The following is a 121,066-nucleotide window of genomic DNA, read 5'->3' on the forward strand; positions in this document are numbered from 1 at the left end:
CCATTTTTCGTTAATTAAAGTAATCTTTTACAAAAATCTTCTCCTCTGAAACTACTTGGCCAAATTAATCCAAACTTGGCCACAATCATCTTTGGGGTATCTAGTTTAAAAAATGTGTGGCGTGACCTGGTCAACCAACCAAGATGGCCACCACGGCTAAAAATAGAACAAAGGGGTAAAATGCAGTTTTTGGCTTATAACTCAAAAACCAAAGCATTTTGAGGAAATCTGACATGGGATAAAAATGTTTATCAGGTCAAGATCTATCTGCCCTAAAATTTTCAGATGAATCGGTCAATCGGTTGTTGGGTTGCTGCCCCTGAATTGGTAATTTTGAGGAAATTTTGCTGTTTTTGGTTATTATCTTGAATATTATTATAGATAGAGATAAATTGTAAACAGCAATAATGTTCAGCAAAGTAAGATCTTCAAATAAGTCAACATGACCAAAATGGTCAGTTGACCCGTTTAGGAGTTATTGCCCTTTATAGTCAATTTTTAACCATTTTTCGTTAATTAAAGTCATCTTTTACAAAAATCTTCTCCTCTGAAACTACTTGGCCAAATTAATCCAAACTTGGCCACAATCATCTTTGGGGTATCTAGTTTTAAAAATGTGTGGCGTGACCTGGTCAACCAACCAAGATGGCCGCCACGGCTAAAAATAGAACAAAGGGGTAAAATGCAGTTTTTGGCTTATAACTCAAAAACAAAAGCATTTTGAGGAAATCTGACAGGGATAAAAATGTTTATCAGGTCAAGATCTATCTGCCCTAAAATTTTCAGATGAATCGGTCAATCGGTTGTTGGGTTGCTGCCCCTGAATTGGTAATTTTGAGGAAATTTTGCTGTTTTTGGTTATTATCTTGAATATTATTATAGATAGAGATAAACTGTAAACAGCAATAATGTTCAGCAAAGTAAGATCTACAAATAAGTCAACATGACCAAAATGGTCAGTTGACCCGTTTAGGAGTTATTGCCCTTTATAGTCAATTTTTAACCATTTTTCGTTAATTAAAGTAATCTTTTACAAAAATCTTCTCCTCTGAAACTACTTGGCCAAATTAATCCAAACTTGGCCACAATCATCTTTGGGGTATCTAGTTTAAAAAATGTGTGGCGTGACCTGGTCAACCAACCAAGATGGCCGCCACGGCTAAAAATAGAACAAAGGGGTAAAATGCAGTTTTTGGCTTATAACTCAAAAACCAAAGCATTTTGAGCAAATCTGACATGGGATAAAAATGTTTATCAGGTCAAGATCTATCTGCCCTTAAATTTTCAGATGAATCGGTCAATCGGTTGTTGGGTTGCTGCCCCTGAATTGGTAATTTTGAGGAAATTTTGCTGTTTTTGGTTATTATCTTGAATATTATTATAGATAGAGATAAATTGTAAACAGCAATAATGTTCAGCAAAGTAAGATCTACAAATAAGTTAACATGACCAAAATGGTCAGTTGACCCCTTTAGGAGTTATTGTCCTTTATAGTCAATCTTTAACCATTTTTCATAAATCTAAGTAATCTTTTACAAAATCTCCACTGAAACTACTAGGCCACAATCATCTTTGGGGTATCTAGTTTGAAAAATGTGTCCGATGACCTGGCCTTTCAACCAAGATGGCCGCCACGGCTAAAAATAGAACATAGGGTTAAATGCAGTTTTTTGCTTATAACTATGAAACCAAAGCATCTAGAGCAAATCTGACAAGAAGTTAAATTGTTAATCAAGTCAATATCTATCTGCCCTGAATTTTTCAGATGAATTGGACAACTGGTTGTTGGGTTGCTGCCCTCCAATTGGTAATTTTTAAAGAAATTTTGCCGTTTTTGGTTATCTTGAATACTATTATAGATAGCGATAAACTGTAAACAGCAATAATGTTCAGCAAAGTAAGATCTACAAATAAGTCAACATGACCTAAATGGTCAATTGACCCCTTAAGGAGTTATTGCCCTTTATAGTCAATTTTTAACAATTTTCATTAATTAGGTAAATTTATGTAAATTTTTACCAAATATAGTTCTCTGTTACTAATGGGCAAAGTTCATGATAGATATAATTGTAAGAAGCAAAATCGTTCAGTAAAGTAAGAACTTCAAACACATCACCATCACCAAAATACAATTTTGTCATGAATCCATTTGTGTCCTTTGTTTAATATGCACATAGACCAAGGTGAGCGACACAGGCTCTTTAGAGCCTCTAGTTTTAATGTTCGTTTCATTCCTTATAGATTTAATTTTGATAACCTTTTTAATTATGTGGACTTTTATAGCTGGCTCTAATCATTTTATCATAAAAAAAACTTCCTATCTAAAATATATGTTTAACACGGTGGTATAAAGCTACTTTAAAAAGCGCATTTCACAGTGGCCGTCAACTCTGTGCACGTCGTCTCTGACTTTATCTACTATAATAGTTTACATTAAATAACACAAAATGGTTAAAGCTGATATCAGTATTCAAGATCAATCTACGAAAAGTCTGCCAAATATACAAACATGAATAACAAGAGACTTTAAAGGCAATTACTCCTGTCTCCTATAAGGAGTAAACAGACACGTTTGTCCATGTTGACTGGTTTGTAGGTCTTGTCCCGACAACAATTTCGGTAAAACTACTTTTGTCTTGCGTTCTTGCGATATGAAGTGTCTGAATACTTAGCAACAAACCAAAAACTGGGGGTAATCTAAGGTGCTTGAGTTTAAGCACTATCCTGATTTTAAGTCTAATTTGGTTGGTCACAGTCGGAAAAAAAGATACCGGTAGCAGTTTCGACAATGGGAACATTTACGGAACACAATAACGGTCAACCAATTCCTACTGATGGCGTCTGTAAAATTAACGTAGGGATTATTTCAACATCACCACTTGGTTTAAAAGCTTCCTATGTGAGCAGCAACCCTCTACCAAGGAAATCTTGATAGGAAATACAAGCCCTTGAATATAGTATCAACTGGTATAGATATATACTTCGTAAGCAGGCGCTGCAGGAATATTGCTTCATACAAATTGAAAGTTCACAATTGGGAAATTGAAAGCATCTCTTTTGCCGCTAAGTTCTGTTTTCAATCTACCCTCATTTAATATAAACTTCTTTTCTTTCATCAAAATATGTACCTGTGTGAATTCACTCTTATATGAATAAAGGAACAAGATAATGGGCAAAAAGCAGAAAAAATGGTAAAAATTGACAGTCATTGAAGGACATGTAGTAACTCCAATAAGGAGTTGTCTGACTATTTGAGCCATTTGACTTATTTGATGATCCTGTCTTGCTGATCCTTTTTGTTATTTATAATTTATCTCTATCTCTCATTCTTTTAATCAAGATATTGATAAAAATGTCAAAATAAAATGGTCAATAACTTCTATAAGGAGCCATCTGACACTTTTGTCAATTGATGTAAATGGACAGTGGTAGATCATTGTACTACAGAAGATAACATACCGAACATTTCTACGCTGTCACATTTTCTCTTTTCATAGAGGTTTCCAAGATAGACTGGCAAATCTTGCATTTTATCTACATATTCCAAGTTTAGCTTTGACACTGAGTCATGTTTGTTGACAGACGGGGTTCATCAGACATTTTAACCATGTATAAAACACGACTAATGAGTATAGCCAAGTTTGTAAACTGTAGTTTCTGAGAAGATGTATGCCGGTAAAATGAGCAACATACAACTACGCACACATAGGGATGAAAACAGCTCATTTGGCACTCTGTGAGAGGTAAGCTCAAAGTGTAATAGATGTCTTTCAAGCTAATGGCCCGAGAACAGTTATTTCGGAGTGCATTTCTTTAACTTGGCGGACAAAAAAACGCAAATTAAAAGAATCGCACTTGCACTACCCAAAACAGATTTTTACAGTGTAGTGTAGTGTACTACTTTTGGGGCAAATTATAGAAAAATCGGCTCTAACACAAAACATGGATGATTTCTAAATAATGCGCAAAACTTATAAATAAAGTAATACTTTTGGAAGGTGGATGAAAAAATTGCAGATTATAGAATGTCCACACCAGGGACATTATTTGTCTACATGTCTAGACGGCAACGAAAAACAAAGGACAATAATTAAAAGCAACAGTAGTATACCGCTGTTCAAAACTTGTAAATCTATGGAAAAAAATTGAGGTTACAAACTAAAACTGAGGGAAACGCATTAAAGATAAGAGGAGAACAACGACACAACATTAAAATGTAACACACACAGAAAAGGACTAAGCATTAGACAAAATCCGATGAGAATAACAAATATAACATCAAAATCAAATACATTAATTTGAGCAAGGACTTTTATGGACTCTATATACGTCCCTGATTTGAGATAGAAAAGTACCATGAAAATATACTGACCGACTTTAGAAACGCAACACTAGATTATTTTTGTGTTATTTTTTAATGAATGTGTCACCGTCAAAAGCGATGACTGCCTGTTACAAACGCCAAAATGATTTTCAGAAAGGTAAAAAAAAATCTGTCTAATATGTTTTGGGTTATGTTTAACACCTTCTGATTTTGCATTTATTCAACCCATTAATTGGTTTTGGCAATGAATTATACGGTTGGAACTTGAGGGCTTTAAAGGTTTTCCTACAGTCGATTCTTTGGCAATTTAGTTGATTGAAAATATTTATGGCACGAATCTGTACTCAGTGTACTCAATGGCACTCGACAATTTGATTAGCAGTTGACGTTGCGGCCGTTAACATGTCTGGTAAATGACGTTGTGTAATCAAATTCTTTTGACGTTTCATTGTCACTACACGTTGATCTGTTCATTGATGGCCAGCAACAACATATTGTCTACTTGTATCGTTGTCGGAGGGACAGTAAGACGTGTTTCTGAAGTCATACAGTATGGTTTGCAGCACGTTTATGTTTTCACGTTTACAGTATTCTTCAGGGCTAATTCAGGTTTTTATTTCTCAGTCTTGGCAAAATGGAGATGCATCATTTTAAAACTGATTTAAGTGAGGAAAAGGATCGGAAAAAGTGTTTCACAAAGCAAAAAAAAAATGAAACAATCTGTCATGGGTCCAAGAAATTCGTGCGACTTAAAAAAAATTAGTATGTTCAATAACCACAGGTAAATCAGATTTTGATTTTTTGCAAGAAGAGAGAAGCATGATAAGCATGAAAAGTAGTTGTGAGAGAATCAAACAAGATTTGGTTAAAAAACAATCAACCGGCAAAATGAGTGTTGCGTTTCTAAAGTCGTTCAGTATATATGAATTATAAAGAAAGATATTGATCATAAATGAAGATATGAATCATAAAAGAAGATATGAATTTGCTTTATATTAAAATTCAGAAAGAAACGACACGAACAAGAAGACAAACAGCTCCGTGTTGAAGGCCGTACTTTAACCTATGATGGTTTACTTTTTAAATTGTTATTTGGATGGAGAGTTGTCTCATTGGCACTCACACCACATCTTCCTATATCTATCATTATACTCTGGAACATGTTCAAAGACGACTAACAAGGATCAATCAGCATAGTAAAAAAAAACCTGTGATCAAAATATTTGTATCTAATAAATGTTTCAAAAACTTTACCTGCAGACTGTATGTAATGTTAACTGGAGGAAAAACTAAGTCCATTTATAATTAACATACAGTTACGCAGGTACAAAATTTTAACAAAATTTTCTTCTAGATACTAGCTTTTGATCATAAACCAGTAGTATAAGAAAGTTCATGATTAAAATTTTAAAAACTTTAACCACAGAGTGAATGTGTTGTTTCCTGGCAGAAAACCTTAGTCCCTTAAAAAGAAAAAAAAAGGAAAAAAATGGAATTTTATTTTTACAAAATTAACTTCTGGATACTATCTTATGATCATAAACAAGCTTCTGTCCAAGTTTGGTACACACCCAGTAAAGTTCAAGAAAGTTTTTAAAATTTCATAAACTTTAACCACCGAATGAATGTTCTTATGTTTCCTGGCAGAAAACTTGACTAAGTCCATTTAAAAGTAAAAATAAAATTACGGAAAAATGGAATTTTATTTTTACAAAATTTACTTCTGGATACTGTTATGATCATAAACAAGCTAGCTTCTGTCCAAGTTTAGTAGAAATCTAGTGTAATTTAAGAAAGTTATCAAAATTTAAACAAGAGTGCACACACTGAAATGTCTCGCCTTCTTTACTAATCATTGATATTATGTTGATAGTCCTAATAATAAAGCTTTATTACAACTGTCACATAAACTTAACATAAACCAAGAAAACTAAACATTGACCTTTGAACCATGAAAATGAGGTCAAGGTCAGATGAACCATGCCAGGTAGGCATGTACAGCTAACAATTCTTCCATACAACAAATAAAATTGACTTATTGCTTATAGTTTAAGAAAAACAGACCAAAACACAAAAGCTGAACACTCAGCAATGAACCGTAAAAAATGAGGTCAAGGTCAAATAAAACCTGCGCGACTGACATGTAGATCATGAAATATTTCCATACACCAAATATAGTTGACCTATTGAATATAGTATTAGACAAAAAGGCCAAAACTCAAAAACTTAACTTTGACCACTGAACCATGAAAATGAGGTCAAGGTCATATGACACCTGCCAGGTTGACCTGTACACCTTACAACCATTCCAAACACAAAATATAGAAGTCCTATTGCATACAGAATAAGAAAAACAGACCAAAACACAAAAACTTAACTATAATCACTGAACCATGAAAATGAGGTCAAAGTCAGATGACACCTGCCAGTTGGACATGTACACCTTACAGTGCTTCCATACACCGAATATACTAGACCTGTGGTTAAAAGAATCTCAGATATGGACTTGACCACCAAACCTTAACCTTGTTCACTGATCCATGAAATGAGGTCGAGGTCAAGTGAAAACTATCTGACAAGCAATAGGAACTTGCAATGTACGCACATACCAAATATAGTTATCCTTTTACTTATAATAAGAGAGAATTTAACATTACAAAAAATCTAAACTTTTTTTCAAGTGGTCACTGAACCATGAAAATGAGGTCAAGGACATTGGACATGTGACTGACGGAAACTTTGTAACATGAGGCATCCATATACAAAGGAGCATCTAGGTCTCCCACCTTCTAAAATATAAAGCTTTAAAGAAGTGAGCTAACACCGCCACCACCGGCTCACTATCCCTATGTCGAGCTTTCTGCGACAAAAAGCGCAGGCTCAACAAAAACTTAAACCATATTTGTGGACGCCCCCGACAAACGCCGAATGTAAAACAATTCAAATGAGAAAACTAACGACCTACCGGTAATTAGTGTGGTCTATTTGATCATATCCTTAGACAATGACTGCAATAAACTCAAAGAAAACCAGGACAAACTGGCAAAATGGAACAAACTTTGGAAAATGGAGTACAAAATGCAGTGTCCTCAGTCTCATAAAAGAAAAAAAAATCAAATCAAATGGGACTATAAACTCCACGGCCATACTCTGGAGCATGAAACATGGACTAAATACCTAGACTACACCATTGCAAATGATTTAGATTGAGGAGAACACATAATCACTCCACAGGTAAAGCCAACTGAAGCCTTGGTTTCTTACATTGAAACCTCCACATATAAGTAAGACTGCAAACGGACCATGACCGTAAGGGACACATGCCAGCAAAACCACATAGATTAAATTGAAAAGGAATAAAGACTTTCTGCATGATATATATATATATATATATATATCTTTTGGAAAATGTTGTTTGTGCTGTTTTAGACCCTTCTACAACGAAATTTGTTTTAAATGCACACGTATAAAAATTGCGGTTTTTATCCAACGCAATCATAGGTTTGAACGTAGTTTTCAATTTAGACTCGTATATATATATATATATTAGACTCGTTTATATTTTTTGTTTGGGCATGTATCATGTTTTCCCTCCGGTTTATATGATCCGTTCATCCTATATATTGTCTCTTAAAATTCAAGAGTCAATCTTAAATTGAGAGTAAATTATATAGCCTTCCAAATACCGTTTCGATCCCTAACATCACTGAAGAGACATATATTGTCGAAATCTAGATCTGGTGTACTAAAGAAATATTGACACCGAATGTTTGTGGCAATACATCGTAGCCACAAGTTAACAATTTTTTTTCTTTCTGTGACGTATTAAATTTATATTCAGATCCAGTTTATAACTTCTTGTGATCAATTTTATTTGGCAATCGTCAATGGCAGTCAGCAGGGTTAAAGAACATCAGTTGTTCGACCTGTTAGTCAAATGCGTTTTGTTTAAATATACTTTTTCACTTTTTTGGTCTTTTGGAAAATGTTGTTTGTGCTGTTTCTAGACCCTTCTACAACGAAATTTGTTTGACATGCACACGTATAAAAATTGCGGTTTTTATCCAACGCAATCATAGGTTTGAACGTAGTTTTCAATTTAGACTCGTATATATATATATATATATATATATATGCAACCAGCAGACAAAGGAATAGATCAAGAGTCAGCAACATAACTGAATTAGAATGGAAATATAAAAAATAAGATGTGGTATGATTGCCAATGAGACAACTGTCCACAAGAGACCAAAATGACACAAAAATTAACAACTATAGGTCACTGTACAGTCTTCAACTATTTATAGTGTCTATCTTTCTTTTGTAGTTTTCAAGATACATGTAATAGGCGAAAAAAGGTACATACGGTCATTAAAGAGAGGCACACCGAAAATGAGTTGACTGAAAAATTCAGCCTTGTTGACCATTTTGAAGACCTCTTCTTATTGATATTTAAGGCCATTTAATGTGTTGATCTATATATTATAGTTTTCAAGATATTTTTTTTGTGTACATAAACTAGGCTGTTAGTTTTTCTTGTTTGAATTGTTTTACATTTGTCATATAGAGTCCTTTTATAGCTGACTGCTGTATGGACTCATTGATTAAGGCCAGACCGTGACCCATAGTTGATAATTTCTGTGCCATTTGGTCTTTTGTGGAGAGTTGTCTCATTGACAATCATACCACATCTTTTTTTCTCTTTTTTTTTTTTTATAAAAACACTTAAATGGGGAAAAAACATATTTTAAAGCCAATAACCTCAATAAAGATCAGTTTTGCTTCTTTAAGTTTCTACCTATTTTATAAATCTATGACAATGCCATACATAAAAAAAAATCCCAATAAGGAGTGCGTCATCTGATAATTTTAAGTGTTGAATTAAATGTTGTTCTTGTCATGCTGATTACTTTTGCTCTATTAAGTTTCACTCTATCTATCATTATTTTCAAAGACATTGGACAAAAATGACAAAATTTTGCAATAACTCCTTTATGAAGTCGTTTGACAGCTTTTATGTAAATAATTAATAGCAGTTCTCTGTAACCACCAACCAAGTTGCAGCACGCATAGTCTCAGATTTTCTTGAAACTTGGTCTGTTGGTAGCTATCGATAAACTAACAAGAAAAATGTTGCCATGGTTACTTTTCCCTTGGATTTTGCCCCAAAAATGCAAATTTTGAGGATAAAAAATGACCCATTTTAAGCAGTTATCATGCATACATTTCAAGTTTTTATGAATATTTTAACTATGATTCATTTCACTATAACACTTTATGAGTAAGATAAAAGATAAAATTATTTCTGACAAAAGGGGAAGAAGGGGGCAGCACTGGTTCAAATAGTGGAATTTTCCCTGATTTCAAAAAGGCAAATTATAGGCATTTTGCATGACATAATATTACACTTTTGCATCCACAACCAATTATACTAAAGTGAAAAATGTAAATTATGACTGTTGCCCAGAAATAATTTATCATTAAAGGTTTGGGAAATAGGTTGCCTTTGACTTTAACCTTTGGTCTTTTTTTATTTAATTTTGTTCAAAATTTTATCAAATAAACCCAAAATGTATTTAGAAAAAAAAGTGTTGAGACAAAATTTTGCTGACATTTTGTTTAAAATCAAAATGCCAGAGGTCAAGGTCATGTTAACAGTTCTTAGCAACGACCCTTATTTGATATAAAAGTACCTAGCAACCATGCATAGTTGGGTTTGGATTGATACAAATTACGGTAGATCTCAACATTTTGAACATTCGAAGCAGTCTTTAAAGGTTTTAAGGATAATAATTGATAATTGCATTTTATCACTATGTTTTATTTTTAGACATGACAGCCATGTTGGTTGGCAATTTGGGTTATCAGATTATCAGACACATTTTTCAAACTAGATACCCCAATATGATTATTGTTGCTAAGTTTGGTTTAATTTGGCCAAATAAGGTTCAGAGGAGAAGAATGTTGTAATAGTTAATGAATGCAAAGTTCACTTGGACTTGGGGCCTGGTAAGCCAAAAAAAGGGAGGAATAATGGAACCTCATTATCCTTCATATGTCATCTGCGCTGCATAAAGCCTGTAACACCAGTTTTGTAACATTGACCATTAATGTGAAGACCTCAACTTTTTCATTATAAACACTTTGTTCATTTACTTTCCTGTTACAATACTGATATGTAACAACTCTGCACTATATCTTAATAACAAACACATAGTTTATTTTTATAGTCTAATATATATTTGTTTAGGGGCCAGCTGAAGGACGCTTCCGGGTGTGTGATATGGCTACATTGAAGACCTGTTGGTGACCTTCTGCTGTTGTTTTTTTATTTGGTCGGGTTGCTGTCTCTTTGACACATTCCCCATTTCCATTCTCAATTTTACATAACAGGCTTTTACTTCAACTTGGAATCATTTTTAATTATGGAATTTGCATAGTTTCTTGCGCTGGAATTTTTTTAATAAATTCCATGTGTTTTTTTTTATTATAATGTTTTGAGTGGTGCATAACACTTTCTGTACAATGTATTTTGAAAAGGTAGTGTTGTGCACGGCACTGCCACAGTACATTCTATAAAAAATTTGTAAGGGTTCCGTGGAACCCAGTGTCTCGCCTACTTTAGCTGTAACTCCCAGGCTCAACAAAAATGAGGAATACAATCAATAAAAATATGCCTCTTGATACTATCTTTTGATTGTAAGAAGCTTCTGTCCAAGTTTTGTCAAAATTTCAGGATAGTTTATGAATCGAATAAATGTTTTAAAAACTTTAACTGCAGACTGTATGTAAAGTCAACTGGTAGTTAAAAGTCCATTTAAAAGTAAAATACAGATACGCAGGTACCAAATATTAACAAAATTTCCATTCTAGATACTAGCTTTTGATCATAAACAAGCTTCTGTTCAAGTTTGGTACAAATTTAAAATAGTATAAGAAGTTAATTAATTTTTTTAAAATTTTAACCACAGAGTGAATGTGTTGTTTCTTGGCAGAAAACCTATGTCTATTTAAAAGTATAGTACGGAAAAATGGATTTATTTTTTACAAAATTTACTTCTGGATACTATCTTATCATCATAAGCAAGCTTCTGTCCAAGTTTGGTACAGACCCAGAATAGTTAAAGAAAGTTATTAAAATTTTAAAAACTTTAACCACAGAGTGAATGTTATGTTTCCCCACAGAAAAACTAAGTCCATTTATAAGTAAAAAAAAAGAAAAAATAGAATCTTATTTTTGCAAACTTTACTTCTAGATACTATCTTATGATCATAAACAAGCTTCTGTCCAAGTTTGGTAGAAATCCAGAATAGTTTAAGAAAGATATTCAAATTTTAAAAACTTTTACCACAGAGTGAATGTGATGTTTCCCCGCAGAAAAACTAAGTCCATTTATAAATAAAATACAGAAAAAATAGAATTTTATTTTTGCAAACTTTACTTCTAGATACTATCTTATGATCACAAACAAGCTTCGGTCCAAGTTTGGTAGAAATCAAGTATAGTTTAAGAAAGTTATTAAATTTTCAAAAACTTTAACCACAGAGTGAATATTTGTGGACGCCGCCGCCGACGACAACGACGACGGAATGTAGGATCGCTTAGTCTCGCTTTTTCGACTAAAGTCGAAGGCTCGACAAAAATGTGATACCTTCTTTGTAAAAGGTAGTGCTGTGCGCTGCACAGAACATTAAAATATAGAATAAACATGAATTTTATTGAAATAATAGCCTGTTACATATTTTAGAGTGCAATATCAACTGAAGGATATCCAAATCATATGCAGGAATGTTGCTAAATATAAATGGAATCCTACAGAAATATGCCTATTCTTTTGTTATAATGTTTCATTTTGAAAATTTGTTGTTAATTTGACAATATTTTAAGCCCTTCACATTTTACAACATACTAATAAAGTAGCATAGAACTAACCAATAACTCAATTAGATGGCTGTTGATTTAGTTTTGAGATATTCAAGTGGTCACTCATCAACTAACTATAAGAGGAAGAGACGCTGTCTGTCTGACCTGATGATAATGAAATATAAACACAAGCAGAATCAATTTATTGCAAAAATAAATATAATTCTGAAACAAATCTAATTACTGACAGTTTCGTTTTACAGAATATTTGGTGAAAAATTATTACAAGAAGACATATTTCATTATAACAGATAAGAAATCATTTCAATTTGAAATGCATTGATTTTCTGATTGTCTTTATGTAAAAAAAAAATATAACATTGATGATGGTATTAAGAAAATTAGAGAAAAATGTATGGACAATTTTCTTGAAACCTTTTTTCAAATTGTTTTAATAAACTAATCTTAAACACACAATAAAAACATTACAAAATTAATCTATTGAAAACACCCAAGTCATGTTTTACACTCACCAAATGCAAGAACATATAGACATGAATTTCAAATTGAAATTGAAACAACATTCATCAAAATCTAATGTTACATTAATCTAGAGTAAACAAACATAAAACCTCCAATTTCAAGCAACCCAATGTAACTGAAATTTTGTTTCTTGAATGAGTCAGTTTTTTCTGTGATCTAAAGTACTGTGCATCATTTATGTAACTCTTTTGCATAATATGGATACTCCATTAAACAGGTAAACAGGCAGAAATATTATAAAGCACCAATACTTTCATATATCTGACACATACAATATTGAAAATAAATAAATAAAAAAACAATCATAAAAAAATAAACATTCAACAATACTTGATAATGTTTGGCACAAATCAACCAACAATGTATCACAATACGTATATGAATAAAATTATATTTTTTTTTTTCATTTTTCAAAATTTCAGCACAATCAAATTTACATATAACATGGCTCTCTAAAGTGTAGCATGTCATACTATAAATTAAATATATATGTTGTTAAGGTATCCAAACCAATAGTAAGTGACCACCTTATATCAGAAAATTTTAGAAACATTATTAAAGAAGTAATTTTATTTTTAAGGATATATATAGATTTAATTTAACTTACTCTAAACATTGTATTAGTCAAAGAATACACTTAACAACTGACTTTTTAAAACTATTACTTTTGACTTCTAATTGATTAATATAATAGAAACCAAATTAAAAAAAAAATGTTTCTAAAACCACAAGTCACCATTATGCTTACTCTATAAACTTTATATTTATTATATGTTTAGCTATGCTGGAAAGCATCAAATGGTGACGTTAAATGGTCTAAAATAACAATACATATAAAGCTAAAACAATTTCATAATAATTGACACAAATATAATGAAGTATATCAGTTAGGTATACATCAGTTAAATGGAATGATATGAATATCACGTTATGCCATTTTTTTGTAAAAGCAAATAACAAAATTAATATAATTGGACGGAATAAGTGTAAATATATGACAATGTCTTATTAAACATATAAAACAAAATCTAATTAAAATTTTATCACAGAATTGACATAATTTAATATGCATACCCTTACAAAATCTATCATACCAAAAATACATGTACACTCCTATAGCCTTTGACAGAAGACAGACAGATGTATACACAATATTTTAACCAGATGAAGACAAAATATTCTATTTAGATTAAAGATCTGCACACATGCCATTATTACAAGTGTTGAAACAATGATTGATAATGAAAAGAGACTGACAAGAAATAAGACAATAATTGCAATTACTAGAAACACATTCAAGAACTTTGCTTTGGTATCAATATTTTGTCTATTCTCTTCACAATATCTTGGTAATTACCATTGGAAAAATTCTTCTGGCTAGTAGATTTCAGAGTGCCCTGATTATGGGAATCTTAAAATGCATTCTTACAACTAAATCCTGTTATTTTGCTACAATTCAAAGATCATTATCTTCTGTCTACACCCACACTTTGAATTTGAAGAAAGCTTGCATATCAGGGTCTTCAACAGATTTCCCATTGACCCCAGCATAAACCTCTCTCAATATCTTTGTCTTGAATTTATCTTCTAGAATTTTTACATACTTCTCTAATACACCTGGAATAAATAAATAAAACATATCGATAAGGAGTGTAAATTGATGTCATCTATTTTTATATTTATAGTTTACAGAACACAGACCATCCAAACTCTGGGTCAATCTAGCATAAACTTGACCCTAACCTTGAAGTAATTGCAACAGAAGATTGTTAAGTGTAAATCTTTAAATTAGTATTATACCCCAAATATACACAGAAAAAAGTCTCATAAAATCTAACTTGGAGAAAAAGTAAAATATTATGGTTTTAAAATTCCTATGGAGATTTGCATTGATATGGAAGATAACTCTACAAAAAAGGCAAAAATGTTATAAAATTAAGCTGTTTTTCAAATACTTGTATATGGACCATAATTTGGTATTCGGCCTTTGGTTTCTTTTTGTATCCTTTTTTATAAGTTCTAAAATTTTAACTTTTATTTTGTGGGTTGTGTTGGTGTTAGAATAGTATGAATGGAACAATTGAGTTTTTCGAGAAAAAATTAATACATTTTGATTCACCGTTTACGTGACAGGAAACCAAACAGGAAACCAATCTTTATTTTCTTTATTTTGCACAATATAATTCAAAAGGCATAAATAAGCACCATTACTAGTGTTACTTGCTTCATGTTAATATTTAAAATCTATTTTAAATGTTATATTAAAGTTTTTTTTAAACCTGACAGGAAACCATAAGAAACCGAAATCATTTTTTTAGTTTTATTTTATTGCAAAATCTGCTTAAAATAATCTGAACAGTATACTTTTTCTTAAAATCCATCTTAAATGTAACAGTATTATAAAACTCCTAAATATGTGCTTGTTTTGAAAACAATTAGTACAATTTATTCAGAATTTTCCATATTTTCTTCATTGATACAGGATACCATAATCGTTGTATCTTGATGTTTAAGCCAAAAAAATGTATATATATTTGGTTTTGATATTCCAGTTATATACAATTTATTCCAAATCATTGGCAATGTAACATTCTTTAAATCCAGTAAAGAAAAAAACTTTTAACTTGGAATTAAAATCTTTAAAATAGGCACAATGTGATACTTGTGACCTGTACACTATCTACATGGTTTCCACATTTTAACCTACTTTAGTGGGCTAAAATCAATAAAGTACTTCCTTTCAAGTCATGCATGGTAAAAGTTTACTTCTCCTTTGACAAGTGTATTGCGTTTCTGATAAGTGTTTGCAGAACATGAATAAAAAATATTAATTAAAAACTGTGACAAAGATTCCAACTTTGTACATTCCAAGTGTAACGGTATACTAACATGTTTTTTTTATTAAATTATATTTATTCACCTAAAATATCCAGTAATATTTACTGCTGAAGTTAAATCAATCCAACGAGCATTGGTTCAATGATAAGAGACGTAATTTCGATTGATTTTTCCAAGGACTCTTCACGTCATTATCGGGAAACGAAGTGTGTTCTAACGTCTGTCAAATATGAAATTGATTTTGTCAAGTCATTGGGCATTTATTTTTACACAGGATCGTATGTAACATTATGCACATAGGAAAAATAACAGACCACCGGCGCAATCTCTTTGACAATTGTATTTTCCTCTTTTAAACAAGACGAAACAAGTCTACAGATTATGTTTGCTAACATCCCGTTGGAAAAAAAAAACAATGTTTAGACCTAGTATTTCGTACATCCGGCCGTAATGGCGTTATCACATGTTAGTCACATGTTTCACGTATGACCGGAAATGGTTAGAACTTAAGGACAAAAACAATTTTAATAAATAACTGGACTTCTGTTTTGTGTGAAATGTAACGACAACGTAATTTTCTTACTTAATTATTACGAAGATCAAAACAAGAATGTAAATCATCTCGGATTTACCTGTTTGAACATCTCGCGAGAGTTCATATTTGCATATTGTTTTGAAGAATTCTATTACAACAAAGCAGATTACATCATCTAAAAATTGCGTTATGATATCGGACACAAAAATCACGCCACTGTTCTTACATCTGCTACATAAATACTTATAGTTCTCGGCATTTTCTTCTCACTATTCTTATTGGTCGATGTTCTTTGTTATTTGAAAGCAAAAGTTACGAATTTGCTGGTGACGATTATCTATAAATCAGTTAGCGTTATGCTCTTCAGAAGCAACAAATAACGCGAGAAACGACACAAAAATACGGTTGTAGAATCTTTGAAATTCGTATATTTTAATTTTTTTTCTAGGGAAGAGTAGCATACACTTGTATGTTGATAAAAATAATGGCATCTTTAGATGTAGTTGCAACTTTTCTTACAGTAATTCACATTTTATCACTTTTCTATAGTTATAGGAAACGGAGCCCTATAGCAAATTATGGTCCATATAAACTGTTGACACAGAAATAAACCTTTAATAATAATGATCAAACTTTTCACATCTAACGTCCAACTTCTTGCTTTTTCCAAACAACTCATAAAAGAGAATGGTCAGCATTGTCTTAAAATGGTTAAATATACCATACCCTGCATCGCCTTTAAACAAAACAAAAACTTCTCCAGAAATGTTCTGAATTTGTTTATTAGCTGAAATGAATTCAGACAACCATTTGAATAAGTGTTCTCGCCTATTGGTATTGTAAAATGGAAATGCCTCTTAGATTAGACTTTTATTAATACACCTTACCTAAACCCAGAACTCTTCCATAAGCTATCATATTAGTCTGTAATCTAGGGTCATCATATTTCTCTCCTTTCATCAACAGTCTAACAATATCTCCTATGATATAGGCATCATCAAATGTTGGGGTAGCAGACAATGGAAACTTGCAGTAAACATCAACAGCAGCCTGGGGGTCCTTGACTGTTAACATCTCTGCCAATTCAATGTAGGCATCATGAATCTGAAAAAGTAACAAGATTCATTAAAATAAGAGCATAGGAAATTTTGTATAAATACTTGAATGCCACTTTATAATACAGTATAAATATTAAAAATTTCAAAACTACTTTGGAAAAAACAAAAGAACAATATGAATGCAGTAAGTATGTTTGAACATTGACAGTTTAAAAAAAAATAACATGTAGTTGATGTACAAGAGACATATCTATTGCAATACTAAAAATAACGAAAAAATATTTCTGTAATTTTTTATTGCTGTTCTAGCTTCCATCTTGACAGATGAAAGGTCTTTGACGATGAACCAAAAAGTGAAGTTGAAAAAAGGAACCTTCTACTGATTTATTTACTTAAATTATTCATCACATATAAAAGCTAATATTTCAGTCCATGGTTGCCAAGTATAAAACAACAGGCACTTGTAATCAAAAAGTAAGGAAACTGAAAATTTATGAAAAAAGATTTTTTGTGATACCTCTGGAGCCATAACAATCACTTCATTGTAGTATTTTTGTGATTCCTCTATTTCACCAGCAGATCTGTGAGCTCTTGCCAGACCTAGACGGGGTAGATATGTCTTTCTGTTGATATGAGCTGCCACGGATGGCTTACTATCTGACGTCTGTGTGGCAGCAGGTGGTGTCTGTGGCTCTGGTTTCTTTTCCTCTGTCTTTTCTGGAGATAAAATATGAGAGAATGTAGGGTTATGAATCTGAAAAGTGTAACTATTTATTTGTATTTCATACATATATATATATATATTTAATCTCATAGTTCATATTTATTACCTATAATTAGAAGCTGCTATTTACTAATAAAAATCTCTCTTCTTTTCCCTCCATTTTGAAGTGTATATATATTTTACAACAATAAATAGAAATTTTGATACTTATTTTTTTTAAAATTTATAAAATGGATTGGTCAATACATGAAAATTATGCCACAGCTTATCCCTCATATTCAACTTTTCCCAAAATGAATGCAACAGCAAAATCACCATCTTCTCAGCATAGACAAAATGTTATCTGAACTTTCAGACCTAACTCTAATATAAAAGGAATGTAAATTTACCAGTCAGCAGTCAGATCATATTTTCTAGTTGTCTTTTGAATATAAGGAGTATCAGACTTTGGTAGAATTAAAACTCTTAGAAAACAGAGACTTATAATATTAACATTGTTAAAATATAACAGGACTTCAAGCTACAAAACATTTCAAAACTTACCTCTAACTCAAATAAACATTTTTAATAAGTGTTCATTTTTTTTACCCAAGATTTTTGAAAAGTGTCATGAACAAACTTAAAATCTGACAGTAATAAAACAATAAACAGCTGCCCCATGAGCGCATGATACGCCCGACATTTTATGTGGAAGTTTTATGCAATAATCATAAATAGTTTCTGAGAAAGTTTTAAGCAATAACCATATATTGTTTTTGAGACACAGCAGTACATGTGAAACCCCCAACCCTGTTTTTTTTTTTACAAAAAACTAAATATCACAAATTTTTTTTTTAAATCAAAACCAAAAAGTATACAGATCTTTAGATTAATATAACAAAGAAGTGTGTAAAGTTTTAAGCAATAATCATAAATTTTTTTTGAGATACGGCGCGACATGTAAAAAAAAACTCCCCTGTTTAACAAAATACTCAATAACTCCAAAATAAAGTTTTAAATCATCACCAAAAAGTCTACAGATCTTGAGATTAATATAACAAAGAAGTGTGTAAAGTTTTAAGCAATAATCATAAATTGTTTTTGAGATACGGCACAACATGTAAAAAAAACAACTCCCCCTTTTTTACAAAATACTCAATAACTCAAAAATGAAATTTTGAATCATCACCAAAAAGTATACAGATATTAAGATTAATATAAATAAGAAGTGTTTAAAGTTTTAAGCCATAATCAAGAATCGTTTTTGAGATACGGTGCGACATGTGAAAAAAAACCACACCCCTGTTTTAGTTACAAAGTGCCGTAACTCAAAAAGTTTTGATCTTATTTTCACCAAAAAAAATACAGATCATTTGACCATCATAAGAAACCACTATGTTAAGTTTCATGAAATTTGGATAAGTCATTCTCAAGTTACGGTGCAACATGTTTATGCCGGAGAGACACCGGACATTTGTATACCATAATACTTCCCGTCAAAATTTTGACGGACGTCTAAAAACCCATCAATAATGTACAGAAAGTTTTATTCATTAATACTCTTAATTTGTATCTTAAGGTCAAGTTAGAGTAAATGGGCATTGACACATATATTTGTAAAGTTTTGCAAAAAAATAATGCATCTATCTCTTCTTTTTTTTCTCTGAAATACAAATGATTATATTAACAACAAAACATGAAATTTTGTAAAAACCTTGTAGACAGTAAAATGTGGATTTTTTATGTTTTTCTTTACAAATATTCATTTTTTTTTTTTTTTTAAAGAATTCACTTATTAATATTTCAGACATTAAAAGAGATAAATGCATTATTTTATCGATTTTTATATATATTTCCACAAGCAGAAGCAGAAGTGGAGTGCAAAATTTTACCAAAATCTGTGACAGCCTATTTTCTGTTCCTGAACCTAAAAAAAATTAAGCTGTGAAATATGGCTGATGACATACAAATAGGCAAAGATAGCAGCTGCAATTTTCTCAATCAAAATGATGCAAATCAAGGTTAAAATGAATCAAACAAAACAAACTTGAAAAACATAAACACACAATCATGTTCATTCTTCAAGGGAGATAACTCAATCTGTAATGTTTGTTTTTATTTTCTTTCTAAGAGCTGATTTTCTGAGTTATCTACCTTGTTTAGCAGGTTGTGTATGACAAGCAGCAGCAGGCTTACCAACAGTTTTACCAGCAGGAGCTTTGGCAGGAGCAGCCTAGGAACAAAAGAAGTTTATCTCAAATATACTAAATGGTAATACTATAGTCTATGTACAAAACTGCTGCAGGTATCAGATATAAAAGAAAACAGAATATTTAACGATAACGGTCACATGTTTTTGGTGGAAGGCTTCAACAGTAACTAACTGTTTTGGAATTAGTCCATTATATGATAATTAATAATAATTAACTTTAAAAAAAAGTCCATTAAATTATTATTAATAATATTTAACTTTAGAAAAAAGTCCATTAAAATAAAATGTATAAGAAATAGAATATTGATTTGATTTTTTTTAATGTTTCTAAAGACAAGGTTGAAGGATTGCTATTCTATCAAATATTATTCAAAGGAATTAGGGTGAAAGAATGAATTTCCCATTCTGGTTTCTAATTACCATTAATCAGTGTGTTTAAAAATAATCACAGCTAATGATTTGTGTTATCAATAATTATTTTTTATAAATTGTCCAAGCTAATTAAATATCTGCTTGTAAACAGTGCTCATTCATTGAGTAATCAATGTATCTTTTTATACTAATTTTATAAACGTTAGTGAACAATGTTTATTTTATTAACCAATCATATTGATTGTTTTTACAACACTGTATGATAAAAACTCCATGTTCCCCTGGCAAAAACATCAATCAGTTTAGATCAGCACTCCTATCAAGATGTCACATTACAAGCTTCTAGCCAGGACTATCTGACCTCACTACCAGAGGGACTACAACACACCTACCATACTAGAACAGCACCTACTGGTCAATGCCTTATCTTACAATTTGTTAATGACCCTACTTTACAAGCCACCAAAGAGGAGCCAATGGACATTACTACAAACATCAAACAGGAACCAGTTAGCAACACTACTACTTCTAACCAAGTAACCATTAAAGAAGAACCCATGGATGTAAAGCCAATACTACAAAACATCAAACAGGAGACAAACATCAAGGAAGAGATTGGAACATCAATCCCTACACCAGCTACCCCTACTGGTGACAGTGTGTTCTCTAGACTGGGTCAAAGACAAGCAGAACAACTACAACAACAAGACAACTACTCATCCAGTATCAGTAGACCATGCAACTCTAATTACAGAAAGCACACCAAGAAGAGATCAAATAGACACAGTTCCAACTCTGTGCAAGATTTGCGTACATTCTTGAACAAAAAGAAACGGACTGGACCAAAAGACCTTCGTACCAAGTTGAATCAGAATGTTCCTAAAGATCTACGACAGCTTATACCAAAGAGACTACCACTTTTTATGGAATCAGATCATGAAGAATTTCTTAGTTTTTGCAACAGATAGACTCTTTATACTACATGTATTTGTAACTTTAGTGCTTGATTTGCATTTTATCATGTTGATTGTTTTAACTGTAGTGCTTGAATTAATGATGTGAATTTTGTAATAATATATATATATATATATGTGACATTTGTATAATTAAAATTATTTAAAAGTATAACTGATTTGTTTTCTAAATGGAAACTATTACACTTTTACTTGTAAACTAAGCAACATTTCAAAGTCATTAAACCATAACTGAGGAGACATGATCAAATTATCTCCATTGTAATGAGATGTGCCAATACCATATATCATTGACCTACCACAAGTGGTACCCCATAAACTGACCTAATCACAAACCAATACATATAAACTAAAATTTCAATAGACCATGACTAAGGGGACAAATCCAATTAATCTGCATGGAAATGAGATGTGCCAATGCTTATACAACTGCATACCAATTATCATTAACTTACTACCAGTTGTTCCCCATAAACTAGCTTAATGACAAACTAATACATGAAAACGAACTTAAAGTTTTAAAAGTCAATAGACCATAACTAAGAGGGCAGGGCCATGTAAATGAGATGTGTCAATACTAATACAACTACATACCAAGTATCTTTGACCTACCACTAGTGGTTCACCATTAACTAGACCCAACCACAAACTAATACATTGTTGAAGCCACTGTCGCTGCTGTCCCCGAAACTGGAAACAACATACCTATATCTTGCGTTATAAAGCTTCACATATTGTAAAGGGACATGTATATTTTTTTCCTAAGAAAAATCTTTATACCCTCATGCCATCTCACTAGACTTTTACCACAATTTTTTCTTTAGTCAAATAAAAACATAGATTACATAATTTTATAATTGAATAGGATAATCTTACTGCTTTTGCTGGAGTTCCCCGGGCTGCACCTCTTCCTGCAGGAGCACCTGGAAAATTCATACATTTAAAAATTAAGAAATTATTTTTCATTTTAAGCACTTAAACAATATTTTAATTCAAATCAACCAACTGTCTGGAGAAAGTATGATATGATGAAGCTGTACACATTATGAGAAATGCTTTGACTTCCACCTAGCAAAACTATGCCCTTATTACTGGAGAGTGTTTCCCTCTGGATTTTAAATAAAAAATTATTACAGTAACAGTTTAAAAAAGCAAAATATAGTTTTACAAATATTTATAAAAAATTTAGACTAAATTCATTAGCTCTAACTAATACAAATTTAATACTCTTTTAACAATTTCCAAGTTTTGAATTTTACGGTATCAAAGCAATTGTGATTTTAGCACATTTTTTTTATCATTTCAAATTAATATTACTTTTGCTATTCTGATACTCATGAACTAGGAAAAAGCAAATTTGTTCACATAATGACTGCTGTCTTTCATTTTCATTATGTTATCATTATCATCTTACAAATTACTTAACCATGATAAGCAAATCATGAAATAAATGTCACACTATTGTTTTAACTTATTTCTAACACTTTCCTATCTTGAAATATAGTTAGGTGATTTGTGGCACCACCCCTGCTTCAAATTACTTCCTGATCCCTCAGAATTTAACACTTTTTTTCTCCAGAGCAGAAAGAAAAACAAATGGTATCAATAAATAAAAGTATTTTTCCAAAAACCCTAAATCACCTCTTGCAGCTGGAGTGGCTGGTCCTTTTCCTCTTGCTGCAGGAGTCCCTCTAGCAGCCGGTGCACCCCTGGCTGGAGCACCTCTCCCAGCTGGTGCTCCTCTAGCTGGAGCTCCTTTGCCTGCAGGGGTTGGTGCTGCTTTAGCTTTAGATGCCTCTACTGCTTTCTTCTTTTCCTCCTCTTGTTTAAGTCTTTCTTGCCACCATGTTTGTCCTAGAGATATATTGAAAATAACTTAGTAGATTTCCCAAAATTAAAATATATGTTTAATGTTATGCTGCAGATACTTCAGAGTGAAACCACGAATTCAAATGTTCAACAAATTACAATTTTTTAATAGGCTTTGTATGCATAATTTAACAAAACCACAAAAATCAAATATCTACGAAAATTCAAATTTTCCAAAATCCACAAAAATTGATTCCCATGAAAAAATACAAATTTACAATATGTATTTTAAATAATTTTTCAGATGATGTAAAAAATCTTTCAAGATATACAGAGGTGAATTTTTTTTTACATGTACATGAATTTAACTGTATTTCAGTTAGAATATATCTGGTCTGTTAGTAAAATTTTCCTCTAGCCTTTCCTTTTAAAAATGATAAATAAATTGTCTGTGGCTTGTAACATGTATGTCTTTTTATAATTCTTTACAAGAAGCTTTGGAAGATAGTATCTATTTTCATACTAAGAGCTAAAATTGTTGCACAATTGAGAAAGACAACTTTACATTAGAAAACATATTTCAATAAATAACAAACAACAAAATGCACTCTTATTCATACAAAAAAACGAAAAAGAAGAAAAAGAGTAAAAAAATAAAGTAATAACAAACCCACTAAGTTTTCAACAGCATTTCCAGATGCAGGTTTGCCTTCCAATTCAATGCTAGATTCATATGAAGATTTACAGTCCTTGAGAATTTCTTGTGATTTATCCCCAGGAGGACAATTCTCATACTGAGCAAATTGTGACAAGCCAAGCAAATAAAGCGAATGTGCATTACATGGCTGTATCTGTACTAACTTCTGACAGGTCTAAAAATATAAAAGTTTACAACATTTAAATAATAAATGGGATAAGTCTGTCATCAACTGCTTACTCATAAAATTGATAATGGAAATGGGGAATGCGTCTAAGAGAAAACAACCTGACTATAGAACAGACAACAGCAAAAGGTCACAAACAGGTCTTCAATGAAGCAAGAAATTTTGGCACCCCCAGGCATCCTTCAGCTGACCCCCACACAGGCCTGGGGTAATGGTAATTTGTAATTGTAATGCATTGTAATATTACTTGTTTTTTATGTAATGCAAAGTAATTTGTAATGCACATTTTCTGCATTACAATTACATGTAATGTAATGATTACTTTAGTTAAAAATTGATGTAATGCCTCCATTACAGTACATTACTTTTTATTACAAATTGGTAAAATGTATAAAATTGAAGAATAAATTGTATAATAAAAATAAAATATTAACAAAAACAAAAGAAAGTAGGGCATACAATTTTTGTCACAGTTAATTACTGTATTAAATAAATTACATCAATCTTTAAAACACACATTAAGGTAAGAAATATAAAATGGTAAAAAATATCAAGTCTTTGATCTTGGTTTCTGATATTTGTTTCATATGATATGGGAATATTTTGGTGTTTGATGGTTTGAGAAAAATCTTATAAAAAAATTATCAAACGAAACTATATAGATCAATGAAAAAATATGAAGATGAAAATTTCATTATTCTATACACACCTTACATGTATTTCAATGTGGTTTGGGTCCTGTCTGTGTTGTTATTTCACCTAATTATTATCACAATGTTTTTATTGCAATCAAATCTTCTCAACTTATATTTGTTCTCACAGAACCCTTAGGCATTTAACAAGATAATCCTTTAATGACACATTTATTATATCCCTTTGAAATCCTTAATGATGTCTTAATTCTTATTTATTTTTTCCACAACCTAAGAAACTTGAAAGTGACATTTTCAGTTTCATGCTCCTACTACTCAATAAAAGGATATAGACACAGGTAAAGTGCAGTACATTATGTTGACATCTACTTGTCTGAGCCATGTGAAGAAATTTCATTCAATGCACTGGAATAATGGAAGTCAAATTCAGTGCGCCTTTCTTCTTTGGCGAATACAGCTATCAAGTATTTAGCCATTTCCCACACATAAGCTCCTGTAGAAAGGCTTTTAAGTATTGCCGGAAAGGTGAAAAAAGAACTGATCGCTGTTCTCTTTTATTTAAAATGGCATCACATTTAAACCACTTATGATGATAAAGTGCAATGGACATATTAATTAACCAGTATTTGAAGTCTATGTACCTAACACTGTATACATATGTACATATACCTCTGTTTTTGAAATGATTTTTGTTTTTATATTGAAAAAGTAATGTGGCGGCCGCACACAAATATATACTATAAATTCAGAAATTATTGCGTGCATTTATTATTGCGATTTTGTCATTTTAGAGTTAAATGCGATTTCAATTTTTCCGATTCTCATCAAAATCCTGTTTAATTCATAGAAAATATTTTAGAATGCAAGTTTCAATTATTGCGTTTACAACTCTGTCACATTTTTCGCAATAATAAAAACATTGCAATAATTTCTGAATTTACATTTTTCTAGTTCAGTGAAAATGAATGCCAGCCTATCAGCAACAAATACTTCCAGATTTACAAATTATACCAAATATCATTTTTCTCTGATTCTGTTTAATTTTCAAAAATGGTAAAGTTTCCTCTTAGAATTATCTTTTCTTTAAAAAAAAATTGGATTTCAGGTGACAGTTATCCAAAAATCATTTCTAACTTTTTAAACATTGCATTTATTCAGGAACTTTCGCTGATGGAGTCACAAGAATATTTTAACATTATATGGTTGTTATTAGAGCTTGGGAATAATTTATGTAATTTGTTTGGGATTTCTTTGATGAAATACATAGCTTTCTAGACTACCAACCTTTTCTTGTAATGTCAATAATTGTTCATTCATTGGTAGTGTAGAGTGGAATATAAGAGAGGACAATCTCTGACATCTCTGAGTGATAAGTTTCTCATTCCCGCCATTCTTCATCAGAATCTCTAACAGTGTGGCATGGGATTCTAGTAATACCCATTCAAACTGTTTATAGGCATCACCTTTGGCAATATTTGGTAAGACTTGAGCTGCCAGTAATGCTGCCCTGCAATCACATACTAGGAAATAATCTTAAATAGGTCTTTTATAAATTAATAATTAAATCAAAATTTAGTTCTTGTGAAAATTGAATATTATACATGGTGAATATACATTTGAATTTATCAACTAGCATTTAAAAATTCAATCTGAATTTTGTTTCTCAGAAAATAATCAGAAAAAAACCTGTTTAGAGTCCTATTAAAAAAATGTATAGACATAGAAATAGAAGAACAAATGTTATAATAAAGTAAAATTTATTTTACAAAATCATTAGCTTTCTGTGTAGTTTATATAATGAATTTAGTAGCTTTCTTCAGGTTCTATGTTTTCTTCCTAAACTTCATGGTATGTCAATTACCCTTCAATAAACAAGTATTTATATGTTAGAATGTAATACATTGTTTTGTACATACGTATGAAGAACATCTTTTCCTGAGATGTGGTCCTTAATGTCTGCATTCTGTGTAAGGAGACGTCCCAGTTGTACAATGCCTCTTAGAAAATGCACATTATTAGATCTGACAAGATTGTCTGAATGCAATTCTGGAGTTATCTCCCTGTAAAATTAATATTTATTTAAATCTGATTCCTCTTGAAGTAAGTCAAGATTTATCTCCCTGTAAACTAATATACAACTAAAAGATCTGCTAAGGTCTTGCCAAATTAAGTAATAAAAAAAACTAAATTCATGGTACTGTGAGGAAAGTTAAAAGTTACCTCTAGGCCCAACATACAACAATGACATAGTCTAGGAATTTTATAAATTTTAAGAAAATGTATAGAAGGAGTTGGAGATATAAAGAAATGTACAATGAGGTTCAATAGTAGATCTTAAGAGAAAGACTGAAAAGAGTACCCCGGTAGTAGTGGATATTGGGGATGTGTGCATACACAACCCTCCTTCAGAAAAGTGATATAATTCTAAGATATGTCAAATATAATTCATTCATGTCATGAATTATATTCCTATAAAACAATGTACATCATTAGATATAATTAAGTTGCTAAATGTAATATGTGACTTAACTCCTAGTAAAACACTATGCATATTGTTAGATCTCCTTATATCTTTTTTCTTTCACCTGCAATAATCTAATATTTTGGCAATTATGTGGTGTGTTCCACTAAAAACATTCTTGTCAAGGGGTTGTTAGTTTTCCTGTCAATTGATTGTTGTTGGTTGCTTAATGTCCAGTGGCAAATATTTCATGCATATTCAGGACGAAGTTTTCCTGTCAAAGAATAGTAGTTCTCCCTGGCTGCTCGAAGTTCCTCCACCGATAAAAAATCAGCGATTGCGACAGAAATACATAAAATGGTAGTCATTTTTTAGTTCTTTATTTTTATGCTCATTTATTCTTTTGTTAGTCTCTAAGTCTTTATTCAATTGGAATTTTGTATGATATGACTTGTTCACCTTTCTATTAATTTGTTTTTTTACCTTGGGTCCCTTTCTGTCATGGCAAATTTAGTATTCTGTGTCAGTAAAGTTTCCATGGCTTCCAACAAATAACTAACAGCTTCTTTAACTCTTGCTTCTGGACCTTCTTTTTGTAATGCTAAAGCTAATCCCAAATAAAATCTGAAAAAGCAATATATTTTCATAATGCAAATTAGAAAACATAATTAAAGAGCTATTAAAGCAGCAATTCATTTTTTAGTTTTTGGGGTAATATATGCACTAAAGTAAACTGAAATTAACAAGTTTTGTCAAATGTTGAAGGCCAACTGGTTTTTGGGGGACAGTTGTCTCATTGAAAATCATAACACATTTCATTATTTTACGCTATATGTTTTAGCTACTTACCAAATATGGAGTTGGGTGGTTTAATAAAATTTTGGAGACAATTTTGAGTTCATACAACACATTGAAATTTAAAAGGAATTAGACACATGTATTTGAAAGACCTGTAAAGTCATCATGATATGTTTTGTTCGTCAATGTCAAGTTGCTGACCAACTATGAAGTCATTCTGTTCAGTAGTTTCTGAGAAAAATGTCAACTTATCTTAAACTTTAAAAAAATATGTAGCTACTGGTAATTTGATCAATTTGCTTTTTGAAGAAATAAGAAATATAATATCAATTCTTAAGACAAAACCTTGAGAGTTAAGACTGACCTAAATGTTGAAAAGATAAAAAATTGTTTGTCCTTTAAAATGTAAACAATCATTTTTGACTTTGGCATTAATAGGTAACATTCCAATGCTAAAAACTACAAAAAAAACCCTATTTTATTTCCTTTAAAGGTTGCCAAGCTTGCAAATGGTATATTTTTCAGTAACAAACCTTCCCATTTGGTAATTAGGATTCCAATTCAATGTCACCTCTAATCTCTTGGCAGCTTCACTAAAATTACCCTGTATCACTAAGAGACGACCAACATGGAAGTTAAACACTGCTTTTGCTTCATCTATTACTAATGCATCCATGTATTTCAGATAAGCTTGCCCAAGGGGATTCTCTTCATCTGTGGCCTTCTGTGCTGCCATCCCTTCCTAAAAGATATGCCATTTAAATTAAAATCACGACCAAAACTTATCACAATACTTTTTTTTTTACATGTTTCCAAAATCAAGGTTGTACCTCCACTCCCTCAAAGTAAATTTTGAACTTGAAACTTAGATGGAATTTTGGCCCAGGCATTTAATTGTCATGAGATGCACTAATACTGAAGCAACTGTCTTCCAAATATTGTTGAAAAACCAAGATATTTTTTTTTCATTTTAGTACAGGAAATTGATCCATTAGTTTGATCAGAACCAGTACACTACTAGAAATGATCAGCATTCAAATCATTCTTTGGTTACCGTTATATAGTTGTATATTGCAGAAATTGCAATATTTAAACTTACATTTTTGTCCATTCCTTGAAAAATTACAATGATTAATGTAAGGAATAATTTCTGAATTCACAGTAATTATAAATATGTCTAATTTGGCATTACATCTACAAACCTGAGATGCTTGCTTAGATTTCCAAGCAAATAAACCCATAACACGATCAGCCTGGACACTCTGACCATTTTCTATCAGATGATGATATTCCTGATCAATGGCTTTTAGTTGTAGAGCAATCGGTGCCGATGAAGCGTCAACACCTCTAAGTTTACAAATAGCTGCACATTCCTCCTCCCTAGAACTCTCCTTGGCGTCAAGGTTAAACGAAGGTAGAGCTTCATGCTCCTGTAATAGAGAATTGATACTGATTAGAAATTAACACCTGTCTCATCCTGATATCAATGTTAAACAATATACATTGTACATAATAGTTTGTGTCAATTAAGTTTCTTATTCAAAGGGCAAACTCATATCTTATAATTTTTTTACACAGGTCAATTGACTTTCTGTTTAAGCACCATCATTTTCATAAACATCATATAAAAACCAATAAAAATATGACTAATGAGCTGCAAGGAAATATTTATAAAAATGGAATATTTTCACTGTAGATTCCAAAACACTAGCAAATCACTAGTTCTTTATAAGTAACAATTAGCCAATCATTTTTGGGAGTTTTTATAACTGTTTCTTTGGCAGATAAGAGCTATATTAATCACACAAATTTTTTTCTTTGGATGAAATCATGTTATAGATTCCCTTTGGTAAATTCATTCATACCTCTTTTTTCTGACCAAATAAATCTTCACAGTAGTATTTTTCTTCTAATATCTTTCCTAACTGTAAATGTAGATTAGGATCTTTAGGTTTTAACTTAATAGCTGATGCAATGCAGTGAGAAGCTCTTTGTAGATAATCTAGTGGAGTACATCCATCTTCATACTGCTTAGACTCACCTAAAATACAAAAAAAAACATTATCAGAACAAAAATGTTAACAACAAATATTTTCTTCAACCATTTATATCATGAAATTTAAAAACATTATCTTGCTAAATTTGTTCTATTCTGAATTCATTATTATTCGTTGGATACCAATTTTCATGGGTACATATGAACCCTTACTTCAAATGTTCAACGAATGACAAATTCTTCATAAGCTTTGTATCAGAGATTGGCAAAACCATAAGATCTGATATCCACACAAATGCAAGTTTTTTATGAATCCATAAAAATTTGATATCCATGTAAAATGAAAGAATCCACAATATTCTACATCACTTCGTCTACTAGTCTTTTAATTTCAATCCTATTAATTTCAATGTCATTATCATTAAAACACAAACTCATGTTCCATTGTAAATTTTAAAATTTTGAATACAAGCATCTGAAATAGAAGCTACCAGTGTGATTGCCTATTCAAGTGTGTAATGCTTAGGTTTAACCTAGCTTATTATAATAGCAGTCTTTTGAGCTGAATGTAAAAATAATCCAGATCTATTTAGAACGTTTTGAACAATGTTTTGCCATTTGTTTAGTCTCATGTAAAAGTATCAATGATTCCTCTATTTAAATTTTACATTATTTAAGATTAGCTGTATTTTCAAGGAAGGTACTTGGAACTTTCAATACATACAAGAAGATAGACTGGTGACAGAAAATGAATGACAGTGCCCATACAGATTACTGATAACATTCTTCAAATAGTAATACTACTGTGGATTCATTTATTTTCATGGGTATCAATTTTCATGGATAGCTTAAAACTTGCATATTCGTTGATATTTCATTTCGTTGTTTTGACAATATTTGTATACAACACCTATTGAAATATGTTTTTAGTTTAACATTTGATTTCGTTGTTTGCCTGTACCCACGAAAACTACGAAAATTGGTATCCAACGAATAATAATGAATCCACATTTAACCAACCTGGTTTAGGTAAACTTTTATAATACTCCTGTATAAACTCTTCACCACCTTTCTTCAGATCTTCAAGGTCATCAAAACATTGCTGCATTTGTTTCTCCCATTTACGAACCTGAATAAAAAAATTATGAAAAATTGTCATCGGTGTTCTGTCTCAACTGTTTGTGAAACACTGCTTTTGTAACTATAAATACTATACTATAGCAAATATATGTTATATATTAAATTTTTAAGTTTCAAAAAAAGAATGACACCATTATCATAGAATCAGTTTTCAAGAGGCAAAATGCCTTTTAGTTATTGTTACTCTCCAAAATGCATTAAAAAACAAGAAAGTGTCCATAGTACACGGATGCCCCACTTGCACTATCATTTTCTATGTTCAGTGGACCGTGAAAATTGGTGTCAAAACTTTAATTTGGAATTAAAATTAGAAAAATGATATCATAGGGAACATGTGTACTAAGTTTCAAGTTGATTGGACTTTAACTTCATCAAAAACTACCTTGACCAAAAACTTTAACCTGAACTTCGCACTATCATTTTCTATGTTCAGTGGACCATAAAATTGAGGTCAAAACTATAATTTGGCATCTAAATTAGAAAGATCATATCATGGGGAACATGTGTACTAAGTTGCAAGTTGATTGGACTTCAACTTCTTCAAAAACTACCTTGACCAAAAACTTTAACCTGAAGCGAACGGACGCAGACGGACGAACGAATGGAGGCACAGACCAGAAAACATAATGCCCCTCTACTATCGTAAGTGGGGCATAAAAATCTGACTTAATTTAACTGTAAGTAGTATTTATATAAATAAATGAAAAGATAACATTGACAGATTTCTTTAATGTGACTAAACATGTTCACCAACACTTTTCCTTATCATCTATCCAAAATTAAAACGTTTTTTGCTTTTTTTCCACAATTGAAAGGTAATTTGTAGAAAATTAATAATTAAGAATGAAATAAGTAAAAATAGGACCAGAAGGATCAAAGGAGTAACAAACACGCACACAAACTAACATACAAATAGACAGATGAACTTACAAACATACAGATGGACCTACCAAACACTAGTTCATGCCTCAGAAAACCGTAGGCATACATAATGAAAAGAAAATGGACAAAATAGTAGACATATGAATAGATAAACCCCACAGAGGATAAGATATATCTACAATATTTTCTTTTTATAATTACCTGAACAGTATGGGTAAGAGGGGCATTCACATCCTTGAATTTGTCTTTTACATCCTAAAAATATGTCATATTGTGATAATTATTCTGTGAATTCAATCATGATTTGACAGATATTATTTTTTGTAATGATGAGAAAGTTGAATTTTAGAAGAAGACATAAATTTCATAAACAAAAAGAACATAAAAACTGCCATCCACAATCTTTAAATATATATTTTTATAGCATACAAAATTTGGGAAAAAAATGAAAGTTATTAAATAATTTGAACTTAATTTTTAAACTGCAAAGAAACATTTCATGTCAATGCTTAGTGAAAATAAACCTTTCTGAAGTTAATTTTTTTAGAAAATATATAAAAAATACACCAAAATGCTGAATCAAATGTCATAACTCAAAAAAGAAATGAACCTTCAGCCAGAATACTTATAAAAAGACAAATAAAAACTTACAAGTGCTTTTGGTGCAACATTAGTTTTATCGATAATACTTCCTAATTCTGAATATTTCTTTGTTTCACTAGTTCCTGAAGAAAAAAGAAAAAAATACAGAAATTTTATTAATATCTTCAATTTCTAATATTTTAATGCAAATGTTAAGAAAAGTAAGCTTATCATGTATTTAAAAATAAAGGACAATCCTGGTTTGGAATTAGATAGTTTTGTTAAAATAAATTTAAAAAACCCATGTTTAATTCAAAAAAAGCATTGCTGTAAAGTGTCAGTTGAAACTATTAACTGTGTAAAGAATGGAATATATAATACACTTGTGGTTAAAACATTTATCTAATATGAATAGTAAATTGTATTGTTTTATTTTTTTTGCAACTTGATGATTTTTTTTTATTTTAAAAAATAAAATTATGCTGAATACCTCCATATGTAAGAGGAATGCAAGACTGGGCATTTGCCATTTTCTTATCCAGATCATAATCCACAATTCTCCATTCTCCAGTCAATGGTATTCCACTAAGAGGGTCAATCTTAGATGTACGAGTAAATGCATCAATATTTGGTGCTGAATATGTATGTTTTTCATCATTTGCTTTGATAGTTATAGGTCTGTATAATGGACTCAGTGAGATTGGACATTCATATTGCTGTGCTAAATTATCATCTGTTATTTTGACATATCTGGGAAGTGGCTTCCTTATAATATCTAAACTGTAAGTCTGTTTGAAATGAAAATATTGGATGAGTTAAAAATATAAACATAGCAAAATTGAATTGAACATGAATTTTTAAATTATGCATGCAAGATGAGTACTTGCTCAAATATGTTATATTACTGTACAGTCAACAGCCACTGACATAAACCATGCATGTATTGCCAGTCCTTCTGAAGATTTGAAATGGTAAAACAAGAACAAAAACATCATGCTAAATATTAATCTTATCAATTTTTGTTTTCTAAAAGTGCCCTATGCACAAAAAAAATCACTGAGCAAATGATCAAATTAACAATAAAAAGTACATGAATTCAAACATAACTAAATGATACATTATTAATCGGAACATTAAATTCAAAGTTTTTTCTTCTTTGTTAAACATATCTTTAGATAGTTTTTACTTGTTATTAATGAAACACTTGTCAATAGTTTCTGATAGAATTTGAATATACCTGTTTGTTAGAGCCATCAGCTGATGTAACTTCTATCTGGAGATTTGTCTCCCCTACATTGAGAGGTGTAGATGTCCCTGGTTTTTCTCCACATACAAGAATTGCATTTTTGGGATCAGGTGCAATTGGTGTTACTGTCACCTTGTCTGAATTGCAGGGTAATAAACCTAAAGTATTCAATAAATAAAAGAAATAACAAATTCATCTTTTTAAATGCAGCTTTTATTTTGACTTCAGTAAGAGTAAAAAAACTTTCAGAAAAATAACAGTTGACTCATATGGTTTATTTCCAGTTTTAAGTGAAGAAACTGAAGCATTAAACTCATATCAAAGATATAAAAGTATATCAAGACTATTTCTTAACTATTTCAATACATACATTAGGTGAAGTTACAATATCAAAGTTTATGGTATACACGTACATGTATGCAAATCAATTTTATATTGACTTGTTTGGTGCCAAATCGGAATCTATCTTCCATTTACTTACATGAAAAGAATACAACTAAGATTCATTCCTTTTTAAATTTTCGTAAATTCCCTTACATACATTGTAGATATAGGAAGAAGTGGTGCGAGTTCCAATGAGACAACTTTCCATCCAAATAGCAGTTTATAAAGGTAAACCTTTATATACAAATGTACTTGTTTGTTTATTTTTTTTATATGGGAAAGTATACGTACTAAAAAAAAACCAATCATGAACATGAGGAAGATCAGTGAGTCAGTACAATCAATACAGTATGTCAAATTGTCAATAGGCCATAAGCACTGTCTGCCAATATATTTAATTTAAAAAAAATTACACTGGATATTATCTTGTCTGGAAAAATTATACTGGATATTATTTTATCTTGAAGAAATAAATTGGATAGTAATCAATTTTTTTTGGTATAATAATTGCATAATTCTCAAATTTTCCTGGAAATGATAAAGGCAGATTTTAATACTTTACTTACAAGAATATTCAAATACATTGTCAGAAAATTCTGGTGATAAGTCTCCATCTGATAACTTTAGATCACTCAAAGTAGCATCTTTTGCAGATAATCTTTTGGCATGTATAAAATAATTCTTTATGGTACAATCTTCAGAAGTGACTTCTATCTTAATATCAGTGATTTGACCTTCTTTAAGAGGAACATCCTTGCCTCCATCACTTCCCTGTCAACAAATCAATAGTAAAAATAACATTTATTAACGCTTTACCATTTAGAATATGTCACAATATTATTTTAATTAGTAGAGAGTAAAAACCTGAATAACAGAATATAAGTAAAAAAACATTATTTTTTTAAACACAGAAACATTTTTGGCTAAATTTTAGTATGAACTAACTAATAACCATTGCCATGCTTGCAATGCTAAGTTAACAATTGCATTTTAATAATTCTGCATTCTAATTCTAACATTTGTAAAAATTAAAATTTTAAAAACATTTGGAAATATAATTAGAATTGATAAGTCTGTTGAAAGAAAAATTACTTTTAGACACAATTAGCTATGAAAGATGAAAAATCTGGAAGTTGGTTTACAAAACTACACAATTTGACTGTAATTTATGGATTCCATCGCCTTATGATATCATAGAGAATCCACCATCAAAAATAAGCTGGTCCAGGAATAGATTTGTGAATAACTGTAATAATTATAATCATTTTATACAAAACTTAAAGAAGGAAGCTAAAGAAAAGTCATCCTTGAAATAAATCAATTTTAATGATTCCAACATAGGAACTGTGCATAATATTTGGAAAAGCAGTGGGACTGACCCGTACTTCGTAAACATGGCCGCTATTAAAGTTAAAATTGCCACCAGAATAATGATTCTTCAGTATCAGAGGTCTAGATTTTCAAAAAACTGTATCTCAGCAAACTGTCCATTATGTAACATTGAACCAGAAGATATAACTCACTTTATAATTAAATGTGAAAAGCTGTCAAGCATGAGAAATCACTTTATCCAAGAGGTGAAATCTTTTTTCATAGATTGAAATAAGCCACCTTTGCTAATACAAGAACTATTTGATGATGAAGAGAATCTTTTACATCTAATTATAGACCAGGTATAGACTGTACATCATACCATTTTCTTACCTATAAGTTACAGGTCCGTATAGAGACATTAACCAGAGGTCTGTGTTACAAACTATATCATAAAAGTTTACTATATATGTCTGACTAAATTTATTCTCAGTATAGGTGGTATAAAGGAAAACCAAAGTATAATACATATGAGATAACATTTCAATATACATACATGACATCACATATATGCATTTGATCCACATTTTCCTGGAGTTTGTGTCAAGATTTATATAGTGATTCTTATTCTGCAATATATTGAGAGGTGGATAGTGTTTGATCTGAAAACTTGTATACAGGCTTGTAAGATATCAAGTGATTTTTAGATTTTAAGCACTTTACTTGCGTGCTATATATATGGATTAATTGCTTACCAAATGAAATGAATAGTGGAGAGTTTTAAGATTTTCAAGATAACAAGGATAGTGTTTGAACAGTAAATGCTTATTCGAGAGCAGGAGTGTTACATTTGTATATATGTAGAATTGTTAAGCCTATATGATATGGAGATATAAATAGTGAACCGGCTATGGACAATTGGACTGTGTAATATATATAGTTAAGTTCGTTTACATGGTGATGGATTAGTCCCCCATGCTGTACATATGTTATAATAACTACGTATACTGATTAATCATTTTATGAGTGCCCCGTGTGTAAGGGCAAATAAGAAGTGAGCTATACAAGCAAAGCTCCTGCTAGAGGAGGAGTAACAGGTAACAGGTAATAAACTTGACAGCAAAAAATTTTAGTGGTATGAATTGACATTGTGCAATGTTACTGAATAATCATAATTCGTCATTTCAGACATCACTGACATGCAGTGGTCATGGTGGTAAATGACCCAGAGTCCAGACTGCCAGAGTGCCAAACACTTTTAATTTCTTACAGAAATGCAATATGATGCACCTGTATCACTGGTGAAAGGGTCGACATGAATTTTCTCCACATTGCTCGCTAAGGTCACATTATATTCTGTTGCGTCTTTATGAAACGCAGGTGACAAATTTCCGGGCTTTATAACTAGTTTATCCAAGTTGCAGTCGTCCATCTTGAAACCTAGGACGCTAATTTAGAGATTAACTTTAGGAACATAATGAATTTTGATATATAAAGCCTAATGAATCTAATAAAATAAGCTAATTTTCAATCTCTTTAGTATAATGTACTTAAGATTTTAATTTTGATTCAAATAACTTTCGTTTGAGGCTAAACTTCTAGTCACAGGAAGTGAAAAAAAATCGCGGGAAAGACAATTTTGTCAACAAAACATTTCGAGACTAAAAAAAAATGCCTTTTATTTCAGAAGAAGAATTAGAAGATGAATTTAGTGTATTCGGTGTAGAATTCGGCAGTCCCCAAATTGTTGAAAAATGTAAATGTTTTAATGATAGAACGTATTGCCAGTTTTAGTCACTTCCACTGGTCTGACATAAATTTAGTCCAAATAATTATGACGTTTGGCAAGGCTATTTTTATTTTTTTTCTGGGGCGTCCCAGAAAAAAAATAAAATAGCCTTGCCAGACGTCATAATTATTTGGATTAGTCTGACATTTGACTTGTGTTTTTGTCTACAAAAAAAAAGTCCAATAATTATGACGTCTGGCAGATGTCAGGTCCGTTCACGACTTATACACTTTCGCACCCTACACGATTGCACCTTGCACATTCGCACCTAAAGCAAGGCTATTTTTATCTTTTTCTTGGGACGGCCATACACCTTATCGCTAATCCCGGCCACTTGAACTTTTGACGTCAACAACAATCACTTTTCCATTGTGGCGTCAGATATTTTGTTTTATGACGTCAACATTTTACGGGAACCTGTGTGATATCCAGCAATGGCCGACAAATAGTGATAAGGTGTATTGCTTTGCCAGACGTCAAACGTTCATAATTATTTAGACTGACATTTGTCTGTGAAAAATTTTAGACACTTTGGTACAATTCTATGACAAATCTCCTCATGCATATCGCCCTACACTAAACCGCCCCTCTTTTTCATCAACTCTCCCCACTTTTGGAAAAATAGCCACAGGCCAACTCCTCCAACTTAATGCAAAAGATGCATTCCCGTTGTATATATATATTTAGTCCCACTCATAAATAAATTCAATACCCTATGAAAACTTAGGTTACATGCTTTTCCTGTTTGAATGGATTTATGCAAGTCATTTCTGGGCCCCTTGATAGCATACTTGGTGTGAGCCAAGGGTCCTTGTTCAGACTACACCAAATATGACCAACAAAATTGGTGAATAATGGGTAAAATTTTGTTGAAGTTATTTTTTTTTCTGACATGGATTTTTCTAATTTTCTATCAAAATTTCAAAAATATCTCAAAATTCATTTTCATCTTTATTATTTATGACAATAATGTTTATTTTGCTCAATTACTAGCTTTATGCCGAAAATCGCCAACAAGTAATGTGTAAATCCAGGTAAAAAATATCTGACTGACAAAAACTGGAGTTTCATTAGACCTTTTCCAACAGTTTTCATGGGGAGGAAAAGGTGCTGACTATGTACCAGGGCAAACTAATAAGCCTGATTACTGTAATCAGTGTAATTCAGAAGTATATCTTTTAAGACAAATACTTTTTTAAGTCCCTTAATTCTGATAATGAATAAATTTCCACATATATCAGAAATGTTGCCAAGTTAAAGTGAGCTTTCAAAAGGTTTATCATAATTAAATTGTATGCATAAACAAGAATGTGTCCTCAGTACACGAATGCCCCACTCGCACTATCATTTTCTATGTTCAATGGACCATGAAATTGGGATAAAATCTCTAATTTGGCATTAGAATAATAGAAAGATCATATAGGGAACATGTGTACCAAGTTTGAAGTTGATTGGAATTCAACTTCATCAAAAACTACCTTGACCAAAAACTTTAACCTGAAGCGGGACAGACGGACGAACGGACGCACAGACCAGAAAACATAATGCCCCTCTACTATCGTAGGTGGGGCATAAAAATACTTGCCATTAGCCATGTTAGCAATAAACAAAATATAAATCCAAATAAATGTAAGTATTTTTAATTTTCCCAGTTTCCCCCCCTGATATCAAATAGGAATGCTTTAAAGTTTATATAAAAAAAATGTTCAACTTTTACATATTCACAACGATTTATATTTGCGATTGTTGATAGGTGAAAATAAATCACTTGTGAAAATTAGTTTACAGTATCTGACAAAAGTATTTTGTTAATTATTTAAGGTAAGGTTTGCATAAAACCTGGATTTTTTTCTTGGTGATATTATAGAAATATGATACATCATTTTGTTCAGGTAGGACGACCCAATCATTTAATGAAAAAAAATCGAACATCGCCCGTTCCGTTTTTTTAGGTGAAAAGCTCAAAATTCCGATTTTTTACAATTTTTAGGGGAAAATGTATTTGAATTCTTTTGAAATAATAATGTATACGAGTAAATATAAAATAATAAAACTGAATGAAACATGTATAAATAATTGTGGTTCATTCATTAATAATAAATTTGAATTAAAAATATCATAAAAAAAATCGTAGGAACAAGATTTTTTAATATTTGGGTGAAAAAAAATCCCGTTGCCATGGCAACAAAAAGTCAAAAATATCCCTTTTCCGGGTCCAACGTTTTTGTAAAAAACTGTGAAATTAAGGAATTAACTATTTGCATTATAATGAGCTAATAAAATTGGTATGTCCCCGAACTCGTTTTTACGGAAATGGCCGTTATATGTGTTTATCTTGCCATTTCTGTTAAACAAAAACATATTTTTTTTGTTGATCTGCAAGGATCTTTTTATAAAAATTCATGTTGTCTTGTAACACTTTGGGATTGACCATAATCAATGATAGAAAACAGCGATTAACTTAAAAGATCAATGTAGGATAAAAAAAAAATTAATTCAAATAGTTTGGGATGGGGATGGGGGGATAAAAGTTGCTGCAAGTTTTGTTAATTTAACATCGATTCTATTATTATCCATAATTATGCTCACAACTATCAGTCGGAAGGGGAGGTGTTTAACTTTGGTCATACTTGTGTAATACATGTACACGACTCTGATTTTGAAGGAAACGCTTACATTCTTTCAGTTCTTCAAACTGTAATATTTTAAATCTTTGAAAAGCATTGCTCCATTGTCCCATGTTTGGTAAATTGTTTGTATGCAGCAATTGGACGAAAAGAAATCAGTGTTGACTATAGTAAAGTCATTTACAGCAGACGTGTTTACTCCATTCATTTAAATCTAGACATCAACAAATGTTATTCAAATATGATCAAATATTTATGACTAAGCAGGGGAAAGCCTTGCAGGAGAAAGATAGATTACTGGTATGATTTGTCTAATTGTTAAACATGATATTCAGATTTGGGGTCTTTGACCAAACAAACAAACTCCATGCTCCTGTGCGTGATGAAAGACGAAACAGACTACATGTATGGCCTTGGAAAACAAATGACCAGCCGTATATGTATTGTTGATATTTAAAATACGAAATGCAGTTATGAAGACCTGTAATATGAAAATCTTCCACATTTTAATCAATTAAAATCAGTTCAATAAAGTTTACAGGAGTAACGGCACTGTCCATCGTCAATTGGCATTTTGATGTTTGCAAATGCACTTTTACTGTCCACGCGTAGGGGAGATAGTAAAACGGAAATTTGCGACCGTCAAATCAAAAATTTATCGTGGCTTCTCTTTAACCATAGTTATGTTATTCCAATTATAATGCATTACACAAAGAAATAATATGTTAAGAGCTTGGAATAAATGGATAATGCGTCCATAGGAAACTGATGATGCCCCCTCTTTCACAAATATGAAACATTATAAAGCATTACGTATAAATTTTATAACATTTGGTACAAGCAAACTAAAGTTAGAGAACAGAAACGAAAAACTCAGAAAACGACCTCATAAAAATACTCCGAGCGTCGTCACTACTTTATTATGATCTCCTATATATACGGAGAAAGACTAAAAACTAGCAATTTCCCGGATTTTATAGTGAGTCCTTGCATGTGTAGAAACACATATAACCATCCTCGATTTTAGAATAATTGATTCAAAGTTGACTGATATGCATAGAAGTTTGTTTGATAAGAGGTTGTAAAATGTCCAGTGGCAAATACTTCAGGCATGTTCAGGACGACACAATAAAATAGTTGTCGTAATGCATCCATAAAAAATTACTATAAGAACACTCTGTCAGTTGTAAAAGTGATTGATAAAAATAAAATACATTTCGAATGATGTAAACGTGTGGGTTGTGTGCGTATTTTCGGAAAGGACCAAGTTCAACATTCTGTCATTCGTAAAAACTCTGCAATAAAATTATCTGAGAATATATGCATTCTCTATAAGTAAACACATGGCGCATTATGTAAATTTTTAAACTAAATTGACTAAAAGTGTCACAAAAATGTGCCGTTTTCATTCAATCCTGCGTTTCTATAATTTGTATTTATATAAATACTGTTTAAAAAATCAGGATCGGCGTGAATCAGACTTACAAATTCAATAAAAAGACAGTTTAACAATCAGTGAAAAAGTTACCGGCGTTCTTGAAGCAGAATAAACAATACTTCTATCTTGTGAAAGGACAAGACGGGGACAAGCCATAAAAAACACAATATATTAGACCGATTTCTATTGAAATCAGCTTCCCATACATTAGGTTTTTTTTTATAGTTTTTATGGCAGGAGTAAAGAGAAATGGGACGGGAGAATAGAGAAAGGTATCCCCTGTCCGACCATTCATAAATCTAGAACTGTAAAAGTGACGACATCAAAATTCAAATCTATTCTGTGTTTTTTGTGGCATAAAGCATTGTGCATAAGTTTTATATTAGTTGGTTGAGGAAGACTAAAGTAAAAGAATGGAAACTAATTTTGTAAAAACGAACGTACACTATAATACGTACATTCGGATCAACGTACAAACAGACAAAGATACAACTGAATGCCCCCTTTGCTACAGCGGGGCATAAAAATGTACATTTATGAAATAAAATAAAACTCCGCGAAACTTCATGACTTGTTTTTGCACATAGACGTTATGGATAAACGTGACGTCATATAAATGAAAACTAACAAACTGAAGGTCATAACGTTACTTGTACGATTCAAATTTTGATAAAATTACTCCAAAACGACAATTTTGAGGTATGTGTTGTTTTATTTTCGATACTGATATTGTAGTTATCGAACATTGGTTATTCAAAGCAATTCAAAATGGCGGGTCCCTCCTTTTTTCAATTATTTGAATTCGAGTTATCTCCCTGTGTACGCAAACCTTACCTTAACATAGAATGGTATGTTACTTATATACCTTTTAAATTTAATTGTTGTCTTATTTCAGTACAAGAATTGTGTGTACAGTACAATTTGGGTGCAGAAAAGATAGTTACAGAATGGGTAGCATTTGCCAGCACACACAAAGGTGTGCAAATGACATTAGATTCTTTGGACCAATTAGACAGAGAAGTGAGTGTCATTTTATACATAGAAATTGTAAATTATAAAAAGAACATCAAAAATGTTAATCACTTGCATAAAAATAAAATAGTTGATGCATTGTATATGTGATATTGATATCCAATATTCTGTTCTAGATTTATTAGTTCCCTACTGTCGAAGTCTTAGGGGACTTTAGGTTTGCATTCTGTCTGTCTGTCCATCAGTCAGTTCAGCAAATCAATATCCAATAATGGCAATAATCTGTTTTAGATTTATTATTTTCTTGTGAATCTAAAATTATAGACAGTAAAACAGATTTACTGCAAATAATTTGTGAAAAATATGTATATTGAACTGATATTGTTTTTTTCAGAGACTTACCAAGAAAGGATCAAAGACACCTAAGACTCCAGCTAGAACAAATACAATTAAACAAGAATACTATGATATTAACACTATACAAGGAGGGTATCCTTATAAATGACAATAGACACACTTAAAAAGACACTTTAACTTTTGTATAAGCATTTAGGGCATATTTCATTTTAACAGCTTTCTGTTGACTTTGAAAATTTAAACAACACCGAGTTGGATGTACTTGCAAGTATTGATTTAAATAGATACATTAAGTGGTTATCAAAGATTCCAGGATTATAATTTAGTATGCCAGACGCGCGTTTCATTACACAGGACTCATCAGTGACGCTCATATCAAAATATTTATAAAGGCAAACAAGTACGGTACAAGGTTGAAGAGCATTGATGATCCAAAATTCCAAAAAGTAATGCCAAATACCATAAATACGGCTAAGGTAATCTTTGCCTGGGATAAGAAAATTAAACTATTTAAAATTTAAAGTTTTGTAAATAGGAATTTATAAAAATGACAACAAAATTGATATTCTGGGCTGGTGATACCCTCGGTATGAGAAAAGTACAAAAGGATCAGCAGTAAAACATTAAATCTGGAAACCAAGATGTGCATATGATTGTTTTGTTCCTGATCACTGTGTTCTATTTACTTAGAAAATTCAAAAAATAAAAAATGATCGGGGAGGAGGTAGTCCTGTTCAATCAATCACATTTATACTATGGTATACAGCTGAATTTGCTCTGAATTAAGAATTTGTAATTTTTACCCATGATGTACAAGCAAATTTGTATCCTACAAATAATTATAAACCATATTATGTACACTGATATTGTATTATGCAAATGACCTTGACAAAAGATCAGTATGGACGAAAATGAAGCAGAGAACCTTTACAATGCATATTCTACAACCCCATCATCAAAGGTAGGTGAATTTCGTAAAAATGTATGATATTGAATTACAGGCCAAATAATATAAAAAAAGAAGATGTGGTATGATTGCCAATGAGACAACTCTCCACAAGAGACCAAAATAACACAGAAACCAACAACTATAGGCCGTCCTATAAGCCCATTCCGCTTAGTCAGCTATAAAAGGCCTCAAAATGACAATGTCAAACATTTCAAACAAGAAAATTGACGGCCTTATTAATGTACTTTACATCACTAGCAAACATTATATAACATTAAATATAAAATATAAACTAATTTAGTAACTACTAATCTTATTGTATGCTTAGCTATAAAAAGACAGTTTTAAGTAGCTATTACTAATTATGGAGATGTTCTAAGTTATTATATGTTCTTTAATAGACAAAACAACTTAAGGTTAAATTTTTACTAAAAAAGCCTCAAAAAGTAGAAATATGAACTCTTTAAACTTTATTCACAAGTAGATAATAACTTCAAAAATAAGCATAACTGTTGATTTTGCTCAATGAATCCACATGTTCAATTGTGTAGGTAAATAAACCCCTAACTTTATGAACAGAGTTGTGCCATAAGTATTGATCACTTACAAAGTTTTGTTATTTGATTTATATAAAACTATTAAAAAATAATTGTGAGGTCTGACATATTTAGTAAGATTTTAATCAACTTTGTTACAAGAGAATCTGAATTGTCATAAGTTTATTTTGTTATGTTTTTGTTTTGTTCTCATTTTCTGATTGTATCACTGGTAACACACACAGATTATTTTTGCCACTTGATTTTTTCAATTGCAGATCATGATCTGATTTTAAACAAAAGGGTTAGGTTTCTTTTAAAATATTTTCCTGATATTAAGGCAAATATTTGGCATTCTCACTCTTCTCAAAGTTTATTTTCATATTTCTTACAAAGAACTTAAACAGAAAATAAAAAAAGCTGTAGATTTTTAAAGTACTATTCTAAATATCCTGCAGACACATCAAATGATTTCATTTGGAACTATTTTCTGCTGCCATCGATAGAAAAAAAATAAAAATCATAAAATAAAATGTTTTACCTACCTTACCTACCAATTTTTTTTGTGGTGAAATGGTCAACACACTATTTTTTTTTTATTTTGGCCTAGTATATAATTGCTCTATATTTATTTTATGTTTTATTTGACAATGTTGATTTTGTATTTTTTGCAGAAAGGCACTAACCAACAAAAGCGTCAGTTGACTCCAGACAATCCTCCTCTGAAAAGATTTACAAATAATGTTAGAAGTCCCATGGTACCATTTTCTCCTGCCAGTTTTTCTCCAGCTGGGTAATTTATGTTTAATATGTACAAAAACACATACAAGAGGTCTTTTCTGGAATCATAATTAAGGTTCAAAGTGAAAAAAAAACCGCTACATGTCTACATACTGTTCAATGCTGAACACAGCATTACTCTATAATAGGAATTAATGTGAGGTATCATGTATTTAATTTAATTCAAAGCATGTACTTAATATAAAAAAAAGAATATGTGGTATGATTGCAAATGAGACAGCTCTCAAAAAGAGACCAAAATGACACAGAAATAAACAACTATAAGTCACTGTACAGCCTTCAACAATGAGCAAAGCCCATTCTGCATAGTCAGCTATATAAGACCTCAAAGTGACAATGTAAAACAATTCAATGAGAAAACTAGCGGCCTAATTTATGTAAAAAAAAATGAACAAAAAACAAAAATGTAACACTTACACAAACAACAACTTGAAGTTGTTTTCAATATTTATAGAGAAAATTAAAATAACAAAAGCAGTCCCAAGAAAAGTTCAAAACAGAAAGTTCCTAAACAAATGGCAAGATCAAAAGCTCAAACAAATCAAAGGAATGGATAACAACTGTCATATTCCTGACTTGGTAAAGGCATTTAGTAAGATAGTGGGACAAAAGGTAGAAATATTAAAACATTATAATACTTTAATCAATAAATGGAAGAAAGGATCAACACCCACATAACTAAGTAAGGGACGACATCAAAAGTTCAATGTAGGATTAAAAAAAATAATTCTCATAGTTTGTTCATTGTTGTCTATTTTAGTGCAACCCCATCAAGGAAGTTTAGTTCTAGGACCAATGCTGGGCAAGTGGTTGCCCATTTCGGTGTTACTGACAACACAAAATGGCAAGGTCATGGACAGACCAGTTCTATACAGTTGTATGATGAGGAATACAAGTTGACTACAAGTTTCAAGTACATGTTCCAGAAATTGGTTGATAAAGCACATGGTATGCACTATTTTTACAAATTGATTTGTAGAAATTTACTGTTCAGATTTAGGAAATGATAAGGAAAAAAAATATACAATTAAAATTGAAACAATTACTATCTTGTCTTTGTGAAAGCATTTTTAAAGTCATTATGATGCTTATCTAAATGTCTTTCCTACAATTAAGATTACCTTTCTTGATGTTGACGGAAAATATATTTGTATTCCTGGTTGGTTCTGTGAACTGTTAATACTGGTCAAGTACCCAATACTATCAAATGTTAAGATTTTGACTTTATAAATCTTCAACAGAAAATGTTTGGAAAATATTCTCAAATGAACAAAAGTACCGGTAATTAGTATTCTGATTTTGATTTAGCTCCACAGAATAATTACTGATTTATTTTCATGTACACCAAGTCTGTCCTGACATGAAAATAATCATGCTTATCATTTCATGTTGTTTTCAAAATTCAGAGAGAAAAGAATGTATTTTTTTTATGTTTTTACTGTCAAGATTGAATAATAGAGTACTGGCTCTTTATGAAAAAGATTAAAATTTATAAGCAGATATATGATATTTATGCTTTATTCCTACTGATTTATGCCATGTCCAACCACAATAATAGATCATGACCAGTAGACATATAATTGGAAAACTCACCATCAATAGTCAGTACTGTGGGAAACGCAATTGACAGGATAATTATTTTACAATGTTTATTTTTTTCTTCAGTTTTGAATGATACTATAGATTACATGGCAGAGAAACTGCAAAGTCATTACAAAATTGAAGAGCTGTCTCATGTGGCTGTGCCTATGCAGGTAAGAATTTCTATTTTCTAGAAGATTCTATGTGCTTTTTTAAAGGCAGTGCTTTAAGGCCTGACTTTTAAGTCATGAGGTTCATCTTTTCATACGCAATCTTTACAGGGGGTCTTTTGGCCAGAAATAGATCCGGAAATGTTCGAATTTCTCCTCTTCTTTTTATGGTATGATATGGTTTTTATTTCTTTCATTTACATTGGGGACTAAAGAAACGATCAGTGTGTTTTGTTTGTTTTATAGAACTTGTTATGAGTGTGTATTTTGCATTATAAGCAGTCAACCTGACTACAAACTATCATTATGTGTATTCCGTGCGGAAAGAGGTCGGGTCAATTTCGAGTGTTATCTGACATCTAAAGATTCTTTAATTAGTTCAGATGTTGATATAACAATGAAAAGTCGACTGAACATGATTAATATTGCATCTTCTATAATTCAAAGCGGAATTCGGTTTATGAACGAGAAACTGTAAAGCGTTTTCAATTTCGTTAATTAGTTATGTATGTTGTCTACGTATTATCCTGGTTCCCGGTACTACGTTCCGGTTATTAGCTTTTTGTGTATGTGATGTGTAACATTACGATCGGGTACCAGCCAATCTACGTGTGTATGTGTACATGATTTCCCGCCAAAATGATCGTTTTACAGCTATGGAAAAAATAGTCCATAAACGTTCCGTATAATGATATGCAAATTCATAATTAATCGTAACTTTTTTTTATCTTTGTATAATAAATATAACAAAATGGATTCCACAAAATTGAAAATAGCATTATTTTACGAGGATTTCTCATATTTTCTTCGGGCGCAGTAATACGTATGTTTTGAAGAAGCTCGAAGAATTTGACAAAGTGAATTGAGAAGGAAACGGATAGATATACGTCCTTGCTATCAGGTAAAACAATTGAAATGTACAGAACAAACACATTTACTTCACACAAATAGTACAGGCTTAAGCTTTTTATTGTCTTATACACGACTGTAGTCTAGTCGACGGCGGTGACCTACAAGGTACGGGTCATACTGGGTCAAGTCTAAATATGTAAACATATCCACGTGCTATTAGGTAGAAAGCATCGTAATGCAATATCTACAATTTTTCCTCCTTTATACATCGTTTAACCAGATATATTTCTCCTTTATAAATCGTTTAACCCGATATATTTCTCTCAAATACACTTATTAAAACACGGGTTGTATGTACATATCTTTTCTAGTGTTTTCTTGTCCTTATTAAAGTTCATTTGTTGATGTTTAAATATTTTTGAACGACTGAACACAGGAGTGAATGAATGCAACAATTATATATACTGAAGACTTGGGCTGTACAATGATAGTGTACATATATGATACTGATAATTATTCTAGCAGTAATTATGTTAATTTAGGATGTAATGACAGGAATTCATGAGCTATGCCTCAGGCTTTCTGAAAAAAATATCAATGACAATGTAAACAGGAACAAAACATTGACACGAATGCTGCTCTCTTCTATGTTATAGTTATTTAGGTATGTGTGTTGCAAAAAAAAAGTTTCAAAAAAATTAAGTTATAAAACTTTTTTTTTCAGGGCACAAACCCACTTTAAAGAGACTTGTCTACTGTCATACCCATCCTAATTTCATGCACCATTTGCAAGCAAGAGACTGAATGGTTTGCAAAATTAAAAATCAGGACGGTGTCCAATTAAAACAAAAGAACTAAACTGGATGAATATTGTAGGAGAAATCTAGAGGAAAGTTTTGATTTGTGAAATTGGTTTTCCTGAAAAGTCATTCATCCTAGCCTGCAGAAAGGAACTATAACTGTCCACCACCAACTGACGAGCTAATGTTGAGCTTCACATATGGAATTACTCAAATACCATCAATGTCTGTGTTTTCAGCACAGATTTCACAAGTTATGACACAGCTGTGTTTTTTTATATCTGTTTATAGAGTTGTATACTAAATTTTTTTTTTTATCAATAAATATATATTGTGTCATTTAAGAACTTGTATTTTGCCAAAAGATGCATACTAGTGAATGAAAGTGGTGCAGTTCATTTTGCTTTGGTATATAGAATTGAATTACAATTGTTCATGTTATTGGAATGCTTATAAAAATAAGGAGATGTGGTACAATGTATATGATATTTAGTGAGTTAATCGAGCAAAAGTGAATAAGAAATTGGTATAAGCAGTTACAGGTACATGTACTACTGTACAATCTCAAACAATGAGAAAAACTCATACCGTAAAGAGAATTTCATATTTACAAGTAAGTTTTGTTTTTGCGTTGAATAATTTTCTTCTATTGTTTTAATTGCAAATATTGGAAGTGGTTAAAATGCTAATGAGACAGCTGTTATGGCCACAGAGCCTTAATTGAAAACTTCTTTTTCATTCATACCAGTAGATTTTGCCTGGAGTTAGAAACATATCTGCCAACTTTTCAAAATGCACATGGGGGTTTTACATGAAAGATGGTTCATATAGTCATACAAAACCTTCAAGGGGGCCTTCAAATGGAAGCAGGACAAGTCGCCCCACTGGCTAATCGCCCCACTTTTCAAAAAACCGCCACAAACTGATTTATCAAATCGCCCCACATGTGAAATTGGTTAAATCATGTTTAATATTACTCCTGCCAACTCGCCCTACTTATAAAAAAACGGTAATATTTGGTTTAATAATATATATATAATTAAAAATAAAAACTCCCACCACTTTAATGAAAACTAATGTACACAGAATACAAACAAACCGAAAATTAATTTACTTACTATTATTGATATATACTGAAATTATAATTCTAAAAAAACCCTGATTGTTGAAGAATAACTAAGTTTTGAAGCTTAGTTATTTGCATAACAATTGAAAAGAAACCTGTTAAATGTATCATAATGCAATATATGGAATTGAACTTATATTCGATGGGATAACATCTTTTTCCATAAGTGGGGTGAGTTGGCATTACTAAATTCATCCTGGTTAATAGTATATTTATCTAGATTTCACCGATTTCCATTAGGTGGGACCAGTTGGCAGGAGTAATATTAATGGGATTTAACACGGTTCACAAGTGGGGGCGATTTGGTAATCCAGGTTGGGGCAGTTTTTTTGTCGAGCCTCAAACTTTTGTCGCAGAAAGCTCGACATAGGGATAGTGATCCGGGGGCGGCGGCGATGTTAGCTCAGTTCTTAAAAGCTTTATATTTTAGAAGGTGGGAAACCTGGATGCTTCATACTTTGTATATGGTTGCCTCATGTTACGAAGTTTCCGTCAGTCACATGTCCAATGTCCTTGACCTCATTTTCATGGTTCAGTGACTACTTGAAAAAAAAGTTAAAATTTTTGTAATAGGATAACTATATTTGGTATGTGCGTACCTTGCAAGGTCCTCTTGCCCGTCAGACAGTTTTCACTTGACCTCAACCTCATTTCATGGATCAGCGAACAAGGTTAAGTTTTGGTGGTCAAGTCCATATCTGAGATACTATAAGCAATAGGTCTAGTAAATTAGGTTTATGGAAGCATTGTAAGGTGTACATGTCCAACTGGCAGGTGTCATCTGACCTTGACCTCATTTTCATGGTTTAGTGGTTATAGTTAAGTTTTGTGTTTTGGTCTGTTTTTCTTATACTGTTTGCAATAGGTCTTCTATATTTTGTGTATAGAATGGTTGTAAGGTGTACAGGTCTACCTGGCACTGGCTGGCAGGTGTCATATGACCTTGACCTCATTTTCATGGTTCAGTGGTCAAAGTTAAGTTTTTGAGTTTTGGCCTTTTTTTCTAATACTATATGCAATAGGTCAACTATATTTGGTGTATGGAAATATTTCATGATCTACATGTCAGTCGCGCAGGTTTTATTTGACCTTGATCTCATTTTTTACAATTCATTACTCAGTGTTAAGCTTTTGTGTTTTGGTCTGTTTTTCTTAAACTATAAGCAATAAGTCAATTTTATTTGTTGTATGGAAGAATTGTTAGCTGTATATGCCTACCTGGCATGGTTTATCTGACCTAGACCTCATTTTCATGGTTCAATTGTCAATGTTTAGTTTTCTTGGTTTATGTTAAGATTATGTGACAGTTGTAATAAAGCTTTATTATTAGGATTATCAACATAATATCAATGATTAGTAAAGAAGGCGAGACATTTCAGTGTGTGCACTCTTGTTTTTAAAGTGGGGCGATTTGTCATGGATTCCCTTCAAATATATTCTAATGTGGTTTTTGGCTTCTTCGTGCATTAACAAGCTCATAGCCATTGTTGAATTAATTGTTTTCTTTAAAATAGTCGACAAAATTGCTCTTACAAAATTTCCATTTGGGAGCCTTGAGCTCGATGGGGGTCATAGAATATGCGTATACAATCAATAATTAAAAATAGTCTATTTATATTGAAAAGGAAAAGTTCTTATATGTCTAAAGAAGAGGGACGAAAGACACCAAAGGGACAGTCAAACTCATAAATTTAAAGCAAACTGACAAGGCCATGGCTAAAAATGCATTTCATGGGAGGCACAGAAAATATACTGTAAACATAGACTATAGATATAGGTGAACTAGGTACAAAAGAACTCTGAATCTTAAATTCTACAAACCACCTCTGTTCTATGGAAGATAATGGTATAACTGGACTAGAAATACACACAACCTGTAATTAACTGCCTTTACAGCGCTTTCGCGCTTTGATTTATTGTGTATTGTGATAAGTCTCATAAGAACCGAGTTTTTATGCCCCACCTACGATAGTGGAGGGGCATTATGTTTTCTGGTCTGTGCGTCGGTCCGTCTGTCCCGCTTCAGGTTAAAGTTTTTGGTCAAGGTAGTTATTGATGAAGTTGAAGTCCAATCGACTTCAAACTTAATACACATTTTCCCTATGATATGGTCTTTCTAATTTTAATGCCAAATTGAGAGTTTTTACCCAAATTTTACAGTCCACTGAACATGGAAAATGATAGTGCGAGTGGGGCATTCGTGTACTGAGGACACATTCTTGTTTTAATAAATAAATAGATGAGCATAAGATTTTTTGTTTGTTGATTGAATTGTATAATGCAGTTACAACAAGAATGTATCTAAACCTATTACAATTCTCATGAGATTTTGTAAATTCAAAAGGATAAGTAGCAAATCATCACTGAATAAGCAGCAAAAGTATAAACTGAATTATGCAAAAAAATGAACACATGTAGTAGCAAATGTTAATCAATATTCAAAGAGAGCAAATAAAATAAAGTTGCAGCAAATAAAGGTTTAGATAACTATGCTATTATTTGATAACAGATACTGTAAAGCAACTTATTTTCATGGATACTTTATTTCACGTTTTATCCTTTCTAATCAATTTCGCGGCTACTCAGTTTTGCAATTTTCAAATTTATATGATGTAGTTTAAGAAGGAAAGATCAAAGTTTTTCATTTTCGAGACAATTTATATTGGCGTTGTTTTTCTACTCACGAAACGTCCCAAAAATCATTTGCTTGCAAAAATAAGTTGGTTTACAGTATGTGTAATAAATATATCACTGGAGTTTACAATTTTGAACATGGAAATGTATATTTGTAGGAACCAGTAACTGTAGCAGGAAGAATATGTTGTGATGCTAATGGCAAGATGAATGCAAAATCTGTGCTTTTAGAAGGTTCCCGAGATACTTCTATGGGAAAGTGTATACCAGTAGATCTGGCAGAACTCAAACAATTTTCTTTATTTCCTGGACAGGTAATTTCCCAAAAAAAATCCAATGGATGAAAAAAATCTTAATTTGCTTGTGTCTAAAATTTCTGAACATAAGAACCTTTACTAAAACTGTTATAAACATTATTTAAACACATTTAAAGTGTTGTTGTTATAAGACTTTATTCTTTATTAAACTGTCATAACCAAAATCAAATTTCTTGTACTTTTCAAAACTATGTATTACAACGTTTTTCTGACGTAGTTGGTATAGTTTCGGTTTGTGCACTTTGAACTTAAGGACGCTTCACTATGGCAACAGACTATGCATGCTCGAAAATCCGTTTTGTGATTGGACAAAATGCTGTCATAGTAAGTGATTTGGTTGTGTTAGAAAAAACTTCTCGAAAATAATATCGTGATGGAAAGCAAGTGAAAAACTATAAATATTTGAACTAGATCTTACAAAGATTTATATTTTTATTAAAATAATTGATCTCCAATAGCTCTTTGCATCCATGACAGCTGTTTATTCGGGACAATTGTATAATTATATATTTTTAATGTAAACTTTGTTGTACGAACGTACATGACTTTTAGAACGCACCTACACATGTGAGATTTCCGCGGGGTTTTGGTAAATATAAACAGAAAGATACTACTTATACTATCAATAGTTTCTCGCTTTGTTAACCATGAATTAAGTTTAATGTAAACAATAGAAAATGTTTATTTGTTTCTTTTTATTTGCACTAGATTTTTTGACCAATAAATATTTTAGGTGTCATCACAATATTCTTATATATTATTGCCTTTCTAATATAACCAGACTTAGTAAAGAATTTCTTGTAGTTACATTCAGATGGAGATTTTATTAAAGAGGTCCTGCATCATTAAGTCATTGTGCTTCTGAGTGAAGGTTATCGAAATGATAGTTTTAAACATATACTCAAATTTAAATACGTCGGATATCTTTTTTAAAGATAGTTCTTGTTTTATGTTGCTTTGTTTGAAACTTGGTCAATTTGATTTTTGGCTTGAAATATTGTAATTTAAATGCACTTAGTATGAATGAGATAGTCCAGATTTATAGATGAATTACAACACTATGTAAATCTAATTTTGTCATTCAATCATAAAGTGTTTGGTCTTTCAGAAATATTTTATAGCAAAATCTATTTATACTGGAATTTTTTTCAAACATTTTACCAGTGTCTGTAACTGTTACTAGTAAAATTCAATGCATCATTAACAACTTGTAATAATTGACTTGATTAATCATGTGGTATTTCTACACAAAATCATCTTGTTTCTACTCTCTGATGTAAAAGTGAATTTCTTAAGTGTTATTCTGGTTGTATGATATTCAAAAAGTATTTTTTGTCTTTATTGTATGCATGTTTGATATGTTATTCTTTTTGTTGGAAAATGTATGAATGGAAGAAAAAAAACTTTGATACAATGTCTACAAATTTCTCAATATATGTATTGATGCTTACAGTTGGTTGCTATGGATGGGATCAATAATACAGGACAAAAGTTGGTTGTCAATAAATTATATGAGGTAAATATTAATTCATTTTTTAAAATATAGATTTTATATATATACATATATATTGCATAGATACAAGAAGTTGTGGTTAGATAAGATAAGATATTTTTTTATTGGTTTAAAATCCAAAACTACAGGATTGATACCTAAACAATACTCATTGGTTGTACACAAACATATATATATGATCACATTTATAAACATTGCATTTTGTATTGTACATGTCGCTTATGAATTTAACATTAATTCTAATTATATCAGTTTCACCACACATATACAAAAATTAAATCTTGCTTCATTATTAATATTTAAAAGAATTGAAGTCACAATTTGTTAAAGTAAACCATTATAGTATTGCCGTATGGATTTGCCAAATAATTTCAAACATTAGCCTTTTCCACAAGTATTTAAATCTGCTGTATGAAAAGTTGCGTTTTACAAAAACAAGTTTTTAAATCTTTGTAGTCTCAATATTGATACTGAAAACTTTGTAAATTTAAATTGATTTTAGTCACTAACAACTAAGATGATTATTTATGAAAAAAACAAACTTATTTGTTTTCTGTTTAGGGTGTTGCACAAAGTCTTCCAGAAATCAAAGTCAAAACTGAACCAGGTACGTTTTTTTCTTCAAAAGAAAAACTGGAAGTGATTGTTAAGTACTGCCAATTCAGTTTCAGGAGAGAAATTTGTTACCTTAAAGCGCATATTTCATTTAAACTTGGTATTGTCTGGATTGATTTTGACAAAATGACTTTAAAATAACATATTGAATGAAAATAACTTCATATATTTATATAGTTTCAGTTCTCTAATTTTAGTTTGCCTCAACCAGATGTTATGAAAATTATACACAATGCTTATTACCACAAAACTCAGACTAAGTTTAATATGGGTGGCATCACTTGTACTGTTCTGGAGTGATGACATTTTATATATATGACAAAATGCTGAATTTTTGTTCTGGAACTTCAATTTGCCTCAACCAAATGTTATGAAACTTATGCACATTGCTAATTAACACAAAGTTCAAATCAAGTTTGAATTTGGGCTGCATTACTTCTACAGTTCTCTTTATTTTCCTTTATAGCATTCTCCATTAATTTATAAGGTTTATCAATTACTAAAATATCTATGTAATTACTAGAATTGTTTAGCTGTTTTGTTATATTTAATCGAGAAATATTTACTAGAAAGATGCATCTGATTATTTTTCTCTTTTTCAGGATCAGACAAACTCAGTGTAGTGATTGCAGCAGGTCCATTCTCCACATCAGACAATTTATCATACGAACCATTAAATGATCTGTCCAAGTACATATCTAAAGATAAACCAGATGTCTGTATTTTGGTAAGAACTCTCAATATCAAACACATTCTGAGCTACTATCTTACTGAAAACATGTTAAGATATTCACTACTTTCCTTGGATATTATTTTCGGACTTTTCAAAGCTTAAAATAAATGAATTCTCTTACCAAGATCTTAAAAATGGATACAAACTCATAATTTTTTAGTCACATTAGGTATGATATATTACAAATTGTGCATGAGTCTTTTGATAAAAAATAAATGACTTAATTAAAATGGTTCTCAACTTGTGTGCTTCCAATAAGAAAATGTTATAGTGTATAAATTAGAAGACATATTTATATATTAATGAGGAGATTGGGTGTTATTATCGATGAATACTAAAAAAAAAAAAAAATACTGAAATTTCCAGTCAACAATAATAAAATGTTAATATTTGATACTGATTTAATTTTCAGCTTGGTCCATTTGTTGACATGAAGAATGAAGTTATAGAAGTAAGTCATGTTCTTCACAAGTAACATTTCACAGAAATAAGGGTAGTAGAGAAGAAAAAGCAAGGGTTCGATACCTCTGATAGAAGAACAAAAATTTGCAACATTGTTCGGCTGAATTTGAGGCAAATTATATAAATATTACTTTTACATCTGTATTTCAACTGTTCATAAATTTCCATATGCACAAAACTAATATAATACACTCAACATAGCATCTTATTTTGAAATAATGAAAACAATTTGATATTAACCTGATTGCTTTTTAGAAACACCAAACATAAGTCTGATAAAATAATATACTGTGGATTCATTATTATTCGTTGGATACCAATTTTCTTGGGTTTAGTGGGTATGGATTAACCACGAAATCAAATGTTCAACGAAATACATATTTATAATAGGCTTAATATACAGAAATTGTCAAAACCACGAAATCAAATATCCACGAATATGCAAGTTTTCAGCAATCAACGAAAATTGATACCCAGGAAAATAAATGAATCCACAGTATCAAATCTTGATAATTATGAACACTGGGGAAAAAAATAATGTTTTATTTTTATTTAAACATTTTCATTTTTTGCATGATTTTACTATTTTCAGAAAGGAAATTGTAAAATGAGCTATGACACAATTTTTAGTGAGCAGTTAAAATTCATCGGAACTGTAACTAAAAGGTAACCTAATGGCTAAATGGTGTATCATACAAGATGAGTAAATAATAAAATAGAAAATCAGAAGACAGAATATTGAATATGAATATTTTTACTTGAATTAAACAAAGATTTTTTTAATGATCATCACCAATATAATGGCACATGTAAACATTTGGCAATAAGACTGCATTTTCTTATATCTACTTGTGACTGAAGCATGGACGCTATAAACACCTATTCCAACCAGAATGATAACTGGTGCTTTTGAATGGCATTTATAATGTGCTTTTAATACAGGCTACATCCACTATTTCACTCAAAAATTTTTTTTTGCAATAAGTGAATATGTTGAAAGAGCAAAACACTGCAGGATTTGTTTCTTTTAGTGCAAAACATCACTCATTTTTAAATGATAAATGGACTGTCCTTTTAATTTTGCATTGAGATATAAAAGAGGGACGAAAGATACCAAAGGGACAGTCAAACTCTTAAATCTAAAACAAACTGACAACGCCATGGCTAAAAATGAAAAAGACAAACAGAAAAACAATAGTACACATGACACAACATAGAAAACTAAAGAATAAACAACACGAACCCCACCAAAAACTAGGGGTGATCTCAGGTGCTCCGGAAGGGTTAGCAGATTCTGCTCCACATGCGGCACCCGTCGTGTTGCTTATGTGATTACAAATCCGGTAAATAGTCTAATTCGGTAGGTCAAATTCATGAAAGGGAAGGGGATTGCAGTTACGACGTTAGGAACATATCCGATATCATTTGTGAAACGGTTATTCCATAACGGTCAACCAACTCGTGATGGCGTCCGTAAAATTTATGAAGGGATGATTTCAACTTCGCCATTTGGAACTCTTGGTTTAATAGCTTCCTTGTGAGCAGTAACCCTCTATCAAGAAAATCATGATAGGAAATGCAAGCACGGGAATATCGTATCAATTGGGAGATATATACCCCGTATGCAGGTGCTGCTGGAATGTTGCTACTTAGAAATGGAAAATTCACAATTGGAAAGCTGAAATCATCTCTTTTGTCGTAAAGTTTTGTCTTCAACCGACCCTCATTGACAATTTCTAGATGTAAGTCAAGATATGAAGCCGACTTAACTGTATCTGTAGTATCCTTTATCTCCAATTCGATGGGATAGATGCGATCCACATAGTCACCAAATTTTGAATTGTTTAGTGAAAGAACGTCATCTATATAGCGGAAAGTAGAGTTAAAGGATATTGCTAACTTATCTTTCTTCCTAAGAAGTTCCTGCATGAAGTCAGACTCATAATAATAAAGAAACAAGTCAGCAAGTAGATGGGCACAGTTTGTTCCCATTGGGATGCCGACAGTCTGTTGAAAAACACATCCTCCGAACATAACAAATATGTTGTCAATCAAGAAATCAAGCATCTTGATAATTTCGGTTTCAGAGAATTTTTTGTTTGAATCAGAATGATTCTTTACAAAGTAGGATTTATCCCTCCCTAAGACAAGATACTTGTATCTACGTTGGCCATTCTTTTTTATGAAGCAAAGTAATACCAACTCTTTTAATTTGTCTTTTATAAAGTTTCTAATACTAACATGCCATAAAAGTGTTGTATGTTTTGCAGTGTTGGATGCCAAGTGATAGTTGTGCCATCCTATAGAGATGTACATCATGATTATGTGTACCCACAGCCTCCATTTGATATCAAGTTTCCAGATTTTAAGGTAAATTAACTCAACAGAGATAAAAGGATGTGGTATGATAGCCAATGAGACAACTCTTCAGAAGAGACCAATTGATATAGAAATAACAACATGAGGTCTTCAACAATCATCAAAGCCCATACCGCATAGTCAGCTATGGAAGACCATGAAATGACAATTATAAAACAATTCAAACAAGGAAACTAATGAACTAATATATGTAAAAAATAATGTATTGAAAAACAAATATGTACCTCAGCAACAAACAACAACGAAGTTAAGTAGTGCTTCCATCAGAGAGAAAAAATTATATATAGAATCATATGCAAAAGTGTCGCTGTGGCCATTGATTGACGTCCTAAATTATCCCATTGACTGAGACAGATTATGTGAATGTTTGTCTGTAACGACCACTGCTCACTACTAGGTTCTCAATACCTAAATAAAGTAATACGAAAAATTAATCATGAATAACACATGTTATGAATTATATCAATAATATAAATCAAAACATAAAGGTTATTTCTGATCAATTTTTCAGATTATTTCATTATTAAAGGTGTTAAGAACCTGTGGTGACCCTACAGTTTAAATTCTATAATAAGTTAGTAGTGAGCAGTGTCGTTACAGACAAACGTTCACATAATATGTCCCAGTCATGGGATGAATTAAGGATGTCAATCAATGGCCACAGCCACACTGCTTTGAATATGATTCTAGTATCTATGTAACATATGAGCAATTTGTAATATTAATCATGACTGACAGTTATAAAAAATGGCATGAGTAGGATACATGGATAAATTGTACATCCCATTTCTGAAGAAGATTAATTAGGCATTTATCAGCAATAATTCTTCATTTTATTAATTCCTCCATGATTTATACAACATGTCCTATCTGTTATGAAAGAGATAGCAAAGATTACCCATTTTGAGCTTGTACTCCCAAAGCCTGTTTTGTCTGGACCAGATGAAATTAAAGCAAGACAATTTAACAAGTCTGAATTATTGACCTTCAAGTTATTCTGTCTTTTCAGCACATGCACATGATGTCTGACCCCTGCACAGTATCCATCAACAACATTGTATTTGGTATAACATCAACAGATATATTGATGCATCTTGGAGCTGAGGAAATATCCTGGTAAAGTAAAAAAACCAGCAGAAAGTCTTATATTGAAACTTTTCTAAACTTTTTATTTGTACATATTTTCAATGGTAGAAAACAAATGACTGGTGACTGGGAATGGTCATTTAAATTGCAGACATGAAGCACATGTATACCATTATCTATCACATATTATACAATTGTTTAAAATTTTCAATTCAATGATCTATTATGGGTTCTAAATACAAGAAGTTTCTTCTATGAAAGAAATGGGTGTCAATTTTAAATGTTATGCTTTTTGCATTATTAAGTCAGAAACAATACTATTGACCTAACTGTCATCTATATTTTTCATAGGAATCCTCCAACATCTACAGATCGACTTGGAAGACTTGCCCAACATTTAATCACACAACATAGGTAAGATACAATGAAGTCAGTTGATATCATACACAATAAATAGATGACATTCAACAATACTTGCAAGTTGTAGCATTTCCTCTTTTATAATTGCATACAGCTTACTGTGGTATTTCTTTTAAGGGGAATATCAGTGTTAAAAGTTTGCAAAATATCTTCAAACCAAGACGATTTTAAAGTCAGTACCTATATGATTCTGCATGATATTTCAACAAAATTTGGTATGTCAACTGCTTATGAAGAGTTCATGTCTTAAAAATTTGAAATTTGATATGGCTCTTTGACTTTATTTTGACCAATTCGCCTTTTCAAAAACTAAAGGACTATGGGTTATCTCATTGATAGTACACCAAAATGAAAATAATGTCACGCCATTAGTTTAATTTCCATTGTTTTGGACATTTTCAACCAAACGTGATGTTTTGGTGTACATTTTTGAAAATGTTACCCAGAATGCATTAGTTTCTAAAACAGTGAATTGTGGGGTCACCATTGGGTCTGTTCTTCAGCAGCTGTAAATTCAATGGTATACATTCTATTTGTGAGAGGTACATCTAATGTACATCTGAGATGTGCTACACAGCCATGACCTCTATTTCACATTCTCAGATGGCTTCAAGTAATTCATTTAGTAATTGAATTAATTTTAGAACTACAGGAGATGAGACATCATTGTGTGTATCTTTGGTTTTCTTTTTCCTGATCTATTAAAACAATATTAATTGATATGTTTATTATTTCAGCTATTACCCACTCTATCCTCCCTCAGATGAGGTTAACATTGATTATGAAGCTTTAGATACTTATGGAACACTGCCTGTGACTCCACATGTACTAATTCTACCATCTGATCTTAAACAGTTTATCAAGGTAATATTTTAAAATGAATACCATTATATCCTCCCTCAGAGGAGGCAAACATTGATTATAAAGCTTTAGATACTTTAAGTGAAAGAGAAATCTCTCTCCTAGGACTGTCACTCCTATAAGCATCCATTATTGTAGTGATACAGCATAGATCCTGCTAGATCAATACAAGTACCGGTAATCACATCTCTCCTTCTTAGAAGTGCATGGTTAATCCAAACAAAACCAGGCATAAACAATGTATTGGGCTTCTTTAGAAGAATATATAACTGAGTCAGATTAAAGGAACAACATTTTACCTGTAGAGGACATTTTTAATTCTTAATTGGGCTATTTTTACATTTTCCCCCATAAACTTAATGCACAACAGGTTCATGGTTACTGGGAGTGGGCAGATAATTTTGCAATACTTAAGATGAATCTGCATTTTGTAATTATATTGTATGGCAGTATACTACATAGATTACCATTGAATCAAGTTGGAGGTTGTATTCAGAACCTTAACATTTATTTTTGTTTTCAGGAATTACATGGTAGTTTCTGTATAAACCCTGGAAGAGTAGCTAAAGGACAGATAGGTGGTTCATATGCAAGGATGATTATTAATGTAAATGATGTGAAAACTCAGTCCTCAATTGTGCAACACACTGCTGCTCAAGTGTTACGTGTTTGATAAAACAATATTTGTATGCTTAATATATTATTAAAACATTTGTATTTAGTTCAACCTCCTTAATATTTTAAAATTTGATATAAGAAGTTGTAATATGAGTGCCAATGAGACATCTCTCGAGTCTCCATCCAAGTCATAATTTGTAAAAAGTAGACCATTATAGGTCAAAGTATGGTCTTCAATATGGTACCTTGGTTCATACCGAACAGCAAGCCATGAAGGGCCCCAAAAATGACAAGTGTTAAACCATTTTAAAAATAGGGAAACTATGTGTAATCTATTCATAAAACGAGAAACAAGACTTATGAACCACATCAACAGACAACAACCACTGAAAACAGCTTCCTGACCTAGGACAGGTGCAAACAAATGAAGCAGGTTTTAACAGGCGCCACCCTTAACCCTAATCTGTATGTAACGTCCTAACAAAATTCCAATTTCGCAGACATTATATAAAAGTTTTGAACAAAAGATAAAAAAAAAATTGGTACTATTATACTATTGTTATTACATTGTACTATTATACTATTGTTATTACATTGTATAAACAAACTTGAGTTCTATATTAAGTGCAATCACTGTTCATCCAACAAATATTTTCATCACTCTTTTCTAAGAAAATACTAAAAAGTCTTTCAGATTAAGATACCATTTTGGCAGTAATTAGTTTATAACATGTGAGCACCTTTAAGATCTCTGATACTTTCCTCCTTTTTGCCAAAACTTTGAATTTATAAAATGTTTGAATGAATTTGAAATTTTCTTTATTTCCCTTATACTACTGAACAGGACTTGGAATTTGGTCAGCAGCTCAATAGCGAGTACCAGTAGTTGAAAAGTGACCACAGTTTTTTTTATCGGTCAGACACTTCCTGATACTATAAAAATTTAAGTGGTGATATACTTTGCAATGAAGGTGTGCATTCTTGTTTGCATTATTTATTCATATTCACATGACAAAATCATGTCTATGAGAGGATAAACAAAACACTCAGCCAATCAGAACATGTTACATCCAAAATTTAACAATTGAATAAATTGAAGGGGTAAAACTTTGTAAACCTATCTAGCAAGTATACTCAATATAAAAATAAGGAGATGTGGTATGATTGCCAATGAGACAACATTTCTCAAGACCAAATGACACAAAAATTAACAACTACAGGTTGCTGTACGTCCTTCAACAATGAGAAAGCAAAGCCTTCACTGAATAGTCAGATATGTTTTAAAAAGGCCCCGAAATGACAAAGTAAAACAATTCAAATAAGAAAACCAAGACCTAAATAATAGCAAAAACAAATATGTAACACAGCCACAAATTACAACCACTGAGGTGCAGGCTTACAATTTGAGATTATCTATGCATTACAATGCAGTTACAAATTTATATATTAATTTAGCGTGATTAATGAAACATTACAGTAATAAAATATCCCTTTTCAAACATACACAGTAGGGGAAGTGCTAAGAAACATGTTTAAGCCTGCCACATTCTTTATGTGCCTGTCACAACTTAGGGGTAACATTCGAGGTCAAGAAGCTTCCCTCTATCTTATACCCTTTGTCCCCCCTCATTTTCTCGCTTATTATAAGCAATAAAATAGTCATATATTGTATATGGTATTATTGCAAGGTCTACCGGTCTGTGGGACATGGTTCATATGACACGAACCTCATTTTATAGTTAGATAATCAAGGTAAAGTTTTTGTGGTATTCCATTCTCACACTACAAGTAGGTCTACTATATTTGGTGAAGTATCAGTAATTTTGCTTAGTTTCTTTAGTTACCTTTTCTGACATTGAACTCCCGATTTCTTCATGGCAGAGTTTTATGTTCCTATTGCTATGTTTTTTCTTTATTCAACATTGACTAAGAGGTATAGAAATACGATCTCACAAAGCTTGTTTAACCTGTAGCATTTTTGTGTCTCCTTAGTGCAGAGCCTTTGTTGGTCTTTTAATTTTAGTTCATTTATGTTTTTGATTTGAGTGTGTAAACTTTTTTCTGGAATACTCAGAACCGTAGTAATTAGAGGTCTATACTATATAGTAGGGGATTCAATATACCATGGCTAAGTAAAATTTTCAAAACATCTTGTCTAGCATGTAGCAGTTGATTTCATTGATTTTATAGCAAAAAGTAATATCTTTAGTTAGCTGAACCGCGATGTTATTATTCGATCAGGTATACTACCCCGCTTTCAAAGTTGCCTAGTCCAACATATATTATGTCGGACTTATCTACTCTTATAGTAGGGTAGTTTACCTAACCTAACAATAACATCACGGTTCATTTACCAAGCAAGCTTTTTAAAGATATTACCTTTGCTTTTGCTACAGGCTGTAAATACAAACTATTCATTGGAATACAGATTGTGTTTTTTTATGGTTCATTAAATTTTCAGTTATTGTGGTCTGATCTTTTTTAAAGATACTAAACATAATTGAAAGCTGTATTTGGTGTATGGTATGATAGTAGGTGGCAGGTTTTATCCAACCTCAACATATTTGTCATTGGACACTGAAGTTTTTATCAGTTGGAATATATTTTGGTTTCTACAATTGCTAATTTGGTATATGAAATGATTGTTCATGTACATTCTCAATTTTACATGACCACCTTGCAGGTTTCATCTGATCTTTACCTCATTTTTAAGGTTCATTGAAAGTTCAGTTTCATAATCAATTCTGTTGCGCGGTTGCAATAAATCATACATGTAGGTGAATGCAAGTGAACACATCTCTCTTGTGGGAATCTTCTGACCTTGAACTCCTGAACATGGAACATTGAAAAATACTTTTTTGTTACCACTAAGGGACACATGTAATATAATACTTGTGTTAAATCTAGGAAGTATTTTTATAGTGTTGATTTTTTTTATGTTTAACTGCTCTAGTTTTGTAGTATGACATACCAAAAAAGACTACTAACACAATGGGTGCCACATGTGGAGCAGAATCTGCTTACCCTTCTGGAGCAACTAATATCATCCTCAGTTTTTGTTGGGGTTCGTGTTGCTTAGTCTTTAGTTTTCTATGTTATGTATTGTGTAGTCATATTTGTCATTTTCTTTTAAAGTCAAGACGTTGTCAGTTTGATTTTGATCTATTAGATATTTTTCTACACTCTTTTAAAAAAATCCATTATGTGCCAGATTCATCAACAACTTTAATTGTTTACTTATTTCAAAATATTATTTTTCTGGCCTTTTTGTTTTTTTGTTGCCATCACCGAAATTCAAAATTCCTTTAAACATGTTAAAGGAAAGTAACAACTTTCAGAAGTGGATTGCCAATTTTAGCCGTGACTTGACAGTTGATCTTATTGTGAGAACATATTTTATGTTTACAATGAGTAAAACTCGTCTTTCAAGGGCAATTAACTCATGTGTCATTGGCAGTCATATCAGATCTTATTAAAATATTTCAAACTGTTACTGGAAGTTCTACAAATATTCATCCACATCATTACTAAGTTAGATAGCTGCCAAGAAGATGGTCTGGAAAGCTTTAATCAAATGAAGGACTCTGGACTAAAGTAACAAAAATCTGTATTTGATTAACAACAGTCTATCCATCACTTCGTTATTCTCATGCACATTTGATTAATCAAAGTTTTTGTATATTTTAGAAAAGCACTAGTTTAAAATTACTTCATAGTGATCATGTGACAAAAAACTTGATTCAGTTCTATTTTGTTAAAACTTAAAAAAAATCCATAAATAACTACCAGTATGTTATTTCACATCAACACACAATCTGAACTCCTCGAATATTCTTCCTCTTCTTCATCATAGTCATTATCCCAATCATATTCATCCTCATCATCATCAGAGTCCCGATAACTAGCATCAGAATGTTCACTTTCTGCGTAAGTCACACCTGAATCCTTCGGATTATAGTAACAATGTGGACAGTTTGGATGACATGCCACAAGGTCAGAGGCTACGGTGGACACACAGACACCACTATTGTAAAGACCAGTGGTCACTGGTATGTCATCTAGCTCAACCCATATCTTCTTCTTACAAATATACTTGTATGCACTCTTAGACTTGTCACCTCCAAAAACATACAAGTTATCATTACAGAAGGTATACATTGCACTTTTTGACAATTCGATAGGTGGAGTTGTGATCTTAGGGTAGCAAAACCATGTATTGTTATTTGGGCTAAATTTCCTCATCATTCTCCGTTTAAGATCTAGCTGAATGATATCTCCTTTGTACATTAAAATCTTTGTGAATGAAATAGTTGAACTGCACGACTTCGCACGGGTAGGTTCAGTCATGGCATGTGTATCCAAATTGTAATATTTGATAGAGAATGTCTTTTTGTGAAACCATTCACATACTATTACAATCTTTTCAGAATCTAAGTTGCTACAATAGAAATTATCTTTTGCATTACAATCAAAGAGAACCTGTGTTTCAATTGAACCATCATCCTTGACTTCCATCAGTTTACAGCTTTCTTCTGTAGTGCTAAACTGTTTAAATCCTCTACCTAACAGAAATATTCTTTTACCACACAGAATAAAATCATGAAGATAAAATCCTATTAAATGTCGGTCTTTCTCTATTTTAATTGTTTTCCAGCTTTTACTTGCTATTTCAAAGATATGCATATCATAACGGTTAAAACAACTAAATTCTGATCTAGCTGGACCTAACAGGTTCATCACATGTATTCTTCTGTCCTCACTGACTCTTATAACTGGACGTTCTAAAGGTAACGGCATAGTCCAAAGATTTGTCCATTTCTGTTCATCAAGATTAAAAGCATACATCTTTTTACTACTAGAACTAAGGATAACTTCTTTAGGTTGACCAAAATTCAATTTATCAAAGAAAACACCCCCTCCCAATATAACTATGTCACTGGTTTGTAATATAGGATTGGTTCCATTATTCCTTTGCTCTAGTATAGCATTGATATCATTTGTCGGAAAAAGTCCATCTAATTCATTATCTGTCAAAACCTGATTTAAACTTTCATTTGATACATTTTCAAATTTCAAAGCTAAGAATAATTGAAAAGCATCTTTACGCCTGTTATCTATATCAAACTTTAGCCAACGTAGTAAAAATTGGAGAAAGGAATCTTGTGAAACGTAGCTCAGTGTTTCATCACTCAATAATGATAAAACAGAATCATGTGTCAGGGTTAAAATGTCTTCATCTTGAAAAACTTGTTTCAAATGACCTTTCATAAATCTCATTGCTTCATCATGAATAGCTAAATCATAAAGAGATGAAATTAGACAGATCTTGACACAAGATTTTGAGTCCATTGGTTGCGAGGCTAGAAATTCATTGCATAATTTTTTAAGGTCAAAACACTGTAAATAATCAGCAACTTCAAGAATATCTTCTAAGTTAGACATTGACATCTCTATATTTCCAAGGTACAAATATTGCAATACATTCTCTACTGCATATGTCTTTCCTATATGGATGGTGACTTTTCCTGTAAAAATAAGAAAATTCTCTTAATATATCACTTTTGAAGACAGAATCAGCACATAACAAGATATGAGTCTCTAAAACAGTTACTTATGAAATTAAACAAAATTAAAATACTTTCCCTTAGTACATTAATAAACTAATTGTTCAAGTCAAAGTTTAGGTCGTAATATTTCCCAAAATATTATATATAACATAGTGTCTAATTATAGATTATCCTTTATCTCAAAAAGATTGATTTACTCGCTTGAGTCAGTACAGCAAAAGTGAGAAAAGCAATTGAGTTGAGATGACCCATGATAATCTGTTTATTACTATTTAAAATACGACTTTGTCAATTTGACGCAAAAAAAAACCCATATGCCCCTTTAGTTTCCAACAATATTTTTTCATATCAGTTTCAAATTATTATGTGATGCTACATATCATGTTATATCTGAAATCAGTTTCTTATAGATAGTGTTATGGATGTATTGCTATAGTTTCTAGAAACAAGATGATATTTCATAATTCCTGTTAGCTAGGCTGATACAAGAAATTTGACAGATTTTTTTTTATACATATAATAAAAGAAGGATGTGCCCATTGGACAGGAATATCCCTGGTTGTAAATATGCAGGATCATTTTTTTTATGTCAACTTTTGAGTGTTGAAATGAACTGTTTAGTCAATACATACAAGTGATAGTGCAGAAAAATTCAACCATTTATAAAGAGACATTATCAAGAACAGTTAAAGTGATGGCACCCAAATTTGAATTCAAACTGTGTTTTGTGGTAATAAGCATTGTGTACAAGTTTCATGTCATCTGACGGAAAATTAAAGTCAGATTGTGAAAACAGGAGTTTCAAAAATTTCCAGTTGATGAAATTCATCAATGAAGGGAAGAAAATTTCCAGTTGATGAAATTCATCAATGAAGGGAAGTAGCTTCACTAACGATTCAAATGATAATTTCTGCAATTTTGAATTCTTTTGTCAATCTTTGTTATTTACAACATATTTATCTACTTGTTGTAGTTTTCAGTGCAAAAATGCAAAATATTGGCAAAAAACATCATTAAAGGGCAATAGACAATTTTAGTCATGCAAGTTTATTGAAACACTAAATCTCGTCTTGCTTTAATTATAGAAATGTATTTAAATAATTTTCATTAACATAAGACGCAAAATACAGGAAAAACAATGTTATCAATTTGCACTATTCTCAACAATAATTGGTAAAAATCTTCAAAAACAGGCAATAATTGAAGTGAGGAGTCGACTGATGATTTCTATAAATCTGGTATTGGTTATCATTTTACTTTGAAAATTTCCATCTATATATTAGTTTTCAAGATAAAATTGAGAATGGAAATGGGGAATGTATCAAAGAGACAACAACCCGACCATAGAAAAAACAACAGCAGAAGATCACCAACAGGTCTTCAATGTAATGAGAAATTCCCGCACCTGGAGGCGTCCTTCAGCTGGCCCATAAACAAATATATACTAGTTCAGTGATAATGAACGCCATACTAATTTCCAAATTGTACACAAGAAACTAAAATTTAAATAATACAAGACTAACAAAGACCAGTGGCTCCCGACTTTGGACTGGCGCAAAAATGCGGCGGGGTTAAAACATGTTTATGAGATCTCAACCCTCCTCCTATACCTCTAGCCAAGGTAGAAAAGTAACGAGAATGGACAACATTGATTGATTGATCGATTGTTGGTTGGTTTACGTCCAGTGGCAATTATTTCATGCATATTCAGGACGAGAACAAGTTCACAATAAATACAATAAGTAGGTTGATACAATAGAGGCCATCTGGGATGATGGTCGGGAAAATTGGGACTGCCACTAGAAAATGAGGGTATATTGGATAGGGACAGAAATTTTGCCTTGCAACAGGCCACCTACGGACCCCTAAAAGAGTTGTTGCAAGGGTTCTTAACGTGCAAAGAGTGTGGCACTTTCTTTACACGAGGGATCGGATTTAACGTCCCCCTTCTGACCAGACGTGACTGCGAACTTAATACATCCTGCACAGCCAAACGGCCGCCCCACTTCGGCAAGCGTTTTACTGCCAGTCAGGATCCAAGTCGAGAATGGACAACATGATTTCTATGCTACAAGTCCCATAAAATTGTCAGAACAAACTGAAGATATAGTAGTCAAGTAAAAATGACAAAAAATTATCCTACCAAGTCTAAAAGCTTTCAGAGCTCCAGATAAGCTGCTTATTTGCGTGATCATGCAATACAAATAACAGAAAACCCAATGCAATTACCTAGCAGGGTTCAATAACCCAATTAATTCAAAGGAAAACCCAACAAGTGAAACTGCGAGCTACTGCTCACTGATGATACCCCGGCCGCAAGTGGATAATATAAATAGTGTAAAAATATGCAAGTGTTCGGTAAACAGGAAGTTGTCAAGTGATGAATCTGAAAACGCATCACACGGTATAGCTGACTTATATAAATCCTGAAACCAAATTTCAGAAATCCTTGTTTGTAGTTCCTGAGAAAAGTGTGACGAAAATTTTCAACTTGGCTCTCATGTGTAAAATCATACAAGTGTTCGGTAAACAGGAAGTTGTCAAGTGATCAATCTGAAAACGCATCACACAGTATAGCTGACTTAAATAAACCCTGAAACCAAATTTCAGAAATCCTTGTATTGTAGTTCCGGAGGAAAATAGGACGAAAAAATTAATAGTGTAAAAATATGCAAGTGTTCGGTTAACAGGAAGTTGTCAAGTGATGAATCTGAAAACGCATCACACAGTATAGCTGACTTATATAAATCCTGAAACCAAATTTCAGAAATCCTTGTATTGTAGTTCCTGAGAAAAGTGTGACGAAAATTTTCAACTTGGCTATCATGTGTAAAATCATACAAGTGTTAGGTAAACAGGAAGTTGTCAAGTGATCAATCTGAAAACGCATCACACGGTATAGCTGACTTAGATAAACCCTGAAACCAAATTTTTGAAATCCTTGTATTGAAGTTCCTGAGAAAAATGCAACGAAAAATATTCATGGGACGGACTGACTGACGGACAGACAGAGGTAAAACAGTATACCCCCCCTTTTTTAAAGCGGGGGTATAATAATAATAATTATATGCCAAAACCATGAGTTCTCAACCCTTTTATTGGCTACCGTTTGCATACTTTACCCTTATATAAATAAATCTGTTTACAGGTGTCACGTAAATCTATTTTTTTAATATTCATAATTGGAAATTTCATTTCATTCTAAAAATAGATCCCTGCATCAAGTAGCTGAAATGGGTCCCTGTTGGAGTTTTCCGTTGCTCATTAGGTACACATGTTTTTGAAAACATTTCGATCTTCTTGGCGTTTATCCAATTAGCGTGTGTCATGTAGACATATTTTTTTCGCATTGCTCAGGATTTATCCTAACATACATTGAATTAAAACAAAAGTGGATGTCCGGTAAAAATATTGAATAGAAGCATGTTTTCTGCTTCTTTTGAAAAGCTGAGGAAAGGTTATGATGATAACAAGACGCAGCCAGTGTTTTAGGAAGTGTCCATCAAACGCACGGGTGTGTGTGTGTACCTTAACGAGAACATTGTTATTAACACGGGGTTTCGTCAAGAACGAAATCAGTTGGAAAAAGTGAAAGGCCAATTCAATAGACCACTTTCGAGTTCATCCGTCACCGGCAAAAACTCGTCAATTATACACGCCTTTATGACGTCATTTACCAGATAGAGGGGCTCGCCTGTATCCCTGCACTATTTACGTTCTTCAAGCGTCTTCGTGATCGTCTTTGTGAAGGATAAACTAGAAATAATGGTTGCTCTGTAGGTACTTCCTGACATTTCCCTAATGACAGCAGTGTTGATTGTCAATTATGAAAAATTCAATTTGCCGAATAATTCGTACAATATAGAATTATAGTTTTCCAACCACTCGCTCAACATTGGAAGGAAGTGACGACGCCCCTAAACGCACAAATGACGATGATAAAGGCGCGTATAATTGATGAGTTTTTTCCCGGTGACGGATGAACTCGAAAGTGGTCTATTATGACATGATAAAGTTCTAATAAAAGACAACTAAACCCAGATTTATGTAAATTGAATAAAACAAAAACATTCAACTATAATTACAGTTTATATACTATTTTTTTTCATTTTACGGTTAGTTAATGAATACACACACAGGCACTGGTCTCAGAATTTATTACATAAGTTATAAAGGTATAAGACAAGTGCCTGTGAATACACATATCCGTTTTTGTGAGAAAATACAAAACTGACAGAAGGTTTGAAACCGGACACAAATTAAACCTACAATTGCTCCTCAGTGAATAAACCAAATAAAACAGCTAGCACAAATATAATACAAAGAAACATATTTATAATGGAAAAACATCTGGGGTTGATATTGCCAAAATATTCAATATTGTGTTGATGAAAAAAAAACAATACATTAAGGAGCTTGGTGGTGAAAAACCCAATTTGATATTAACATGAGGGGTGAATTGAAATTGATAATGCAATTGAAAAACTTTATCACCCAATCATATAAGAAAATGGTGGGTAAAAATCCCAATTTGTGAATTCTTATCTGGAGCTCTGAGCTTTATATGTAAAATTGTCTTTTAATATTGATGTGTTTCAAGCAGATAAATCCCTTTATCACAGCTTAATAATAAAAAAAAAAATTGGAAAATTTCGTAAATCCAAAGGTACCCTACTTTTTCAAAGTCCAGCAATTGTGTTAAGTTTCTAATAAATCTATTCAAACATGCCCAAGTTGGTGCACAACATTTAAAAAATAACTAGTCTGACAATTATAATAACCTATGACTCTAGATTGACATATCGGAAAAAAAATCAAAATCAAAAGGTAGCTATTTTCCTCACTTATTCACAATAGCATAAAGTTTTCAGGATGAATTCAATCGGAAATACTCTAGTAAGTGCATATGTGAATAATTACTTGTAATTTGACAATTACGTTCTTGTTACTCTACAATGACAAAGTAATAAATTTTCATCCATAAATTGTACTATTGCTTTGTTTTGCTATCACAAAATTGAAGACTCAACAAAAGTGAGAGGTATGTACTGGTTAATATTTATTACCTTTCGACTTTATTTTTTTTGATATTTTGCTGACCAAATAATAATCTTGAACACAGATGCTATAAAGACACAGAGATAGGACATTACAGACTAATAAGCAAGGCTCTAACAACATTTATAACAGGGAAATATGATCAAACCTGAAGTTTTCTCTGCTAATCCACTGTTGTACATTGATTCAAAATAAGGACAGGTCATAAGAACACACCAGTGGGCTTTCAGTTCCTGAAAATGAATTTGTATCCATACATAATACACAGAAGGCATACCAGTGGCGGATCCAGAGGGGGGGTTCCGGGGGTGCGCACCCCCCCCCTTTATTTTTGCCGATCAATGCATTTGTATCGGGACATATGTTTTGCACCCCCCCTTTGCCCTGGGTTAGCACCCCCCCTTTCGAAAATTCCTGCATCCGCCCCTGCATACATTATCAGGTAATCAAACATTACAACTTTCCTTAGAGGAAGGGGACCATAAAAATTATCAAAATATATTACATGGAAAGAAGACCTAAATATTTTCGGAAAATCTTTAAATAAAAAGTCAAATTACTAAAATTGTTGTTCAGTGTTGTCTGTGCATCTATCCATTTGAAAGAGTTAGGATGTTAGAGGTTGGTATGGTCTATTGAATTGTTTGTACGTTTTACTTTTTGTGTATTTTTAATTTAGAGCTTTGTCAGGAGCACAAGTTTAATTCTGTCCTTAGTATGCAATTGAAATGTTTGTAAATATTGTAGAAGCATTTAGTCAGATGTCAGACAATATTTATATTTCAAATTAGGAATTTTAAACATAGTTTGTCTCTGCTAGAACAAAATCAGATGAAAAGTAATTGAACACCATCATTTGAAAACTATTTGCCACTATATTTTTGTCCTAACCTTTCCTTCAATAATGATAGTAACATCACAGAGATCAGGACGATCCTCTCTTTGCTTGTTTAATGTCTTGATTAAGTTAGTGGCATGCTTGTACACATAGGGTTGCCCCATCAATCTGCAGTTCTTTGTAAAATCCATTTTTCTAAAAGAGAAATTTAAGTTCAGATATGGCATATGTAGTTTCTACTACAAACCATTACATAGTTGGATGCTACAGATTATACTATAAGATAAGAATATATTATCATCAAATATAAAGTTAACACAATGGCAACAACTCATAATTTTTTCAATGTTTTAAGAGTATTTTTTTTATTTATTCTAAATTTCTTGAGGAAAAAAAATATGAATTTTGATATTTAACAAATGACTGACCAACCGCCAACTGAAAACTAGTGTTCTCACAATGGTTCAGGCATTCTTGATATATTGAAGATTGTAGAACCTAAAATATTGCTTTTTTTCTTGATATATTGAAGATAGTAGAACCTAAAATATTGCTTTTTTTTCTATCGTAGGTGGGATACATGAACATGTTGAAATTTGTCTAAAAAAGATCTGGAATTGTATTTATAGTATGCACACCGCTGCTATTCTACTGCGTGTTTTGTTTGTTTTGGGTAAATTAGGATTAAGAAACCCAATCTTCTCCCCACCCCCCTTCCCAATTAAAAAAAAGAACAAAAGAGCCGGGGCATACAAATTCAGGGCGACTGTAGGACAGAAGGGTGATTTCATTTGAAAGTAGACCGATTTCTTTTGTCTCTATAATGCATGTATATTTCTTATTTACATCTGCTTTTTAATGAATTTGTCATTTTATATTTACTTTGTTTTTGAACGCGAATCTCCTATTTTTTTATGAGTCTCGACACTGCTTTGTGTCTCTTTATTCAACATATTGCACAAAAAAAATGGTAAATAGAAAAATCAATAAAATGTAACTGTAAATAAGGTACATGGTACAATGTAATATATGCATAATAGGGACAGAAGAATTCAGTTAAGTTTGCAAGAAGCCTGGTATAAATTTCAATATTCTAGTCAATAACATTTTTTGTGTTTTTAAGGTTCATGTGGACCCTATGGCTAAAATGGCCGTATTTTCACATCAAAATTTTCTCTGAGTACAGGCAAACCTGTGCATCTGGAAAAGTTTTAAGGCATAGCATGCCCTAGATAAATAGAATTCAAATGTATTGTATGATTTAGAAAGTTCATAACTTAACTGGATTTTGCTGTACACTTTTTTTCGTCTCTGCAGAAGATGATAAAATTAACAAACAGTTGAGTTTACTTTGATATGGTCCACTCAGGTACACAGTTTAGATATCCAATTATTGTCAGGTATCTATTGTCCATCTAATGTCCATGTCAATTAAAAATGCTCACTTTAATTTTTACCTATGGTGAAGTTCTCAAACCTGTTTCCCAACTTTAGTTTATTTTGGCACCTTCTGGAGGAATGAAAAAAAGTGCACGGCAAAATCCTGGTAAGTTTTTATTTTTATAAAACAAAAAACATATTTAAAATTCATTTATCAAGGGCATGCTATGCCTGAATTTTTTTACAGATGCACAAGTTTGTCTGTACTCAGAGAAAATTTTTAGGTGAAAATATGGCCATTTTAGCCATACAGTCGGAAACCAGGTTGAAATAGAACAAAAGAATCGAAGCTTTTTATTAGAGAAGGCGATAAATGTTTACTGTATTGTTTACTATAGTGACAAAATTTTTAAAAGTTAATAGAAACAAAACAAAATGCAATTTTCTTCTCAATTATGAGGTGTTTTATTTTAAAAACACCATTTGCATAAGTTTTCAATTTATCTAGTTTATAGTTAAGCAGAACAGTTCAGGGTTGGCAAAGTATTACCCGCCCGGGAATTCCCGGGTGGGAAAACCCGGGTTTTCCCGGGCTGGGCAATACTGGGCAATATGATTTTCTATGCTTATTTTAATACTAAATAGTAAAGACTTGGTACAGTTTTATAGTATAACAGCTAAATATATATACTTTTTATACAGATAACCATTGACAGTCATTTCTAGAAGATTGAAATGTCAATTTCATTCTCTTCTCTATAAATTCTATATGTAGGCAGAACAGAAGATTTGAACATTTAAAGATACCTTTTTAATTACCGAGCATTGTTTAATAATCCAAACCTTGAAACATGCATTTTATTGCAGTGTTTAGATGACTTGTTAATTTTATTTGTCATACATTCACATTGCTAAATAAACACCCTGAGGGGTCATGCCAATAAAACTTATAGAATTATAAGGGCTGATTTCTGTTACATTAACAAATCTGTGTTCTAATCTGAATAATTACTAATTAATTGGTGACATTATTCAAATTTAATTTTTCTTACAAGTAATTGTCAATTCTTAATAGGAGTTATATATATTTGAAAAAAAAAAATTGTTTGCTTTATATTTACAGTTTGCCCATCTAGACAAATGCTAAACAAACAAAATAGGGTATAAATATCTTATTAAATGTATTAAATTTGTGTTTATCACTGAATCCTCTTTAAAATTCAGACAAGTATTTTTTATTACCCAGTATTGCCCAGTATTACCCACTAAAACCCAGTAAAACCCGGGTTTTCCCAGTATTTCCCACTGGGCTGGGCAATACTCATAAAACCCGGGTTTTTGCCAACCCTGGAACAGTTAGATATCAAGTCTACGACATGGGTATCTTTCAAGTTGGATGACAAAAATGCATAACCTCTGATTTTTTTGAAAAAATTACCACGGACGGAAAACATATCAATCTATTAGTTTAGTAATTTTCGTGTCTGCCCTTCCATTATATGACACAAGAAAAAAAATCTAAAAAATGGGTAACACTTGTATCAAAAAGAGAAAATCGAGTGCACCTTTTTATGTTCGGGCGTGTTTGAGTTGAGTACTTTGTCTTGATATCGCACAAAGTAAGAATATTTCATACATCGTCTTGCTTCAGATTCTATCATTTTTATATATTAAAGCTACAGGTTGACGTTATAACACAAAAAATCACAGTACTAAAAGATGAAATATATGGGTCAAATGAAATACCTATCTAATGAGTCACAAAAACAGAGAAGGTGTGTTCGAATAGCTATTTTTTTACTGAATGTACTTGACGACAGTCTTTCAAGTTGGATGATGAAAATGCATATCTTCAAAAAATTCTAATTTTCTGTGTGTGATAACTAGAGTTTATAGTCTTCATACACTAAAAAAAATCTAGTCTGCCCTTCCACGAAATATTTAATTAGATTTTTTTTTAAATGTTTATGAATTTTCGAAATATTCCATCTGACAACCGATCAGACAATAGTTTTAAGTTGAATCAATGCAGACAAGATTATTAACTTATGCTCATTAGCTAGTTGATACATTTGTCTTTTAAAAATACAACGGACATATAAGGATCGTAATGGTGCAATGTGGATAAACTTATTGGTTTCCAAGAGAAAAATTGGTAGCATGTCATCCCTACAATGGCTTCCGTTTCTACGATTGTGAAAATGAACTGGCGTAATGGGGAGATAATTTTGATGAAGTAGGATCCTGACTGCATAGGGTCCACATGAACCTTAACCCAACTTTTTTAAGCACCACAATTAGGCTATTTAGAAGGCCAGTTTTATCTAGGGCAGGAACCATAGTGGCCGGATAGAAAACCAGTGGCGTTAGAGAGGAAATCTGACAATCCTAGTCAATTAAGATTGGAGTCGAATGTAGTCCAAATAATTATGACGTCTTGAAAGGCTATTATAATTTTTTTCTTTGATGTAAGGCGTCAAAGAAAAAAATTATAATAGCCTTTCAAGACGTCATAATTATTTGGACTAGAGTCGAATGCAAACGCACAAGCAGGGTTAGAGCGAAGCTCTACTGTGTCTGTGATAGTCGAGTTTCACATATTTTTATTTTTTAGACCGTTATTGCTATGAGTTTTTTAAAATTTGTGTATTGCAATAAAAAATAAAATTATCAATATCATCACTTGGTGTTCCTTGTACGTCAACTTGTAGTTGTAAATGAACGAAACATTAACTTCGTGTTTGTAAAAAAAATCCACATATACTGTGAACATATCGACTAACCAATCTTATGGCATCATGATATGTTGTTATTCAACCGAACCCCTTCATATTTTAATAGAGGCATAGCTCTAAATATCGTGTGTTCTAAATTATTTACAGCAGATGGACATGTGTAACTTTCCCGCCAAATTTTAACTTCCTGTAACAGGATTGCAATGAAGACCAAAAACCAAAACTAGAAAGAACGGGACAGAGTAAGCACTGGAATCATAACACCTGTTCACAAAAAAGGGAAAGATGCTTCTGATTTTGGAAATTATAGAGGCATAACTGTTTCATCGACCATAGGAAAAAGAAATTCGTGTGAATAGAAAACAGACCCATGGATAACCCAGGAGATTTTAGACAACAGCCATCAAAGAGACTCTTACTTATGATATCATTGTAAATTACGTAGTTTAATTCATTAGTGCCACAAAAACAATACAAGACAGCAAAATCTGAATACTTCAACGACAGCATTGACGAAAATAAAGGAAATCATAAGAAACTATGGTTGCAATATAAAAAAAATATTGGCCATGATAGGGCCTACCCGATGATCATTTACAAGGCTTAATCTGATTGCAATGTCATTCTCAACATTGAAGGAGAGAATTGCTTTTCCGGATAATTTTAAAATAGCCAACCAGTTTAATAATTTTTACCACCATTGCTGCAAAGTTAGTGTAGATACGTACACTACCGAATCATTAAAACATTTATCAAGCAGCATCTAGAATCAAGTGATATAAAATTTTAAGTCATGAGAAAAACGAATGAAAATTACATACATGTAATTCTAAAGATTTTGTATTTAAAGAGTTGTGTACATTACAGATGCATAGGTTAAGATGGCCGTATACCAGCCAATTTTTTAAGAGACGCAGCTCCATTATTAAGAATCTAGCTATTATTTCTTTGGTAAATATGTCTATATCAGAAGCAACTGTGTCTCATGATTTAAAGCTTGCTTAAGTAAAAAATCTTTTCAAGAAAGGGGATAGATTAATGCCTGAATATTATCGTCATGCCAGTTTATTAAGTACTGTTTCAAAAATATTAGAAAAGACTGTATACATACGTACAATTAGCGACATTTTTAGTAGAAAATAACATTTTGTAAGAATTTCAATTAGGTTTTAGAAATTCATTTTCTACCGACAGCTGTCTCATACATCGAACAGATCATATAAAGTCAAAACAGCCGACTGTCTTTTTACAGGCATGATTTTACTCGATCTACAGAAGGCACATGCTACGGTTGATCACAAAGTATTATCATTATGTGATAAGCTTGATGTGATAGGAGTTAGATCTGTAGATTGATTTTATTCACATTTGACAAACAGAAAACAGATTGTTAATATTAACAAAACAAGCTCTGAAGTGTTTGGTGTAACTTGCGGTGTACCCTAAGGTAGTGTATTGGGACCAGGGGCGGATTTAGGCGGGGGCGTCCGCCCCCCCCCCCCTAAAATTTGCAAAGCATGGGTTTACTCCAACATATTTAAGTATCAGAAGAGACCATTACATCTTTTTTAACATTCAAAGTATATAAAACAGTCAGTTTAACAGAATCAACGTGATTACTTATCAACTGACCTACGCTTTATTAAAGTTCTATAAATTATTTCAAAGGAAAGTGTCAAATGCGGAGCTGCGTTTGATGACAAATATAATAGGTTTTTTTAGCAGTTAAAGTAAAAACTAATGTTACAATGTATTTCCGGTTTTTTATAATAAATTTCTTTGATAATCGAAGTTCCAAAACATCCCTTACTGAATTTCAAAATGTCATCATGACACGGTCAAGAAACTATCGGCAGGTGAGATTCTTTCATAATATCCGTTATGGAAGATAGAAATACTGTTTCAAGCGAAAAGTTAGTTTGTTAATTTGTATCTCTGTGTCTATATTTGTTTCTCACTTGCAAACCTAAATATTTAGCCGAATACTGTACCGAATTACATGCTTGGAATCCCAAGAAAATAAAGATAACTGCGTAAATGCATCTCATTCTGCCATGATTTTAGTTGTTTTGTTGCGAACACAGTAAAGTCTGGCACAACCTCCGAAAATTAAAAAAGTAAAAAAAACCCAGATATTATGAAAGGACAATTAAAAATCGCTGGTAAAAGTAGAAATTTTCGTTTGCAAAATATATTGGTCAGGTGAGCAATTGTGATCTGTCTCGTCTCACTTTGCGTCCGTCTGTCCGCCCGTCTATCTGTAGATTGTTGTCAGGTGTGGATTAAGGCGGTTTCAACTTGAAACTTTAATTTTTTGATCATTTTACCACACAAAAGTTAGAGATATCTACATTTCACCCCTTTGGAAGAATATTTCAATAATTTTACCTAAAAATAACTCCAAATATTCCCCCCCCCCTAACTGGAAATCCTGGATCCACCCCTGGGGACCGCTTTTATTTTTAACATGTGGGTTAGATTTACAAGTTAGCATTGATACTGATTCAGATTGTAAGGTTTTATTATAATATGCTGATGATATAGCTATTCTTTTTTTCAAATTCAGATCCAAAAATAATTTCTAGAAAACTATCACTTATGTTGAAATCATGTAAAGATTGGCTTGTTGATAATACATTGTCTCTACATTTAGGGAAGACTGAAAGCATTTTATTTGGACCAAAGAAAAACTTGAAAATGTTAATGTAAATGATTTTTCTATTAAATGTGATGATATCAAAATTGAGAGTAAATTTAAATCAAATGTGAAATATTTAGGTATCATTTTGGACAATTTTTTGTATAATGTAATTGTATATATTGCCTTTACCTGAATGATTATTATTAAAAGTATTTGAACATGTCAAACTTAACAGAATAGAACATCTGTTACGTGCATTTAGATCAGTCATCATTACCATTTGACTTCACCAAAAATACCGGCCTCAATAATACTTGCAGCTCTATTGATCAACGATAGATTCGTAGAAGCAAAAAGGAACTTGCCATGGTATACAAACTTAACTTCAAAAGTAAAGTGGTATGGTAGTCTTGCTGATTATTTTCCTATTAAACAAGAGGTGCGTCAAGGTGACATTTTGTCTACATGATTATACAAGACACACATAAATTGACCTTTTAAAAACATTAGAACGTAATAGACTAGGAACACATATTGGAAAACCCTACATTAGATGTCCGACTGTTGTTGATGATATTGCTCTTGTAGCCCCAATTGATGTTGAACGTAACTAGTTTATATGCAAACCCTGAAAAATATGTAATACACACAGAGAAGTACGTACCATTTTTATGAAAATACCACCTAAAGAATCAAATATCATCCCAACTTCGGACTGAAAATTAGGCGACAAAGAAGTCTCTGTGTCTAAAACTACCATTTTGGTATAATTAGATCAGTAAAAAACGAGATGACAATAAACATAGAAGACCGTATTTCATGTGCTAGAAAAACTCTGTACAGTCTCCCTGGTACCGGTTTTCATGGAACTAATGGCTTACCACCAACCACACGAATAGAACTGTTTATAACGTATGTGCTTCCAAGACTTCTCTACGGTTTTGAGACATTTGTTCTAAAACAATACCACCTTAAACTGATGCTCTGGAAACGTTTTACATCATTTTTTTCCAAAAAATTCAGTGTTTACTAAATAGATCAGTTAAAGGCTTATACTTATCTGCTTCGTGGTGTCATACCTGCCACGGCCGAGCTCCATATTAGACAATTGAATCTTAAAATTAATAGTCTTTCAACAGAAACAATTTGTGCAGAATCTATCAATATTTTTAAAAATCGTATTAATGATGAACATTGGAATGGGAAGAAGTTTAATCCTTCATGACATTAGATGACATAATATAAAGGTAGCAGTATTCAAATGTGACAAGTTTTTTAAACTATATTACGTAAACTATCGTACAACATGTATACCAGTACAAGAAAATCAAAATATTCGTTCTTTTTATGCGCACAGCTCATAGTTTAATCATAAGTATCTTAATATAAAGTAAATTACGAGGCGGCAAAAGAAGTTATCAACTTAATGATCGCCGCAATAATCAAGGTAGAATAAACCTGAAGTCAGCGTTATATGTCCACTTTGTCAATATGAAGAAGAGGATATGATACATTTCATTTTGAAATGCAACGCTCTATTTAAATACAGAAAGTCATATAACGAGGAATTAAAATTAATAATGAACAGCATAAGCAATCCAAATGCGTGTATAGAAGAGGCTAGTTGGAGATAATTGTCTATTAACACAATTGATTCTGCAGGGACCCTGGTGTTTTGGTAAAACAGAATATATTATCATGAAGTAAAAAGACTCTCACTATTATGAATTAAAACAAGAAAACTGTGCCTCTACCTGCATTGTGGAAGGACATTGATTATAACATCAGAACAGTGATTATAAACTCAGAATATTGATTATAAACTCAGAGACATCAAGAGTGTACATCATTTCTTAGGCCCAGAATTCAAATTTTATCATTGAATGTCTCTATGTAAATACTTATTGATAAGATTATCCCCTAATGTGACTATTATACATTTTACTAATGAACATCTACCCACTGTGGGATGCACCAATATAGTGCTGGATTATACACAAACTAAAAAAGATGAAAGTAGTACAAGAACAACCATCTCATAATCAACCTAAAATTACTGGAGGGAAACACAGGCACATGTCTCAGAATCTTTTTCCTATATACCTTAATCGGATCCAGAAATTTTCATAAGTGAGGGCCCACTGACTGCCTAAAAGTGGGCCCGCTCCAGTGATACCCTTTATAAGCAACCAAATTTCCCCCAAAAATGATATAACACAAAGGTATATAGGCCTTTAATAGCAGATTTATTTCTATATTGCTATGAATCTCAGTTTATGACCAAACTCAATAAAGACCCATCATTGTTACATTTGGTTGATACATTCAAAAATACCTACCGTTATCTGGATGATATTTTTTCGTTGAATAATCCAGAGTTCTCTAAATATACTTCAGAAATTTACCCAAACGAACTTACTTTAACTAAATCTAACATAAACAGCAGCACCCAAACGAACTTACTTTAACTAAATCTAACATAAACAGCAGCAGTTGTCCTTTTCTACATTTAGACATTTCAATTTCAAACGGGAAACTTCACACTAAAATTTACGACAAAAGAGACGATTTTTCATTTCCTATTGTTAATTTTCCTTTTTTAGACGGCGATGTGCCTTTGGCTCCATCATACGGTGTTTATACATCGCAACTCGTTCGGTTTGCCCGTGTGTGTTCTGCTGTCATAGATTTTAACGAACGTAATCAATGCATCACTGGTAAATTGTTGTGTCAGGGATTTCGATACCATAAATAACTTAAAACTTTTACTAAATTCTTTCATAGATACAAAGATTTGATAAGTAAATTTGGCTATACCTGTAGAAAGCTTATTAAAAATGGTATTTCACATCCTAAATTTTATGGTAATATTGTACTTATAGCGAGGAAATCACTATGTGATCCTTGTAAACTCATCGAACCTTTAAACAAACTTATAAGTAAGGGTTATCGTACCAATATTGTAATTAGATCTCTGAATATAGTTCACATTGGCACTAATATTGATTTTGTCATTAGCAAATTAAAACATAACTAAATTTCATTATCTTTTGAGGCGAGATGTATAGAGACACAGCCACGTTAACTTTTATTTCTATAGAAGTCGCTCTTCACTATACTACTACCTGTCGATACATTAATTTTTGGCATTGCACAAGTCATGTCTTCTTTGACTATTAATGACGTTGAAATACTAAATCCCAGTGATGTGTTTTAGTCGATTTTAGTCTCCGATGCATGATTTTTTACTATTAATTGGTTTTGGCTTTTAACTAGCTGTCAGTAACTGCGAGTACTCTCAAATCGTATTTTCTTGTTAATTTGACCTGTTGATACTGTTTATAATGCTTTTTTGTTATTTTTTATTTATATGGATCTTGTCTGTACACCAGCTTTGATTATTTTGTAATATCTTCAATTTTTTACTTATTCTTACAACATTTGTATAAACTTCAAGATTATAAAAAAACCGGTTTTTTTCTAAAGTGAACATTGATTGGTTAAATATTTCTCAGTGTGTTTGAATTTGTTTGTTAGCTTTTTGGTCATGAATGTTTGTCTCTAATATTTAATTAACTGTGCATTTGTATTCAGATATCGCAGATCAAATTTATTCGTTCATTGTGTAATCATACGTTTTTTGATTGAGTTAAGTCTGCCAATTGATATTTTATCGTATGTTTTTCAATGTTGTGATGTTATGCTACTGTTTCAGAAAAAGGGAGAAGGTTTGGATCCATGAAAACGTTTAATCCCACTGCAAATGTTTGCACCTGTCCTAAGTCAGGAATCTGATGTACAGTAGTTGTCGTTTGTTCATGTAATATATACGTGTTTCTCGTTTTGTTTATATAGATTAGACCGTTGGTTTTCCCGTTTGAATGGTTTTACACTAGTAATTTTGGGGCCCTTTATAGCTTGTTGTTCGGTGTGAGCCAAGGCTCCGTGTTGAAGGCCGTACTTTAACCTATGGAGAGTTGTCTCATTGGCACTCACACCACATCTTCCTATATCTATATAGGGGAAAAAATTCTCAGACGAGTGCCTGTGGAGGTAAACTAGATTAAGAGAACGACCATTTATCCGTTCAAAAGGGAGAGATATGTTTTTCCCTTCGTAAATTTTACGGACGCGGAGTTAGGTGACCGTTATGGAATAACCGTTTTACAGACGGTATGTTTCTTACGTCGTAACGTAATGTGGTATTAATATTATTGCCAATTAGACAACCGTCCACAAGAGACCAAAATCACAAAGAAATTACCCACTATAGGTCACCATACGGCCTCCAACAATGAGCCCACAAAAAGTCCACACCGCATAGTCAGCAGTTAAAGGCCCCGAAAGGACAATGTAAAACAATTCAAACGAGAAAACTAACCGGCTTATTTATATATAAACTAGAGCTCACCTCGGTCTATGTGAATATTAAACAAAGGACACAGATTGATTCCTGACAAAATTGTGTTTTGGTGATGGTGATGTGATTGTAGATCTTACTTTACTGAACATTCTTGCTGCTTACAATTATCTCTATCTATAATGAGCTTGGCCCAGTAGTTTCAGTGGAAAATGTTAGTAAAAAATTTTATGAAAATTGTTAAAAATTGACTATAAAGGGCAATTACTCCTAACGGGGTCAATTGACTATTTTGGTCAGGTTAATTTATTTTAAGGTCTTACTTTGCTGTACATTATTGCTGTTTACAGTTTATCTCTATCTATGATAATATTCAAGATAATAACAAAACCGGCAAAATTTCCTTATAATTACCAACTCAGGGGCAGCAACCTAACAACCGGTTATCCGATTCATCTGAAAATTCTAGGGCAGATAGATCTTCACCTGTTAAACAAAAAAAAAATCCATAAACTGCATTTTACCCCTATGTTTTATTTTTAGCCATGGCGGCCATCTTGGTTTGTTGGCCGAGTCACCGGACATATTTTTTAAACTAGATACCCCAATGATGATTGTGCCCAAGTTTGGTTAAATTTGGCCCAGTGGTTTCAGAGGTTTCAGAGGAGAAGATTTTTGTAAAAGTACACGACGACGGATGCCAAGTGATGAGAAAAGCTCACTTGGCCCTTTGGGCCAGGCGAGCTAAACATGAAGGAAAAACAAATATGTAACACATAAACAAACGACAACCACTGAATTACAGGCTCCTGACTTGGGACAGGCACACGTATACATAATGAGGCGGAGTCAAACATATCAGTGGGATCCCAACCCTCCCCTAACATGGGACAGTGGTATTACAGTACAACATAAGAACGAACTATAAAAAATTGTTGAAATAGGCTTATTTGGATGGAGAGTTGTCTCATTGACACTCACACCACATCTTCCTATATCTATCAACTCATCAGATTGACAAAAATACACGTGGACGTGGCCGTGTACTTGTACATCCCCACAACAAAAACCCGCTAGGAACAGATCTGAGAGTACTCGCAGTTATCTGACAGCTAGTTCAAAGCCACTAACAACTAATAAAGAAATCACGCATCTAAGACTAAATTATCAATCCGTACACATTCAAAATCCAATGGATTTAGTGTAAAGACGTAAAAAAAAGTAAGAGAAAAACATGACTTAGTCAGGAAACCTTACCTCACTTTTACAGGGCCGTACATACATGTAGGAAATTTCAAAACCAAACGCTTGTCTCCATATCAAATTGTGTTCATTGCCTTGCAAGAAGAAAGTTCTGTTTTCCCTCATACTTATAGTCCTGATTTTTTGGATCAATGTTTCTTATTTATTTGTCTTTTGTTCATTGACTGCCCTTCTGTATTCTGTTAGTGTTGCATTCCTTTTGTAATCTAGTAATTTTGTTATGAACTTGATCATGAGTTTAAAAAGAAAAAGCAGCCACAGACTTTACTATGTGAATTATATTTTTGCTTTATTATGCACATTGGTCTTTTGATGTTGTCCCTAGAAACTTTAGTCTTACACTGAATTTATACATTTTGCTTTGAGACCAAAATATTGTCAAAATATTACTAAAACAAAACTTCATTTTCAGATTATGAAAGGGTCTTCAGAACACCCACCAAGCATGATTTTGCATCATTTTTTCTATAGCTTCTTGTGCCTTCAGTGGCTCCAAAACCCTTAAAAAAATATTTTGCCTCGTTCCGCTCGGCGTAGACGGTTTGCCAATACATTTAAAAGTGCCTATTTAAAACTAAACTTTAATACTATGTATGTATGCAATACATGTATAGGCAGTTGGGAATTTAAAAGATTCATTTCTGCAGAGGAGGGTGGTTAATCTAAGGGGACGACCATTTGGTATTCTGGGGAAAGGGGGGGGGGACAGGAGAATTTGTTTTTGATCGGTTATTTAATTTTGTAAACTGAGAGGACAGATTATTCATTTTCTGCACTATTGAAGCAAGATTTTTCATTTTCATTAAAGCAAGAGACTGCTTTTTCATTTTTTACCACTATATTTATGATATTAGAAAACATACAATTTTTTAAATATTTGTTAACTTAATTATGAATAATAAAATATAGGAAGATGTGGTGTGAGTGCCAATGAGAGACAACTCTCCGTCCAAATAACCATTTAAAAAAAAGATAAACCATTAATACATGTATAGTCAAGTCATTGTGTACCATTTAATCAGAATACTAGTAGATCATTATCCCCTTCAGAAATTTAAAGATTCAAGATTTCATTCATAACCTCAGACACACACTTGTGTACAGGAGGACAATATATACAAACATTTTAAGATAATACATAGCGACACAGGACAAACAAAACACAAATACATAGTACTAAGTAATAAGTAAAAGGCAATTGGTATAATTAGATTAAGTACTTTATAATTTTCTTAACGAAATGAATCATTTATATTCCCAATCAATAAACACATATTGCATACATACATAGTATTAAAGCTAATTTAGTTTGGTTTTAGCTAGCCTCTTTGAAAGGTATGGTCAAACATATTTCGCCGAGCGGAGCGAGGCAAACATTTTTTGGAGGGTTTTGGAAACGTTGAAGGCCCAATAAGCTATAGACCTGCTGAGTTATTTATTTTCAATACATTGCAAGTCAGGTAATTTATTTTCAAACTACCACAGAACAAACCATTTTTTTTGTGATTATCAAGGTTTAGTTATTTATTTTCAAAATCCTCCTGGCCCCCCAAAGATAGTTGTGAAAATGAATAATCAGTCCGCTCAAGTTGGGACAAATTCATCATTATTATAAAGAATAACACAGTTTTGCAAACAGTAAATTTTATAAAATGACTATATAACAGATAGACACTATTAAACTGAAGGGGTGACTAGGTTTATAATAAAACCGAATACATTACAAAAGCACAGCCCTGTTAGACATATTCAATGCAACGCCCAAAGTGACGTCACATTTAAATTTCTAAAACGTGTTCCGAAAATTAAGAAAGAATTTGGATGGAATTCAAGATTAGATTTGAATGGGTTTCAAAATTAGATTTGAAGAACTTATCTAACTTATATTAATGACAATGAAAATTGTAATAATAATTTGTATTTAATTGTAGTAGTAATTACATAATTAATTGTATACTATTATCTAGCTTTGTGGGTGTTTCTTCTGATCAAACTGCAAACCAAATATATCGTGTAAATTTCGTTGATCCAAAATTATTTTAGATCACCAAATGAACTGGATTAGTAGTTATCCCAAACCATACGAATACAACAGAACTTTTATCGATTGGAAATAGAAAAATTTACTTTATCAAGTTACTGCCTACATACGTAGCATTCAATGTACCGAGTACAACACCTACAATAATCCAAGAACGAGCGCTGAGATTTAATTAGAATATGCCTATCTAATACGATGGCGATATTTTACTTTATCAATTCAAATCTAAGTTACTGCCCACATACGCAGCACTTCAATGTACCAAATACAACACCTACAACACTCCAAGAACGAGGGCTGATATTTAATTAGAATATGCCTATCTAGTTCGATAGCCAGGCGCGTAGCTCCAATACGCCAACATGCACATTCCCCATTTCCATTCTCAACTTTATGATGTTTTTTTTTACTTGATGAAACGTAATTAAATAACGGCATTTGGTTTCAAACTGAAAGATTTCTATAAATCATGAAGTATATTCCGGACTTATCATCGTTATCCGTTATTGTTTCTGGTATATACGAACGTTACATTTCCGCGTTGAACACGGCATGCGGCGTCAAAACGTAACGAAAAAGATTGAAAAGTCTAAATGGAAAACTATTTACAGTTTTTTATTACCAAACCCGTTTCAACAGAAACGAAAGATTCTTCAGATGAACCCATATCCGAACAATCCTTGCCAGAGTTTGAGAGTGACAATGCAACTGCAAGCTGCAGCTCAGTTTTGGCAGTCACCCCAAAGGCAAAGCCAACACACCTCCGTACCAGACATGTCAAGTCTACACGATTCTAACTTGCAGATGACAGAAGTTAAGATGCAGTTACTAACATCCAACTGGAATGATGTAAATAAATATGACTTCCCGGCGAGGTATGTTGCGTTTTTATTCTTCAAAGTCACTTTAAATTAATAATTGTGTGAGAAAATGGAATTATATCATATGCAAGGTGTAACCCTTCAAATTACATGGGGTATGCGAAAATGACTTTCAAATTGTGTTCAATAGTATACCGGCACATTTTTTAGTGGTTATGAAAATCCAACAACTGTCCGAAAAACAGACAATTTCAACAGGTTTACACGTGTAAATAAAATTGATAATATTACAGACCCAGAATGATATAGTCTGTGTAAATTGCAACGTTTGAACCCGCATTTCAACCCGAATCTATCTTAGTTCTTCGTTCCTCGGGTAAAAATAACTCAACATGAGAAACGCGTCTAATTTCCGGCAAACCGTATATGTAAACAGGGATTTAAATTAAAAAAGGGGGGTTATGTTGACTTACTTTGCGCAAATATATATAATAGACCCTATTTAATAAATTTACATAATGGAATAACTTAATAATCGTCATTCTTTACAGGGAAATAGGTAAACACAGTCGTCGACTTTCGGCTAAATGGTTGATAGAAAATAGCTAGATGCGCTATTCAGTCTCTGAGGATGCGTTATACTGTGGCCCTTGTGTGATTTTTGGTCGAAAAGAAGCAAGAGAGAAACTTTTTATTAATAAAGTTACAGATTGGTCCAATTTGTCTTGCTTCATAAAGCGCCATAGCAGGGAAGGTTCTACACACTTTCAAATATCAGGCAATGGCAGATAACTTTGTAAACATACACTCAAAAGGTTCTGCTGATGAAGCAATCATCTACAAACTTTCTGAATTCAAAAAGACACAAGTTCTTAAAAATCGTCATGTTCTGTTGAAAATTATTGAGACACTTTTGTTATGCGGGAAACAAAATATTGCAATACGTGGACACACACCAGAGCTTAGTAACTTTTTGGCAATGATAAACTCAAAGGCACAGGGCGACGACATTTTAACCAGGTTTAATCAACCATTTTCTACATTTGAAAATGCCTGTACCAAGTCAGGAATATGACAGTTCTTGTCCATTTGGTTTTTGATGCGTTTTGTTATTTGATTTTGCCATGCGATTATGGACTTTCCGAATTGATTTTCCTCTAAGTTCAGTATTTTTGTGATTTTACTTTTTAAGGGACGGACCACTTAGCAAACAGTAGTAGCAAGGCAAAATATACGTCGCCTGATATTCAATACGAAATAATAAACATAATCGGAAATCAGATTCGCACATCGATGGTTGAAAACTGCAACAATAGTAAATTTTTCACATTAATCGCAGACGAAACAACTGACACTTCAACCCGTGAACAGATATCTGTATATCTACGCTACTTGGAGAGAGACACTATCACAAACAAAATATCTGTTAAGAAAGACTTTCTAGATTTCACGATGGCCACCAGCACTACAGGTGAGCATTTGGCGGAACTTTTGATTGAAACTTTGATCAGTGCAGTCATCATTGCAATGAATATGAGGACACAGGGCTACGATGGGGCCGCCAATATGTCTGGTATATATAAAGGGGTTCAAGCAAGAACATGTGAAATGGTTCCGGGTGCTATGTATGTTCATTGTAAAACTCACTGCTTGAATTTGTCCATAGTCCATAGTTGTAAAGATACATCGGTTAGAAATGTAATGTCGACCGTACAGGAAGTTGCCTTTTCGTTCGATTATTCATCTAAAAAACTTCAAGCGTTTTACCAAGATTTGAACTCCGATGCAACTACAAAAGAAAATATGGAAAAGCGGACCAAATTGCGAACCCTTTGCGAAACACGATGGACGAGTCGAGCCGACGTTCTTAACACTTTTAAAGCATCGTTTCCGGTGGTGGTTCATGCATTGGAACGATTGCGAGAAAATGGAGATGACAAAGCCGGACAGTACCTTGCCTCTATAACCAGATTTGAATTTGTAATTGCTCTTATAGTTTCGGAGCACATTTTACAGAGTATGGTATATCAATGGAAATATCTGCAAGGTATAGAATGTGATCTGTTAGAGGCTACGAAAGAATGTAGAACAGTTATAGAGATGTTACGGACCGAACGCAGCGATGAAGCTGTTTGGAATGAAATTTACCAAACAACATTAGATTTATCGGAACCATTTGATATTGTGGAAAATAATCCCGAGGTGATGCGGTCGACAGACAACCAGAGCCAATCGCCCTGAAAACACGCCAAAACAGTATTGGAAAGTGTCATTGTATTTTCCATTCATAGACCACATGCTAATGGAACTCGAGTCGCGTCTAATATTGTCCGAAAATCGATTGTTCGCACTATATCTGCTTCCTCGTGTTATAGAAAACGTAACAAACGATCAAATCACAACACTGTTTGAAACACACGAGGACGACCTGACATGTAATCAAGACAAATTTAAACGGGAGGTCGCTCGATGGCGAACACGATGGTGTATCACACCTCGCGATCAGATGCCAACCTCGCTGTGTGAAATACTCGGTGCGGTAAGCCCAGTGCTGTATCCTTCTATAGATACTATTTTAAGTATCATGTTGACAATACCGGTAACAAGTGCTACCGCGGAGAGATCGTAACTGTTTTGGATTCGAGCGTCACTGATGAGTCTTTTGTAGACGAAAAGCGTGTCTGGCGTATATACTAAAGTTTGTCCTGGTATCTATGATGAGTTTATTTAGTGTACTTCGTCGGTTGAAAACGTGTGTACGATCAACCATGAATAACGACAGATTCTCATCTCTGGCATTAATGCATATCCATCGGGATTTCAATGTTGAAATTGACAAGGTAATGGAAAAAGAGCAGATTTTGAACAATTCTGAGTAAATTCTGCCTCTCAACGTTAAAATGTAATACACACAAAAACAAACTATAATATAACAATGGCAATATTTCTGACTTTTAAAAGGAAAGAATGGTGGGTTGAACCTGGTTTTGTGGCATGCCAAACCTCACACTTTTATGGCCATGTGAAATATAACATCAAAAATGACAACACAACACCACAGGTCTACAATATAAATAAATTGGAGAACACAATTGACAAAGAATCACACGAACAACAGCCAACAAAAGACAACACGTTCAAAATTTTAATACGCCAGAAGTGCATTTTGTCCACACAAGACCTACTAGTGACGCCCAGATACAAAAGTTTGAAAGCCGAAACAAGTACAAAGTTGAACAGCATCGACGACCAAAAGATAAAAAAAGTTGTGCCAAAAACGGCAAGGGTTTTCTGTTAGTTACCAGAACATCCCTATTATTTAGAATAATTTATACTTTTGCAAACAGTAAATTTTATAAAATGACTATACAAAAGATGTACATGATAGAACTGAAGTATTAACTAATTATAGGAAACAACTGAAATGCATTACATAACCAGACACTTGAAACACAAAAGTAGACACATCCGAATAAGTTTAAACCTCAACGCCAAGTGACGTCATATTTGAAACTGTAAAAAAATGACGAAAAAATTACGTCATTTGAATTTGTAAAACAGATCATCAAAAAATGAAAAATGACGTCACATTAGAAGGAATAAGATAGAGTTAGGATTGATTTAAGATTATATATTTGAACTTAATACTGATATTGCATTTAATAACAGAGCACATTTCAATACTTATTAATAGCAAACTAAGGTAACAATAAACTATATTATAAAGTTATGTCCGGTTTGTTTTTAATCTATCTTTAAACGTAAATTATCGTACTGATTACGTTGAACGAAATCAAATCTAATAAATGAAGACGGTGATTAATTTTCTTTACTATAACACATAAATATAATAGAAAAGACGTCAATGCATTTGACAAAATCCGATGAGAATTACAAGTATAACTTTTAACATATAAACTAAATAAATGAATTTGGGACAGACAAGTACCGTACCACGTCTTATAGTAATACGAATTCACACTCAGCAAAACAGTCACAATCGGGAATAAGACACGTTTGGTAAATAAAAGATAAGACGACATAGTGACAAACCACAATCTACCATGTGGATAAATTGTCCTAAGCTTGTTTGGTCAAAGACCACATCGTATGGATCCACCAATTCGTGATGGTGTCCATAAAATTTACGGAGTGTCAATTATAATCTGTCCTCCTCATAACTTTGTTGGAGCTCTTGAATACGACACTATACAAACATTATGGTTCGAAACTAGTATCTGGTACCCGCACCAGGAACTCAAAAGCAAAAAAAAAGAAGCTTGATGTACAAATACCTAGCCACGTCAAGAGTCATACTACTTAAAGGAAAAGGAAAATTTCAAAATTACCGAACTCTGTGGTAAATTCCAAATGGAATGCCCAAAATCAAGTGGCGAAATCTGAAACTAAACACATCTAACGAATAGATAATGTTCAACCCTCTATTGATTTTTAAATGTACGAAGTCAGGAATATGGCAGTTGGTCTCTGTTAGTTCTTTTCTATGTGTGTACATAAGCTCATCATAGAAACTAGGATTGAAATTCAGTATTTGCGCCTAACGCGCGTTTACCCTTCAAATGACTTATCTATGACGCTTGAAAAAAAAAAGTTTAAAAAAGGCCCAAATAAGTTGAGCATTTAGGACCAAAATTTTCTTAAAGTATTTCTATTAGTTCGTTTCTATGTGTGTAAATTGGATTGGAATTTGGTATTTTCGCCAAACGCGTGTTTCGTCTCAAAAAGAATCGTATGTGACGCTCGAAATAAAAAGGGACGAGGACCAAAAATTTTTAATAGATTTTGTTGCACTTTCGTGTTCCTGTTGTTCCTTTGTTTTTCTCTTATAGTTGATGTGGTTCCCTTGGTTTTTGATTAGTAACCCGTATATGTTTTCTCTCAATCGCTTGATGATTTTTGGACATCGGTGTACCATTGTTGCCTTTGTTTATAGTTAGCTAAACCTCTCATTTGTATGTCTGTTTGTCTTTTTCTTTTGTAGTCATGTCGTTGTCAGTTTATTTTTTATCTATGAGTTTGAATGTACCTCTGGTATCTTTCGTCAACCTGTTGAATGACAGTGGCATACAACTCCATTTTATTGACAATGTGAACAAAATAAACAGACATATTATCGGGGCCTTTTATAGCTGACTATGCGGTATGGGCTTTGCTCATTGTCGAAGGCCGTACGGTGACATATAATTGTTAATGTCTGTGTCATTTTGGTCTTTTGTGGATAGTTGTCTCATTGGCAATCATACCACATCTTCTTTTTCTACATTAGGTATAAATTTCAAAAATAGGGGAACATCAGTTAAAATTTTGTTATAACCTTTATCACTATTAAAACTAACATATATGTCAACAAAGAAACACATCAATGTATATATAGACAAATCACATTTGCGAAAATGAAAGGCAAAATACTAAGGTTTACCACAGCACAATAATACAATGACTGGATGTATAAGTACCGAGCCCCGTCAAATGAATATAACCAAAAATAGACTTGACAGTAAAATTGATATTCACTGACAAATAAAAGAATATTATAATAAATAATTAATATAATAAACAACGCCAGTACCTATAATCTATACTTCAAGACCATCGTGTATTATTTGTGAAGTTGATACGGAATATTTATAGTAACGTTTCTTCCCCGAGGGTACCACCAGCCCAGAAGTCAACATATCGGTGTTGACATGAATATCAATAATGTGGTCAATTTCATTAATTTCCTGTTAACAAAACTTTGAATTTTTCGAAAAACTATGGATTTTCTTATTTCAGGCATAGATTACCTTAGCCGTATTTGGCAAAACCTTTTTGAATTTTGGATCCTAAATGCTCTTCAAATTTGTACTTGTTTGGCTTTATAAATATTTTAATATGAGCGTCACTGATGAGTCTTATGTAGACGAAATGCGTGTCTGGCGTACTAAATTATATTCCTGGTACCTTTGATAACTATTATCAACAAGGACTCGCGGTATCTTCTGATGAACTTTTTTTTTAAGAAAAGGTAAGAGTCGTTCTTTGACATATCCCTGTTTCATCATCTTTCTGTTCAGAGACTGGTGATGTTTTTCAAAATCTGAGAAGCAGCTGCAAGCTCCTGACTACCAAATACGTAAGGAAATGTATATCCCATATGCAGGTGAAATTGGTATACTGCTAGTAAAGTGCGGGAAATTGACAATTTTAAATTAAAATCAATCGTTTGTCAAAGATTCTGATACTGAAATGACCGCTTATGTCAACTTCAAGGCATAAACCTAAAAATGAGGCACAGTCCGCAAATAATGAAGAAAAAATAACGTAAGAACATATGAGCTACGTTTTCGCAGCTAGAAATACTTTTGCTAAGGTCATAATAATAAATAATTTTAAAATTTTAAATCGTTTTGTTTGTCACTGATTCTGTTATCGATATGACTGTTGTGGTCTCATTTGAGGGCATTCGAAGCTGTAAAAGTGTATATTTTAAAATCTCTTGTTCTGTATGATATAGAATGGGACTCAATTAGAAAAGGATTCTTAATTCTTATGAACATACTCAATATATCTAGTTTCTTTGATATTCTTGAGATTATTATTACATGCAACTGAAGAAACTTATGATTTGTATGAAAATAATACAAGGCTGACAAGGAAAAGCGCATAGTTAGTTCCCATCGGAATGGCGACAATCTGATGGAAAATTCGACCTCTAAATTCAACATATACGTTGTCAATGAGAAGCTCCACCACACCGATCACTTGTTCTTCTATGTTTATAATATGTCTTATCTTTGGGCTCATATTTAACAAAACATGCCGAAAATCTACATATGGCTACTGCCTCTATGCGAGTAAACACTTTCATCACAGTATTTCTGTAATTCTTCTTATAGTGCGAATACAATTTTGACGGCCTTAGAAGAACATGCACGGAACGTTCGATGAGGACATAGATACCGTATGCTTTGTAAACATCTCGACGAGTAATTGAAAAGACTTATTGAGATCTTGCAAGAATAGCTACCCCAAAAAGAACTGCTTGAGCTCGTTTTCTGTTTCTTACAAGATGGTTCATTAGTACCGGTATCATGCCATTCATCGGTTCAATGGACCTCATGTACTTCTTCACCTGCCTCAGCTTCATTATCATACTCTTCATCATAATAGACATAAGTCTCAGCAGTGACGCTCAGATCAAAATATGTAGTTTGAAAGCCAAGACAAGACCTATAATTCCTAAAATTGGTACCAACTACGGCTAAGTTAATCTGCCTGGGATTTGAAAATCCTTAGTATCGAAAAAAAAAACTTTTACAAAAAGTAAATTTATGAAAATGAATTTTATTGATATTCATGTCAACACCGAAGTGCTGACTACTGCAAGCATCATTTTACAAAACATCAATGCGTGTGTTCATATCTTCTAACCATTTATTATTCAGGATTGTTAATTTCACATGTCAGAAAGCATAATAATAATCACATTATTATTGCTATCTGAAGTATCAGCGGACACCTAGTTTACAACGGTCTTTCCACCGCTTCCTGTATTACTATTACTAACACTTGTTTTAGAGCATTTTCTTATAGCGTGTCCTTTACCCTTTCCTTCACATGCTAGTCCATCTTCATCCAACCGAAGTAAATCCTCTTCAAAAGAGTTGTGTCTACATTATGTTTGTTCAGCATGGCGTTCGCCATCTTTGTCAAATAATAATCTCGTTCCACAAATGAATTTGTTACTCTTTACTTGGGTAACAAATCTCTTTATAAAGACATATACTTTTATTTATTATAAATTATATATATGTACAAGTCAATCACATTGCACATTGACTTAATATAACTAACGTGACGGTACCCAAATTGCACCTATTTTGACAGTTTTTTCACCTACCCTTTTTTATGATCAAGTAAAATATGTCCATACTGGTTTATTTTGTAGCGCTATCCTTCTTTATTGTGATTTGATTTTTAATCCATATTGAGTCCATAAAACTAGAGGCTCTAAAGAGCCTGTGTCGCTCACCTTGGTATATGTGAATATTAAACAAAAGAAGCAGATGGATTCATGACAAAATTGTGTTATGGTGATGGTGATGTGTTTGTACATCTTACTTTACTGAAGATTCTTGCTGCTTACAATTATCTCTATCTATAATGAACTTGGCCCAGTAGTTTCAGAAGAGAAGATTTTTGTAAAAGATTACTAAGATTTAGGAAAATTGTTAAAAATTGACTGTAAAGGCCAAAAACTCCTAAAGGGGTCAACTGACTATTTCGGTCATGTTGACTTATTTGTAAATCTAACTTTGCTGAACATTATTGATGTTCAAAGTTTATCTCTGTCTATTCAAGATATTAACCAAAAACAGCAAAATTTCATTAAAATTACCAATTCAGGGGCAGCAACCTAACAACGGATTGTCCGATTCATCTGAAAATTCCAGGGCAGATAGATTTTGACCAGATAAACATTTTTACCCAGTGTCAGATTTCCTCTAAATGCTTTGGTTTTTGAGTTATAAGCCAAAAAATGCATTTTACTCCTATGTTCTATCTTTAGCCGAGGCAGTCATCTTTGTTGGTTGACCGGGTCACCCCACACGTTTTTTTAAATAAATACCCCAATGATGATTGTGGCCAAGTTTGGTTCAATTTGGCCCAGTAGTTTCAGAGGAGAAGATTTTTGTAAAACATTACTTAGATTTATGAAAAATGGTTAAAAATTGATTATAAAGGCCTATAAGCCTAACTCATAAAGGGGTCAACTGACCATTTCGGTCATGTTGACTTATTTGTAGATCTGACTTTGCTGAACATTATTGCTGTTTACAGTTTATCTCTATCTATAATAATATTCAAGATAATATCCAAACACTGCAAAATTTCCTCAAAATTACCAATTATGGGGCAGCAACCCAACAACAGGTTGACCTATTCATCTGAAAATTTCAGGGCAGATATATCTTGACCTGATGAACATTTTTACTCAGTGTCAGATTTCCTCTAAATGCTTTGGTTTTTGAGTTATAAGCCAAAAAATGCATTTTACCCCTATGTTCTATTTTTTGCCATGTCGGCCATCTTGGTTGGTTGACCGGGTCACGCTACACATTTTTTAAACTTAATACCCCAATGATGATTGTGGCCAAGTTTGGTTCAATTTGACCCAGTAGTTTCAGAGGAGAAGATGTTTGTAAAAGATTACTTAGATTTATGAAAAATGGTTAAAAATTGACTATAAAGGCCTATAACTCCTAAAGGGGTCAACTGACCATTTCGGTCATGTTAACTTATTTGTAAATCTAATTTTGCTGAACATTATTGCTGTTTACAGTTCATCTCTATCTATTATAATATTCAAGATAATAACCAAACACAGCAAAATTTCCTCAAAATTACCAATTTAGGGGCAGCAACCCAACAACGGGTTGACCGATTCATTTGAAAATTTCAGGGCAGATAGATCTTGACCTGATAAACAGTATTACCCATGTCAGATTTCCTCTAAATGCTTTGGTTTTTGAGTTACAAGCCAAAAAATGTATTTTACCCCTATGTTCTATTTTTAGCCGTGGCGGCCATCTTGGTTGGTTGACCGGGTCACGCCACACATTTTTTAAACTAGACACCCTAATGATGATTGTGGCCAAGTTTGGTTCAATTTGGCCCAGTAGTTTCAGAGGAGAAGATTTTTGTAAAAGCTGACGACGACGGACGCTGGACGCCAAGTGATGAGAAAAGCTCACTTGGCCCTTTGGGCCAGGTGAGCTAAAAATGGGTTTGAATCAACCTCCAAACTATCCAGGATTCTGTAATGAGGAGTACCCATTAGGCAAATTGCATCCATTCTTAAATTCACATAGTCAAAAGTCTAATAACCGAGCTTTTGTTTATTTATTTTCAAATATTTTGAACAATTGGATATTAGTCCATGCTTACTCTTCATATTTTACAAAATGGATGCTTATAATATATTGTTTTTGCTAATTTTAAAAAAATGACGTTATGATGACGTCGTACGGTGACGTTTTCGAACATTTTGCTTTTTCAGTAAACAGTCCATCTGTTGATAAATACTGTGAACGTTTTGTGTATATCTGAAGCCTCGGTCACACCTTACTGAATAGCTCGAACGGACGCCTAACGGATAAAAAAAGTTATCCGTTGACAAAATTTTTTTTCGATGGGAGTCCGTTGGTGTACTTACGGGCATGTAACGAATGCCTAACGGACACACAACGGACATTGAACGTACGTGAAACGGATACGTACCGGACAGAACGGACGTCGAACGTACATCCAACGGACGAGTACCGGATAAAACGGACACTTAACGGAAGCGTAACGGATAAAACGGATGAACAAAATAATCTGAAAATTAAAGGCAATAAACCATCTAAAAATTAAAGGCAATAAACCATCTGAAAATTAAAAGCAATAAACCATCTGAAAATTAAAGGCAATAAACCATCTGAAAATTAAAGGTAGAAGCAATGTGGTAATTCAGTCTTATAGAGTTTAAGTTGATTTTCTGAATTTGTTTATATTATATACCTCTGGTATGAAAACGGATATGGTGTTATGCGGAACTCTCCATCCGTACTGCATGCTACGATATTTTGCTCCAGAAGCAAGGTGTCTAAGTGTAATTGCTAACTTGAGTCCTGGTTCCAGCGGATTTCTGTAAAAGGTATTCTGCTTGGCTATGCGAGGTCCAACGCGCTGCAAAATCTCGTCGAACATCTCTGTTGGCATCATCCCGCCTAAGTTCGGTCATGAGTTGGTCATATAGACCAAAACTGCGTCGTCTTTCAGGACTAAGCTATGGTCGTGTCCACCGTTTCCTTTATCTTCTCCTTCTTCTCCTTTCGACAGCTATAAGGTTTATATTTGCTACATTTAAGTTGAGTCTGGCCTGAATAAGAGCTGCTTCGTAGCGAAGACGTGCTCTTACTCCAAGATCCATCACGAATAATAGATATTCCTGACACTCAAGAAAATCTGACATACCAATTATTGACATTTCTGCGCGAAATTTCAATTGGCATTTGTCCGTTTTACATCCGGTAGGCATCCGTGGCATCCGTTATCCTTCCGTTAATGTCCGTTTCACATCCGATTTATCCCTTATGCGTCCGGTAGACGTCCGTTTGTGAATTGGTCTACCGTATCTCAAACGGATGCATAACGGATAGAAAACGGACGAGTACCGTACAAAACGGACGACTAACGGACGTTCAACGGACAATTTATCCGTTGGACGGACGTTCAAAGTTTTGAACATGCTCAAAATTTTCCACCGGACAGAACGGACGTCAACGGATAAAACGGACGATTAACGGACATGCAACGGATATGGACGGACGCCTAACGGATAAGAACGGACATGAAAAAAAAGTTATCCGTTAGGCGTCCGTTCGAGCTATCCGATAAGGTGTGACCGAGGCTTAAATATGGTTACTTATGTTGAAATACGTGCATAGTATCAAATCAAAAAAATACAAATTGTTTAGTCTAAATGTTTTCAGATTTCCGTTGCTTTTTTTTTTTCTAAATAGGTGCAATTTGGGTACTCGGTGCAATTTTGGTACCCTTACGTTATACCACGTCCGCTCGATAGCTAAGTTGGCAACACTTTGAGGTTGCAATTGCGCAGAACTATATCATCTAATACCGAAAGTGATATGACGTAATAGAATTCAAAGTTCTGTTTATGAAATTTGGGGCACTTAAAATATTAACCCTTTCAATGCCAAGACCAAATTACAAATTTGCCAAGACGTTAGAAACGTAATAATATTACGAATTCACCGATAATATCAGATTTTAAACGTTGACGTTCTGATCGCTTTTCTCCATGCATATAGGACGCCTACTATTTGTTCATTGCATGCTGCGGCGGTTGAGGATGGTTGGATATAAATTTAGGAGGAGGAGCAATACACATAAAAAATTACGAATAAAGAAATAAGTTGATTTTCGCCAACCCCTAAAAAAAGAAAAGAAAAAGGAAACTATAGCAAAAACAGCAGAAAATTAATAAAAACAGCCCTCAAAACAACGCAAGTTAGAAAAATCGAAAGTTTCAAGTTTCCATAAATGAATATTGGGGATGGATTCTAACCCTTTGATTGTCCTTCATATTGGCTTATTTACCACATTCTTTTTATTTATCATACACGTATGTACTATGTCTCCTTTTATCTATCATTGACGCATGTACCACATCTCCTGTTATTTATAGACGTATGTACCATATCTCCTTTTATTTATCATAGACGTATGTACCACATCTCCTTTTATTTATCATAGACGTATGTACCACATTTCCTTTTATTTATCATTGACGTATGTACCACATCTCCTTTTATTTATCATACATAGGCGTATTATATGTACCACATCTCCTTTTATTTATCATACATAGGCGTATTATATGTACCACATCTCCTTTTATTCATCCGTGACGTATTTGCCACATCTCCTTTTATTTTGATTCATGTGTTTATGTGTCAATGCTAAGGTTGTTTTTTTCCCGTTTTGTTCGCACGATTGCATTGTTAATAATAATTTTATACAAGAAAAAGATATACACATAGTAATGTTTACAGAATAAAGTTTCAATTCGAAGAAATGCAAAATTCTATTAGCATTGGATAATTGTGATTTAATTTTAATTGCTTGTTTTGTAGTTTTTCTTAATTTTGTCCTGCATTTTCATATGTGTTATATATAATAAGATCATGCAACAGATGGTAAACTGGATCACTATAGTTTGGGGGGAGGGGTGTCATAGATATATCAATATTAACATAATGTTATGAATTCGCCGTTAAATAGAAAAACGTTCCCTGAACTATTTTGTGACCGTGACGGGTCAGGTTTTTTTAGTTTTTTTTTTAGAAAAGCCAGAGTTACCCATCCGCGGGAGAAATTTTCTTTTTTGTCAGTCTCTTGACAATAATACTAGTTTTTTTTTAGAATCCTTAATTTAAAAAAAATAATTAAATTTTATAACATGTGACAATCTTTATTATTTGTAAATGTCACAAGGTTACTGTTCGTCGCACAGAACTAAATGTCGGTTGAAACACAATCTATGCACACCGCGGAGACATCTACCACATTGTAATCTTGATCACTTCCTTCTTCCGTTACTTCGATATGAACAAACAACACAATCTTTCACTTTGCCGTTGGCTAATCTTCGTAGTTCTTTCTTTCGATTTTCTAACTGATTAAACATATTTTTTTTCCACATTTTGACGGTTTTCCTTTCATCGTTGTAGAATGCTGTGATAATGTCATTTCGATCGACTCCTCCCATATTTTTGCTGTAACTTTCTATAGCGGTTGGTTTGCCACGAGGTGAAACTCGTGCTTTGCAAAATGTAGACACTAGGCGAACTGGTTTCCGTTTGTTTTGTCTGTATGCACATACTAATGTGTCTTGTCTTCTCATAAATACATATTCATCCGGACGTAATTCTGGGTCTTTTTACCCTTAAAGTTCCAGTCATAAATGTCCTTTTTAAAAGCAGTTCTGATGCTAGTGATAGACTAGAAAAGAAACTATCACAAAACACGTGGTATCCTTTATCAAATAAACAACTAATGTTCAGTAAACTTTAAATAACCATACTACTTTGGAGTTCCCCATCAGGCACAGGATCGAACCGACGACCTCTGTAAACAGTACTATGTATGAGATAACCAGATAACCGGTAAATAAATTATCATGTCATATTTAATTCTCGGTGCCCAAATTTTATACTTGTCTGATGGTTTGCCTTGTTCATTCTATCGCGATTACGAGGGAAAATATTAGATTTTCTAATTGTCGTGTTTCATTAGACTTTGTATTCTGTGCTTTTATATAATTCAATTACAGTAAAAATAAAATATATACTAGATACGGTATAACTCATGCCTATTCAAACATTGATATTGTTTAATGAAACGTATTTCGTTGTAGTGAGTACCTGATATTATTAAATTGTGTTGACTTTGATTCGCGAATATTAATTATTTGTCCGATGCGATGTCCAAAGTATAAGAAGAAGATTAAGTTTCTTAAAGAAACTTTATGCTAACTTTACCAGGCAAAGTTGACCGTAGGTATTTAGTCTAATTGGTAATAATTTTAAGTAGCTTTTTGTAATATAGCTCTTATTGTTACTTACATATCCTTCAGATTATTTTTTTATGTTTGAACAAAACCACTTCGGACGACGTATTTAATTTGTGAAGTGTTATTTTCTTGATGATGTTGTGTACAAAATAATTTATATTTGTAGATTAAACCTTTACGAACACCTGCCAGCCTAACTGCCTGACTTCATGATCAGTGCTTTAAGCAAATCAGAATTTGTATTTACTCATCAGTAAATGATTAATGTATTCCGTCATTATTTCTGGATTTTGCTCTCTCGTGAGGAGCAAGTGGGTTGCAAAGTTTAATAAAATACAATGAGATCGCACATTCCGTAGTTAATTGAATTCGTGAAAAGTGTAATATAGTTCTTTTCAGTCGAAAAAAGGCAACAGCAGTATACCGCTGTTCAAAAGTCATAATTTGAGTGAGAGATGAAAAAGCCGGTAACAAACTAAAACCGAGACACTCATCAACTTTAAGAGGAAAACAACGGAATAACAGAAACACTTAAGTGCAGCAAAACAAACGCATATGCAGCATACATAGAAACGAACTGTTTGATACAACTGCCATATTCTTGGCTTGGTACAGTAAGTTGAACCTGATTGTATGGCTAATCAAACCTTCCGCTTAATGACAATGTCAAAAATACCGCTAGAATGAAACTGGTTGGGTTATAAGGATTTCCCAGTTTACTTTAATTTGGTTCAGAAAATAATCAAGTACAGACAAAAGTTGCTTGAATATGACGTTGTTATCTTTCACCTCTCTTTTGCTGTTGTATATATATTCTACCACTGCATCGATTGTGATACGATACTTAGCCACCCGAGACCGTTTAATTTTGAAATTTAAAACGCTAGGCTCGCAGAGTATTTTAGATATTTAAAATTTAACTGTCGAGAGTGGATAAATATCATATTACACGAAATTGGTGGTGGAATCGGTTTCTCAAATGATTTTCAAAGAATTAGCAGGCAAATGTTTTTCTTCTTTTCTTATGATCTGCAAAAGATGTGTTCTTTCTACGTGACGTCATCAGACACGATCGTGTTTTTTTCATGTCGTTACAATAGGAAATCATAGGAAAGCAAAAAAAACCGAGTATTTTCCATCAGAAATGTTCAAATGTAAAATGAAAAGTCTTTCCTTTATCTGTATAATAATTCCTAAATATTTGTATATATGTTCATGTAGATATACGGGTTCATACATATTGTAATGTGAAACTTTTCACATGAACCGTTTCAAGGATTTGCTGATATCCTGTGACAGCGAATTTTCTTTGATTTTCATTGGTCTAAGCATATTATTTGGCATCTAGGTATGGCGCACAGGGAGATGATTAGTGAAAAGTAAGATTGTATAACGTGCAACTTTCTTAATCTTATATCTAGTATTACTATTTGAGAACAATCGACACACATGCCAGTAATTAAAGAAGGAAATGCATCATACAAATAATGGTTTCAAAATATAAATTAAGTCCGAATTATTATTCTATCGCATCTCAATTTGGCCAATAATAAAACAATATCAAATTTCTGCATTTACTTTATTCAATAACACCATTGAGTCTGGTTCAGCCGTTGCATGACTTCTTTTACAACATGTGTCTTAGTCCGAGTAACCTCATGCCATTGTTCATGATTATTTGGTCGAAGGTAAGACAATAGTTTTGAAGCTGATAATTCTTTACGAATTTTAAAAAAGTTGGGCGAAAGTAGAGTACCCATAGCTGAAAGCGTTCGGTGATACATATGTTTCCATCTGAGGCATTTTTCCTAGCAACCTAAGACCAATTGAATTCTCTGGAATGTTTTGTGTATGTTCCTGCTGACAAAGCAGTCGACAATACGGTAGGTGTTCCGTGTAAGTACTATACTGTAATACTCAAAACTGAGATCTCAAATTCTAGTATGTGTATACCTACTGAAGATAATGATTGTAAATGACACAACTTTACATCAGAAAAAAGACAAGGATGTTGGCCGCTGTATAGAACACAAAACGCAAAACCCATAACATAGTAAATCTATAAAATGATCTGAAAAATGTGAAACATATTCAAACGAGTATACACACAGCTTTTTATATTCTGAAAGCATTAAACGAAAAAAAAGTGCAGCAATCAAGGATAACCACTGACTAACAGACACTGGAAAATGTTTTATTCTCACATCTAAATTCATGTGTTCATGTGTCTTTTTTGTTGTTCGTTTTATATTACTTATACTATTCTATAAAATATATCGTCATCGACGTCATCTTATAACAAATAATATATATGAGGTTTTAATCCATCATGAATTTGATTTGTTTTACTTCTTTATTATTTGATTAATTGCAATTAACAAGACAAACATATGGAATGTTTAAAATGTAAAATTGACACGAAGTTTTTTCAGTTCATCTATAACAGACGTATGGTAGACCAAAATACAAGGCGAACTGTTCAATAAGAAATAATAAGAAATAATAATAAATAATATGAATAAACCAAAATATTGAAATTTTTGTGAAGCCATACAATGAATAAAATCAGTGGCGGATCCAGAAGTTTTCATAAGTGGGGGCCCACTGACTAACCTAAGATGGGGCCCGCTCCAGTCACGCTTCAGTGATTCCCTATATAAGCAACTTAATTTTTTCCCAAAAAGGGAGGCCCGGGCCCCCTGGTCCCCCCAAAAAAAATCCGCCTTTGAAAATCATCATAGATACCAGGACATTTCATCCAATCATTACTTGCTGAATTCGTGTTTTTTTCTTCAATTTAATAATTACCAAATTGGTTGTGTTCTCAGTGAACACTCCGAGTGGCGGAAAACCATCGTTACCACCTTTCCAGACTAATCCAGAAAGAATGTCCAAAGAATAAATAAGTTCTGAAATTTTGAGCTTCTATTTAGACTACTAGAAATAAAAAAAAAGAAAGATATAAATAAAAACATTTCCACTTTAGTGTTTAGTTTAGGAGGAAATCATCGTTTTAATTAACCAGAACCAAATATCGATAATTTGTAGAATTCTTTACATCATTCATCCAGCAAAGACCAGTTAATTTTTGACAAATAGTTTCATAAATGGTGATGATTATAATGTGATTTTTCTTAAGGTTACAGTAGTAAATGTGTGTCACGTATGCTGCAGTTTTTTTACTCCCACTCAATGACATTAAATTGAAACTTTTTGTTAAGGATTTAATAACATTAGCATACAATTAGTGGTTCTCTTTAAAATACTCATAAACTTTATCATCTAAAACTAAGCAACTGTTATAAAGTCGATCTATCCAGATTAAGGGGGCGGGTCCAACTAATCTTAACGGAAACGACATATGTCCATGCTTGTTAACCTGTAAACTAAGGATCATTGATTTGCTTAACATGACCTTATCACAAGATATAGCCCCAACTCGGAAAAAGCGAGACAAACATGGCCAATTCGAATCAAATTTTGTTTAGAATGGCCATATCTTTCTTCAGATCGCAACGAAAAGAGGAATATTTTATAAAAATGCACTCTATTTAAATGTTGTCCGTTTGGATAATGAAACATGTTAATCGTCTAATAAAATTTAGAATCACAAAAATACTGCGTTCCGAAAATGAATGTACGTTAGATTGACGCAAAGTGATAAAAACATGTCACTTTTTTCTAAACGCCATTTGATTTAAAAAACAATGTTTATTCATTTCCATATTCTTTTTTGATTTTCTTTATAAAACTTTGTTGTTATCCCAAATATTTAGAATATCCGGATCACTTGTTGTAGTATGATCAGGTTGTTTTTGTACAACACATTTTCATTGACGATTCACGCATGCTTAAAAACTAAAAATATTTAACAAATAACATATCACATAACAGCCATTCGTTCATAAGGCATTTTGAACTATAATTACACAATTGTATACAATATACACATAAGGTTATAGTTTCAATCTAGACATATACGATTTTTTTTCGGTCCTGTTACACAAGTCCGCATTAAGAGCATACAAGCTAGTACAAATGTAACAAGAACAATCGCACTATGCAAACACTCGTCTGTTCTGGTTTCTATTCTCGTCTGCTCTTGAAGAACTAGTATTTGAAACATGTTGTCGTCGATTTGTCTGTGAACTGTTTTGATTATTTGATGATTGAGTATTCCATTTCACATTTTCAGAATCCCTTGGTTCTGCACAACAGCAGTACCATACCAGACAAATAAGAAAAATAAGCGCTATGAAAAATCCAAATCCAGCAGAAAGTCCTTTTATCATATCATCTGTTAATCCTCCAAATCGACCCTGTAATAAAAAACAAAACATATATTTTTACTGCACATAACGACACGCACTTGGGGAATCGAAACCTCCTTTTTCTATATATTTTTGAATTTTAGTTTTAACAATATATATAATTTTAACTTATTTTACCCTCTCAAATGTGACTTCATCTTGTCGATTCGATTTTACAATATCTTTGAATTAAATGGTGCCCTCTGTTTTATTCTTGTCCAATGTATTTGTTTATTTCTTTTCCTTTTGTGTATTATACTTTCACTATTTAACAAAAGTATCTAATAATCATTTTAAACTAAGCGCGAAACGGTACAGAATCCAGGAAATGGTGAATACATTAAACAGAGACCTTCAAAGATTCTCAATAAACCATGACTAACTATTAATTCTCGAAAATAAATAAATAACAAGATTTCCTGTTTCGAAACTTTGAATTTTCGAAAAATTAAGGATTTATATTTATATCCCGGAAATAAAATACCTTAGCCAAATTTGGCACAACTTTTTTGTAATTTTTGGTCCTCAATGCTCTTCAACTTTGTACTTGTTTGGCATTATAACTATTTTGATATGAGGTCACTGATGAGTCTTATAAAGACAAAACGAGCGTCTGGCGTATTAAATTATAATCATCCTGGTACCTTTGATAATTAATGTGACAAAATACAACCACTAGACCCTAACAAGAACAACGTAACAGGGTTAAACTAGTGTTAAAAATCTCAATATGATCAAAACCAATCAACCTAAGCTTCCTTATTGTTTCTAAAGCATAAATACATCACAGATCTATAATTTTAAAGTATGATTGACAAAATCTTTACCATTTCATTTTTTGAATCTAATCAGTAAACTAACAAAAAACGCTTTTGGAAAAACACTAAAAAGCACGATACAGTTGATAACAAAAACACAAATGACCATTGAAAAATCAGTTTTATTTCGGAAATAAAAGAAAATCGTTTGAATTTGCTTGTTATACTAACAGATTGTTTTTTTTATACTGAAACATTTCTTGACATTTGCAAGACGTTTTAGTCTGTTAAATCTTTATCAAACACTGCGTATTGAAAATCAATGATACGGTATAACATCTTGAGTATCAAATTCACACTTGACAGAAATATCATAGAATTTCTTAAACCACATAAAATATTTATCAAGTATTTTAAATCTTCTTGGATATATGCAGATCGTTAATCCAAATCAGACACTTCAATAATATATTTCATTCGAAAGTAAGATATACTGTCTGTTCAAGATGTATATACAACAAGAGCTTTCGGTGGGCATGTGTTACCTTTCCACGTCAGTTTTAATCTGGCGGCGTACTACAGCACATGATATATAAGGCAGGAAGATGTTATATAACCATGTATATCAATTAAATAGTAATGGACATCAGATGTTCGACCTGCTAGTCAAATGCCTTTTGTTAAAATATACTTTTTCACTTTTTTTGGTCTTTTGAAAAATGTTGTTTGTGCTGTATTTAGATTCTCTACAACGAAATTCGTTTTACATGCACACGTATAAAAATTGTGGCTTTTATCTAACGCAATCAAAGGTTTGAACGTTGTTTACAATTTAGACTTCGTTTGAGCTTGTATTATATTTCCCCTCCGGTTTATGTAATCCGTTCATCCTATTTCGACTGTTTGAAATTCAAGAATTTATTCTAAATTGAGGTAAAGTATATGGACTTCCAAATACTGTTTCGATGTCTAACACCACTGAAGAGACTTGAATTGTCGAAATCCGGATATGGTGTACAAATTTGCACCTCATGTTTGTGGTGTACCATCTTGTCGCAAGTTTATTATGGCACCCTCAACGGAGTTGGGGTGACGTATTGTTATTCATCGATTCTTTTTTTCCTTATTCTTCTTCCACACATTTTGTCCACGCAGTTTCTTGGAATTGAGTTGACCATTGTTGATGGAACTATACCATAATGTGGACCAGCATGTGAAGTTGTGCACCTGACTTTGGAATGGTCAAAATGGCTGCCGTTTCCATGGAAACAGCAAAAATCCGAAAATATTCAAAATGTTCCAAACTGGATGAAACTTCACTGAAATAGTAATAGGCATAGCCTGAGCTGCATTTTGGTCTTGGAATTTTTAAAATGGCTGCCGTTACCATGGAAACAACTAAAATATCAAAAATGCTAACTCTTTCGTTATAAGACCCAACTAGACGAAACTTTATGAAAATGTTACCCAGTAACCTAAGATGTCAAAACAATATTTGGATAGTCCAAAATGGCCGCTGTTGTCATGGAAACAAGGAGCAAGTTTTGCATTGACCCTATGGAAAAATGCATAAATTCTGCATTTTCTCAAAAAAATTTGCACCAAATGGAATAAAACTGTATTGATATATAACATGACATGTGGCAATGAGATGTCTGCTTTTAGAATTTTGGAATTATCTACTGTAACCATGGTTACAGCAAAAATGTTCAAAATTTTCTAAAAAAAATCAAAGTGCTACTTACTGGATGAAACGTTACAGGAATGGTAACTGATATGTGCAGAGTTGCATTTTGAAGTTGGAATTTTCAAAATGGCCGCCGCCACCATGGCAACACCAAAAAAATCCAAAATTTCAAAATGCTCCAAACTTAATGAAACTTCACAAAAGTGATAATTTGCATGTGTAGAAGCACTCTTATGACTTTGGAATTTTCTAAATGGCTGCCACTCACCTGGCAATAGGGGAAGGGTGCCATCCGCTATTGCTTGCAATGGCAAATCTAGTTGTTTTTCTGTTTGGTATTAAATGAAGATAAAAAAAATTATTTTGTTACATGTTGTGATCAATTTATTTGGCAATCGTCAATAGGGGTCAGCATGGTTTACGAACATTACTTGTTCGAACTGTTAGTCAAATGCGTTTTGTTAGAACATACTTTTTTACTTTTATTTGTCTTTTGAAAATGTTGTTTGTGATGTATTAAGACCCTAATACAACGAAATTGGTTTTACATGCACATGTTTAAATAATACGATTTTTATCCAACTCAATCATAGGTTTGAACGTTGTTTTCAGTGTAGACTTAATTAAATAGTAATGATATTCAGTATAGTATGTTACGATGAAGACAATTTTGCGAACATTGTTTATGAAGAAGCCAATAGCTATCTCTAACAAAAATGAATTGATTTTCGATGGACAATACATATATATCATTTCTGCCATTTATAAAGAATGTCCTTCTGATATATGTTTATGATTAATACTCGAAATTTGACAAGATCTATAAAAAATGCCGTTTAATTGAACCTATATGCTGAGAGTACCATGAGATGCGCATGCAGATCGTAGAGGTCACTAGTGTTTTTGGTCTTACGAGGTCAAGTCATGAAATTTGGACAATACATATATATCGTTTCTTCCATTGGTAAAGAATGTCCTTCTGATACATATTTATGATAAATACTCGAAATTTGCCAAGATCTACCAAAATTGAAGTTTTGTGCCACCTTAAGTAATTTATAATTTGACCATGGCAACGATCTATCAAAATTGCCTTTAAGCTATTATAATTTGGCAACATGTTCAAAAACGTTAAAAACTTAGAGTAAATTTGAATCTCTTCTACTAACATTTTAATAGATAGAGGACTTTTAGAAAATAGCCTTGAGAAATAAATCACAGGAAGATGGACATTTCCTTTTTCCTTACATATAATCATTATCATAGAACAGACAAGAATGTGTGGTTGTTTTGTTAAGTAAGAAACAAATTTGATATTTCCATTTCAATCAAATATTAAAATTGTTGATTATCTCTAATTGAGGAACAACAATAGAATATAACCAACAAACAAAAACAATGTATTTCATCAAAATGTATTTAAAATGATCTAGCTAATAGCTTTGTACAATTCACACTCAGCCAAACAGTCATATTCGGGAATAGGTCACGTTCGGTATTTAGAAGAACTGACGACGTATATGGTAAACTACAATTTAAGACTTGGTATACAATTTCCTCAATTAGTTTAAATAAAGGTAACAGTAGTATACCGCTGTTTGAAAGTCATGAACTGGTTGAGAGAAAACAAATCCGGGTTACAAACTTAAACTGAGGTAAACACATCAACTATAAAAGCAAAACAACGAAAAAAAAAAGAAACACTGAAGTGCAACAAAAAAAACAAATCGATAATGAAACACACATTGATACGAGCTATAAGATAATAACTGCCATTTTACTGACTTAGTATAGGACATTTTAAGAAAAAAAGTGGGTGGTTGAACCTGGTTTGCTTCTAGCCAAACCTCCTGCCTTTATGGCAATGTTAAATATAACACTAAAATGATAACATTACATGACAGGACTACAGTACAAATAAATGCAAGAACATTCAGGACAAAGAAATACACAAATAAACATTACAATAAGACATTTCGACATGCAAATAGTTATCAAAGGTACCAGGTACCCCATACGTGCGTTTTGTCTACATAAGACTCACCAGTGACGCTCAGATCACATCAGCAAAGAAAGCCAAAGTACAAAGTTGAAGAGCACTGATGACCTGAAATTCCAAAACTGTGTGCCAAATACGACTAAGGTTATCTATGCCTTGGATAAGAAAATCCTTAGTATTTAGAATAATTCGTACTTTTGGAAACAGTAAATTTATAAAAAAAAAATACAATATAATTGTTATCAATGTCAACACCGAAGTTGGGACTAACCATAGAACAAAAACGAACACGTAGAAAAATCTACCGTGATGGTATTTTTAATTTTTAATATTCCCTCCTCAATTAAAAAGATAGCTTTATAAGTCATTTCACAAAAGCTTTACTATTAGTTTGGTTGGGGATGGGGGCGCAAATACATAATATATGTTAAACTTACCGAATCTGTTGAATTTGACTTTGCTTCAATCACTGAAATGTATAGATAATAATAATAATCAAAACCAAGAAGTAAACAAAAACTCACAAAACCAAAGGACATTTACATCAAGAGTTATAAATGATAAATAAGAAACAACCCGAACTCCACTAAAAACCGAGAGTGAAATCAGGTGCTTCGGAAGGGTAAGCATTTCCTGTATACGACACCCGTCGTGTTATCTCTTTGTTCGGTTCGGTAATGATGGAAGGTAATTATGACTGAGGAAGAATATCAGATATGATTTCTGACACACTTTTGGCCAATCAGCTCATGATGGCGACCGTAAAATTTCTTGAGTGATGATCTTAATTTGATTGATTCATAGCCCTGTCTTAGCAACTTTTGAGAAAGCAGTATTCCTCGTTCAACAAAATCAACGTTCTTAGAATGGACGTTATACATAACCTAAGCCATGTATATTGTAGGTTATGCATGGAAAACCCGGCATCAAAAAAGTTTATCTCGGCAGTCATTTCATTTAGTGACAATAATTTCTTTCGTGTTCTTTTCTTAGTTTCAAAAATGTTTTGAATTTTCAAATACATACATTTGCATGGAGAAAGACAAATATTTGACCTAGACAAAGTTTTGTTAAACCGTCCAGTAATATTGCTGACCCGCACAAATAGAATGCAAAAAAAATGATTGAAAATTAACAGTTAGATCATTAAGTTCACTTCCTGTTTTTTAAGGTTTGATTCGTGTTGTTCCAGCTGTGTTTTTCTGAGTGACTTTTGTTATTTGTTGTTTGTTCGTCTTTTTCTTCTTTATTTGTCAAGGGATAGTCTTTTTTGTCTACAAATAAAGTTTTTCTACTCGCCTTCCCTCTTGGTATCTTAATCCTTCCTTGTCTATATCTTTTCAAAGTTATTCTTATTTTAATATTTCGTTTTTAATCAGGGATAATCATTTGGATTCTAGCATCACTGATGAGTCGTAGACGAAACGCGCGTCTGGCGTATATAATAAATGTAGTGCTGGTATCTATGATGAGTTTATTGATGTTCTGGAGGGCCTGTATGATTTTTTTAATTGAAAAAATATTTTTATCTGTGGCTGCGCATGCTTACTTGTCCAATTTATTTACTTTTTTACTTATTTGTCACCGGCATTTAGTTCTTAAAAGGCCAGGCTGTTTATTTTCATAATCCTTCTGGCCCTCAAACCAGAAAATATCCTGGCTGTCCACTGAGTTTAATTGTTGTGACGGATAAATATATACAGGTTTCCTAGTCATGATACATGGATTATTACCACTAGATTGAAAACTTTAAATTGTGTAGCAGATTTTAAACACAGCCAGGAAATCTAAAAGATGAACAATGAAAAAGGGGACCATGTTTTTTTTTTATTCCTGGTGAAATTTGTAGTATGATATTCAAATACTGACTATTACAATTCAGATTTTCCCTTTTTGATAGATGACACTTCAATGATAATAAAATAAATAACAAAAGATAAACCATCGGAAGCAAACTTTTGTAATGAATTTAATGTCTTATCCCTTAGTCCAAGTATCCATCGACACTCCTTAAAGGAAAGATGCATGTTGTTCATAATAATGCCACTATACTTGCTTTCTTACTAAATTGAAAAAGTAGTTTGCATGTCTTTACGTATTATAAGCTGACCATTCAATATATGTTTTATTACTAGAGTATCACAAATCCTTGTAAGTTGTTACATTTATTTAAGTTTCAGAAGTGACATTTGTCTTTTTCATTTTTCGCCATGGCGTTGTCAGTTTGTTTTAGATTTACGAGTTTGACTGTCCCTTTGGTATCTTTCGTCCCTCTTCTATATTTATTCAAAATATAATAAAGCTAATTTTGGAAGAAAAATGTGGTTTTAGTCATAATTTTATAACTCTAGGTAGGAATTATCAGATCTGCCGGTGAAAAAAATATTATATTTAAAGTTGTACAGTGCACCATTGTTAAGATGCCGAGAAACATCTTGTCAGACGAGTTTAATCGCTGATTTTTTTTTTACCTAAAATTTCCAACCAAACAATATTTCTGTATTCGGATCATACAGTGGAATGATTTTTACCTATCAATCAATGGTTAAAGCTTTTATGTAATATTTTAAAAAATCTTACCAGAAAATAATAGCCAAGATATAAGTCCTTTTAGGAAATCTGTCATTTTGAAATTCTTATGTATCAAGTTATAAAACTGATACATTTTTATAAAACAATTTCATCACTATTGTCAACTGAATTTAAAATTCATAATACTTTTCATTTAAACTTTTAACATATGACTATAATAGTTCCATAAATATTGTTACTAAAATCTTTATGAAAATTATCCGTTTATTTAATGCGGCGCACAATATTTGGCTGGCGTAAGATGACAATCGTCAGAATCAATCGTGATGACTTCACATTTGAACAATTCCTATCGATTTTGAATCGATCGATAAAGGTAACGAATCAGAAAGAAAATGTACCTGTTTTTAGCACATAAATGACGCAGAGAAAACGATAAAGAGATCGTAATGACATAACGCCGATCCTATACAGCGATCACTACAAGATATTTGATTTGAAAATTACAGAAACCCATCACTGGTAGAAATGTCTAATGCAATATGTAACACGCTTCTTTCATTTTTGTACGAATTACATCATAATAAACCCAATTTTATTGTATTAAAACGAGGGTCTTAAGTCGGTGTGGACGGCACAATGCTGGACTGTTTATTTAGAACATGATAATTGTTTGATAACTCTCACTTGGTATAAAAATGAAGCTTTCATATATTAGTAAGAAGCGACTAGAATCAGTGATACAATTCTATCATACGAGATTCACAGTTGGTAAATCTAATTATTTTAGTAAGGAAACGGCGAGTTCAAATTTAAGTTATAATCTGTGCAAAATTTTATAAGAATAACAGACATAACCTGGAACTATTGTACTATTATATTATAATATCTAGACAAAACATACCAATTTTTAAAGAAAAAACTCTACATTGGAAATTATTTTAAGATAAATCTAAGAAGAGAATCGGAAAATTTATATGCTCTCTATACAAATTTTCATATATTGTAAAAGAATCAAATAAAGGCAACAGTAGTATACCGCTGTTCAAAACTCGTAAATCTTTGGACAAAAAAAAACTAAATTGGGGTCATTCAGTTATATTTCAAAACATTAACAGAGAAATATATTTTAACGAGACAAAGTGGTATGCAAAACTTTTCCAAAATCTGTAATATAACCCTTTTTCTTGACCTTAGCCTCTTAATTACTTTTGACAAAATTCAAATGCTTCAGGTTTCTAATTTTTTGTGTTATAAATTTGTGTTATTTATGTTTCAAGTTGATTGCAAGTTCATGAACTTAAAATTCCAGTACTTTTGCAATTTATTTTGATTGTTAAACGAATAAATATTCGTTCTAATATTGATTATCAATTAAGGTCTATTGGACAATATGCTGAAATTAACTAACAGGAAGCCAGATAAAATCAATAGAGATTTTATTATAACCAGGACAATTTCAATATCCGTCTGAACAATGTGTCGGAAAACGGACCTTTCTTGAAAGAAGAATCATTAAGTATTTCATTGTGTAAAATGTTGACATCTTCATGCAATGTCTAATATTGGAGTCTCAAACAAATAGATTTTATGTTTTTTTAGTTCAACTACATGACTAATGGGTAATTAAACCTTTAAACAACAAAACATCAGAACAAAACCTGTCATACAGACATAAAAAATAGTATAGTGACGTAGGAGCTAGTGGAAAGGGATAACATGCCCTTCCATTTTTCGCAAAAGAATGTTTTGAAAATCAAAAAGATGAAATCGAAAGTGGACACCGACTATATTATAATAGACATTAGGGATTTTTTTTGCCTCTTTCAAGAAGTTTTCCCCCTTTTTTTTACTTCCATCCCCTTATATTTCATCGACAAACTACAATTTGCAGTTGCACTATATGGGTTATATTAAAACACGTTGGGACGTCACATGAACCATCACTCAATTTTGGTTACTAGTACTTCGTACTTGCAAGACCACTTCATTATACTCAAAGTACAAGGTAGATGATTATTTTGTAAAAGAAACGCGTCTGGCGTACATAATTTTAATTATATTATCTATGATAAGTTTATCTTTGAGTTCTTAACATACAGGCACATTAATTTTAGTAATAAAGGGATTTTTGTGTCTGGTACCATGTTGTTTGGTGTTTTTCATGTCGAGGATTGTAATACATGATGACATTTTAATTTAAAGTTGGAGAAGACTTGCAAATGTTTGATTTATGATTAAAACAATGTTGTTGGAATACAACCTTTTACATAAAATTCAGCCACTGTATATGCACCGTGGCTTTAACTAGGACATTACATCAATACACATGTAGGAGAAGGTACACTAAATGGATTATTTTTAGGTAAAATCGTCAAATTACGAATCACAGATGTTTTCTTCTTAAAATTGATATGTTGTTGTTAAACATGTTAAATAAATTTCTGTTTTAATGAGGTTAAATACAAATTGTGTCACTGAATCTTTTTTTTGTGTACTTGAAGGTTTAACAGCTATTTTTTTCGAAGAGTTATTTTGAAGGTGAGTTTTGGCAACAGTAATCATTTATTACTAAATGTATCAAATTATCTAAAACATCGAAAATTTTGCACAAATTTCGGTTATAAAATACCTGCTAATGACCATGACCTGAGAGTCTTGAATATTGTACTAGTGACATCAAAATCCACAAGCGTCTTCAAAGCTTGAATTAAATTGTGCGTTTTGGGTATATCGTACCTCTACGAGTGTCTTGTATATTAATAAGAAATAAATGAGCACTCAGGCAATCCCCCATACAAAAACATATCATTTGACAAAGATGAAATTTGGGCGAATCATGGTTTTAAGGAACATTACAGGAAATTAATGAAACAACAGACTAACGATGTATAACTCGAATAACATAAACGGTCATCTCAGTACCAGAATCTATAACAAACTAGAAAACTTTAATTTTGAAATTATTAATTTTTCCTCGTTGGTTATCTATCATCTTAATAACGTCTTGTAATTTTCTTTTTTCTGTCTTTGTATATTATCAATCTTTACTTTTTTGTCCATAGTTTGTTATATCCTTTTGACGTGGCCCGATAATTATACATCCCCTCGTTTGTTATGTGCTATGATTATTTTTTGCTTGTGTGCTGTATCTATATGGCGATTTGTTTTTCTTTGTAGAGAGAGTTGTTTGTTTTATAGAGATGAAAGAGAGATTATAGAAAGTCGTATTTGGCACATCTTTTTGGAATTTTGGGTCCTCAATGCTCTTTAATTTTGTACTTGTTTGGCTTTATAACTTTTTTGATCTGAGAGTCACTGATGAGTCTTATGTAGATAAAACGCGCGTCTGATGTTTTAAATTATAATTCTGGTACCTTTGATAACTATAACCTATTGTAGCTTAATTTTGACATATTTACCTTTGTCTGTATGTTTCGTTCAAAACATTGTTGTCAATATAATGGAAATGTATGCGACTGACAAACAAGTAAGAGGTAAAGCACACCTATAAAACAATGTTTAACATGCCATTTTCTACATTGATTTTGTTGGTATTTCAATCTATCAATTCCGGCTGTGATTTTCATATTTTACTAAGTATGCAAATTAAGTCTTTCGCGCTATAGAACATTATCCAAAAAATAATAGACAAACAAAGGGTATTGGAGTATTTTCCAATGACACAAAATCAGTACATGTAGAGCAAAAAAAATAATGCAAAGGATTGCAGTAGCTATTGATTTATTTCCCCTAGGGTATCACAAGCCCAGTAGTCAGCACTGTTTGTGCTGAAATGAATTATCATTGATATTGTTATATTTATAAATAAACTGTTCACAAAATTTTGATTTTTTTGAAATACTAAGGCTTTTCTAGCTCAGGCATAGTTTACCTTAGCTGTATTTGGCAAAACTTTTAGGAATTTTGGTTCTCAATGCTCTTCAACATCGTACTTTTTTGGCCTTTTAAACTTTTTTGGATTCGAGCGTCACGGATGAGTCTTTTGTAGTCGAAACGCGCGTCTGGCGTATATATAAAATTTTATATTTATATTATATATCTGATTTTATTTGCACAGATATACAGATACCATTATTTTTTTGAAACTTTAATAAGTGAATAAGTGTTACGTCTTTTAAGAATTAGTGTTTCATCTGAATGTAATGTTTCACATATAAACACAAAGGTGGTATTCATAGCCATATGTTCTGTTGTAGATGATATGTTTAAGTTCTTAAAAGTTCGTAAAACTTTCAAAATTATAGTCCTATTACCTTTGATAACTATTTCAACACGGACTACAAAGATATTTCATGAAATCTGTCAGGAATGTTGGACTCTTTTTGAAAGGAAGAACCAACTGTACTGCAAAAGAGTGATTCATGAGGTAACCAGCACATTCTGACAAAAGTTTCCATATTATATACTCTTCTTTTATATCTATATATTAAAGTAAGAGGTCATACCGTTGTTAGCTGAACTATAGAATGTTTTGTTTTTACGTAATATGATCCAGGTTTTTGTACACACACAACTGATAAATTCCAACATTTGCTGTCTGTACGAAACTAGGCTATCTTGACCATGTGTTTTGTCTTTGATTGTATGTCTCAATTAAAGGAGTCCGTGTTTTTCTGTTGTACTGTAAATTACTTATAATAATTCTTGTTATTTTTTTATAATTAACATTCTACCTAATTGGTCCTACTCAACATAAATGAAACATTGATTCACAGTTCCTCTCAAGAGTCAATGGTGACTACATACAGGCACATGAACACCTTGATTGCAGACGCCTAAGCGTCATTTTTTTATAATTTGTTATAGAATTAACATCTTTTGTAGAAAAAAAAAACTTAATCAAATGGCTTGCGGGAGTCTGAATAGATCAACTGGCACGTTCACCAAATTAAATTGATACCATGCATCAAGATTATGTGTGTTTGAAGGAAAGGAAATATCAACTAAAATCTGCCCTTGCCTGGAGGCTGGACTGTTTTGACGATGTTTGTCCAATTTGGAGTTCATATTGTGATATTTTTTGTTATTATTTTCAGTTTCTGTTTATCAAAAAAGTTCATGCAAAAAAAAAGAGAAAAATTAGTGAATTGTATTTTAATGGTTATAACTCCAATAATGGATCATTTGACTGCCCAGTATATAAGGTAATTAACCTCTTTGAAGATCCTATTTTGGCTTTTCGTCTTTTGTATTTAAGATTATCTGTTCATGCTAACTAGAAATTAAAGGTTGAAATCACTCCTGTTAGCTTATAGGGATCAATTGACGATTTTGGACAATTGGCTCATGTATAAATTATGCATCAAAGGCAATTAATTATCCTGTAAGGAACAATTGAAGACTTTGCAATCTTGACTTACTTGTAGATCTTATTGTGTTAGGTGTTTTACCTTTAAAAGCATTCCTCTTCCTTTAATAGCCTTCAATTTAACAACAGAGAAAATTAGTAGAAATCTTCTAAAGATGTCTGAAAAATAGTCCTTGACCTGTTGATCAATTTTACCCACTCAAACTTGCTCTAACTGAAAACTTTTCTGAGATTCAAGCCAATAACTGCAGGTTACCCCTTTATTTTTACAACAAAGGTCATGTTAGTTGATGGTTCAAGTCGCTTAATACTTTTTTAAATAGATTTGAAAAGGATCATTCACTTAAAGTTAAAATTACATTTGGTTAAATAGTTTCAGAGCAGATCTTTTAAAAAGTTTGTTGCAACAGCTGTCTCATTTTGGGCACTGAAAATTTGAGCTTTCGGCTAATGACCAAACAATTATCCAACAATCTTAGTCTTTCTAAGGTTAACTTTCAGTTTATGAAACTGGATATTAAGCAACCAACAATCAATCAATCAGTCTATGATTGGCCAAGGATTGTTTTTGTGGCAAATTCCAATTTAACAATTGTTGTTTTGAACTTGATCTTCCAACTAATGACATCAAAATCAATTTAGTAGATATATAAGGTGGTACGAGTGTCAATGAGACAACCCTCCATTCAAGTCACAATTATGTCATGTGTACTATTGTTTTCTGTTTGTCTTTTTTATTTTTAGCCATGGCTTGTCAGTTTGTTTTAGATTTACAAGTTTGACTGTCCCTTTGGTATCTTTCGTCCCTCTTTTAACAGGTAAAAGTAAACCATTATATATTAAAAATAAAGGCAACAGTAGTATATCGCTGTTCGAAATTCATAATCGATTGAGGGAAAAAAAACAAATCCGGGTTACAAACTAAAACTGAGTGAAACACATCAAATATAAGAGAACTATGACACAACAGAAACACAACAAACTAGAGGCTATCAATAGCCTGTGTCGCTCACCTTGGTCTAAGTGCATATTAAACAATGGACACAGATAAATTCATGACAAAATTGTGTTTTGGTGATAGTGATATGTTTGTAGATCTTTACTGAACATTCTTGTCGAAGACAATACTAAACATCCCTTCATGGTATGGAAGCTTGTGGTATTATTTCAGAGATATGACTACACTTAAACGGTGTTGACATGAATATCAATAATGTGGTTTAACAATTTTTCGAAAAATTAAGGATTTTCTTATCCCAGGCATAGATTACCTTAGCCGTATTTGGCACAACTTTTTGGAATTTTGAATCCTCAATGCTCTTCAACTTTGTACTTGTTTGGCTTTATTTATATTTTGATTTGAGCGTCACTGATGAGTCTTATGTAGACGAAACGCGTGTCTGTCGTACTAAATTATAATCCTGGTACCTTTGATAACTTATTAAACACAAGCTATTGTCTGGAAAATACAAAAATGATTATTTGAGCTCCTAATTATAAAACGGTAGCGACCATAGCCCCAAATATCAATCCCAACCTTCCTTTTGTGGTATTGAACCTTCTTATTAAATTTCATTGAGATCCATTCACTTAACAAAAGTTATTGTCCAGACAAGTTATTGACTGGAAACTACACAAATGCTTATTTGGGACCCAACTTCCTAACCATTGGGGACATAACACCCAAAATCAATTCAAACCTTCTACCTGTGGTATGAAACATTGTGGTACAATTTCAGAGCAATTGAAATACTTATACACAAGATGATATCCTGAAGGTAGAAAAATGCTTGTTTTGGGCCCCGAATTCAAAAACGGTTGGGACCATCATCCCCAAAATCAATCCCAGCCTTTTTGTAGTGGATTTGAACCTTCTAATTAAATTTCATGGAGATTGATTCACTTAAACTCAAGTTATTGTCCAGAAACCAATGTGTCTTCAGGCAACCATGACCACGCAGACAACGATGACATGGTACCAAAACTATTTTGGGGTTGTATAAAAACAGCAAAATTTACTAATTAGCAATTCTGAGGGCAGCAACCCTACAACCAGTTGTCCAATTCTTTCCAAATTTCAGGGCAGACAGATCTTGACCTAATACACAATTTTACCCCTGTCAGATTTACTCTAAATGCTTTGGTTTCAGAGTAATAAGCCAAAATCTACATTTTACCACTATGTTCTATTTTAGTCATGGTGGCCATCTTGGTTGGACGAGTCACTGGACACCTTTTTAAACAAGATACCCTAATGATGATTGTGGCCAAGATTGGTTAAATTTGGCCTAGGAGTTTCAGGGGAGAAGATTTTTGTAAAAGTTAATGAAGACAGACGACTATGGACAAAGAAGACGGATGACTGACCCCGAGTGATGAGAAAAGCTCACTTGGCC

The 121,066-nt window shown here is 32.4% G+C and overlaps 5 protein-coding genes across 5 annotated transcripts; 2 read left to right on the forward strand and 3 right to left on the reverse strand.

Moving 5' to 3' along the window:
- Positions 1–12,374: 12,374 nt before the first annotated feature.
- LOC134711967 (uncharacterized) lies at positions 12,375–37,033 on the reverse strand. Its single transcript, XM_063573030.1, has 20 exons — positions 36,840–37,033; positions 34,825–35,029; positions 33,866–34,032; positions 33,119–33,416; positions 32,698–32,771; positions 32,248–32,301; positions 31,045–31,153; positions 29,894–30,069; positions 29,231–29,458; positions 28,562–28,770; positions 27,714–27,854; positions 26,686–26,829; positions 26,054–26,276; positions 23,903–24,104; positions 23,065–23,277; positions 22,300–22,346; positions 20,020–20,098; positions 17,680–17,879; positions 16,992–17,208; positions 12,375–14,348 (listed from the first exon to the last, which is right to left on the reverse strand). Exons 1-20 carry the CDS (start codon positions 36,999–37,001, stop codon positions 14,209–14,211), a joined length of 3,288 nt encoding a protein of 1,095 aa, XP_063429100.1. The 5' UTR covers positions 37,002–37,033; the 3' UTR covers positions 12,375–14,208.
- A 125-nt stretch (positions 37,034–37,158) lies between these two features.
- Positions 37,159–61,309, forward strand: LOC134711968 (DNA polymerase alpha subunit B-like). The gene is made up of 18 exons (XM_063573031.1): positions 37,159–37,325; positions 42,319–42,443; positions 42,790–42,884; positions 43,653–43,713; positions 44,912–45,030; positions 45,799–45,986; positions 46,704–46,792; positions 52,360–52,515; positions 53,972–54,034; positions 54,593–54,638; positions 55,249–55,373; positions 55,792–55,830; positions 56,434–56,507; positions 58,112–58,211; positions 59,230–59,336; positions 59,658–59,720; positions 60,464–60,590; positions 61,111–61,309. Exons 1-18 carry the CDS (start codon positions 37,241–37,243, stop codon positions 61,258–61,260), a joined length of 1,812 nt encoding a protein of 603 aa, XP_063429101.1. The 5' UTR covers positions 37,159–37,240; the 3' UTR covers positions 61,261–61,309.
- Positions 61,310–64,795: 3,486 nt separating this feature from the next.
- On the reverse strand, positions 64,796–76,999 carry LOC134711969 (uncharacterized). Its single transcript, XM_063573032.1, has 4 exons — positions 76,832–76,999; positions 72,722–72,863; positions 71,979–72,063; positions 64,796–66,730 (listed from the first exon to the last, which is right to left on the reverse strand). Exons 2-4 carry the CDS (start codon positions 72,857–72,859, stop codon positions 65,004–65,006), a joined length of 1,950 nt encoding a protein of 649 aa, XP_063429102.1. The 5' UTR covers positions 72,860–72,863; positions 76,832–76,999; the 3' UTR covers positions 64,796–65,003.
- A 12,203-nt stretch (positions 77,000–89,202) lies between these two features.
- Positions 89,203–90,150, forward strand: LOC134710900 (zinc finger MYM-type protein 1-like). The gene has a single exon (XM_063571309.1). The coding sequence runs from the start codon at positions 89,203–89,205 to the stop codon at positions 90,148–90,150; it is 948 nt and encodes a 315-aa protein (XP_063427379.1).
- A 14,406-nt stretch (positions 90,151–104,556) lies between these two features.
- On the reverse strand, positions 104,557–113,628 carry LOC134709586 (uncharacterized). Its single transcript, XM_063569748.1, has 3 exons — positions 113,387–113,628; positions 111,244–111,275; positions 104,557–106,371 (listed from the first exon to the last, which is right to left on the reverse strand). Exons 1-3 carry the CDS (start codon positions 113,469–113,471, stop codon positions 106,111–106,113), a joined length of 378 nt encoding a protein of 125 aa, XP_063425818.1. The 5' UTR covers positions 113,472–113,628; the 3' UTR covers positions 104,557–106,110.
- Positions 113,629–121,066: the final 7,438 nt, after the last annotated feature.

The sequence above is a fragment of the Mytilus trossulus genome, chromosome 3 (genome assembly GCF_036588685.1).
Source record: "Mytilus trossulus isolate FHL-02 chromosome 3, PNRI_Mtr1.1.1.hap1, whole genome shotgun sequence".
Taxonomy (NCBI): Eukaryota; Metazoa; Mollusca; class Bivalvia; order Mytilida; family Mytilidae; genus Mytilus; species Mytilus trossulus.

What these genes read in the sequence shown, in the direction of transcription:
- LOC134711967 (XM_063573030.1), bottom strand. Translation starts at nt 37,001, where the DNA reads ATGGACGACTGCAACTTGGATAAACTAGTTATAAAGCCCGGAAATTTG. An exon ending in GGAAAAGATGTTCTTCATAC is followed by an intron (nt 26,277 to 26,685) that starts GTATGTACAAAA and finishes ATGTGATTGCAG; the next exon opens with GGCAGCATTACTGGCAGCTC. An exon ending in TGGAAGAGTTCTGGGTTTAG is followed by an intron (nt 14,349 to 16,991) that starts GTAAGGTGTATT and finishes TATTTATTCCAG; the next exon opens with GTGTATTAGAGAAGTATGTA.
- LOC134711968 (XM_063573031.1), top strand. Translation starts at nt 37,241, where the DNA reads ATGCCTTTTATTTCAGAAGAAGAATTAGAAGATGAATTTAGTGTATTC. An exon ending in GCCAGTTTTTCTCCAGCTGG is followed by an intron (nt 45,031 to 45,798) that starts GTAATTTATGTT and finishes TGTCTATTTTAG; the next exon opens with TGCAACCCCATCAAGGAAGT. An exon ending in TTGTCAATAAATTATATGAG is followed by an intron (nt 54,035 to 54,592) that starts GTAAATATTAAT and finishes TTTTCTGTTTAG; the next exon opens with GGTGTTGCACAAAGTCTTCC.
- LOC134711969 (XM_063573032.1), bottom strand. Translation starts at nt 72,859, where the DNA reads ATGGATTTTACAAAGAACTGCAGATTGATGGGGCAACCCTATGTGTAC. An exon ending in CTATCATTATTGAAGGAAAG is followed by an intron (nt 72,064 to 72,721) that starts GTTAGGACAAAA and finishes ATTCATTTTCAG; the next exon opens with GAACTGAAAGCCCACTGGTG. An exon ending in ATTAGCAGAGAAAACTTCAG is followed by an intron (nt 66,731 to 71,978) that starts GTTTGATCATAT and finishes TTATTTTTACAG; the next exon opens with GAAAAGTCACCATCCATATA.
- LOC134710900 (XM_063571309.1), top strand. Translation starts at nt 89,203, where the DNA reads ATGGTTGAAAACTGCAACAATAGTAAATTTTTCACATTAATCGCAGAC.
- LOC134709586 (XM_063569748.1), bottom strand. Translation starts at nt 113,471, where the DNA reads ATGTATCAGTTTTATAACTTGATACATAAGAATTTCAAAATGACAGAT. An exon ending in ATCTTGGCTATTATTTTCTG is followed by an intron (nt 111,276 to 113,386) that starts GTAAGATTTTTT and finishes TATACATTTCAG; the next exon opens with TGATTGAAGCAAAGTCAAAT. An exon ending in AGTCAAATTCAACAGATTCG is followed by an intron (nt 106,372 to 111,243) that starts GTAAGTTTAACA and finishes TTTTTATTACAG; the next exon opens with GGTCGATTTGGAGGATTAAC.